Source organism: Cherax quadricarinatus, unplaced genomic scaffold (assembly GCF_038502225.1).
Source record: "Cherax quadricarinatus isolate ZL_2023a unplaced genomic scaffold, ASM3850222v1 Contig195, whole genome shotgun sequence".
NCBI lineage: Eukaryota > Metazoa > Arthropoda > Malacostraca > Decapoda > Parastacidae > Cherax > Cherax quadricarinatus.
Genome location: NW_027195221.1, coordinates 33,147 through 177,325, shown reverse-complemented (window position 1 = coordinate 177,325; position 144,179 = coordinate 33,147). Strand labels below are relative to the sequence as shown.

The 144,179-nt window shown below is 41.3% G+C and overlaps 1 protein-coding gene across 1 annotated transcript; it reads left to right on the top strand.

Annotated features, from left to right (window-relative positions):
* The first annotated feature begins 34,610 nt into the window (after positions 1 to 34,610).
* Positions 34,611 to 143,158, top strand: LOC128703435 (DNA-directed RNA polymerase III subunit RPC1). Its single transcript, XM_070080175.1, has 6 exons — positions 34,611 to 34,628; positions 55,405 to 55,626; positions 76,267 to 76,416; positions 79,227 to 79,473; positions 82,266 to 82,372; positions 143,009 to 143,158. Exons 2-6 carry the CDS (start codon positions 55,444 to 55,446, stop codon positions 143,156 to 143,158), a joined length of 837 nt encoding a protein of 278 aa, XP_069936276.1. The 5' UTR covers positions 34,611 to 34,628; positions 55,405 to 55,443.
* Positions 143,159 to 144,179: the final 1,021 nt, after the last annotated feature.

The window sequence follows — 144,179 nt, the reverse complement described above, 5'->3', positions numbered from 1 at the left end:
TGGATAAGTATGTGAGTAGACCTTCTGCAGTGTTTCTCCATTCCTATGTTCTTATGTGGGATAGCGATGAAGTTTCTTGGCAAGTGGTTCAGCTATGTTATAGAAGCCATTGTTCTGGGTGAAGTTGTTGGATACGGAGATAAGCTTCAACGTTCAAGCTCTCCAAGACAAGCTCAACCAGGTCGAGCCCTCAGTCCAGTTCACACTTGATGTTCTTCTCTGCAAAGCTGACCATGAACTTCGTTTTAGAGTCTATCGAAAACCCACCAACCAAAACGATCTTCTCCACTTCTTCTCTCACCACGACACCAAAACTAAACGTGGTGTTGTGTAAGAAAGGTATAAAATACCGACAGTATGAAAGTTAAGACACATGTGCAACATCTGGATATCTTTATTGTAGACGTTTCGCCATCCAGTGGCTTTATCAATACAGATTCTAGGACATAATAGGAAGACAGTAGAACTATATACAAAAGATGAGGTAATCAGTCCCTCGGCCTTGGAGTTAGTGTTCACAGCATCGTGGTGGAGGAGAATCTGGAGCAAAGGCAAGAAGACTGACGTTTATATAGGCGTCAGTGGAAGGGACGGGCAGCAGACGAGGGCAGTCACTGGTAGGCGGGATTCCCCAGTGGAAGTAGGTCCTTCCCAAAGAGATGGGTTAGTTGCAGCAGCCGTGAAGAAGGTCTTGTAGATGTCCTCTGAACCAAGATTCCATGATGTTGCAGTGTCTGACAAGTTGTGTAAGAAAGGTATAAAATACCGACAATATGAAAGTTAAGACACATGTGCAACATCTGGATATCTTTATTGTAGACGTTTCGCCATCCAGTGGCTTTATCAATACAGATTCTAGGACATAATAGGAAGACAGTAGAACTATATACAAAAGATGAGGTAATCAGTCCCTCGGCCTTGGAGTTAGTGTTCACAGCATCGTGGTGGAGGAGAATCTGGAGCAAAGGCAAGAAGACTGACGTTTATATAGGCGTCAGTGGAAGGGACGGGCAGCAGACGAGGGCAGTCACTGGTAGGCGGGATTCCCCAGTGGAAGTAGGTCCTTCCCAAAGAGATGGGTTAGTTGCAGCAGCCGTGAAGAAGGTCTTGTAGATGTCCTCTGAACCAAGATTCCAAGATGTTGCAGTGTCTGACTAGTTGTGTAAGAAAGGTATAAAATACCGACAATATGAAAGTTAAGACACATGTGCAACATCTGGATATCTATATTGTAGACGTTTCGCCATCCAGTGGCTTTATCAATGGAATCTTGGTTCAGAGGACATCTACAAGACCTTCTTCACGGCTGCTGCGACTAACCCATCTCTTTGGGAAGGACCTACTTCCACTGGGGAATCCCGCCTACCAGTGACTGCCCTCGTCTGCTGCCCGTCCCTTCCACTGACGCCTATATAAACGTCAGTCTTCTTGCCTTTGCTCCAGATTCTCCTCCACCACGATGCTGTGAACACTAACTCCAAGGCCGAGGGACTGATTACCTCATCTTTTGTATATAGTTCTACTGTCTTCCTATTATGTCCTAGAATCTGTATTGATAAAGCCACTGGATGGCGAAACGTCTACAATAAAGATATCCAGATGTTGCACATGTGTCTTAACTTTCATAAACGTGGTGTAATTATAGGCTTTTTTCTCCACGCACTCAGAATCTGCAGCAATGAGGAAGAGAGTTTACCTGGAGAGAGAGTGCACTATAATTGAACAAGTATTTTCCAAACTCCACTATCCTCGTCATTTCATCAGAGACTGCAGACGACGGGCATTAAACATCTTCAACACACCCAGAGAACATCAAAATGGTATACAATACTGACAGGTTGGTAGGTAAAACACATAGGCAACAGTTAGGCAACTTTATTCCGAAACGTTTCGCCAACACAGTAGGCTTCTTCAGTCGAATACAGAAAGTAGGCAGGAAGAGTAGAGATGTGAAGACGATGTAATCAGTCCATCACCCTTGAAGTCGTAGAATATGAGGTTGTCAGTCCCTCAGCCTGGAGAAGTTCAGTTCCATAGTCAGGAACTATCTGAAGATCAAGCGAACGAACGAACGAACGAACGAAAGTTCAGGTAAGATCCCAAATGGGATGAGCGGGGAAGACGGGACAGACGAAGAATAGTGCTGGAGAAGAGTGTTCTTAGTCATAGAAATAGAGCCAGGGCTTAACCCAGCAGCGAAGGCAATCGTGGGACAGATATTGAGAAGAGAAATTCAGGCTCTTCTATTGGGACTCCAGTGGGGTGAGCGGGGAGGAAGGGACAGGCGACGTTTAGCGCTAGAGAGGAGTTTAGAACTGAGCCATGTCTTAACCCAAAAGCTAAGGCGAATGTGGGTCAGAGAATGGTACCTGTCATAGAAGGTCAGCGAATCCAAGGTTATTTGTAAATAGGGTGTTGTGATAGAAACACAGACCTTATCTCTAGGCTTTATTGAACATAGATTCTTCATAGTACTTCTGCAACAACAAAATATAATGACTAGTACATCTAATAATGGCTTCTACAGGGATGGTGATGTCTTGCATATGTCAAGAGAAAAGTTATAACTACAGGCCACATATTTAAACTCACCATGTAATCTGCATTACTAATATAGGGATAGTAGAAGAGAAGAGAATCACACACCACGTGTTGGCGCCCATGACACACACCAAACTGTTGTTGTTGTTAAGGGCCCCGAGAGGTGGTGCAGTATTATCCTGCTGCTGCTCCCCACAGGAGCAGTATCACTACAATCTCCCCCTTCTAAAATATCAGAGACAGTAATCTCCCAAACTGTTAGGTGGGCGACGTACACGTCCCGACCTTCGTAGCCCTTGAGCCTCTTCACCAGGTTCAATATTTTCCAGCGGGGTTTGACTAACTGCTGGAGCAGAATCCTCTATTTCTGTAGGGGTAGTCTCAAGGGGCTTTCCAGGAGAAAACGAAGCATCCTTCACATCTATTGGTGTATCTTGAGATTCCACACTAATGGGGATTTCAACTGGGGCTAAATGTCTTGTAGATACTGTAGTCTCTTCACCATTTTGGTAGCGAATGTGGGCGTAATGTGGATTAGCTTGCAGGAGCTCTACCTCTTCCACTAAAGGATCCGTCTTGTTCATCCTACGGTGACTCTACAGGAGAACGGGTCCAGGATGACATAACCAAGTGGGCACGGAGGCTCCCATAGAGGAACGACGTGAATAGTTGAGGAGTCTTTCATGAGGGGTTGCATTAGTAGCTGTGCACAGCAATGATCTAATAGAGTGAAGAGCATCAGGTAGGACAGTTTGCCAGTGTTGAACAGGTAGATTGCGTGACTTCAGTGTCATTGTAACTGCCTTCCATATAGTACCATTGAACCGCTCCACTTGACCATTGACTTGAGGGTTGTAGCCTGTTGTTCTGCTGCAGGCAATACCTTTGCTAGCCAAAAACTCCTGAAGTTCGTTACTCATGAACGAGGATCCCCTGTCTGAATGGATATAAGCTGGCATACCAAAAATAGAGAACAACTGTGAAAGACAACTAATAACAGTTGAAGCAGTCATATTTGCACAGGGGAATATAAAGGGAAACCTTGAATATTCATCTACTATGTTAAGGAAATACCTATTCTGATTTGTGCTTGGTAGAGGTCCTTTGAAATCTATATTCAGTCTCTCGAAAGGCTGGGTGGATTTTATGAGATGAGTCTTCTCTGGCTGATGAAAGTTGGCTTGCACTCTGCACATACTCTGCATGCTCTGATCACTTGTCGCACATCTTCCACTGAGTAGGGCATGTTCTTTGATTTGACAAAATGGTACAGGTGTGTAACTCCTGGGTGACACAAAGCCTTGTGGAGCGCTGAGAGTGATTGCAAATCATGACATGCTGCTCCACAGTGGGACCTAGAGAATGCATCAGGTGAGATGTTCTCTTGACCCGGTCGGTACAGAATATCAAAGTCATAACACGATAGTTCCATCCTCCAGCGTAATATCTTGTCATTCTTTATCCTACTTTTGTGCTTCTTGTCGAACATGTACATCACGGACCGTTGGTCAGTCCTTATGGTGAAATGTCTACCAGTTAAATAATGCCTCCAGTGGCGAACTGCTTCTATGATGGCCTGGGCTTCCTTTTCTACAGCAGCGTAACATTTCTCTGATCCTTGAAAAGTTCTCGAAAAGAAGGCTACTGATCGTCCTGCCTGAAACAAGACTGCAGCAATGGAAATGTCAGATGCATCCGTTTCCACTTCGAATGGTAGGGACTCATCAATGGCTTGAACTACTGAGTTTTCAATGTCTTGTTTGAGAGTATGGAAAGCGGTTTCTGCTTCCTTTGTCACAGGAAATGTGGTAGCACTCAATGGGCGGACTTTACTTGAATAGTTGTAGATCCATTGTGAGTAATAAGCAAAGAGACCAAGAGTTCTTCGGAGTGACTTTTTGTCTTGAGGCATTGGAAGTTCCCGTAGAGGTCGTAGTCGTTCAGGGTCTGGGAATATTGAACCTCCTTCCACTACATAACCAAGGATGCTAAGCCTTTTAGTTGAAAAAGTGCACTTTTCCTCATTGTAATTGATATTTTTCTTCTTGGCGGCTTCCAAAAACTTATCAAGGTTTGCATCATGTTCCTCCTGGGTCTTGCCACAAATGGTAACATTATCTAAATACGCGTAAGTTCCCATGAATTGCTCTTCCTGAATGAGTGAATCCATAATTCGTTGGAAGCAGGCTACACCATTGGTGACTCCAAAAGGGACTCTGGTAAACTGATACAGGCCATCACTAGCCTGAAATGCTGTGTATGGTTTATCTTCATTCCTTATAGGGACTTGATGATAGGCACTCTGTAGATCAATTGTACTAAACACATAGTACTGAGCAATTTTGTTCACTGTATCATCAATTCGAGGTAGAGGGTACCCATCAAGAAGTGTAAATTTGTTGATTGTCTCAGAGTAATCGATAGCCAGTCTCCGTTTCCTATAATCATCTTTAACAACAACAACCTGTGCGTGCCAAGGGGAATTACTCGGTTCTATAATACCCTCCTTCAGCAGCCTCTGAGTTTCTTTCTCAATGAACATCCGATCCTCATAAGAATAGCGGCGTGACTTAGCTGATATAGGATGGCAATCCGCGGTAAGATTTGCAAACAACTTTGGTGGGTCTACCCTTAAAGTGCTAAGTCCACAGACAACAAGAGGAGGCAGTTCACCTCCATATGTTAAGGTGACACTACCATGCAGCTTCTGAAAGTCCTGACCAAGGATAACATCAGAGCACAGTTGTGGCAGAATAGCTAAATGTACATCTTGATAATCCTTTCCATTTACAAACTGCCAGAAGTACTTGTAACCAAGCCTAAGCCTGGCCACTACAACATCAGTCAGTCTGTTCACATTGCAAGTTTGTAGATGAATGGTTCAGAGAACCGACATGTTGATAAATTAAACACATGTGCAACTCTTGGGTATCTTCATTGAAGAAACGTTTCGCCAAACAGTGGCTTCATCAGTCCATACAAAGGAGAATCTTAAAGAACAGGAGGAGAATGAGGTAATCAGTCCCTCAACCTTGAGTCAATGTGGTCAGTCCATCAATCTTGAATAGAATCTATTCAAGATTGATGGACTGACCACATCGACTCAAGGTTGAGGGACTTCTTACCTCATTCTCCTCCTGTTCTTCAAGATTCTCCTTTGTATGGACTGATGAAGCCACTGTTTGGCGAAACGTTTCTTCAATGAAGATACCCAAGAGTTGCACATGTGTCTAATTTATCAACATTGCAAGTTGCTCCATTAAACATACTTATCTACGTTCATGTTATCATAGTGGGTTATAGATCTACTCAGGCTTCTAACTGCATTCCTTTAACAATCATTTTCATTATTTACTTCTCTCCTAATATTATTCCTAATGCTAGACACAGTTATACCAAAGTTATATTCTACATTCTCCTTCTGGGTACTCTTCTTGGCTAACATATCAACTTTATCATGAAGGAGTAATCCAATGTGTGATGGGATCCATAGCAATTGTACATTAATTCCTTTGTCCCTAATTTTTGAGTATCTATACCTGGCTTCTCCAATGAGCATGTTTTTGGAGTCATTATATGAGTCAAGAGGCCCGGTGGCCTGGTGGCTAAAGCTCCTACTTCACACACGGAGGGCCCGGGTTCGATTCCCGGCGGGTGGAAACATTTCGACACGTTTCCTTACACCTGTTGTCCTGTTCACCTAGCAGCAAATAGATACCTGGGTGTTAGTCGACTGGTGTGGGTCGCATCCTGGGGGACAAGATTAAGGACCCCAATGGAAATAAGTCACTGTCTGACTTTTTTGGGTTAGCCTAGGTTCTCTACACATATGCTGCTATGTATGATAATTCTATGTAACTGTATTTGTGTATACCTGAATAAACTTACTTATTTACTTACTTACTTAAGGACCCCAATGGAAATAAGTTAGACAGTCCTCGATGACGCGCTGACTTTCTTGGGTTATCCTGGGTGGCTAACCCTCCGGGGTTAAAAATCCGAACGAAATCTTTATTTTTTATTTTTTTTTTTTTTATTATCACACCGGCCGATTCCCACCAAGGCAGGGTGGCCCGAAAAAGAAAAACTTTCACCATCATTCACTCCATCACTGTCTTGCCAGAAGGGTGCTTTACACTACAGTTTTTAAACTGCAACATTAACACCCCTCCTTCAGAGTGCAGGCACTGTACTTCCCATCTCCAGGACTCAAGTCCGGCCTGCCGGTTTCCCTGAATCCCTTCATAAATGTTACTTTGCTCACACTCCAACAGCACATCAAGTATTAAAAACCATTTGTCTCCATTCACTCCTATCAAACACGCTCACGCATGCCTGCTGGAAGTCCAAGCCCCTCGCACACAAAACCTCCTTTACCCCCTCCCTCCAACCCTTCCTAGGCCGACCCCTACCCCGCCTTCCTTCCACTACAGACTGATACACTCTTGAAGTCATTCTGTTTCGCTCCATTCTCTCTACATGTCCGAACCACCTCAACAACCCTTCCTCAGCCCTCTGGACAACAGTTTTGGTAATCCCGCACCTCCTCCTAACTTCCAAACTACGAATTCTCTGCATTATATTCACACCACACATTGCCCTCAGACATGACATCTCCACTGCCTCCAGCCTTCTCCTCGCTGCAACATTCATCACCCACGCTTCACACCCATATAAGAGCGTTGGTAAAACTATACTCTCATACATTCCCCTCTTTGCCTCCAAGGACAAAGTTCTTTGTCTCCACAGACTCCTAAGTGCACCACTCACTCTTTTTCCCTCATCAATTCTATGATTCACCTCATCTTTCATAGACCCATCCGCTGACACGTCCACTCCCAAATATCTGAATACGTTCACCTCCTCCATACTCTCTCCCTCCAATCTGATATTCAATCTTTCATCACCTAATCTTTTTGTTATCCTCATAACCTTACTCTTTCCTGTATTCACCTTTAATTTTCTTCTTTTGCACACCCTACCAAATTCATCCACCAATCTCTGCAACTTCTCTTCAGAATCTCCCAAGAGCACAGTGTCATCAGCAAAGAGCAGCTGTGACAACTCCCACTTTGTGTGTGATTCTTTATCTTTTAACTCCACGCCTCTTGCCAAGACCCTCGCATTTACTTCTCTTACAACCCCATCTATAAATATATTAAACAACCACGGTGACATCACACATCCTTGTCTAAGGCCTACTTTTACTGGGAAAAAATTTCCCTCTTTCCTACATACTCTAACTTGAGCCTCACTATCCTCGTAAAAACTCTTCACTGCTTTCAGTAACCTACCTCCTACACCATACACTTGCAACATCTGCCACATTGCCCCCCTATCCACCCTGTCATACGCCTTTTCCAAATCCATAAATGCCACAAAGACCTCTTTAGCCTTATCTAAATACTGTTCACTTATATGTTTCACTGTAAACACCTGGTCCACACACCCCCTACCTTTCCTAAAGCCTCCTTGTTCATCTGCTATCCTATTCTCCGTCTTACTCTTAATTCTTTCAATTATAACTCTACCATACACTTTACCAGGTACACTCAACAGACTTATCCCCCTATAATTTTTGCACTCTCTTTTATCCCCTTTGCCTTTATACAAAGGAACTATGCATGCTCTCTGCCAATCCCTAGGTACCTTACCCTCTTCCATACATTTATTAAATAATTGCACCAACCACTCCAAAACTATATCCCCACCTGCTTTTAACATTTCTATCTTTATCCCATCAATCCCGGCTGCCTTACCCCCTTTCATTTTACCTACTGCCTCACGAACTTCCCCCACACTCACAACTGGCTCTTCCTCACTCCTACAAGATGTTATTCCTCCTTGCCCTATACACGAAATCACAGCTTCCCTATCTTCATCAACATTTAACAATTCCTCAAAATATTCCTTCCATCTTCCCAATACCTCTAACTCTCCATTTAATAACTCTCCTCTCCTATTTTTAACTGACAAATCCATTTGTTCTCTAGGCTTTCTTAACTTGTTAATCTCACTCCAAAACTTTTTCTTATTTTCAACAAAATTTGTTGATAACATCTCACCCACTCTCTCATTTGCTCTCTTTTTACATTGCTTCACCACTCTCTTAACTTCTCTCTTTTTCTCCATATACTCTTCCCTCCTTGCATCACTTCTACTTTGTAAAAACTTCTCATATGCTAACTTTTTCTCCCTTACTACTCTCTTTACATCATCATTCCACCAATCGCTCCTCTTCCCTTCTGCACCCACTTTCCTGTAACCACAAACTTCTGCTGAACACTCTAACACTACATTTTTAAACCTACCCCATACCTCTTCGACCCCATTGCCTATGCTCTCATTAGCCCATCTATCCTCCAATAGCTGTTTATATCTTACCCTAACTGCCTCCTCTTTTAGTTTATAAACCTTCACCTCTCTCTTCCCTGATGCTTCTATTCTCCTTGTATCCCATCTACCTTTTACTCTCAGTGTAGCTACAACTAGAAAGTGATCTGATATATCTGTGGCCCCTCTATAAACATGTACATCCTGAAGTCTACTCAACAGTCTTTTATCTACCAATACATAATCCAACAAACTACTGTCATTTCGCCCTACATCATATCGTGTATACTTATTTATCCTCTTTTTCTTAAAATATGTATTACCTATAACTAAACCCCTTTCTATACAAAGTTCAATCAAAGGGCTCCCATTATCATTTACACCTGGCACCCCAAACTTACCTACCACACCCTCTCTAAAAGTTTCTCCTACTTTAGCATTCAAGTCCCCTACCACAATTACTCTCTCACTTGGTTCAAAGGCTCCTATACATTCACTTAACATCTCCCAAAATCTCTCTCTCTCCTCTGCATTCCTCTCTTCTCCAGGTGCATACACGCTTATTATGACCCACTTCTCGCATCCAACCTTTACTTTAATCCACATAATTCTTGAATTTACACATTCATATTCTCTTTTCTCCTTCCATAACTGATCATTTAACATTACTGCTACCCCTTCCTTTGCTCTAACTCTCTCAGATACTCCAGATTTAATCCCATTTATTTCCCCCCACTGAAACTCTCCTACCCCCTTCAGTGATGACATAGAATCAGTAATTATGATAGAGTCAAGCTCAGTGTCATAGGTTAGCTTTATGATTGCAAACAATTCAGTTTGCAGTGTAGACGCCCAGTTGTTAATTCTGATGCCTAACTCAACAAATTTATTATCGTTCTTAACTAGGAAGGTGACAACAAGAGCAGATGCAGCCCTGCCAGAAGACTCCTGTTTAGATCCATCAGTGTATATAACTTGTGATAACTTATTACCACCAGCTAGGTGAGAAATTTCTTCTTGAGCAGTTGCTCTAACAAGAGATTTAAGGAAGGGATTACTAGCAATGAGCTTCTTGGGAGGGACTTGTAGATATGTGATATTAAATGAACACATCTTCCACGGAGGGGTGAAATGCTCTTGTTGCCTACAGTGATACAGTTCATGCAGGTTATAAAACTTTATGCAATTGCACGTTTTCACAATCCATTTAGATCTGTGTGTATTTACCTCTAGACACTTGGTAAGATTCATTGTGACAGTGTCTGGTTCGTTTCTCAACATTCTAATACCAAGTACAGTGTTAATCTCAACAATCCTATCACTGATACTAGAAATACCAAGCTCCTTCCTCATGTTAAGAACTTTTGTAGATCTGGGACAGCCAAGAATAATCCTGAGAGCTTCATTTTGCATTAACTCCAAGGGTCGGAGAGAACTTTCTCCAGCTAATATCAACATGGGAGCAACATAATCAATTAAGGACCTAACATAGGCTATGTACATCATTCTCACGATTCTCACATTAGCACCATAGTTGGGATTGTAGCCAGCAACAGCTTTGAGAGCAATTAGCCTAGCTTTGCATTTCTTGTTTAGTTGTGGTATAGTGGATTTGTTAAAGGGTACATCTACACCAAGATATCTGTAAGATTTAACGTAGCTAATGATTTCACCCTGCAAATAGATGGGTGGGGGATGTCGTTTGCTTGTTAATATCTTTGTTTTAGAGGAAGATATTATGAGGCCTAGTCGATTACAAATTGCTTGAACTTCATTAAGAATGGTATTCATCTTCTTATGCCCTGTTGTATGGATCATGATATCATCAGCATAGCTTATAGCTATATGTTTAGGTGAGGCAGGTAGAGCATTTAGGAGAGCATTAATCAGAATATTAAATAGCATGGGACTAAGAACTCCTCCCTGTGGTGTACCTAAAGACATTTCTTTAGAATCACTTCTGAAGCCTTGGTAAAGGACAGAAGATACTCTATTTGACAGGTATCCTGTTATCCAGCAGAGTAAGCTACCACCAATATTCATTTTGGCTAGTTCATGTAGTATAACGGTTCTGTTCGCAATATCAAATGCAGATTTTAGATCAAGAAAAGTGGTAAAACTAGTAGAGGTGTGTGCAGTGAGAAAGGTGGAAATACAGTTCTGCACACTTTTACCTTTCATGAACCCACAGAGGTAGGGGGAAAGTTGGTGTCTGATTCTGTAGTAGAGTCTGTTATGTATCATTCTTTCAAATGTTTTACAAAGACAGCTAGTTAAGGAGATCGGCCTAAATGTATCAGGCTGTTGGGGCTTAGGGATAGGCACAATGAGACTATTGGTCCAGGAAGTAGGAAGAACGCCCTCAATGTAACTGAGATTATACAGTGCCAACAAAGGGTTATCAGGCACGTGCCTTAGAGTTCTGAGAATATCATAGGTTATACCATCCTCTCCAGGAGCAGTTGATCGACCTTTGGTTAATGCATTATCTAATTCATACTCGGTAAAGAGGCAATCACTCTCATCAATATTTTGGCTCATAAAATTAATCAGTTTCAACATTTCTTCAGAAGTACTCTCTAATTTTTTTCTAATATGAGATGGAAGGTTTTCATGCCTGGATGCTTTGGACCAGTTATTTATGAGGTCATTTGCTTTTTCAAGAGGAAAGGGATGAGCAACATTGCCAGTCTTTTTCCTGGTTATTTTATTTATACCTTTCCTGGCCTGGCCTGCTAGTGTACTCGCATATAATCTAGTGATACCAGTGAATAGCAGAATACAGTGTTGTAGTAGCAACTAACCAGTATTATAATGGTACTTAGTGGAGTGGAGTGACTTTCATTAGTTTCTTTTCTTGAAATACGAGACGTTACTGTGAATTTCATATAACCTGTAGTTACCAGCGGTCGCAATATACACAACGAGAAGCAATTATTACTACAGAAAAAGCGTCCTTCCTCCAAAATTTGCACCAGTCAACTATAGTGATAATATAGCATTTATTGTGGTGGAGACGGAAAAAAAAAATAGAAAAGCCAGATACAGCGATTGATAAACAAGGAGGTGACCGTTCGTCATTGTAGGAGCTGCCAGATATCACCGGCTCTTCAACACGCAAGTTATACTTTTGTATCAGTCAAATCACATATTACTCGGGTAGATAATTTCCAGTAGATCCTTCATGTGTTAGCTCAAATCACCAACCAGTATGTTTTAAATAAGTGACCCACTGATCAGAGCAGATCGACTGGTCCGGACCCTTGACTGGTCCGAACCCTTGACTGGTCCGAACCCGGGACTGGTTTCAAACAGTTTCGTTGGACAATAAAGCAGACTGTAAACGGATGGGGTTGTAGGCGCCCTTTAAACACAAACATTAAAAATCAGGAACGTGACGGTAAGCTGTCCAATATACAAAAAGAGTTAGAAACAGAAATACAAATAGCTAGAGCTTCATTTAAGGTTATTAATATAATATTCAAGAGGTTGCTAGTAGAATTGCAGTAAATCAACCATTCAAATCATTATGAAGCTGTGTGTAGTCTGTGGTCAGTCAAACAAACGGGCTTCCACATGGATAAATTGTCATTTTTGTGGAAATTGGTGTCACGCCCCTTGTGCAGATATCCTAGAACTAGCTACAAGCAGTATTAAAACAGAGAAGTGTTTCTGGGTATGCCCAAATGAGGAAAATCTGTGGACTAAAATCACAAGGGTATTAAAAGAGGACAACATCAAAGCTGCTTTCATAGAAAACCTGGAAGCTTTCTACAACAGATGGGAACATAAAAAGTCTGGGCTGAATGGTACTGCCCTTGATACTGGCCATGTAGTCACAAACTGTAAGGCTGGAGGTGATGTCCTGGGAGACAGTAATAGTAAAGCTGGAGGTGCTGTCCTGGGAGACAGTAATGGTGAAGCTGGAGGTGCTGTCCTGGGAGACAGAAATGGTGAAGCTGGAGATACTGTCCTGGGAGACAGTAATGGTGAAGCTGGAGATTTTGTCCAGGTAGTCGGGAATTATACGCAGGAAGGAATACATATAAATGACCTCATAGGGGACAGGAGCCATAGTAGGGAAACAAGTGTAGTCAAAGATAAGATAAAACCAATATTGCAAACTAGAAATACCGCAGGAAATAGCAAACAAGAGGACTCCAATAGCAATAGTGAGGATAAATTACCAAAAACAACTGGTGGGAGCTCCATTGTTGGTGCTAGGGAGGATAGAAGTAAGACAGGGAAACATGCACCAACAGGGAATACAGTCACAGAAACCCAAGGCAAGCGGAAACCAAGCCTGTGCACATACTATGCACTTGGTATCTGCTGGCATGGGAAATCTGGAAAAACAGATGGGACGTGCAACTATGACCACCCTAGAAAATGCCATGCCCATATGACAACAGGAAAATGCAAACTCCCTTCCTGTAAGCTTTTTCATCCTGAAATGTGTACCTCCTCAGTACAGGAAAGACTGTGCTATAACTTAAATTGCCAGGCATACCATCTAAAGGGGACAAAAAGATACAAAACATCCAGGCCATGGGAAAACCTGGGTAGCCACAGCCACTCAAGAGGGAGAGGTTTTTTAGTGCCAGGAAGGAAAAAAAACTGGCAGGAAATGGCAGAAATCGTACACCAAATCCAGTCATTCCTGGAGTGGAACCACAGTCGATGGCCTCCACTCCAAACCAACAGATACAGATACTAATGCCGGAAAAAAAATCCCCCCCCAGTACCAACAATACCACCAGTCCGATAACATTCTTCTTTGCAAATATACAGGGTCTAAAGCCAGCAACAAACAACAAAATACCTTTCATCCGTGGACTGCTTGCAGAGGCAAAGGCAATGTTCGCGGCTTTCACCGAGACCCACATAAAGGATCACTTGGACAATGAAATATGGATCCCAGGTTACAACCTATACAGATGTGACAGAGTGAACAGGCAAAAGGGGGGGGGGGGTTGGCCTGTACATTGCAGAGTCACTTGTTTGCACAGAACTGCTTAATGCCTCAAATGACGTAGTGGAAGTTTTAGCAGTAAAGGTCGAGAACCAAAACCTAGTCATTGTGGTAGTCTACAAGCCTCCGGATGCAACATCCCAGCAATTCCAGGAACAGCTGTTAAAAATTGACCACTGTCTGGAAAATCTTCCAGCTCCTGCACCCAACATCTTGCTCCTGGGGGATTTCAACTTAAGGCACCTAAAATGGAGGAATATAGCAAATAATATTGTTGCAGTAATAACACCAGGAGGCAGCTCTGATGAAAACTCACACTCACACGAGCTTTTAAATCTCTGCACAAAATTCAATTTAAACCAGCAAATAATAGAGCCTACTAGACTGGAGAATACACTAGACCTCATATTCACTAACAATGATGATCTGATAAGAAATGTCACCATATCAAAAACAATATACTCAGATCACAACATAATTGAGGTTCAGACATGTATGCGAGGAGCCCCAGACCGACAAAATGAGACTAGTCACGAGGGAGCATTCACCAAATTAACTTCAATAACAAAAACATAAAGTGGGACCAAGTAAACCAAGTCCTAACCGATATAAGCTGGGAAGATATACTAAGCAACACAGACCCAAACTTATGCCTAGAACAGATTAACTCGGTGGCACTCGATGTATGCACAAGGCTTATTCCTCTAAGAAAAAGGAGGAGTAGATGTAAAATAGAAAGAGACAGGCGCTCCCTTTACAGGCGACGGAAAAGAATAACAGAGCGGCTAAAAGAGGTCAATATATCTGAAATGCGCAGGGAGACACTGGTCAGAGAAATAGCAAGCATCGAACTTAAGCTAAAAGAATCCTTTAGGAGTCAGGAATCGCGGGAAGAACTAAAAGCTATAAATGAAATCGAAAGAAACCCAAAGTATTTCTTCTCCTATGCCAAATCAAAATCGAGAACAACGCCCAGTATTGGGCCCCTACTTAAACAAGATGGGTCCTACACAGATGACAGCAAGGAAATGAGTGAGCTACTCAAGTCCCAATATGACTCAGTTTTTAGCAAGCCGCTAACCAGACAGAGTCGAAGATCAAAATGAATTTTTTATGAGAGAGCCACAAAATTTGATTAACACAAGCCTATCCGATGTTATCCTGACGCCAAATGACTTCGAACAGGCGATAAATGACATGCCCATGCACTCTGCCCCAGGGCCAGACTCATGGAACTCTGTGTTCATCAAGAACTGCAAGAAGCCCCTATCACGAGCCTTTTCCATCCTATGGAGAGGGAGCATGGACACGGGGGTCGTCCCTCAGTTACTAAAAACAACAGACATAGCCCCACTCCACAAAAGGGGCAGTAAAGCAACAGCAAAGAACTACAGACCAATAGCACTAACATCCCATATCATAAAAATCTTTGAAAGGGTCCTAAGAAGCAAGATCACCACCCATCTAGAAACCCATCAGTTACACAACCCAGGGCAACATGGGTTTAGAACAGGTCGCTCCTGTCTGTCTCAACTACTGGATCACTACGACAAGGTCCTAAATGCACTAGAAGACAAAAAGAATGCAGATGTAATATATACAGACTTTGCAAAAGCCTTCGACAAGTGTGACCATGGCGTAATAGCGCACAAAATGCGCGCTAAAGGAATAACAGGAAAAGTCGGTCGATGGATCTATAATTTCCTCACTAACAGAACACATTGAGTAGTCGTCAACAGAGTAAAGTCCGAGGCAGCTACGGTGAAAAGCTCTGTTCCACAAGGCACAGTACTAGCTCCCATCTTGTTCCTCATCCTCATATCCGACATAGACAAGGATGTCAGCCACAGCACCGTGTCTTCCTTTGCAGATGACACCCGAATCTGCATGACAGTGTCTTCCATTGCAGACACTGCAAGGCTCCAGGCGGACATCAACCAAATCTTTCAGTGGGCTGCAGAAAACAATATGAAGTTCAACGATGAGAAATTTCAATTACTCAGATATGGTAAACATGAGGAAATTTAATCTTCATCAGAGTACAAAACAAATTCTGGTCACAAAATAGAGCGAAACACCAACGTCAAAGACCTGGGAGTGATTATGTCGGAGGATCTCACCTTCAAGGACCATAACATTGTATCAATCGCATCTGCTAGAAAAATGACAGGATGGATAATGAGAACCTTCAAAACTAGGGAGGCCAAGCCCATGATGACACTCTTCAGGTCACTTGTTCTATCTAGGCTGGAATATTGCTGCACTCTAACAGCACCTTTCAAGGCAGGTGAAATTGTTGACCTAGAAAATGTACAGAGAACTTTCACGGCGCGCATAACGAAGATAAAACACCTCAATTACTGGGAGCGCTTGAGGTTTCTAAACCTGTATTCCCTGGAACGCAGGAGGGAGAGATACATGATTATATACACCTGGAAAATCCTAGAGGGACTAGTACCGAACTTGCACACGAAAATCACTCACTACGAAAGCAAAAGACTTGGCAGACGATGCACCATCCCCCCAATGAAAAGCAGGGGTGTCACTAGCACGTTAAGAGACCATACAATAAGTGTCAGGGGCCCGAGACTGTTCAACTGCCTCCCAGCACACATAAGGGGGATTACCAACAGACCCCTGGCAGTCTTCAAGCTGGCACTGGACAAGCACCTAAAGTCAGTTCCTGATCAGCCGGGCTGTGGCTCGTACGTTGGTTTGCGTGCAGCCAGCAGCAACAGCCTGGTTGATCAGGCGCTGATCCACCAGGAAGCCTGGTCACAGACCGGGCCGCGGGGGCGTTGACCCCCGAAACTCTCTCCAGGTAAACTCCAGGTTTCCAAGCCAAACTCAAAGGGGTGGACCTATTTAATCCACTAACAAACTGTTCTCATTCCTGTTGCCTAAGTTCTTCCTTTCTATTCCTTGCATTTGTTAGTGCAGCTTGGAACGTTCTGAGCAGGTCTGGGGTTCTACATTCACGGTATGCTTTACCAATCCTCCTAGCTGCATGTGTTAGATTGCATAGCTGTGGATCATTATAGTATTTACATTGGTTTTTATTGTTATTTATAGTGGAATGTCTTTGTTTCCTATTCCTGCCCACTTGATCTGTGAGAACAATCTCAATAGTGGTAATTAAATCATCATTAAATTTTTGTGTGCCAATGGGCTCGTAATTCTTATACCATTGATTCAAGTGTTTAATAAAGTTGTCTCTGTGTTCTGGTTTGAGAATAAGTTTCCTCCTTCTGTATTTAGCTCCTTGATTGCTGGAGATGTGATCAAGATTGACAGTTGTTAGTCTTGGGAAGTGATCAGATAGAAGATCATCAACTATGACAGAGTCATGCATCGTATATGATGTATTAAATCCAAGGCACAGATCTGGTATGCCACCATATATGTGAGTAGACTCAGTGCCCACAATTCGAACGTTATCATGCTCATTTAGCAATTTCACCAGTTTAGTTCCATTGGTGTTTGTTATAGACCCATCAATATTCTTATGTCTGGCATTAAAATCTCCAAGAATGAGGGTAGGTTCACTACTGATGCGATCTGGTAAAGCATCAGGTAGAAGCTGGTTCGCTGGGGCATAGAGATTAAAAATGTTTATGGAAAAATCGCCTGCATATACTTTGACACCATGATACTGCATGTTAACTCGACTCTGCAAGGAAAGGAGTGAATGTGGCAAGTTCTTTCTGACATACATCACACAACAGTTGGTTGACCTTAGGTTATAAGCTGCATATCCAGGCAAGTTTGGTGGAGGTGCTCCATCTTTCAATCTACATTCCTGCAAACAGATGACATCAATATTCTTGGTTGCACTAATATGATGTAAGTCAGGCAACCGCTTCCTGATGGAAGCAATGTTCCATGAAAAGATTTGTAATGTATCCATTGTAGTGAGTTATTACAATCTCTTGCTCATAAGATGGTAAAACTATTATGCTTTGACTACAGTGTGCAGACACTTAAGAGCAAATAGCATAGTTTGTACGTCTTTATCTTCAGAACCTTTATTTTTAAGCATTTTTCGGCATCTTGGCAGCCAGTTAAAAGGCAAGTCTTGAAGGCAAGAGTCATGGGCGTCTTTCTTACAAATTGCTGGAAACTGAACGGAGATTGCTGCACTTTTGACATCATCACCATGCTCAAGAGCATCATCCTGATTACATATATTTATTAAACTTGTCAGGATCTGTTCAAGATGCTCAATTTTTTTCTGGAAATTTGTTATAATATGAGGAAGGTCAGGCGAATCCAATGCCTCTCCGGAGGATGGCACTTCTGAGTTAGTGCTTTCTTTAACACCTATCACCTTAACAGGTACCATGGTTACATTAGTGTTCTCTGTTTCATCATTCATTGCAGGTAGGTCCTGTGCATCTGACTCATCTCCAATTTCCAGGGGGGTTACCTGTGTGGTGTCAGTCTGACTGTTATAGTTGTGTGTATTGGGAGAAATGACAAACTCATCCCCATATTCAGGTGTAGCCATAGGTATCAGTAGTGGCAGACCAGTAGTTCCACATGTGCTAGCAGGGATGGCTAGCTCCTCCACAGCTGGTGTGTGTGATGGCATTGGAGTATCACAGGATTCATTATTTTAAGATTGAGATTAATATTTCTGTTTATGGTAAAATGGGTGAGTGAGTGTAAGTGTGAACCACCAGGTGGTATTCGTGTAGTTAGTTGACATGATGTATCAGGGAGATAAGATGTTTTCTAATGGTAGTTTTGAAGGTGATGAATGTGTCTGCAGTTCTAGAGTTCTCAGATTTTAGGGCCTTTGACATACTTTGAATTTTTGTAAAGGTCTAGTCGGACACGGGGAATGTCGTAGAAATGTTTGTGTCTGGTGTTATGCCTGTGGGTTCTGTCACAACTATCAAGAAAGCGTTTTAGGTCAAGGTTGATATTGGAGTTTAAGGTCCTGTAGATGTAGATTGCACAGTAGTAAGTGTGGATGTACTGAACAGGGAGTAAGTTTAGATCTATGAAGAGTGGGGGGGGGTGTTGCCAGGGATGGGATTTAGTGATTATTCTTACTGCAGCTTTTTGTTGGGTTATTATTGGCTTTAGGTGTGTTGCTGCAGTTGATCCCCAAGCACAAATAGCATAGGTGAGGTATGGATATATAAGTGAATGGTATAGTGTGATAAGGGCAGTTTGCGGCACGTAGTATCGTATCTTGGAGAGGATCCCAACCGTTTTGGATACTTTTTTGGTTATGTGTTGGATATGGGTGCTGAAATTCAGGTTGTTGTCAAGGTATAGGCCTAGGAATTTGCCCTCATTATGTCTGGTAATTAGAGTGTTGTCGATCTTAATGTTAATTTGTGCATCTCCTGCTCTGCTACCAAACATAATATAGTAGGTTTTGTCAGTGTTAAGCGTAAGTTTATTGGCTGTCATCCAAGTCGATATTTTGATCAGCTCCTCGTTAACAATGGTGTTGAGGGTGGCATGATTAGGGTGAGAGATGACATAAGTCGTGTCGTCAGCAAAGAGAATGGGTTTCAGGTGTTGGGATACGTTTGGAAGATCATTGATGTATATGAGGAAGTGCAGGGGACCAAGGACACTTCCCTGCGGAACTCCAGTATCAAGTGGCCGTGTTGTTGATGCTGTGTCTTTAATGGTGACATACTGATACCTATTAGTAAGGTAAGATTTGAAATAAGCAAGTGCATGGCCTCTTATACCGTAATGGTCAAGTTTGTGGAGTAGGATGTCGTGGTCTACTGTGTCAAAAGCTTTTCTTAGGTCAATAAAAATTCCTAGTGGATATTCCTTATTTTCCAATGCTGTGTAAAGCAAATCTAGCATTTTTATGATTGCATCATTAGTGCTTTTATTTTTCCTGAATCCAAATTGGCAGGGGTTGAGTATGTTTTGTGTTGTTATAAATGAATATAGTCTCCTGTGCACGAGTTTCTCAAAGATTTTGGATAGCAATGGTAAGTTTGATATTGGCCTATAGTTGTTTAAGTCTGTAGGGTCACCACCTTTATGTATTGGTGTAACCCTTGCCATCTTGAGTAGTTTCGGGAAGGTGCTAGTTTCTAGTGACTTGTTAAAAAGTAATGAAATAGCATGCGAAAGGATATGGGCCGCTCGCTTGTACAGTAATGGTGGGACATTAGACAGATTCCCTGAGTTGTTTTTAAGTGACTTTATAATCTCGGTGACTTCCGAGGGCTCAGTTGGTGCAAGATAGAAGGAATTTGGGAAATTCCCATCTAGGTAGTCCTCGGAATGGGCATTGGTATGTGGGATTTTATTGGCGAGATTAGATCCTATGGTTGAGAAGAAGTCGTTTATCTTGTTAGCTGTGTCAGTGGGATGTAGTGGTGTTTCATTAGGTTTAGTTAGGACAATATTCTTGGGTTTTTTCAGTTTGTGGGTCCCTAGAATCTGAGAGAGTGTTTTCCAGGTCTTTTTTTATATCTCCTCTAGTGTCTGTGAATCTACTGGAGTAGTATAGTTGTTTGGCTTTCTTTATTACTTTGGTGAGAACTGATGAATAGTGTTTACCTGGAGTTTACCTGGAGAGAGTTTCGGGGGTCAACGCCCCAGCGGCCCGGTCTGTGACCAGGCCTCCTGGTGGATCAGCGCCTGATCAACCAGGCTGTTGCTGCTGGCTGCACGCAAACCAACGTACGAGCCACAGCCCGGCTGATCAGGAACTGACTTTAGGTGCTTGTCCAGTGCCAGCTTGAAGACTGCCAGGGGTCTGTTGGTAATCCCCCTTATGTGTGCTGGGAGGCAGTTGAACAGTCTCGGGCCCCTGACACTTATTGTATGGTCTCTTAACGTGCTAGTGACACCCCTGCTTTTCATTGGGGGGATGGTGCATCGTCTGCCAAGTCTTTTGCTTTCGTAGTGAGTGATTTTCGTGTGCAAGTTCGGTACTAGTCCCTCTAGGATTTTCCAGGTGTATATAATCATGTATCTCTCCCTCCTGCGTTCCAGGGAATACAGGTTTAGAAACCTCGAGCGCTCCCAGTAATTGAGGTGTTTTATCTCCGTTATGCGTGCCGTGAAAGTTCTCTGTACATTTTCTGTACATTTTGTGTATTAAGCCCTGTCTATATTGCTTTTCATATTGGTGTTTCTTGTAATCATTATTTCTTGTAATCATTATTTTACTACATGTAAACCACACAATAACCAAATTCTGTAAACTCAGCAGTGTAATCCTTATAAAGAATAAACTTTGAATTTGAATTTGAATTGAATTTGAATCAAGGAAAAACACTGGTATATAATCCCAGATATTCTCTGCTGGTCACTTGATGTAGCTGGATCACCCATAACCTATCCAATTGCAACATACCTAACTGGCCAGTATCAGTCTGCTATAACTAGAAGGGTTACTTAACCGTGGGTGATTGATACTCCTTATTTCCTCCATTCACCATCTCATTTCGATGTCCTGCTACACCGACACAGTTCCTATTCTAGCAGGACTAGGTATTCGTTGGTTTGTCCCAGTTTACAAGTCGTGACTCCATAAAACTTCACTATCCTCGGGACGGGAACCACGAGGACTAACGTGTTCACTCGCAGCAGGGCGACTTATTTCACTTCACACATTCTCTTAACTTAGTGTTATTATCACTGATTACATTACAGTTCACAAGACGATTTAATGTCTCATAATTATTATACACATTAGAGGTCACTCCATTAAGATCTGAGACCGATGAGTGAGGATTAAATCACGGGTATTTTCCCCTGGACACACTCCATGGCGGCGCACCAGTCACCGCGGGTCCCACCATTATTCACTAATTTTACCACTTTGTTACGGTGGTCCCGTAAATCACGTTCCCTCACTCTTCACCAGGAACAGTTATGACACTTCCTATCATGAAGTGAGGCCTATATTAATCCTTAGGCTGCCGTGAACGCCAGTTTCTTGGTCACATGCTTTCCCAGCCTCTTCACTCAATTCAAAACACTCCCGCTCCTCGATGCCCCGTCTCGACCTCTCCCCCCGCACATCTGCGCAGGCACAGAGGGAACACTGTTGGTTCTATTCCATTTTCAAATACATTTTTTTGACCCAAATCAACACATTAAACACTTATTAGGCACTATAGTTTCGGAAATTAAATAATTTCCACAGCTAACATACCATCTTTATCATGAAGGAGTAATCCAATGTGTGATGGGATCCGTAGCAATTGTACATTAATCCCCTTGTCCCTGATTTTTGAGTATCTATGGATTTGTTAAAGAGCACATATACCCCAAGATATCTGTAAGTTTTAACATAGCTAATATTTTCACCCTGCAAGTAGATAGGTGGGGGATGTCGTTTGCTTGTTAATATCCTTTTTTTTTTTCTTAAGAATGAGAGTGAACCCAGAAGTGCCATCCTCCGGAGAGGCATTGGATTCGCCTGACCTTCCTCATATTATAACAAATTTCCAGAAAAAAATTGAGCATCTTGAACAGATCCTGACAAGTTTAATAAATATATGTAATCAGGATGATGCTCTTGAGCATGGTGATGATGTCAAAAGTGCAGCAATCTCCGTTCAGCTTCCAGCAATTTGTGAGAAAGAAGCCCATAACTCTTGCCTTCAAAACTTGCCTCATAACTGGCTGCCAAAATGCCGAAAAATGCTTAAAAATAAAGGTTCTGAAGATAAAGACGTACAAACTATGCTATTTGCTCTTAAGTGTCTGCACACTGCAGTCAAAGCATAATAGTTTTACCATCTTATGAGCAAGAGATTGTAATAACTCACTACAATGGATACATTACAAATCTTTTCATGGAACATTGCTTCCATCAGGAAGCGGTTGCCTGACTTACATCATATTAGTGCAACCAAGAATATTGATGTCATCTGTTTGCAGGAATGTAGATTGTAAGATGGAGCACCTCCACCAAACTTGCCTGGATATGCAGCTTATAACCTAAGGTCAACCAACTGTTGTGTGATGTATGTCAGAAAGAACTTGCCACATTCACTCCTTTCCTTGCAGAGTCGAGTTAACATGCAGTATCATGGTGTCAAAGTATATGCAGGCGATTTTTCCATAAACATTTTTAATCTCTATGCCCCAGCGAACCAGCTTCGACCTGATGCTTTACCAGATCGCATCAATAGTGAACCTACCATCATTCTTGGAGATTTTAATGCCAGACATAAGAATATTGGTGGGTCTATTACAAACGCCAATGGAACTAAACTAGTGAGATTGCTGAATGAGCATGATAATGTTCGAATTGTGGGCACTACTGAGCCTACTCACATATATGGTGGCATACTAGATCTGTGTCTTGGATTTAATACATCATATACGATGCATGACTCTGTCATAGTTGATGATCTTCTATCTGATCACTTCCCAAGACTAACAACTGTCAATCTTGATCACATCTCCAGCAATCAAGGAGCTAAATACAGAAGGAGGAAACTTATTCTCAAACCAGAACACAGAGACAACTTTATTAACCACTTGGATCAATTCAAATTCAAATTCAAATTCAAAAGTTTATTCTCTATAAGGATTACAATGCTGAGTTTACAGAAATTTGGTTATTGTTTGGTTTACATGTAGTAAAATTGTGATTACAGAGTGTACCACTAGAACGCTTAGCATGGCTAGGCATTTCGGGCATACTTAGTTTTATTCTTAATTGTAAAATATTACAAATTATGAGGTAAGTTGGTATTATGGCTAAGTGACTAAATACTAGTTTATGAGTTTAGCAATGTGAATTAACAACTGGGCATCTACACTGCAAACTGAATTGTTTGCAATCCTAATGGCGCTAAAGCTAACCTATGACACTGAGCTTGACTCTATCATCATTACTGATTCTATGTCATCACTGAAGGCTCTTGACTCATATAATGACTCCAACAACATGCTCATTGGGGAAGCCAGGTATAGATACTCAAAAATTAGGGACAAAGGAATTAATGTACAATTGCTATGGATCCCATCACACATTGGATTACTCCTTCATGATAAAGTTGATATGTTAGCCAAGAAGAGTATCGAGAAGGAGAATGTAGAATATAACTTTGGTATAACTGTGTCTAGCATTAGGAATAATATTAGGAGAGAAGTAAATAATGAAAATGATTGTTATAGGAATGCAGTTAGAAGCCTGAGTAGATCTATAACCCACTATGATAACATGAACGTAGATAAGTATGTTTATGGAGCAACTTTGCAATGTGAACAGACTGACTGATGTTGTAGTGGCCAGGCTTAGGCTTGGTTACAAGTACTTCTGGCAGTTTGGGAGACACACAGATGATGATCAAACTAAATGTAAATTATGTGATCAGGCATATGGTCACTCTCTTGAACACTATGTGCTTAATTGTCCACTTATTGAGGAATACAGAGACAGACAGTATAATAACCTATGTGACATGTCAAGATATCTTATTAATGAAAATAAGATACCAGATATACTAAGCAAATTTCCTAAATTTGCTTGTAACAGATAAGTGAACTATAGATATGTAGATATAAATCCATATGTATTCCTGTTAACCCTTTGGGGCCTAGTTCCTAGGCCTTTTGTGTATCCATATGCTCTCGCGCTACCGTCCACAGGATGGATATGGGGTGCACAATAAACTAGCCACTTCGGTGGCAAAATCTAATCTAGCAATGTGAATGCTTTTGTTTTGGCACAGTATATAGTTTCAGTATTGGAGTATCACAGAATTCATTATTTTAAGACTGAGATTAATATTTCTGTTTATGGTCAAATGAGTGAGCGAGTGTAAGTGTGAACCACCAGGTGGTATTCGTGTAGTTAGTTGACGGGGTGTATCAGGGAGATAAGATGTTTTCTAATGGTAGTTTTGAAGGTGATGAATGTGTCTGCAGTTCTAGAGTTCTCAGGTAGGGTATTCCAGATTTTAGGGCCTTTGACATACATTGAATTTTTGTAAAGGTTTAGTCGGACACGGGGAATGTCGTAGAGATGTTTGTGTCTGGTGTTATGTCTGTGGGTTCTGTCACAACTATCAAGAAAGCGTTTTAGGTCAAGGTTGATATTAGAGTTTAAGGCCCTGTAGATATAGGTTGCACAGTAGTAAGTGTGGATGTACTGAACTGGGAGTAAGTTTGGATCTTTGAAGAGTGTGGGGGGGTGTGCTGCCAGGGATGGGATTTAGTGATTATTCTTACTGCAGCTTTTTGTTGGGTTATTATTGACTTTAGGTGTGTTGCTGCAGTTGATCCCCAAGCACAAATAGCATAGGTGAGGTATGGATAAATAAGTGAGTGGTATAGTGTGAGAAGGGCATTTTGCGGCACGTAGTATCGTATCTTGGAGAGGATCCCAACCGTTTTGGATACTTTTTTGGCTATATGCTGGATATGGGTGCTGAAATTCAGGTTGTTGTCAAGGTATAAGCCTAGGAATTTTCCCCCATTATTTCTGGCAATTAGAGTGTTGTCAATCTTAATGTTAATTTGTGCATCTCCTGCTCTGCTACCAAACATAATATAGTAAGTTTTGTCAGTGTTAAGCGTAAGTTTATTGGCTGTCATCCAAGTCGATATTTTAATCAGCTCCTCATTCACAATGGTGTTGAGGGTGGCAAGATTAGGGTGAGAGATGACATAAGTCGTGTCATCAGCAAAGAGAATGGGTTTCAGGTGTTGGGATACGTTTGGAAGGTCATTGATGTATATGAGGAAGAGCAGGGGACCAAGGACACTTCCCTGCGGAACTCCAGTATCAAGTGGCCGTGTTGCTGATGCTGTGTCTGTGTCTTTAATGGTGACGTACTGATACCTATTAGTAATGTAAGATTTGAAATAAGCAAGCGCATGGCCTCTTATACCGTAGTGGTCAAGTTTGTGGAGTAGGATTTGGTGGTTTACTGTGTCAAAAGCTTTTATTAGGTCAATAAAAATTCCTAGTGGATATTCCTTATTTTCCAATGCTGTGTAAAGCAGATCTAGCATTTTTATGATTGCATCATTAGTGCTTTTATTTTTCCTGAATCCAAACACTCAGGGGTTGAGTATGTTTTGAGCCGTTATAAATGAATACAGTCTCTTGTACACGAGTTTCTCAAAGATTTTGGTATAAGAATTGCGAGCCCACTGGCACACAAAAATTTAATGATGATTTAATTACCACTATTGAGAGTGTTCTCACAGATCAAGTGGGCAGGAATAGGAAACAAAGACCCTCCACTATAAATAACAATAAAAACCAATGTAAATACTATAATGATCCACAGCTGCGCAATCTAACACATGCAGCTAGGAGGAATGTTAAAGCATACCGTGAATGTAGAACCCCAGACCTGCTCAGAACGTTCCAAGCTGCACTAACAAATGCAAGGAATAGAAAGGAAGAACTTAGGCAACAGGAATGGGAACAGTTTGTTAGTGGATTAAATAGGTCCACCCCTTTGAGTTTGGCTTGGAAAGGTATAAATAAAATAACCAGGAAAAAGACTGGCAATGTTGCTCATCCCTTTCCTCTTGAAAAAGCAAATGACCTCATAAATGACTGGTCCAAAACATCCAGGCATGAAAGCCTTCCATCTCATATTAGAAAAAAATTAGAGAGTACTTCTGAAGAAATGTTGAAACTGATTAATTTTATGAGCCAAAAAATTGATGAGAGTGATTGCCTCTTTACAGAGTATGAATTAGATAATGCATTAACCAAAGGTCGATCAACTGCTCCTGGAGAGGATGGTATAACCTATGATATTCTCAGAACTCTAAGGCACGTGCCTGATAACCCTTTGTTGGCACTGTATAATCTCAGTTACATTGAGGGCGTTCTTCCTACTTCCTGGACCAATAGTCTCATTGTGCCTATCCCTAAGCCCCAACAGCCTGATAGATTTAGGCCGATCTCCTTAACTAGTTGTCTTTGCAAAACTTTTGAAAGAATGATGCTTAATAGATTGTACTACAGAATCAGACATCAACTTTCCCCCTACCTCTATGGGTTCATGAAAGGTAAAAGTGTGCAGAACTGTATTTCCACCTTTCTCACTGCACACACCTCTACTAGTTTTACCACTTTTCTTGATCTAAAATCTGCATTTGATATTGCAAACAGAACCGTTATACTACATGAACTAGCCAAAAATGAATATTGGTGGTAGCTTACTCTGCTGGATAATAGGATACCTGTCAAATAGAATATCCTCTGTCCTTTACCAAGGCATCAGAAGTGATTCTAAAGAAATGTCGTTAGGTACACCGCAGGGAGGAGTTCTTAGTCCCATGCTATTTAATATTCTGATTAATGCTCTCCTAAATGCTCTACCTGCCTCACCTAAACATATAGCTATAAGCTATGCTGATGATATCATGATCCATACAACAGGGCATAAGAAGATGAATACCATTCTTAATGGAGTTCAAGCAATTTGTAATCGACTAGGCCTCATAATATCTTCCTCTAAAACAAAGATATTAACAAGCAAACGACATCCCCCACCCATCTATTTGCAGGGTGAAATCATTAGCTACGTTAAAACTTACAGATATCTTGGTGTAGATGTACCCTTTAACAAATCCACTATACCACAACTAAACAAGAAATGTAAAGCTAGGATAAATGCTCTCAAAGCTATTGCTGGCTACAATCCCAACTATGATGCTAATGTGAGAATCGTGAGAATGATGTACATAGCCTATGTTAGGTCCTTAATTGATTATGCTGCTTCCATGTTGATATTAGCTAGAGAAAGTTCCCTCCGACCCTTGGAGTTAATGCAAAATGAAGCTCTCAGGACTATTCTTGGCTGTCCCAGATCTACAAAAGTTCTTAACATGAGGAAGGAGCTTGGTATTTCTAGAATCAGTGATAGGATTGTTGAAATTAACACTGTACTCGGTATTAGAATGTTGAGAAACGAACCAGACACTGTCACAGTGAATCTTACCAAGTGTCTAGAGGTAAATACACACAGATCTAAATGGATTGTGAAAACGTGCAATTGCATTAAGTTTTATAACCTGCATGAACTGTATCACTGTAGGCAACAAGAGCATTTCACCCCTCCGTGGAAGATGTGTTCATTTAATATCACATACCTACAAGTCCCTCCCAAGAAGCTCATTGCTAGTAATCCCCTCATTAAATCTCTTGTTAGAGCAACTGCTCAAGAAGAAATTTTTCGCCTAGCTGGTAGTAATAAGTTATCACAAGTTATATACACTGATGGATCTAAACAGGAGTCTTCTGGCAGGGCTGCATCTGTTCTTGTTGCCACCTCCCTAGTTAAGAACGATAATAAATTTGTTGAGTTAGGCATAAGAATTAACAACTGGGCGTCTACACTGCAAACTGAATTGTTTGCAATCCTAATGGCGCTAAAGCTAACCTATGACACTGAGCTTGAGTCTATCATCATTACTGATTCTATGTCATCATTGAAGGCTCTTGGCTCATATAATGACTCCAACAACATGCTCATTGGGGAAGCCAGGTATAGATACTCAAAAATTAGGGACAAAGGAATTAATGTACAATTGCTATGGATCCCATCACACATTGGATTACTCCTTCATGATAAAGTTGATATGTTAGCCAAGAAGAGTATCGAGAAGGAGAACGTAGAATATAACTTTGGTATAACTGTGTCTAGCATTAGGAATAATATTAGGAGAGAAGTAAATAATGAAGATGATTGTTATAGGAATGCAGTTAGAAGCCTGAGTAGATCTATAACCCACTACGATAACATGAGCGTAGATAAATATGTTTATGGAGCAACTTGTAATGTGAATAGACTGACTGATGTTGTAGTGGCCAGGCTTAGGCTTGGTTATAACTACTTCTGGCAGTTTGGGAGACACACAGATGATGATCAAACTAAATGCAAATTATGTGATTAGGCATATGGTCACTGTATTGGACACTATGGGCTTAATTGTCCACTTATTGAGGAATACAGAGACAGACAGTATAATAACCTATGTGACATGTCAAGATATCTTATTAATGAAAATAAGATACCAGATATACTAAGCAAATTTCCTAAATTTGATTGTAACAGATAAGTGAACTAGGCCTTTTGTGTATCCACATGCTCTCGCGCTACCGTCCACAGGATGGATATGGGGTGCACAATAAACTAGCCACTTCGGTGGCAAAATCTAAATCTCTACAACTAGATTATTGAGTAAAATATTATAAGATTTATAGTGAATCTAGTTCGTTTTGAAGGGAAACCAGAGTTACTGTATATAAGAACTAAAAAATTAAAGATAATTGGATGAGGCGTGCTTGAGTTATGAGCGAAATAAAATCGAAAAGCTGAGGAACCAGATATATAAAAAAAATATTTTAGACATCCTCTTAAAGATCTTCCTTCAAGATACATAAAACTTTCATCAGCACAAGTGATTTCATATATATTTTTATATTGTCGCGAGGGAAACATATGTATAATAAATGTTGATAGTTTATTTTTCACTTAAAGTGTTTAGGCTGGTAGTTGTGACAACACATGAGGCGGCCGGGTGTTGTTGTTGTTGTTGTTGTTACACTGTGTGAGTGAAGTGTAGTTGTTATTGTGAGGATGGTGAGGTGCTGACACTAGTGGTAAGTTATGGTGAGGTGCTGACACTAGTGGTAAGTTATGGTGAGGTGCTGACACTAGTGGTAAGTTATGGTGAGGTGCTGACACTAGTGGTAAGTTATGGTGAGGTGCTGACACTAGTGGTAAGTTATGGTGAGGTGCTGACACTAGTGGTAAGTTATGGTGAGGTGCTGACACTAGTGGTAAGTTATGGTGAGGTGCTGACACTAGTGGTAAGTTATGGTGAGGTGCTGACACTAGTGGTAAGTTATGGTGAGGTGCTGACACTAGTGGTAAGTGATGGTGAGGTGCTGACACTAGTGGTAAGTTATGGTGAGGTGCTGACACTAGTGGTAAGTTATGGTGAGGTGCTGACACTAGTGGTAAGTGATGGTGAGGTGCTGACACTAGTGGTAAGTGATGGTGAGGTGCTGACACTAGTGGTAAGTGATGGTGAGGTGCTGTAATTAAAAGTAAGTTTATTCAGGTATACACAAATACAGTTACATAGAATTATCATACATAGCAGCATATGTGTAGAGAACCTAGGATAACCCAAAAAAGTCAGACAGAGTGACTTATTTCCATTGGGGTCCTTTTACCTTATTATTATAATATAAAGGTTATAATATTTTCTTATTATTCTATAATGAAGATAACTTATTATTATACTAAGAAGACTATCTACTACACGAGGGTCATTAAGACTACTACACGAGGGTCATTAAGACTATCTACAATACGAGGGTCATTACTAGGAATAAGGTAGAATTTACACGTATGTTAGCTAAAAAATAGAAAATCATTCCCCTCCCTTTCTGTAGCTACATTCATCAGACACCTTTTGGCACTCTTCTTAAACTGGTTCATGCTATGACTGGCTTTGACATGTGCGGGCAGTCTGTTCCATTCCTTTATTGCTGTACAATAAAAGGTGTTTGAAGCCTGGCCACTGACTGTGGGTACTACAAAGTTGTGCTCTCTCCCCCTAGTACTATGATTGCTTTGGTTCCCAACCTTGACAAAATTGGCAGCAAGATATTCTGGACAGTGATTTAGCTTCAGTTGTTTTACCCTGTCTTCAACATTCAGCATATCCAACTGCTGTAATTCATCCTGGCCTACATGTTCTCTTGGTCCCAGCCCCAGGATGAATCTTACGATTTTGTTCTGGGTGATTTGCAGTCTATCTTTCAGTTTTTTTTTGTCAAGGCAGAGTACCATGAAGAGCAAGCGTAATCCATATGGCATTGTATAAGGGCTAGAGATAGGGTCCTGCGAGCATCAGTAGGTAGACAATGTGCTTGTCTATACAGGAACTTCAGTCTGGCTTTCGCTTTCTTTACTACACTGTTCCCTATCAATTCTCCTGACATGCATGGGTCAAAGGGGATTCCCAGATATTTTACTGAAGAAACCAAAGTGATGGGCTCCCCATTACACTGAACATTAAAATTATTTACCCTTCTTAGTTTGTTTCGTGCCAAAGAGAATGCCTTCAGTTTTCCCGAGGTGTAATGATAGTTTGTTGTTTACTAATCATTTGCTGCAGGACTCCAGTTCCAGTGTTAAAACATTAGCTATATCTTGTGGATCTTTACCTGACACTAACAGGGCACTGTCATCTGCATACAGTAGGAGTTTGCACTTGACACTGATAGGCATGTCATTGACATAACATAAGAATAATAAGGGACCCAGAATACAGTGGACCCCCGCATAGCGAACTTAATCCGTGCAAGAGGGCTGGTCGTTATGCGAAATGTTCGCTATGCGAATTAATTTTCCCCATAAGAAATAATGGAAATAAAATTAATCCGTGCAAGACACCCAAAAGTATGAAAAAAAATTTTTTTTACCACAAAAAAATGTTAATTTTAGTACACACAAACTGAAAAAGGCATGCACAATTACATGACACTTACTTTTATTGAAGATCTGGTGATGATTGATGGGATGGGAGGAGGGGAGAGAGAGTGTTAGTGTTTAGAAGGGGAATCCCCTTCCATTAGGACTTGAGGTAGCAAGTCCTTTTCTGGGGTTACTTCCCTTCTTCTTTTAATGCCACTAGGACCAGCTTCAGAGTCACTGGACTTCTTTCGCACAACATATCTGTCCATAGTGGCCTGTACCTCTCGTTCCTTTATGATTTGTCTAAAGTGGTTCACAACAGTGTCATTGTAACAGTCACCAGCACGGCTTGCAATAGCTGTGTGAGGGTGATTTTCATCAAAAAAGGTTTGCACTTCAAGCCATTTTGTACACATTTCCTTAATCTTTGAAGTAGGCAATTCCTTCAATTTCTCTCTCCCCTCCTTTGAACCAGTTTCCCCAGGTCTAGCCTCTTGCTCTTGAAGTTGATCTATCAGCTCATCAGTGGTTAGTTCTTCATTGTCCTCCTCCACCAACTCTTCCACATCCTCCCCACTAACCTCCAACCCCAAGGACTTCCCCAATTCCACAATTGATTCCTCAACTGGTATACTACTCCTCTCAGGGTTAGCCTCAAACCCTTCAAAATCCCTTTTGTCTACACATTCTGGCCACAGTTTCTTCCAAGCAGAGTTCAAGGTTCTCTTAGTCACTCCCTCCCAAGCCTTACCTATAAGGTTTACACAATTGAGGATATTAAAGTGATCCTTCCAAAACTCTTTTAGAGTCAATCGAGTGTCTGTGGTCACTTCAAAGCACTTTTGAAACAGCTTTTGTGTACAGTTTCTTGAAGTTGGAAATGACCTGCTGGTCCATGGGCTGCAGGAGAGGAGTGGTATTAGGAGGCAAAAACTTCACCTTAATGAAGCTCATGTCCCCATAAAGTCGCTCTGCCACGTCTGTAGGATGACCAGGGGCATTGTCTAACACCAGGAGGCACTTAAGGTCTAATTTCTTTTCAGTTAGGTAATCTTTCACATTGGGGGCAAATGCATGGTGTAACCAGTTATAGAAAAATTCCCTAGTGACCCATGCCTTACTGTTTGCCCTCCACAGCACACACAAATTATCCTTGAGGACATTCTTTTGCCTGAACGCTCTGGGAGTTTCAGAGTGATACACTAATAAAGGCTTAACTTTGCAATCACCACTAGCATTGGCACACATCAACAAAGTAAGCCTGTCTTTCATAGGCTTATGTCCTGGGAGTGCCTTTTCCTCCTGAGTAATGTAGGTCCTGCTTGGCATTTTCTTCCAGAACAGGCCTGTTTCATCACAATTAAACACTTGTTCAGGTTCCAGTCCTTCAGTTTCTATGTACTCCTTGAATTCCTGCACATATTTTTCAGCCGCTTTGTGGTCCGAACTGGCAGCCTCACCATGCCGTATCACACTATGGATGCCACTACGCTTCTTAAATCTCTCAAACCAACCTTTGCTGGCCTTAAATTCACTCACATCATCACTAGTTGCAGGCATTTTTTTAATTAAATCGTCATGCAACTTCCTAGCCTTTTCACATATGATCGCTTGAGAGACGCTATCTCCTGCTAGCTGTTTTTCATTTATCCACACCAATAAGAGTCTCTCAACATCTTCCATCACTTGCGATCTTTGTTTCGAAAACACAGTTAAACCTTTGGCAACAACAGCTTCCTTGATTGCCGTTTTCTTGCCCACAATAGAAGCGATGGTTGATTTTGGTTTCTTGTACAACCTGACCAGGTCGGTGATACGTACTCCACTTTCATACTTATCAATGATCTCTTTCTTCATTTCAATGGGTATTCTTACCCTTTGAGGTGTAGGGTTGGCACTAGAAGCTTTCTTGGGGCCCATGGTCACTTATTTTCCACAAACAGCACCGAAAACACTGTAATAATACGAAATATTCCGAGTGTATGCTTGAATGTTACCGCGGAGGCTGGCTGGTAAACAATGGGACGGGCGGCACATGTGAGGCTGGCTGAGGGCGCAGATTGGACGCGTCTCGGACGAAGTTCGCTGAGCGGGTTTTTGTCCACTATGCGGGGCAAAATTTTAGCGAACAAAGCGTTCGCTATGCGGATTGTTCGCTATGCAAGGCGTTCGCTATGCGGGGGTCCACTGTACTACCTTGGGGAACTCCACATGCTATCGGCAGGGGTTCTGATTCCGTTTTGTTGATTTTGACTATTTGTCTCCTGTTGCTAAGGTAGGACTTAAACCAGTCTACAGAACTTATACCGATAGCTTGAAGTTTTTTACATAATATATTGTGGTTGACAGTATCGAAGGCCTTTTGCAGGTCTAAGGTTACCATACCTATGAGGTTCCCCTTTGACATTTCAGTTCTCAGGTAATCCATCAGATTAATTAGGGAGGTGTCGATTGAGTAGGATCTTCTAAAGCCCGATTGATAGCTATGGAGAATGTTGTTGTCATTAAGGTACTTAACTACTTGAGAATACACCGCCCTCTCTAGAATTTTAGATATTATACTGAGTATACTAACAGGCCTATAGTTGCTGACATCAGACCTAGTATTTTTCTTGAAGATAGGAGTAACTCTGGCCTCCTTGAACCCCTCTGGTATGGTATTAGTGGTGATTGATAGATTTATTATGTGAGCAATAGGGATTGACAGTTCAAAGCACCATCTTTTAGGAACTTAGATGGGATGTTATCAGGGCCTGTGCTCTTAGTTGGGTTTAACCTACTTAGTTCTTTTTGAATAAAGTCATGAGATACACTTACTAGTTGACAACTGTTTGGGGATACCCCTTTATTGGTATAGTATGTTTGAAACTTATCAGAGTCTGTGTTATAGGTATTTGATGTAGCTGGTAGTTTACTTACTAGTGTTGATGCAACAGATGTGTAGTAGGAATTAAAGCAATTTGCCACCTTAGATGTTTCGTGGCATACCTCATTATCGATAGTGAGTACTATGTTAGACCTATCTACTGGCTTATGGCTATACCCCAACTGTTTTAGTTGTTGCCAGAGCTTTCTGGGGTTATACTTATACTCTTCAATTTTTGAGCAATAGTGCTTTGCCTTTGCTCCTTTTATAAGTCTCTGTACTCTGTTCCTCACCCTTTGGAATTCATTTAGTGCTGCAATATCCTGTCTGTTTGCTTTAAGTCTTTTTAGCAGCTGGTCTCTGAATTTCATATTATCTAATATCTCAGTAGTCATCCAGGGTTCTAGTGGTAAGTGATGGTGAGGTGCTGACACTAGTGGTAAGTGATGGTGAGGTGCTGACACTAGTGGTAAGTGATGGTGAGGTGCTGACACTAGTGGTAAGTGATGAAGTAGTGATGGCTGACTCCTGCTGAGATAAATTGTATAGCTTCACGGGGGAGTGCTAAGATCGTAGGGGTCATGCACCGCCTGCTGCATGAGAGAAAATGATGGTCGACCCGTGAAAGAGGAGGTTCACTCCTCTTCCTTGGATCAAAGGCCCATCACTGGCGACAAGGACTCTGGGTTAAGTGTAGGATAACCCAAGATAACCCAGGATAACCCAGTCAAGTCAAACACTCATTTATTGCCTCTGCAATACTTCAGGAATGACTTATATGTGCTCATCTCTTCCTTGGATCAAAACTGGTTACTTGTTATTCACTAGGCACTCTTGACCCCTACAGGTTTAATGCTTTACTATAAATTTAATGATACTAGTGCTTATTGAAGGTTAATATTCCCTTCAAGGATGAAGACGAGCAAGATCCTGTGTAATTATTAACCCAGGGTGTTGGTAACCCAGGGTGTTGGTAACCCAGGGTGTTGGTAACCCAGGGTGTTGGTAACCCAGGGTGTTGGTAACCCAGGGTGTTGGTAACTCAGGGTGTTGGTAACCCAGGGTGTTGGTAACCCAGGGTGTTGGTAACCCAGGGTGTTGGTAACCCAGGGTGTTGGTAACCCAGGGTGTTGGTAACCCAGGGTGTTGGTAACCCAGGGTGTTGGTAACCCAGGGTGTTGGTAACCCAGGGTGTTGGTAACCCAGGGTGTTGGTAACCCAGGGTGTTGGTAACCCAGGGTGTTGGTAACCCAGGGGGTTGGTAACCCAGGGGGTTGGTAACCCAGGGGGTTGGTAACCCAGGGGGTTGGTAACCCAGGGGGTTGGTAACCCAGGGGGTTGGTAACCCAGGGGGTTGGTAACCCAGGGGGTTGGTAACCCAGGGGGTTGGTAACCCAGGGGGTTGGTAACCCAGGGGGTTGGTAACCCAGGGGGTTGGTAACCCAGGGGGTTGGTAACCCAGGGGGTTGGTAACCCAGGGGGTTGGTAACCCAGGGGGTTGGTAACCCAGGGGGTTGGTAACCCAGGGGGTTAGTAATTCAGAGGATTGGTAACCCAGGATAACCCAATAAAACACTACACTACACACACTGTGACTGTTAGCCTAATTCCTACTGGGGTCCTTGAGTCCTTTCCCAGGATGTAACCTGTGCCAGTCGACCAGTACCAACTTATGGGTTGCATCCTGGGGTGAGTTAGGTTATCTATAGTCTGTATGGAGAGTGTTCTGAGGGTCAACTCCTGATTGCTTCCCTCCCCCCCCATCAGCACAATCCCTGTCCAGGTCTACCATCAGAAGACCTGATCAATCAAGTGGCTCAGTGGACATGCTGGTGATTCAGATGCTAGTGTTCCTACACTGACGTACCAGGAATCAAACGAAGCATGGTTACTTCCCCTGTTCACCTAGCATTAAGTAGGTTGACTGCTGTGTTGCATCCTGTGGGCAAAGATTAAAGAACCCCAATGTCAATAAGATTAAGTCCCTGATGATTATGCTATCCTAGGTGCCTAGCCCTCCAAGTTAAGAATATGAACAAAATATTATAATAATAATAATAATAATAATAATAATAATAATAATAATAATAATTATAAAATATTTCTAAAAGTACATAATACAACTATTACAAACTTAGCTAACATCATTGACATACTATAGAAAGCCCCTGGTTATGCAGAGCATTTCAGGAAACTTAAGCTAATCTTGTCCCCCATAATGGGACCTACAACAGACAGCTAATGTCTTGGTGAACAGGGGCAGTAGGTGTAAAACATGCCCAGTGCTTCACATGTGTCGTGATCAATGCCCAGACTCTCAGTGAGCGAGCTGAGGATGCTAGCAACCAAGCCACGAGCACCCACATCACAGCCCAGCTGATCAGGAACTAACTTCAGAAACTTGTCAAGCTCTCTGTTGAAGACAGCCAAAGGGTGAAGACCTCTTGATCCTAGGAATTGAAGCTACGTTTATTTTCATTCAATGAAACCTGATTATCTCTCATTATAAAAGAATTGTATGACCACTATGTGTTTAGTGCCTGTTGAAGAATATATATACAGTAAACCCTCGCCTTACGATATTAATCCGTTCCTGAGAGATCGTAAGCCAAAATTATCGTTAGCTGCATTAATTTTCCCCATAAGAAATAATGGAAATCAAATTAATCCGTTCCTGACACCCCAAAGTATGAAAAAAAAAAATTTTTACCACATGAAATATTAATTTTAATACACACAAACTGAAGAAGACATGCACAGTTACTATTCTACTAAGAATAGAATACATGACACTTACCTTTATTGAAGATCTGGTGATGATTGATGGGATGGGAGGAGGGGAGGGTGTGGAAGTTATTGTTTAGAAGGGGAATCCCCTTCCATTAGGACTTGAGGTAGCAAGTCCTTTTCCGGGGTTACTTCCCTTCTTCTTTTAATGCCACTAGGACCAGCTTGAGAGTCACTGGACCTCTGTCGCACAACAAATCTGTCCATAGAGCTCTGTACCTCCCGTTCCTTTAAGACGTTCCTAAAATGGGCCATAACATTGTCATTGTACAGTTTGCCAACATGGATTGCAGTAGTGTATCAGGGTGATTTTCATCCATTAACCCTTTGACTGTTTCAGGGCCCTCTCTGAAACTGTCATTCTATGTCGCCAAATATACGAAAAAAAAAAATTATTTTTTCTTATGAAAATGTTAGGAATATTTTTACTAGTGTTTTAAGCCTAAAAAAAAATTTTTGCCATCAGTACTTACCGAGATATAGAGCCGCAAAATTTGCAGAAATTGACGTGCGTACGGCAACAGCGGCGACTGCCGCCCACCCGGTATTCTTTTATTTACTCTAATTCAAAGGTTTCTTGCATTTTTCAATATTTTTCTTTTCCAGGTAACTTATGTGGCCTGTGAGACCAATGTAAGGTGCATTGTTCAAATATACACTCATTATTTACAACACAATAACAGAACAAACTTTATCACTATTAGTTTGTGTATACACTTTGTTTACACAAACAAACAATACAAAACAATGTTTATTACTATTGTTCCATAATATATATACATATGTACAGTCACTAACCACGTTCCTAGAACTGCTGCAGCTTGTGGAACTCTTTGAAACATGGGTATATGCAGAGGGGCACTTCACACTCCTCACACATAAAACGAGTGTGTCTGCGTGTTTGTGGGCGTTTTGTGGTATGCATACATACATAACACCTCTTCTGAGCATTTTTCTTGGCAGTAGTAGGAGGCAGTTGTATGGGGTAGTGATCACCAGGCCTCATACGAGATGACGTCTGTGGGCGCTGGTCTATTGCAGGAGTTGCTCCTTGGTACTTTGCAATTATTTGTCTGATTACTGACAGGCAAAATTCACCATATTTTGGTGTTTTGTTGGTCTTCAACTTGTATATGTTATAAGCATTTAGCATAGAGATATCAACAAGATGGAAAAAATGTTTGATATACCACTTATAACTCTTGCGTACACAGTCTGCAAACCCAATCTGCATGTCACATTTGTCCACTAAGCGCATATTGAGGTTGTAGTCCATGACAGCTGCAGGCTTTAGAATGGGTTCATTGGTCTCTCTGTTGTCCCTGCCACTGGGTACCATTTCGTTTGTGTGAACTGATGTCAACAATGTGACATCACGTTTGTCATGCCACCAAAATGCCATGATGTCATTGGCAGCAAAGGCTTGCACCTCACCTCTGCGAGTGCCAGCGTCGAACCTTGGCATATGTTTGCGATTACCACGCACTGTGCCACACACGTCTGTCAAGTTCACTCGCAAGAAATCACTGAGTATGGGGCTTGTGTACCAGTTATCAATAAATAACATATGCCCCTTACCAAGATATGGTTCCATCATTGTTCGAACCACATCACCAGAGATACCCAATAACTTCATGGTATCTCTCAAAGTATTACTGCCAGTGTACACAATAATATCTAAAACAAGACCACTTCTGCAATCACACAGTACAAATAGCTTTATACCAAAGCGTCTCCTCTTGCTTGGTATATATTGCTTGAATGAGAGTCTTCCTTTGAATAAAATCAAGGACTCATCAATAACAAGCTTCCTGAAGGGATAAAAATACATGCAGCACTTTTGTTTCAGGTACATAAACACATTTCTTATCTTATATAACCTGTCGCTTCTGTCAGGCCTGGTTTTGTCTGAAAAGTGTAACATACGTAACAGTATCAGGAAACGATTGACACCTATAATGTCACTAAAACCTGGAGTTGAAATCAGGCGATCTGTTGTCCAGTATGTGGTGACAGTGTGCTTATACACATGTGGCATAAGCATTATTGTGGCAAAAAACAGGTACATCTCTGCCACAGTTGTCTCCTTCCACTTGTGTAGCCGTGATTTTGGTGAGAGAATTGTATTTGCCATGGTGTAATCACAGTATGTATTTGTTTCCCTGACAATGATGTCCATCAGGGGTTCATCGAAAAATAACTCAAAGCAGTCCAGTTCACTGGCATTGTTCCCAAGTGGACAAGATGGCTTTATTCCACTTTGTGTTTCATCAAAGTCATGGGGACTGGGAACAAACTCGTCACCGTCCTGCCAATCCCAGATGCGGTCTGCTGGTGGGGTCTGGATATTGTACCGTGGTTGTGGCTGTGCAGGTTGTGGTGGTGCAGGTTGTGGCAGTGTGGGGTAGGGTGAGGCTGGTTGTTCTGCTGAGTCAGCCGCGTGGCTAGTAGCATGGCCCGGTGATGGTGCCACATGGGCCGTGCCACCCTCACTATCACCACCACTGCCTCCTCCCTCACTGTCACCATTCATACCCATCGTTACAATATCGTCATCTTCACTATCAGGTCGTGGTGTTGGGCCACGGGATGTGCTCCCAGAGTTTCTCCTTCCCCTTGGAACAACATATGAAACACTACCAGACCGCATACTACGTCGTACATACTGGCGCTTCACTGGGGAATATTCACTCTCACTGTCACTAGAACTGCTTTCAATGACCTTGAAATCACTATCACTATCACTGCTATCATCAGGGTGTTGTACACGACCAAATAGTTTCCTCTTTCGTCCTGGTACAGGCGAACGTGAATGTGAACAAGCCGGCACAGCACCAGAGGTCGAAGGTTGTGGGTCATCTGGGTTTTCGTCACTATTTACGTTATCCTGGGCACTTTTTTCGGTAACACTCACTTGAAAACCCTTGAATTCACTGTCACTGACATTTTCATCGCTGTTAGAGCTATCACTTGGGAACAAAAGACCTCCAATCCGCCGAGGAGTGAGGAACTTCTTACCGAGAGGCATGGTGAAAATGGACTGACAACATGGCGTTCCCACAATGCACCGCTGGGTCCCAGATTTTTTTCACAGGGTGCACACCGACCACTGAGACCCATTCTCTCCCAAGTAGGCCTACCAGGCCTTTGGCGCTCGATTTGAAGCCGCTAGAATTTGTGCGTATAAATACGTCAGAAACATTGGCTCGTAAGACGTATTTATACGTCGGAAACAGTCAAAGGGTTAAGGTTTGCAGTTCAACCCACTTTGCACACATTTGCTTAATCTCTTTTTTTCAATTCCATACTAATTCTTGCCCTTTTTACCACAGGGATGGCACTAGAAGCTTTCTTGGGGTCCATGGTGACTTATTTTACAGTTACAAGCACTAAAAACACTGGGATAATGTGAAATGTACCGAATGTATGCGTAGATGCGACCGCACTGGCTGGCTTGTAAACACTGGCACTGAGGCCACACATGGGACGCGTCCCAGAAGAATCACGTAAGGCGAGGTTTTTATCGTGAGGTGAGGCAAAATTTTTGCGTTCAAATGCTTCGTATGGCAGATTTAACGTAACGCGATGCGTTCATAAGGCGGGGGTCCACTGTACAGTGAAACCTCTGGTCATGAATGCTTCCAAACACTAACAAATCGCTTCGTGACCAAAAAATTCGCCAAATTTTTGCATCTGGTTATGAACACAATCGCCGAACAAACACAGCCACTCCAATTTTCACATTCTATACCATTTTCTTTGCACGCACCAATTTTCCCCACTTCCTTTTGTTTGTATACACCTAACAAAGACCCTCGCCTTGTAGTCGGTCTCGGTCAGACGTGCGTTCATTCGCTGTGAACTCGAGGATGAGGGATAAAGTCCCCTTATCCCCTTGTGCTAAATGACAGTCTACTGTATATTCATTATCAACACTGTGACTAGCTGGGGGCTTGAATCCACGTTGTTTTAGCCTGCCTCATGATGAGTGAAAATTCTATGACACTAACCCATGGGACCATACAATCCTATAAGAATCATGCACCCAGCAGAGCTAGGTGTTGTACCATGATCCGAGGACATACGATGGTGTGGGTGCCTCAGAGCTAATTTCATTCTACTTCTCGTTTGGTGTACTAGCCTCCACAAGCAGTGTATATATATTGTAACCATGAACGAGTAGTATTTAATCAATAATAACACTGCGACTAGCCAGTGGCTCGAACCTGTGTTGCTTTAGCCCACCTCATGGTGAGCGAAAATTCCATGATGCTCTAACCCACGGGACCATACACTCATACAAGAATCATGCACCCAGCAGACCTAGGTGTTGTACCGTGATCCGAGGACATACGTTGGTGTAGGTGCCTCAGAGCTAATTTCATTCTACTCCCAGTTTGGTGTACTAGCCTCCCCTGGGGTAAAGCTTCGTGGAATTTTAGGCTTGTTTGGATCACTACTATTTTTTTTTTTTTTTTTTTTGAGCCTTGATTACTTATTTTCAACGAATATATTTAACCCTTTCACAGTTTCGGCTGTACTAGTATGGCTTACGTACCAGGGTCCTTGATGTACTAGTACTCATAAATTCTAGCGCCTTCAAATCTAGTGAGAGAAAGCTGGTAGGCCTACATATGAAAGAATGGGTCTAAGTGGTCAGTGTGCGCGGTATAAAAAAAATCCTGCAACACACAGTGCGTAATGAGAAAAAAAAACTTTGACCGCATTTTTGGATTAAAACAATGACTTTGCACTGTATTTTCCTATGGTATTTATTGTTGTATTCTAGTTTTTCTGGTCTCATTTGATAGATTGGAAGACATATTACAGAAATTGAGATGATTTTGACTGGTTTTACAATGAAAAGTACCTTGAAATTGAGCTCAAAGTAGCAGAAATGTTCGATTTTTACCAAAGTTCAAAAGTAAACAAATCATGCTAAGCGTCCAATACACGTCAACTGGTGAGTTTAATATTCTTCCACAAGTGCGCCAATATTATTTATACCATTTATGCACTAATGCAGCAGTCTGCATAACAGTAAATCTTCTATTTTTTGTGAGAATAAAAATTCAAAATGGAAAGCAAAAGACTGTAAGAGGGGTGTGGGGACATGACTAATGAACATAGGAAATGCTATTTTAGTGCCAGGAAAAGATTCTCTATCTTTTCATAAGAATTTTTTTTTTTTTTTGAAATTTGGGGGACCCTGAGAACAAGTCTGTGTGGACCCTGAAAGGGTTAAAAAACACTACAGAATAACAAAGAAATACCAAATAGTTTCACGGAGCTTGAATAAACGATGCTTAACCTTTTCCCGTAATGCTACGCCAAAATTCTAGCTGCTTCAGATCTGGCTGGGGAAAGCTGGTAGGCCTACATATGAGATAATGGGTCTGTGTGCTCATGTTTGCAGTATAAAAAATATGGGGGAGGCTGCAGCGCATTGTGGGAGTGCCAATTCAGTACGCCTTGTTCACCATGCCTAGCGGTACGGAATACCTCACTTCCCGGTGAATTGGGACTCTTCTTTTCCTAAGTGATAATTCTAACAGAGATGGAAGTGTCATGAAGATGAATTTCATTGTTTTGAGGAGTTTCTGGCCGAAAGCAGTGCCCAGGATACCAGAAATAGTGCTGAAAACCCAGACTACTATTAGCCTTCCACCTCTGGTGCTGGGCCGTCTCGTTCATATTCATTTGCACCTCGGTGAAAGAGGAAACTCGTATTTTCCCATGTTCAGGACTCAGATGTGAACAGTGGTCATGATGGTGATACTGACAGTGATATCCAAGCTCTTGATTACAATTCCAGTAACGACAATGAAGAGGAATATTCTCCAGCGAGGTGTCAATTTATACGAGACTACATGCATTATGGTAGTATGCCATATGCTATTCCAAGGGGAAGGAGCACATCTTGGAGTACATCTTGTGGCCTTACATCAGGGACAGATAGTGAAAAGAGAAGACAGCATGGGTGGTGAGGAAGACAGTTTGGGTGGTGGGGAAAACGGCGTTGGCGGTGGGGAAGACAGCTTTTAAGTAAGTTTATTATATTATCCTTACTCAAGACAGCAAAGGTCAGCCCGATCATCAAAGGAGGCCATCCAACTGAATTGAACAACTAATGATGCAGTTATACATATGCTTGAGCTAATGTATTCAGCACTCAGAAAAAATTAATTTCTTCTGGGACTTTTCATAGACTTTTGTAAAGCTTTTGATACAGTTGACCCTGACCTATTGCACCAAAAACTTGAGCATTATGGGTCAGAGGACACTCTCTCGTTTACCTAAAATCTTACCTTAGCAACAGAACCCAGTATGTATACACAAATGGAGCTAGCTCCACTACACAACCTGTTCTTGTTGGAGTCCCACAAAAAAGTGTCCTTGGCGCATTTCTCTTTCCCATTTACATCAGTGACCTCCCAAATACAACTAAACTCCTTAAACCCATTTTATTTGCAGATGACACTACTTATGTCTTCTCTCGCCCAAACCTAACCATACTAACAGACACAATACCGAACTGCTAAAAATATCTTCTTGGATGACCAACAAACTTACTCTCAATATAGACAAAACCTACTTCATGCTATTTGGGAACAGTGCTTCAGATTTACAGCTAAACATATTGACAAATGGTTCACCCATTTCTAGACACACAGAGGGCAAATTTCTAGGTCTCCACTTAGGAGTGTGAGGGGAAGTCACGCGCGGTTGAGCGTGACTTCCCCTCACTTTTCTTGGTCTCATTTTATAGAATGGAAGACATATTACAAAAATTGAGATGATTTTGACTGGTTTTACAAAGAAAAGTACCTTGAAATTGAGCGCAAAGTAGCAGAAATGTTAGATTTTTATCAAAGTTCAAAAGTAAACAAATCATGCCAAGCGTCCAATACACGTTAACTGGTGAGTCTAATATTCTTTCACAAGTATGCTGATATTATTTATACCATTTCTACACTAATGCAGCAGTCTGCATAACAGTAAATCTTCTATTTTTTGTAATAATAAAATTTCAATATGGAAAGCCAAACAAATATAAGAGGGGCCTGGGGATGTGACTAACGAACAGAGAACTTGTTATTTTAGTGCCAGGAATGTCTTTATTGTTTATTCTGGACCCTATTCAGAAATTGGCATCTTTTGAAATTTGTGTGAAATTGGCAAAATTGCTAAATTCTGACCACTTTATTGGATAGTTGAAATTGGTAAATGGGTGGTTTCTTGTACTTGTTCGATAGAAAAAATGGAGTTCTAGTGAAATAGTTACGATTTTTGTCAACTAGTACATTGGAATTGGCCGAAAAGAGGGCTCAAAGTGGGCAAAATCGCTGATGCGTAAACATCGTCGAGACCGCTCACTTTGCGAGAGCATAATTCCATAAGTTTTCCATCCAATTTCATACTTTTGGTGTCATTATGATTGGGAAAAGATTCTCTATCTTTTCATAAGAAAAAATAATTTTTTTTTTAACCCTTTGACTGTTGCAACCCCCAATCCTGAGGTGTCTCCTGGTGTCACAAAATTTCAAAAAAAAAAAAATGATTTTTTCTTATTAATAAATGATAGAGAATCTTTTCCCGATTGTAATGACACCAAAAAAAACGAAATTTGATGGAAAACTGACAGAATTATGCTCTCGCGAAGTTAGCGACCTCGGCGATATTTACAAATCGGCGATTTCGCCCATTTTGAGCCCTATTTTCGGCTAATTCCATTGTTCCAGTCGACGAAATTCATAGCTATTTCTTTAGAACTCCATTTTTTCTATCAATTGAGTATAAAAAACTGCCCATTTACCGATTTCAACTACCCAATAATGTGGTCAGAAATTTGCAATTTGGCCAATTTCACGAAAATTAAAAAATATGACAATTTCAAAATAAGGTCCAGAATGAACAACGCAGACATTCCTGGCTCTAAAATAACAATTTCTTTGTTCATCAGTCATGTCTCCAGGCCCCTCTGATATTACTCTTGCTTTCTATTTTGAATTTTTATTCAAACAAAAAATAGAAGACTTACTATTATGCAGACTACAGCAATACTGTAATAATTGTATAAATAACATCAACCCATTCATGACTGCATATTAGAATGGCTAGTTGGACATTTATTGGACAATGGCATCATTTGTTTACTTTTGAACATTAGCAAAAATCAAATATTTCCCCTATTTTGAGCTCCATTTCCAGGTTCTTCTTATAGTAAAATTAATCAAAATCACCTCTATTTCTATAATATGTTTTCCATTCTATCAAATGAGACCAAGAAAAGGAGAATACAACCATAAATACTATACGAAAACAGACCACAAAGTCGGCATTTTAATTAAAAAAAATGGTCAGAGTTTTTTTTTTCTCATTATGCACTGCGTGCTCCAGGATTTTTTTTATATGGTGCACACTGACCACACAGACCCATTCTCTCACATGTGGGCCTACCAGCTTTCTCCTGCTTGATTTGAAGCCGCTAGAATTTATGAGTATATATATGTCAAACACGGTACCTCGTAAGACGTATATATACGGCCGCGACAGTCAAAGGGTTAAATTTGGCCGACCCTGAGAACAAGTTTCGGAGAGGGCCTGTCGACCCTCAAAGGGTTAAACCAACAGGTAATTGATCCCACTAGAAATGAAAATACCCTGGATTTGATATTCACAAACAATGAGGAACTGATCAGAGACATAACAGTTTCCAAAACTATTTACTCTGATCATAACATCATAGAGGTTCAAACTAGTATTAACTCAGGGGTAGGAAACTGCATCACTAAAGTTAGAGACGGGATAAATAACAAAAAGGCACAATACCGTGACTGGAACGATACACAAATAACCCGCACATAAAAGACAGAAGCTTACGACGACGTTTCGGTCCGACTTGGACCATTGACAAAGTCACACTAACAGAGGAGGAGCAGGACGGCTATATATAGGCAGGAAGAGGTGGAGGTAGTAGTAGTGGTAGTAGTAGTAGTAGTAGTAGTAGTAGTACAAGAATTGTATATAATACCGACAGGATGAAATGACACACGCACAACACCCGGGCATCCCCACCGTAGACGTTTCGCCATCCAGCCAGCCACTGGATGGCGAAACGTCCACAACAAAGACAACCAGACTCCGCACATGTGTCTAATTTCATCAGTAGAAGTAGTAGAAGAAGAAGAGGTAGTAGTAGTGGTAGTGGTAGAAATGGGAAATAAGGAAGACGAGCCAGTCAAATACAAAGGAAGGGGAGCACTGCAAGAGAGCTAGAAACCCACAGAGGGAGAGCAAGCGCACCGAGGTGCGTGAAAGGGGAAGTGGTGAAATAAAATAAAGAAGGAACAGAAACACGAGACAGGAGAGAGAAAGACAACCCAGAGGAGAAAAGGAGAGAGGAAAGGGGAAGAGGAAGAAGAAAAAGAAGAAGAAGAAGAAGAAGAAAAAATGAGGATTCAGGTTAAGTCACGGGTGTTCTGAAGTTTGGAGCATTTTACAATGTAGTGGGAGAGGAAGGCATCTACAGAGACGAAGCCAGGGCTAAGGTTCATACAAGGAAAGTTGTGTATAAGAGAGGATTCAACTAAACGGCGACTGTTCGAGTTGGAAGTAGGGAAGACAGTTTTAGCAGAAGACCAGTCAATAGGATGGCTATGATCTCTGACGTGACAGAAAAGAGCATTGTTATTGTCGGCAAGCCTAACACTATTTTTGTGCTCCCTAAGTCTGTCAGAAAGAGATCGACCAGTTTCTCCAAAGTATTGAAGAGGACAGGAGGAGCAAGAAATAGAGTAGACACCAGGAACATCTGTAGAGGGAGGAGAGGTATGAACGAGATTAGTGCGAAGAGTGTTAGTCTGGCGGAAGGTAAGCTTGATGTCTAAGGGACGGAGAGAATTGTTGAGATTAGAAAGACCGGAAATGTAGGGAAGGCAGAGGATAGAAGAGTTCCCATGAGTAGAGAGTTTGGGAGAGAAGAAATTGCGTTTAGCACGTGAGAGGGCAGAGTCTATGAAATGGGAAGGGTAGCCAAGACGGGAGAACGAATTATAAAGAGTGGAAATTTCTGCTGGAAGGAACTGAGGATCACAGATGCGGAGGGCACGGAGAAAGAGGGAGATAAGAACACTTTTCTTGACAGGGGAAGCATGATAGGAAAAGTAGTGAATGTACATGCCACTGTGCATAGGTTTACGGTAAACGGAAAAGGAAAAACCTGTATCTGAGCGGTGGACATGGACATCAAGGAAAGGAAGTAAGGAATTAGATTCCCATTCAGCTTTAAACTTAATGGAAGGGGCAAGATTGTTAAGAGCTTCAAGAAAAGGTTGGAAGAGACTGGAGTCATGAGGCCACAGAGCAAAGATGTCATCCACATAGCGGAGCCAGAGTGAAGGTTGCACATCGAGGGTAGGAAGAAGAACAGTCTCGAAGTATTCCATGTAAAGATTAGCAAGGACAGGAGAGAGAGGAGAGCCCATAGCGACACCGAAGGTTTGGGAATAATATTTCCCTTGGAAGGAAAAGGAGTTAGAGTCCACACAGAGGCGGATCAGATCAAGAAAGACATCAGTGGGGATAGGGAGATGAAGAAACCCTTCATGGGCCTTCTCTCTAAGGAAATCAAGGACATCATCAAGAGGGACATTGGTGAAGAGGGACTCAACGTCAAGACTAAGCATCTTACAGGTTGGGAGAGAGCGAACCCGTTCAATGAAGTCTTGAGAGTGACGGAGGTGGGCAGGAGAAAAAGTACCAAGAAAGGGAGTGAGGGTTTTGGCCAGCCAAGAAGCAAGAGAATAAGAGACAGAACCTCTAGAGGATATGATAGGACGAAGAGGAATATCAGGTTTATGAGTTTTGGGAAGGCCATAGAAATAGGGAAGAGAGGGACAGATGACACGAAACCGTTGAACAAGGTCAAAGTCAGGAGGACAGAGGTCGGAGAGAGTCCTTAGTTTTTTGTTGAAAGTTCTCTTGATGCAATCAAGAGGGTTGGAAACGAGAGGAGTGTAGGTGCGTGAGTCAGAGAGCAAGACATCAGCTTTACGGAGGTAATCCTCGCGAGACGGGATGTTCAGTAAGTTTAATTTTAACAACCTTAGAATTAACTGGGAAAAAATAAACCAAGAGCTATCAAACATACCTTGGGAATCAGACATGAGCACCCTAAATCCCCACCATTGCCTAGAGAAGCTGAATACAGAGGCATACAAAGTATGTATGAAACATGTACCATTGAGGAAACCCAGAGGAAGATCAGATATAGAGAGAGAGCGTAGGAGATAGTACAAAAGAAGAAAACGGGTTACTGAACTGACACCCCAAAGTCTGAAAAAATTTTTTGCTTTTACATGAAATATATATTTCCTTACACCAAAAGGAATGGGACATGCAAAATAAACAATAATTAAATGCCACTGGATTGTCTGTTGCTTGGAAGGACAATCTCCTTCCATAAAGGCTTCAGGTACCAAGTCCTTTGGTGGGGTTACCTCCCTTCTTTGTTTTTAATGCCACTAGGACCAGCTTGAGTCACTGGACCCCTGTTGCACAAAATACAGTGGACCCCCGGTTAACGATATTTTTTCACTCCAGAAGTATGTTCAGGTGCCAGTACTGACCGAATTTGTTCCCATAAGGAATATTGTGAAGTAGATTAGTCCATTTCAGACCCCCAAACATACACGTACAAACGCACTTACATAAATACACTTACATAATTGGTCGCATTCGGAGGTGATTGTTATGCGGGGGTCCACTGTATCTGTCCAGAGAGCTCTGTTTCTCACGTGCCCTTAGGATTTCCCTAAAATGGGACACAAGAGTGTCATTGTACATGTTGCCAATGCGGCTTGCAACTTCTGTGACAGGATAAACTTCATCGATAAATGCTTGCATCTTTGTAAACATTGAACACATTTCCCTAATCCTTGACAAAGTCATCTTTCTCCGTCTCTCTTCATCCTGCTGTGAAGAACATTCCTGAGATGTGATCTGTTGCTGTTGCACCTGAAGCTCTTGCAGGTCTGCAGTGGTTAGTTCTTCCTCGTCATTTTGCACCAACTCTTTCACATCCTTGTCACAAACCTCCAACCCCAAGGCCTTCCCCAATGACACAATAGCTTCCACTACTGGCATAGCCTCCTGAGGGTTAGCCCCAAACCCTTCGACATCCCTCGGTTCTACACATTCTGGCCACGGTTTCCTCCAAGCAGAGTTCAAGGTCCTCTTAGTCACTCCCTCCCAAGCCTTACCTACAAGGTTTACACAGCTGAGGATATTGAAGTGATCTTTCCAAAACTCTCTTAGAATCAGTTGAGTGTCTGAGGTCACTTCAAAGCGCTTCTGAAACACTGCTTTTGTGTAGAGTTTTTTGAAGTTTGAAATGACCAGCTGGTCCATGGGCTGAAGGAGAGGAGTTGTATAAGGAGGCAGAAACTTCACCTTAACAAAACCAAACTCCCCTGCAATTTCCTCTTGCAAGTCGTGAGGATGAGCAGGATCATTGTCCATTACCAGGAGGCAATTGAGTGATAGTTTCTTTTCCTGGAGGTATTTTGTCACAGTGGGGCCAAACACACCATAAAACCAGTCCAAGAAAAATACCCTAGTGACCCATGCTTTACTGTTTGATCTCCACAGCACTCACAAATTACCCTTGATGATATTGTTTTTCTTGAACACTCTGGGAGTTTCAGAGTGATACACCAATAAAGGCTTCACTTTGCAATCACCACTAGCATTACTACACAACATTAATGTCATCCTGTCTTTCATAGGCTTATGTCCTGGGAGTTCCTTGTCCTCCTGAGTAATGTAGGTCCTGTTTGGCATTTTCTTCCAAAACAGGCCTGTTTCGTCACAAACACTTGTTCAGGTTTTAAGTTTTCAGTCTCTATGTATTCCTTAAAGTCCTTCACATATTTTTCAGCCGCTTTTTTGTCTGAACTGGCTGCCTCACCATGCCTTACCACACTGTGTATGCCACTACAAATCTTAAATCTCTCAAACCAGTCTTTGGTGGCTTTAAATTCATCAGCTGCAGCACTATTTTGAGGCATTTTTTTTAATGAGATCATCATGCAACTTCCTTGCCTTTTCACAAATTATAGACTGAGAAACACTATCACCTGATAATTGTTTTTCATTTATCCATAAAAATAACAGTCTCTTTACCTCTTCAATTATTTGCGGTCTCCGTTTTGAAAACATACTTTAACCTTTTGCAACAACAGCTTCCTTGATTGCCTGTCTGTTTGCCAAGATAGTACTGGTGGTTGAATGTGATTTGTTGTATTGCCTTTCCAACTCAGCCATATGGACTCCACTCTCGTATTTTTCAATGATCTCCTTCATTTCCATCGTAATTCTCACCCTTTTTAACATAGGCTTGGCACTAGAAGCTTTCTTGGGGCCCATGGTGGCTTTTTTAGTGGTTATAAGCACTAAAAACAGCTTATAAACAATGGCACACTGAGTCTTGGAGTGGCTGGGCCCACTCAGGCCTCACTCCCGGCACATGGACATGTTCCAAATGAGCATCGTTGGTAGAGTTTTTCACCGTTGTTAGAGACTTTTTTATGGCAAAAAGCACCATTAGACGAAACTGCCGTTACTTAATACCGCTGTTAGTTGAGGGTCCACTGTATTTTGCAACACTGAGAGCAAGTTTTTGAGCAGGGGTCTCGACAGTGAAAGGGTTAATGAGTGAAAGCTGTTGAGAGACCAAGCTCATGATGCTTTGTTATCATCACACTTCGTCCAGATGGAGTGCTATGTTTAGGTTGATCAGGGCAATGTCTGAATACTGAGTCAGATTTTTCACGAAAAAGTTGGGTGAATATCGAGTTGTGCAAATATAGAGACTTATGAATATTGAGATTCCACTGTATTCGCAAGTGATAGCTGATAGCAGGTGACAGTTTGTCATGTGTTTGCACAGGTATTGTACAGTATCACATAAACCCTCCCCACACATTTCCAGATCAACAACTACCATGAATATGTTCTGGGTACTAGAGCAGCTCATGATGCTTAACCATCAGCTGTATAAAGTATTGCAGGGTAAAAAAGAGACCAAAGAAACATTAATTGATTGAAGACTGTATTTATTTACTTAATTTTTGTTTTATATTTGATGTGCGTGGATGTAGTGCGGATGACAAGAAACAGATGATTGCTGATGTTATGAATGAAAAGAAGTTGGATGTCCTGGCCCTAAGCGAAGCAAAGCTGAAGGGGGTAGGGGAGTTTCGGTGGGGGGAAATAAATGGGATTAAATCTGGAGTATCTGAGAGAGTTAGAGCAAAGGAAGGGGTAGCAGTAATGTTGAAGGATCAGTTATGGAAGGAGAAAAGAGAATATGAATGTGTAAATTCAAGTATTATGTGGATTAAAGTAAAGGTTGGATGCGAAAAGTGGGTCATAATAAGCGTGTATGCACCTGGAGAAGAGAGGAATGCAGAGGAGAGAGAGAGATTTTGGGAGATGTTAAGTGAATGTATAGGAGCTTTTGAACCAAGTGAGAGAGTAATTGTGGTAGGGGACCTGAATGCTAAAGTAGGAGAAACTTTTAGAGAGGGTGTGGTAGGTAAGTTTGGGGTGCCAGGTGTAAATGATAATGGGAGCCCTTTGATTGAACTTTGTATAGAAAGCGGTTTAGTTATAGGTAATACATATTTTAAGATAAAGAGGATAAATAAGTATACAAGATATGATGTAGGGCGAAATGACAGTAGTTTGTTGGATTATGTATTGGTAGATAAAAGACTGTTGAGTATACTTCAGGATGTACATGTTTATAGAGGGGCCACAGATATATCAGATCACTTTCTAGTTGTAGCTACACTGAGAGTAAAAGGTAGATGGGATACAAGGAGAATAGATGCATCAGGGAAGAGAGAGGTGAGGGTTTATAAACTAAAAGAGGAGGCAGTTAGGGTAAGATATAAACAGCTATTGGAGGATAGATGGGCTAATGAGAGCATAGGAAATGGGGTCAAAGAGGTATGGGGTAGGTTTAAAAATGTAGTGTTAGAGTGTTCAGCAGAAGTTTGTGGTTACAGGAAAGTGGGTGCGGGAGGGAAGAGGAGCGATTGGTGGAATGATGATGTAAAGAGAGTAGTAAGGGAGAAAAAGTTAGCATATGAGAAGTTTTTACAAAGTAGAAGTAATGCAAGGAGGGAAGAGTATATGGAGAAAAAGAGAGAGGTTAAGAGAGTGGTGAAGCAGTGCAAAAAGAGAGCAAATGAGAGAGTGGGTGAGATGTTATCAACAAATTTTGTTGAAAATAAGAAAAAGTTTTGGAGTGAGATTAACAAGTTAAGGAAGCCTAGAGAACAAATGGATTTGTCAGTTAAAAATAGGAGAGGAGAATTATTAAATGGAGAGTTAGAGGTATTGGGAAGATGGAGGGAATATTTTGAGGAATTGTTAAATGTTGATGAAGATAGGGAAGCTGTGATTTCGTGTATAGGGCAAGGAGGAATAACATCTTGTAGGAGTGAGGAAGAGCCAGCTGTGAGTGGGGGAAAAGTTCGTGAGGCAGTAGGTAAAATGAAAGGGGGTAAGGCAGCTGGGATTGATGGGATAAAGATAGAAATGTTAAAAGCAGGTGGGGATATAGTTTTGGAGTGGTTGGTGCAATTATTTAATAAATGTATGGAAGAGGGTAAGGTACCTAGGGATTGGCAGAGAGCATGCATAGTTCCTTTGTATAAAGGCAAAGGGGACAAAAGAGAGTGCAAAATTTATAAGGGGATAAGTCTGTTGAGTATACCTGGTAAAGTGTATGGTAGAGTTATTATTGAAAGAATTAAGAGTAAGACGGAGAATAGGATAGCAGATGAACAAGGAGGCTTTAGGAAAGGCAGGGGGTGTGTGGACCAGGTGTTTACAGTGAAACATATAAGTGAACAGTATTTAGATAAGGCTAAAGAGGTCTTTGTGGCATTTATGGATTTGGAAAAGGCGTATGACAGGGTGGATAGGGGGGCAATGTGGCAGATGTTGCAGGTGTATGGTGTAGTAGGTAGGTTACTGAAAGCAGTGAAGAGTTTTTACGAGGATAGTGAGGCTCAAGTTAGAGTATGTAGGAAAGAGGGAAATTATTTCCCAGTAAAAGTAGGCCTTAGACAAGGATGTGTGATGTCACCGTGGTTGTTTAATACATTTATAGATGGGGTTGTAAGAGAAGTAAATGCGAGGGTCTTGGCAAGAGGCGTGGAGTTAAAAGATAAAGAATCACACATAAAGTGGGAGTTGTCACAGTTGCTCTTTGCTGATGACACTGTGCTCTTGGGAGATTCTGAAGAGAAGTTGCAGAGATTGGTGGATGAATTTGGTAGGGTGTGCAAAAGAAGAAAATTAAAAGTGAATACAGGAAAGAGTAAGGTTATGAGGATAACAAAAAGATTAGGTGATGAAAGATTGGATATCAGATTGGAGGGAGAGAGTATGGAGGAGGTGAATGTATTCAGATATTTGGGAGTGGACGTGTCAGCGGATGGGTCTATGAAAGATGAGGTGAATCATAGAATTGATGAGGGGAAAAGGGTGAGTGGTGCACTTAGGAGTCTGTGGAGACAAAGAACTTTGTCCTTGGAGGCAAAGAGGGGAATGTATGAGAGTATAGTTTTACCAACACTCTTATATGGGTGTGAAGCATGGGTGATGAATGTTGCAGCGAGGAGAAGGCTGGAGGCAGTGGAGATGTCATGTCTGAGGGCAATGTGTGGTGTGAATATAATGCAGAGAATTCATAGTTTGGAAGTTAGGAGGAGGTGCGGGATTACCAAAACTGTTGTCCAGAGGGCTGAGGAAGGGTTGTTGAGGTGGTTCGGACATGTAGAGAGAATGGAGCGAAACAGAGTGACTTCAAGAGTGTATCAGTCTGTAATGGAAGGAAGGTGGGGTAGGGGTCTGCCTAGGAAAGGTTGGAGGGAGGGGGTAAAGGAGGTTTTGTGTTCGAGGGGCTTGGACTTCCAGCAGGCATGCATGAGCGTGTTTGATAGGAGTGAATGGAGACAAATGGTTTTTAACCCATTGACTATTTTCGACGTATAAATACGTCTTACGAGCCAATGTTTCTGACGTATATAGACTCAATAATTCTAGTGGCTTCAAATCAAGCGGGAGAAAGCTGGTAGGCCCACATGTGAGAGAATGGGTCTGTGTGGTCAGTGTGCACCACATAAAAAAATCCTGCAGCACACATTGCGTAATGAGAAAAAAAAAAACTGATCGGATTTTTTGGAATAAAACGCCGACTTTGAGGTGTATTTTCGTATAGTATTTATCGTTGTATTTGCGTTTTCGTGGTCTTAGGTAATAAAATGGAAAACATATTACAGAAATGGAGATGATTTTCATTACTTTGACGATGAAAACGACCTTGAAACCGAGCTCAAAGTAGCGGAAATGTTCGATTTTTACCAATGTTCAGGAGTAAATAAATCACACCACACGTCCAATACACGTCAACTGGGGAGTCTAATATTCTTTCACTAGTGCACTGATATTATTTATACCATTTTTACAATAATGCAGTAGTCTGCATAACAGTAAATTTTGTATTTTTTTTGTATGAATAAAAAATCAAAATAGAAAGAAATAATAATATAAAAGGGGCCTAGAGATGTGACTAATGAATAGAGCATATATTATTTTAGTGCCACGAATGTCTTACCTTGTTTATTCTGGACCCTATTTTGAAATTGGCATCTTTTTTAGTTTGCGTGAAATTGGCCAAATTGCCAATTTCTGACCACCATTTTGGGTAGTCCAAATTAGTAAATAGGACGTTTCTTGTACTCAACTGATAGATAAAATGGAGTTCTAAAGAAATAGCTATGAGTTTGGTCAACTGGAACAATGGAATTGGCTGAAAATAGGTCTCGAAAGTCGGCAAAATCGCCGATACGCATGTCGCCAAGACCGCTAACTTCGCGGGAGTATAATTCCATGAGTTTTCGACCAAATTTCGAACTTTTGGTGTCATTACCATCGGGAAAAGATTCTCTATCATTTCATAAGAAAAAATAATTTTTTTTTTTCAAAAATTGAGCGACATAGAATGACAGTTTCAGAAAGGGGCCTGAAACAGTCAAAGGGTTAATACTTGACGTGCTGTTGGAGTGTGAACAAAGGGGTTCAGGGAAACCGGCAGGCCAGACTTGAGTCCTGGAGATGGGAAGTACAGTGCCTGCACTCTGAAGGAGGGGTGTTAATATTGCAGTTTAAAAACTGTAGTGTAAAGCACCCTTCTGGCAAGACAGTGATGGAGTGAATGATGGTGAAAGTTTTTCTTTTTCGGGCCACCCTGCCTTGGTGGGAATCGGCCAGTGTGATAATAATAAATAATAATTTGAGTTACAATATTTTTGACTTACGAGTTCACTCTGTTGTAACCCCATTGTAAGTCTAGGAACACCTGTGTATGTTTTCTTACCATTGCAATAATTTTTGTAATGGATTTTCAGATATTTCATCATTGTATAAGTTACCTCTTGACAACAAAGATGAAGGATCAGTACCGTGAGACTGATGTTGTTCGTAACATCTTGGACATTCAGTTTGGCGTCCTGTCAGCACAAGACATGCAACAGTTGAGTCATGCACATATTGTGTCTTCTGAGCTATACAACTCGGCAGCAGGAGGATCACGGCAGCCAGCCAGTCATGGAGTCCTTGACCGTCGCATGGTGAGTTACACGAGTTTTATAGTGCATAAATGTAGGGTGGATGGTAGGAAGGGTAGGGAGGTTATCTCAGTATGTTATGGCAGTGTGCAGATTTGGGACCAGGCTCTTGAGTACTTTCCAGGTATATGTATTATCATGCATATCTCTCTCTCCTCCACTCCAGTGACTACATGTTCAAGACTTTAAGGCATTCTCAGTAATTTAATGCTTTACTGGCTTAGTGTGTGCCATAAACATTCTCTGTATTTGTTCCAGCTCTGATATTTCTCCTGCTTTGACATCTTAAATCACGAGCCTCTCACTGGCATCATGACACCCCTTTCTTGATGACAGTTTTTAAGTTCATATTTTATTGATAATTTTGTTAAGGAAAGTATCTGGAGTGAACACTAATAATTTGCTCTTAATGCTCCCCAAAAACATGAATCATTACTGTGTTAAATTGCTTCAACTGAAATGTACCATATCAGTTGTTTGCCATCAGAGTAGGTAGATGGCCAGTGTGGTATGTTTTAGGTTACTCAGTCTAATGCATTGTATCTTGATTCATGGCTTTTGACCATTTCCCATTGAGGCAGGGTGACCCAAAAAGAAAGAAAAACCCTAAGAGAAAAAAACTTTCATTATTCAACACTTCACCATCATTCATAATCACTGTCTTGCAGAGGTGCTCAGTTTAGACGTCATTCCAAACAGCCAGTATCCCAAACCCCCTCCTTTAAAGTGCAGGCATTGTACTTCCCACCTCCAGGACTCAAGTACAGGTCAGCCATCACTAATCCGGCAATCAGTTATCCGGTTCCATCAGTAATCCGGCACTTACTTCTGCTAACATAATTTCAAATTTCATCATTATACTGACTCAAATTTCATCAGACTCAGAAATTGTGCAGGTGGTTGTAAATCCACAGCAGCAAGCCAGTGGAGGAGAAAGCAGTGATGAAAATGAGGAAGAAGTAGTAGAGTCTCTACTGATAGGGTAATTCAGTTAACAGGTGAACTGCTAAAAGATCTAGAGCAGTGCAGTTTTATAAGTGAACAAGAAATAATGAAAGTTTACATGCTGCAGGATAAACTAATCAAAGAAAGGCCAAAATATATGAAATAGCTCAGGTTGGTTAACTTTATTTAAAGTGTATTCTAACCTAACCACTCTATAATCCGGCAAACTCATTAATCTGGTACACTACAGGTCCCAGTGATGCCGGATTAGTGATGGCCAACCTGTACTGCCAACCAGTTTCCCTGAATTCATTCAAAAATATTACTCTGCTCACATTCCAACAGCTCGTCAGGTCTCAAAAACTATTCATTTCCATTCACTCCTATCTAAAATGCTCACGCACACTTGCTGGAAGCCTAAGCCCTTCACTAACAAAACTTCCTTTACTCTTTCTCTCCAACCTTTCCTAGGATAACTCCTACCCCGCCTTCCTTCCACTACAGATTTATACGCTCTCCAGGACATTCTACTTCGTTCCAACCTCCCTAAATGACCAAACCACCTCAGCAACCCCTCTTCAGCCTACTGACTAATACTTTTAGTAACTCCACACCTCCTAATTTCCACACTACGAATTCTCTACATAATAATTACACCACACATTGCCCTTGGACGTGACATCTCCACTGCCTCCAGCCTCCTCCTTGCTACAGCATTTACAGCTCATGCTTCACACCCTTATAAGAGTGTTGGTACCACTATACTCTCATACATTCCCTTCTTTGCCTCCATGGATAATATTTTTTTGTCTCCACAGATACCTCAAAGCACCACTCACCTTTTTTCCTTCATTATTTCTGTGGTACCTTGTCTTCATAAACCCATCTGCTGACAAGTCAACTCCCAAATATCTGAACACATTCACTTACTCCATACTCCCTCCCTCCAATGTGATATCCAGTTTTTCTTTATTTAAATTGTTTGATACCCTCATCACCTTAGCCTTATCTATGCTCACTTTCAACTTTCTTCCTTTACACACCCTCCCAAACTCGTCCACTAACCTTTGCAACTTTTCTTTAGAACCTCCCAAAAGCACAGTATCATCAGCTAAAAATAACTGTGTCAGCTCCCATTTTGTATTTGGTTCCTCATAATTTAATCCCTTTCCTCTCGCCAACACCCTAGCATTTACTTCTTTTGCAACCATATATATAAATATGTTGAACAACCATGGTGACATTACACATCCTTGTGTAAGTCCTTCTTTTACTGGGAAGTTATCTCCCTCTCTCCTATAGACCCTAGTCTGAGCCTCACTATCCTCATAAAAGCTCTTTACAGCATTTACTAACTTTCTATCTATTCTATACACTTACAATGTCTGCCACATTGCTCCCCTATCCACCCTATTACATTCCTTTTTTAACCCTCAAACGGTCCAAACGTATATGTACGTTCACCTGCACAGCGCCCCGAATATTTTTAATTTTTTTTTTTATAGGAAAATAAGAGCACATTTTTTAAGTGTTTTAGAATAAAAAAATTAGGGTCAGTACTTACAGAGATATGAGGCCAAAAAGTTGGCACTGGATGCTCACATGATGGCAACATGGAGTCCTGCCACTTGCAGAAGTGTTGCCGATATACCTTTTTTTCTATTTTTCATATTACAGTGGAACCTCTGCTTGCGAGTTTAATCCGTTCCATGACCTTGCTCACAACTGGATTTGCTCGTTTGCAGAGTCAATTTTCCTCATTTAAATTAATTGAAATGCAATTAATCCGTTCCAGTGGAATTCTGTACTTCAATAATTTAGCTAATATCAACTCTACGGCTTATTTATCCATCTCACTTCATCTAATATGACATAACAAACAATATAAATAACATAGAAATATGATATATACTCTAGAATGAAGAAAATATGTCATTCATGTAGTGGTATGGGCGGTGTCGGCGGTGGATGAGAGTTTATCTGGAGACCGGGCAAAATACTTCATGAATAATTTCGCTAATATCATCTATATGGCTTATTTATATATCACAGTTCGTCTAATATGACATGATAAAAGAATGAATAAAATATGTCATTCATGTAGTGGTATGGGCGGTGTCGGCGGTGGAAGAGTTTGTCTGGATACTTCATGAATAATTTCGCTAATATCATCTATATGGCTTATTTACGTATATATCACAGTTCATCTAATATGACATAAAAAACAATAAAAATATCATAGAAACATGATATATATTTTAGAATGAATAAAATATGTCATTATGTAACAGGTGGAGGCGGCCACAACCGCTCCCTCTTTGTTGTGGTAAACACTGCCATCTAGTGACGGCCTTTTGAAGCCGTCTATTATAATTGTTATATGTAGTACATTATTATTATATATGTATTATTATTATTATACATATTATTATATATTATTATACATATTATTATACATATATTATTATTATTATTATTATCATTATTGTATTATATTATTGTAATACATAGGTAGTAGGTTGGTAGACAGCAACCACCCAGGGAAGTACTACCGTCCTGCCAGATGACTGTGAAACAAAAACCTGTAACTGTTTTGCATGATGGTAGGATTGCTGGTTTCTTTTTCTGTCTCATAAACACGCTAAGATAACAGGGATATCTTGCTACTCCTACTTACACTTTGGTCACACTTCACAGACACGCACATGCATATATATATATATACATACATCTAGGTTTTTCTCCTTTTTCTAAATAGCTCTTGTTCTTTTTTATTTCTTCTATTGTCCATGGGGAAGTGGAAAAGAATCTTTCCTCCGTAAGCCATGCGTGTCGTATGAGGCGACTAAAATGCCGGGAGCAATGGGCTAGTAACCCCTTCTCCTGTATACAATTACTAAAAAAGAGAAGAAGAAAAACTTTATAAAACTGGGTTGCTTAAATGTGCGTGGATGTAGTGCGGATGACAAGAAACAGATGATTGCTGATGTTATGAATGAAAAGAAGTTGGATGTCCTGGCCCTAAGCGAAACAAAGCTGAAGGGGGTAGGAGAGTTTCAGTGGGGGGAAATAAATGGGATTAAATCTGGAGTATCTGAGAGAGTTAGAGCAAAGGAAGGGGTAGCAGTAATGTTAAATGATCAGTTATGGAAGGAGAAAAGAGAATATGAATGTGTAAATTCAAGAATTATGTGGATTAAAGTAAAGGTTGGATGCGAGAAGTGGGTCATAATAAGCGTGTATGCACCTGGAGAAGAGAGGAATGCAGAGGAGAGAGAGAGATTTTGGGAGATGTTAAATGAATGTATAGGAGCCTTTGAACCAAGTGAGAGAGTAATTGTGGTAGGGGACTTGAATGCTAAAGTAGGAGAAACTTTTAGAGAGGGTGTGGTAGGTAAGTTTGGGGTGCCAGGTGTAAATGATAATGGGAGCCCTTTGATTGAACTTTGTATAGAAAGGGGTTTAGTTATAGGTAATACATATTTTAAGAAAAAGAGGATAAATAAGTATACACGATATGATGTAGGGCGAAATGACAGTAGTTTGTTGGATTATGTATTGGTAGATAAAAGACTGTTGAGTAGACTTCAGGATGTACATGTTTATAGAGGGGCCACAGATATATCAGATCACTTTCTAGTTGTAGCTACACTGAGAGTAAAAGGTAGATGGGATACAAGGAGAATAGAAGCATCAGGGAAGAGAGAGGTGAAGGTTTATAAACTAAAAGAGGAGGCAGTTAGGGTAAGATATAAACAGCTATTGGAGGATAGATGGGCTAATGAGAGCATAGGCAATGGGGTCGAAGAGGTATGGGGTAGGTTTAAAAATGTAGTGTTAGAGTGTTCAGCAGAAGTTTGTGGTTACAGGAAAGTGGGTGCAGGAGGGAAGAGGAGCGATTGGTGGAATGATGATGTAAAGAGAGTAGTAAGGGAGAAAAAGTTAGCATATGAGAAGTTTTTACAAAGTAGAAGTGATGCAAGGAGGGAAGAGTATATGGAGAAAAAGAGAGAAGTTAAGAGAGTGGTGAAGCAATGTAAAAAGAGAGCAAATGAGAGAGTGGGTGAGATGTTATCAACAAATTTTGTTGAAAATAAGAAAAAGTTTTGGAGTGAGATTAACAAGTTAAGAAAGCCTAGAGAACAAATGGATTTGTCAGTTAAAAATAGGAGAGGAGAGTTATTAAATGGAGAGTTAGAGGTATTGGGAAGATGGAAGGAATATTTTGAGGAATTGTTAAATGTTGATGAAGATAGGGAAGCTGTGATTTCGTGTATAGGGCAAGGAGGAATAACATCTTGTAGGAGTGAGGAAGAGCCAGTTGTGAGTGTGGGGGAAGTTTGTGAGGCAGTAGGTAAAATGAAAGGGGGTAAGGCAGCCGGGATTGATGGGATAAAGATAGAAATGTTAAAAGCAGGTGGGGATATAGTTTTGGAGTGGTTGGTGCAATTATTTAATAAATGTATGGAAGAGGGTAAGGTACCTAGGGATTGGCAGAGAGCATGCATAGTTCCTTTGTATAAAGGCAAAGGGGATAAAAGAGAGTGCAAAAATTATAGGGGGATAAGTCTGTTGAGTGTACCTGGTAAAGTGTATGGTAGAGTTATAATTGAAAGAATTAAGAGTAAGACGGAGAATAGGATAGCAGATGAACAAGGAGGCTTTAGGAAAGGTAGGGGGTGTGTGGACCAGGTGTTTACAGTGAAACATATAAGTGAACAGTATTTAGATAAGGCTAAAGAGGTCTTTGTGGCATTTATGGATTTGGAAAAGGCGTATGACAGGGTGGATAGGGGGGCAATGTGGCAGATGTTGCAAGTGTATGGTGTAGGAGGTAGGTTACTGAAAGCAGTGAAGAGTTTTTACGAGGATAGTGAGGCTCAAGTTAGAGTATGTAGGAAAGAGGGAAATTTTTTCCCAGTAAAAGTAGGCCTTAGACAAGGATGTGTGATGTCACCGTGGTTGTTTAATATATTTATAGATGGGGTTGTAAGAGAAGTAAATGCGAGGGTCTTGGCAAGAGGCGTGGAGTTAAAAGATAAAGAATCACACACAAAGTGGGAGTTGTCACAGCTGCTCTTTGCTGATGACACTGTGCTCTTGGGAGATTCTGAAGAGAAGTTGCAGAGATTGGTGGATGAATTTGGTAGGGTGTGCAAAAGAAGAAAATTAAAGATGAATACAGGAAAGAGTAAGGTTATGAGGATAACAAAAAGATTAGGTGATGAAAGATTGAATATCAGATTGGAGGGAGAGAGTATGGAGGAGGTGAACGTATTCAGATATTTGGGAGTGGACGTGTCAGCGGATGGGTCTATGAAAGATGAGGTGAATCATAGAATTGATGAGGGAAAAAGAGTGAGTGGTGCACTTAGGAGTCTGTGGAGACAAAGAACTTTGTCCTTGGAGGCAAAGAGGGGAATGTATGAGAGTATAGTTTTACCAACGCTCTTATATGGGTGTGAAGCGTGGGTGATGAATGTTGCAGCGAGGAGAAGGCTGGAGGCAGTGGAGATGTCATGTCTGAGGGCAATGTGTGGTGTGAATATAATGCAGAGAATTCGTAGTTTGGAAGTTAGGAGGAGGTGCGGGATTACCAAAACTGTTGTCCAGAGGGCTGAGGAAGGGTTGTTGAGGTGGTTTGGACATGTAGAGAGAATGGAGCGAAACAGAATGACTTCAAGAGTGTATCAGTCTGTAGTGGAAGGAAGGCGGGGTAGGGGTCGGCCTAGGAAGGGTTGGAGGGAGGGGGTAAAGGAGGTTTTGTGTGCGAGGGGCTTGGACTTCCAGCAGGCATGCGTGAGCGTGTTTGATAGGAGTGAATGGAGACAAATGGTTTTTAATACTTGACGTGCTGTTGGAGTGTGAGCAAAGTAACATTTATGAAGGGATTCAGGGAAACCGGCAGGCCGGACTTGAGTCCTGGAGATGGGAAGTACAGTGTCTGCACTCTGAAGGAGGGGTGTTAATGTTGCAGTTTAACCCTTTGAGGGTTTTCGTCGTACTAGTACGTCTTACGCGTAGGGGTTTTTGACGTACTAGTACGCATAAATTCTAGCGGCCTCAAATCTCGCGCGAAAAGGCTCGTAGGCCTAGGTGTGAGAGAATGGGTCTGCGTGGTCAGTGTGCGCGGTAGAAAAAAAATCTGGGACCCAGTGGTGCATTGTGGGAATGCCCTCTTAGTAAACAATGTCCACCATGCCTCGCGGTAAGAAGCTCCTCACTCCTCGGCGAATTGGGACAATGTTGTTCCCCAGTGACAGTTCTAATAGTGATGGAAGTGCCAGTGAAGATGAGTTTCGTGGTTTTAGTGAGGTTTTGACCGAAACTAATGACCATAATATCGGTAATAGTGAAGAAAACCCAGACGACCCTCAGCCTTCCACCTCTGGTGCTGGGCCCTCGTGTTCACGTTCAGTTGTTCCAGAACCCAAGAGGAAACTTCTATTTTCCCAAATCCCAGACTCAGATGAGAGCATGGGTGATGATAGTGATAGTGAATATGAACTACAAGCTCTTCAAACTAGTTCCAGTAGTGATAGTGAAGTGCAATATTCCCCAGTGAAGCGTCAGTATATACGACGATATATGCGCTCTGGAAGTGTGCCATATGTTATACCAAGGGGAAGGAGTGTATCTCGGAGTACATCCCGTGGCTGTACAACAGGAACAGACAGTGAAAATGACGAAGATACTGTTGCAATTGGGATGGAAAATGTGCGTGGTGGTAGTGGTGCCGGCGGTGAGGCACCAGCAGTGGGCCATGCTGCCACCCACGCTGCCACCCACGCCGCTGCCTCAGCTGATCTAGAACAAAGGCCACCATCCCCCACTCCCCCACCACACCAGCCTCCACAACCACAACCTCCACAACCACAACCTCCACAACCACAACCACCTGTCATTGTCCAGTACCCACCAGCAGACCGCACCTGGGATTGGCAGGAAGCTGTCAATTTTGTTCCAAATCCCCACCAGTTTGATGGCAGCCAAAGTGGAATACGGCCATCTTGTGCACTTGGGAACAATGCCACTGAACTGGAATGTTTCGAGTTATTCTTTGACGAACCACTGATGAAAAGTATTGTCATGGAAAGCAACACATACTACGAGTACACCATGGCAAACACAATACTTTCACCAAAATCACGTCTACACCAATGGAAGGAGGCAACTGTGGCTGAGATGTATCTTTTCTTTGCCACAATAATGCTTATGCCACATGTGTATAAGCACAAAGTGAAATCATACTGGTCAACAGACCCCCTGATTGCAACACCAGGTTTCAGTGATATAATGCCAGTGAATCGATTTGTGCTAATGTTACGTATGCTTCACTTCTCAGATAAAACCAGGCCTGACAGAACTGACAGGTTATATAAGATTAGGAATGTGTTTGTGTATCTGAAACAGAAATTCAGTACTCATTTTTATCCCTTCAGGAAGCTTGTAATTGACGAGTCTTTGATTCTGTTCAAAGGAAGACTCTCTTTCAAGCAGTACATACCAAGCAAGAGGAAACGCTTTGGTATAAAGTTGTTTGTGCTTTGTGATTGTTACAGTGGTCTGGTATTGGATATTATTGTGTACACTGGAAGTTATACATTGCAAAATACCAGGAAGTTATTGGGCATCTCAGGTGATGTGGTTCGAACAATGATAGAACCATACCTTGGTAAGGGGCATATATTATATACAGATAACTGGTACACAAGCCCCTCACTCAGTGATTTTTTGCGAGTGAACATGACAGATGTGTGTGGCACAGTGCGTGCAAATCGAAAACATATGCCCAGGTTTGATGCTGGCACTCGCAGAGGTGAGGTGCAGGCGTTTGCTGCCAATGACATCATGGCATTTCGGTGGCATGACAAACGAGATGTCACACTGTTGTCATCAATTCACCCTAATGAAATGGCAGACAGTGGCAGGCAGCATAGAGAGAGAAATGAACCCATTCTAAATCCTGCAGCTGTGATTGATTACACCTTCAACATGCGTTCAGTGGACAAATGTGACATGCAGATTGGGTTTGCTGATTGTGTTTGCAAGAGTTATAAGTGGTACATCAAACTGTTTTTCCATCTTCTGGACATTTCCATGCTCAATGCTTATAATATGTATAAGATGAGCACCAGAAACAAACCACAGTACGGCGAATTCTGTTTGTCTGTCATCAGGCAAATAGTATTCAAGTACCAAGGAAATGCACCTGCAATTGACCGCCCACCAAATTATCAACAACTACCTGCTCGTCTGAAGCATGGTGATCACTTCCTGGTAAAACTGCCTGCTACTGCTTTGAAGAAAAAGGCTCAGAAGAGGTGTTACGTCTGTTCACATACAAAAAAACGCCCACAACAACGCAGAGACACTCGTTTTATGTGTGAGGAGTGCAAAACTCCACTGTGCATGACACCATGTTTCAAAGAGTTCCACAGGCTGCAGAACTTCTAGAAACATGTCCTGTGACTGTATATGTGTATATAAAATATAGAAAAGTAGTAATAAACAACATTTCATATTGTTTGTTTGTGTAAATATTTTCTGTAAACAAAATAATGACAACAGTGTTTACGCCCTTATTGTGTAGTATTGAAAAAGAAAAAACTTACAAAATACTGATCATGTTGGCCTCAGAGGCCATAAAAGTTACTCAGAAAAAGAAAAATTGAAAAAAAATTGAAAATAGTACATAAAAAAGTAAATAGAAAAATACCGGGTGACGGCAGTCGGCGATGTTACCATATGTTGTTCAATTTTGGCAAATTTCACACCTCCATATCTCGGTAAGTATTGACGTTAAAATTTTTTTGTTTAGCCTATAATGTTTAGAAAAATATACTCTATTTTTTCATAAGAAAAAATAATTTTTTTTTTTTTGAAATTTGGCCGACCCTGAGAACGAGTTTCGGAGAGGGCCTGTCGACCCTCAAAGGGTTAAAAACTGTAGTGTAAAGCACCCTTCTGGCAAGACAGTGATGGAGTGAATGATGGTGAAAGTTTTTCTTTTTCGGGCCACCCTGCCTTGGTGGGAATCGGCCGGTGTGATAATAAAAAAAAAAAAAAAATATTATTATTATTATTATTATTATTATTATTATATAAATAATTTGTAATTTTTATTCACACAAAAAATGTAAGATTTACTGTTATTCCTTATTGCAATAATTGTATAAATAATGTCAACCCATTCACGACTGCATATTGGAATGGACACTGACGTCATTTGTTTACTCTGAAACAGCCAAGCAGTGGACCATTTCTCTTAGCTCAATTTCAAGGCACTTTTCGTCGTGAAAGCAATCTAAATCATATCTATTTCTCTAATATATCTTCCATTCTATCAAATGAGACCAAAAAAATGAAAATACAACCAAGAAAACCATTCGAAATTACCACTAAGGGGTGGCTAATTGCTGAGAAGTGAACTCCATTATTTATACTTAGATTTCTTTCATTATTATTATTATTATTATTATTATTATTATTATTAGTATTATTATTATTATTATTATTATATAAATAATTTGTAATTTTTATTTACACAAATATAAGCTTTACTGTTATTCCTTATTGCATTGATTGTATAAATAATGTCAACCCATTCACGACTGCATATTGGAATTGACAGTGATGTCATTTGTTTACTCTGAAACAGCCACACAATTGACCATTTCTCCTAGGTTGAGCTCTATTTCAAGGTACTTTTTGTTGTGAAAGCAATTAAAATAATATCTCTTTCTGTAATATATCTTCCCTTCTATCAAATGAGACCAAAACAACGAGAATACAACCATAAAAGCCATTCGAAATTACTGCTAAGGGGTGGCTAATTGCTGAAAAGTGAACGCCATTATTTATGCTTAGAGTTCTTTCATTTTTGGTGTACGTTAAGAAGCATCTTTCCATCATACATTCCCCAAGTTTCAATAAGATAATCCAATAAACAAATGAGATACAATTCCCGAGATCAAGAGCAAGAGCCCCTCACCAGTGTCAAGGAACCTGCCTTGAGGTCTGCTCGCTTGTGGAAATTTTGCTCGTGTATGGAAGCAAAAAATCGGCCCATCGACTGCTCATATTTGGAAAAACTCGCACGTGGACACGCTCGCAAGTAGAGGTTCCACTGTATTTTATTTTATATAATTTTTATGTTCTGATAATTACAATTTATAGTAGTTCTTGTCATTTCATAACCATTGTTTGTTCTGACACTAGTATTTGGTACTGAAATTGTACTCAAATTGTCACAAACACATTGACAGGTGGACATTTACACCTGCCTTGGTCATTTACTATTGTCTTGGAATATATACAAAGCATTTATATGTCCCAGCAATGTTTTGGATATGTGGAAATACATAATAATAATGAGGAGGAGGAGGAGACGGAGACGAGGAGGAGAAGACGGAGGCGAGGAGGAGGAGATGAGGAGGAGACGGAGACGGAGACGAGGAGGAGACGGACACGGAGACGAGGAGGAGACGGAGACGAGGAGGAGGAGGAGACGAGGAAGAGGAGACGGAGACAAATAGGAGGAGGAGACGAGGAGGAGGAGACGGAGACGTGGAGGAGGGGACGGAGGAGGAGGAAGGGGAGGAGACGAGGAGGAGGAGGAGGAGCAGGAGGAGGATGAGACGGAGACGAGGAGACGCGGAGGAGGAGACGAGGAGGAGGAGGAGACGGAGACGAGGAGGAGGAGACGGAGGAGGAGATGAGGAGGAGACAGAGACGAGGAGGAGGAGGAGACGGAGACGAGGAGGAGGAGGAGACGGAGACGAGGAGGAGGAGACGGAGACGAGGAGGAGGAGGAGACAGAGACGAGGAGGAGGAGGAGACAGAGACGAGGAGGAGGAGGAGATGGGGATGAGGAGGAGGAGGAGACGAGGAGGAGATGGAGAGGGAGGAGACGAGGAGGAGACGAAGAGGAGGAGGAGGAGACGAGGAGGAGACGGAGATGAGGAGGAGGAGGAGGAGGAGACGAGGAGGAGGAGACGAGGAGGAGGAGGAGACGAGGAGGAGGAGGAGGAGACGACGAGGAGGAGGAGGAGACGGAGACGAGGAGGAGGAGGAGGAGACGGAGACGACGAGGAGGAGGAGGAGACGGAGACGAGGAGGAGGAGGAGGAGACGGAGACGAGGAGGAGGAGACGAGGAGGAGGAGGAGACGGAGATGAGGAGGAGGAGGAGACAGATGAGGAGGAGACGGACACGGAGATGAGGAGGAGACGGACACGGAGACGAGGAGGAGACGGAGAGGAGGAGGAGACGGAGACGAGGAGGAGGAGGAGACGGAGACGAGGAGGAGCAGGAGACGAGGAGGAGACGATGAGGAGGAGGAGAAGGAGGAGACGAGGAGGAGGAGACGAGGAGGAGGAGGAGACGGAGGAGATGGAGACGAGGAGGAGGAGGAGACGGAGACGACGAGGAGGAGGAGGAGGAGGAGACGGAGACGAGGAGGAGGAGGAGGAGACGGAGATGGAGACGAGGAGGAGGAGGAGACGGAGACGACGAGGAGTAGGAGGAGGAGGAGACGAGGAGGAGGAGACAGACACGAGACGGAGACGAGGAGACGGAGACGAGGAGGAGGAGACGAGGAGGAGGAGGAGGAGACGAGGAGGAGGAGACGAGGAGGAGGAGGAGGAGATGAGGAGGAGGAGGAGGAGACGAGGAGGAGGAGGAGACGAGGAAGAGGAGGAGGAGGAGACGAGGAGGAGGAGGAGGAGGAGACGAGGAGGAGGAGGAGGAGACGAGGAGGAGGAGGAGAAGAGACGAGGAGGAGGAGACGAGGAGGAGGAGGAGACGAGGAGGAGGAGATGACGAGGAGGAGGAGGAAACGAGGAGGAGGAGGAAACGAGGAGGAGGAGACGGAGACGAGGAGGAGGAGACAGAGACGAGGAGGAGGAGGAGGAGACAAGGAGGAGGAGACGAGGAGGAGGAGGAGGAGACGAGGAGGAGCAGGAGGAGATGAGGAGGAGGAGACGACGATTAGGAGGAGGGGAAGGAGACGAGGAGGAGGAGGAGGAGACGGAGACGAGGAGGAGCAGGAGGAGATGAGGAGGAGGAGACGACGATTAGGAGGAGGGGAAGGAGACGAGGAGGAGGAGACGGAGACGAGGAGGAGGAGGAGACGGAGACGAGGAGGAGGAGGAGATGGAGACGAGGAGGAGGAGGAGATGGAGACGAGGAGGAGGAGGAGATGGAGACGAGGAGGAGGAGACGGAGATGAGAAGGAGGAGGAGACGGTGACGAGGAGGAGGAGACAGAGATGAGGAGGAGGAGACGGAGACGAGGAGGAGGAGACGGAGACGAGGAGGAGGAGACGGAGATAAGGAGGAGGAGACGACGACGAGGAGGAGGAGGAGGAGATGAGGAGGAGGAGGAGGAGGAGGAGGAGATGGAGACGAGGAGGAGGAGGAGATGGAGAAGAGGAGGAGGAGACGGAGACGAGGAGGAGGAGACGGAGACGAGGAGGAGACGGAGACGAGGAGGAGGAGGAGACGGAGACGAGGAGGTGGAGGAGGAGATGAGGAGGAGACGAGGAGGAGGAGGCGGAGGAGGAGACGAGGAGGAGACGGAGACGGAGACGAGGAGGAGACGGAGACGAGGAGGAGGAGATGGAGACGGAGACAGAGACGAGGAGACGGAGAGGAGGAGGAGACGGAGACGAGGAGGAGGAGGAGACGGAGACAAGGAGGAGGAGGAGATGAGGAGGAGGAGGAGGAGCAGGAGACGAGGAGGAGGAGAAGGAGGAGACGAGGAGGAGGAGGAGACGGAGGAGGAGATGGAGACGAGGAGGAGGAGGAGACGGAGACGACGAGGAGGAGGAGGAGACGGAGACGAGGAGGAGGAGGAGGAGACGGAGATGGAGACGAGGAGGAGGAGGAGACGGAGACGACGAGGAGTAGGAGGAGGGGACGGAGACGAGGAGGAGACGGAGACGAGGAGATGGAGACGAGGAGGAGGAGACGGAGACGAGGAGGAGGAGGAGGAGGAGACGAGGAGGAGGAGGAGGAGACAACGACGAGGAGGAGGAGATGAGGAGGAGACGACGAGGAGGAGACGAGGAGGAGGAGGAGACGTGGAGGAGGAGGAGGAGACGATGAGGGGGAGGAGGAGGAGATGAGGAGGAGGAGGAGGAGACGATGAGGAGGAGATGAGGAGGAGACGAGGAAGAGGAGGAGGAGGAGATGAGGAGGAGGAGACGAGGAGGAGGAGGAGGAAACGAGGAGGAGGAGGAGGAGACGAGGAGGAGGAGACGGAGACGAGGAGGAGGAGACGGAGACGAGGAGGAGGAGGAGGAGGAGGAGACGAGGAGGAAGAGGAGGAGGAGACGAGGAGGAGGAGGAGGAGACGAGGAGGAGACGAGGAGGAGGAGGAGGAGACAAGGAGGAGATGAGGAGGAGGAGGAGACGAGGAGGAGGAGGAGGAGACGAGAAGGAGGAGGAGGAGACGACGATTAGGAGGAGGAGGGGAAGGAGACGAGGAGGAGGAGGAGACGGAGACGAGGAGGAGGAGGAGGAGGAGACAGACGAGGAGGAGGAGGAGATGGAGACGAGGAGGAGGAGACGGAGATGAGGAGGAGGAGACGGAGATGAGGAGGAGGAGACGGAGATAAGGAGGAGGAGGAGGAGAAGGAGACGACGACGACGAGGAGATGAGGAGGAGGAGGAGATGGAGACGAGGAGGAGGAGACGGAGACGAGGAGGAGGAGACGGAGACGAGGAGGAGGAGACGGAGACGAGGAGGAGGAGACGGAGACGAGGAGGAGGAGGAGACGGAGACGAGGAGGAGGAGGAGACGAGGAGGAGGAGGAGGTGGAGGAGGAGACGAGGAGGAGGCGGCGGAGGAGACGAGGAGGAGGACGAGGAGACGAGGAGGAGGAGACGGAGGAGGAGACGAGGAGGAGACGGAGACGAGGAGGAGACGGAGACGAGGAGGAGACGGAGACGAGGAGGAGGAGACGGAGATGAGGAGGAGGAGACGGAGATAAGGAGGAGGAGGAGGAGAAGGAGACGACGACGACGAGGAGATGAGGAGGAGGAGGAGATGGAGACGAGGAGGAGGAGACGGAGACGAGGAGGAGGAGACGGAGACGAGGAGGAGGAGACGGAGACGAGGAGGAGGAGACGGAGACGAGGAGGAGGAGACGGAGACGAGGAGGAGGAGGAGACGGAGACGAGGAGGAGGAGGAGACGAGGAGGAGGTGGAGGAGGAGACGAGGAGGAGGCGGCGGAGGAGACGAGGAGGAGGTGGAGGAGACGAGGAGGAGGTGGAGGAGGAGACGAGGAGGAGGAGACGGAGACGAGGAGGAGACGGAGACGAGGAGGAGACGGAGACGAGGAGGAGACGGAGACAAGGAGACGGAAACAGAGACGAGGAGGAGATGGAGAGGAGGAGGAGACGGAGACGAGGAGACGGAGACGAGGAGGAGACGGAGACGAGGAGGAGACGGAGACGAGGAGGAGCAGGAGACGAGGAGGAGGAGAAGGAGAAGGAGGAGACGAGGAGGAGGAGGAGGAGAAGGAGACGGAGGAGGAGATGGAGATGAGGAGGAGGAGGAGACGGAGACGACGAGGAGTAGGAGGAGACGGAGACGAGGAGGAGGAGATGGAGATGACGAGGAGGAGGAAGAGACGGAGATGGAGACGAGGAGGAGGAGGAGACGGAGACGACGAGGAGTAGGAGGAGGGGACGGAGACGAGGAGGAGACGGAGACGAGGAGGAGACGGAGACGAGGAGGAGGAGACGGAGATGAGGAGGAGGAGGAGGAGACGAGGAGGAGGAGGAGGAGGAGACGAGGAGGAGGAGCAGACAACGAGGAGGAGGAGGAGACAACGAGGAGGAGGAGGAGACAACGAGGAGGAGGAGGAGACAACGAGGAGGAGGAGACGAGGAGGAGGAGACGAGGAGGAGGAGGAGACGAGGAGGAGGAGGAGACGATGAGGAGGAGGATGAGACGAGGAGGAGGAGGATGAGACGAGGAGGAGGAGGAGATGAGGAGGAGGAGGAGGAGACGAGGAGGAGGAGGAGACGAGGAAGAGGAGGAGGAGACAAGGAAGAGGAGGAGGAGGAGACGAGGAGGAGGAGGAGGAGGAGACGAGGAGGAGGAGGAGGAGACGAGGAGGAGGAGGAAGAGACGAGGAGGAGGAGGAGACGACGAGGAGGAGGAGGAGGAGGAGGAGACGACGAGGAGGAGGAGGAGACGACGAGGAGGAGGAGGAAACGAGGAGGAGGAGGAGGAGACGAGGAGGAGGAGACGGAGACGAGGAGGAGGAGACGGAGATGAGGAGGAGGAGACGAGGAGGAGGAGGAGGAGACAAGGAGGAGGAGACGAGGAGGAGGAGGAGACGAGGAGGAGGAGGAGGAGATGAGGAGGAGACGAGGAGGAGGAGGAGGAGACGAGGAGGAGGAGGAGACGACGATTAGGAGGAGGAGGGGAAGGAGACGAGGAGGAGGAGGAGGAGACAGAGACGAGGAGGAGGAGACGGAGACGAGGAGGAGTAGGAGATGGAGACGAGGAGGAGGAGACGGAGATGAGGAGGAGGAGACGGAGACGAGGAGGAGACTGAGACGGAGACGAGGAGGAGGAGGAGACGGAGACGAGGAGGAGACGGAGACGAGGAGACGGAGACGAGGAGGAGGAGGAGACGACAACGAGGAGGAGGCGGAGGAGATGAGGAGGAGGAGGAGATGGAGACGAGGAGGAGGAGACGGAGACGAGGAGGAGACGGAGACGAGGAGGAGGAGACGGAGGAGGAGATGAGGAGGAGGAGGAGGAGACGGAGACGAGGAGGAGGAGGAGGAGGAGACGAGGAGGAGGAGGAGGAGGAGGCGGAGGAGGAGACGAGGAGGAGGCGGAGGAGGAGACGAGGAGGAGGAGGAGACGAAGAGGAGATGAGGAGGAGGAGACGACGAGGAGACGATTAGGAGGAGGAGGAGGAGGAGGAGGAGGACAAGGACGAAGAGGAGGAGGAGATGACGAGGAGGAGGAGGAGACGAGGAGGAGGAGGAGACGAGGAGGAGGAGGAGGAGGAGCACGAGGAGGAGGAGGAGGAGGAGGAGGCGAGGAGGAGGAGGAGACGAGGAGGAGGAGGAGGAGGAGACGAGGAGGAGGAGGAGGAGTAGGAGGATACGACGAGGAGGAGATGAGGAGGAGACGAGGAGGAGGAGGAGGAGGAGACGAGGAGGAGGAGGAGGAGGAGACGAGGAGGAGGAGGATGAGGAGACGAGGAGGAGGAGGAGGAGGAGACGACGACGAGGAGGGGGAGGAGACGAGGAGGAGGAGGAGACGAGGAGGAGGAGGAGGAGGAGGAGGAGGCGAGGAGGAGGAGGAGACGAGGAGGAGGAGGAGGAGGCGAGGAGGAGGAGGAGGAGACGATGACAAGGAGGAGGAGGAGGAGACGAGGAGGAGGAGGAGGAGGAGACGACTACGACGAGGGGGAGGAGGAGGAGACAACAAGGAGGAGGAGGAGTAGGAGGAGACGACGACCTTGCCAATAAAATCCCAAGCTCAGATACCCCACCCAATGACTACCTCACTGGCAACTACCCGAACACACTGTTCCTAGCTCCGACTAACCCTACTGAAGTCTCTCTTATTATCAACACACTAAAAAACAAGACGGGAGATTTAAATACCTTCCCACCCTTTATATACAAAAAAGTGTCACGAGTGCTATCACCAATCATTGCAACAGTCTTAACAAATCCATAGAATCCTCTACCTTCCCTACAGTTCTCAAAATAGCAGGGGTCACCCTGATCTATAAAGGAGGAGACCAAACAGACTTGAATAACTATAGGCCAATATCCAACTTACACCCTCTCTCTAAAAATCTTCGAAAAATTAATTCATAAGTGAATCTATTCCTACCTCATCTCCAACAACATACTCAACCCCTATCAATTTGGGTTCAGGCCTAATAAAAATATTAACGATGCTATTATACACATGCTAGAACACATATACACTGCAATAGAGAAAAAAGAAATCCCACTGGGGATCTTCATTGACTTATGTAAAGCTTTTGATACAGTTGACCATGACTTGCTCCATATAAAATTGTCGCACTGTGGTATAAGAGGGCACTCCCGCAACTACCTAAGTCTTACCTCGGCAACAGAAGCCAATATGTGTACACAAACGGAGCAAACTCTTCCGCACAGCCAATTACAGTTGGTGTCCTACAGGGAAGTGTCCTAGGCCCTCATCTCTTTCTCATATACATAAATGACCTACCAAATGCATCGCAACTACTCAAACCCACACTATTTGCAGATGACACTACATACGTCTTCTCTCACCCGAGCCCAGTCATGCTAGCCAATGCTGTAAATACCGAATTGCAGAAAATATCTACCTGGATGAGGACTAACAAACTTACTCTAAACATTGACAAAACCTACTTCATTCAGTTTGGTAACAGAGCTACAGACGTCCCTCTTAACATAATGATAAACGGATCACCTATCACAAAACTTACAGAGGGAAAATTCTTAGGAATCCACCTTGATAATAGCCTCAAATTTCAAACACACATACAACAAATTTCCCAAAAAATTTCCAAGACCATAGGCATACTATCGAAGATACGGTACTATGTTCCACAGTCAGCCCTCCTGACCCTATATCACTCACTTATTTACCCCTATCTCACCTGTATTCCCCTATCTCACCTGTATTCCCTGGAACGCAGGAGGGAGAGATACATGATTATATACACCTGGAAAATCCTAGAGGGACTAGTACCGAACTTGCACACGAAAATCACTCACTACGAAAGCAAAAGACTTGGCAGACGATGCACCATCCCCCCAATGAAAAGCAGGGGTGTCACTAGCACGTTAAGAGACCATACAATAAGTGTCAGGGGCCCGAGACTGTTCAACTGCCTCCCAGCACACATAAGGGGGATTACCAACAGACCCCTGGCAGTCTTCAAGCTGGCACTGGACAAGCACCTAAAGTCAGTTCCTGATCAGCCGGGCTGTGGCTCGTACGTTGGTTTGTGTGCAGCCAGCAGCAACAGCCTGGTTGATCAGGCGCTGATCCACCAGGAGGCCTGGTCACAGACCGGGCCGCGGGGGCGTTGACCCCCGAAACTCTCTCCAGGTAAACTCCAGGTATGGAGTTTGTGCATGGGGCTCAACAACAATAAACCATCTCAGACCATTAGTTATCCAACAAAAGGCTGCAGTCAGAATGATAACAAATTCCCACTACAGGCAGCACACTCCACCAATATTCAAAACTCTAAACCTACTCACCATACAAAACATCCTTACTTATTACTGCACCTACTACATACATAGAACACTTAACTCTGATATAAACCCTCCCATCAAACGTCTCCTTACCAACCTCAACAGAACACATGACCATAACACAAGGCACAGATCACTCTTTGATGTTCCTCGTGTCCACCTCACGCTATGCAAAAACTCAATGCACATAAAAGGCCCTAAAATCTGGAATTCATTACCTGTGAATATAAAAGAAACGCTGTCTGTTTATAAATTCAAGTCTTTTCTCAAAAGTCATGAATACATATACTCATTTCTTTACTAATCAAATAACACAAACATATGATGAGGGATCAATATGATAATAGTACAACGATCCAGTAGCTTCATTTTAGCTAATAACGAAGTTACTAGCATGATAGTATTATCAAAGTGATGAATTACATACAAGATATCGTAACAGAGGCAGAATTTTTTTTTTATGTGGCGTTCACTTACTACATAGACCTATTCTCTCATATCTAGACAAAATCATGAAGCATTCCACTTTTTTTTTTTTTTTTTTTTGAGGCCTGGTCACAGAAAAGGCCATGGGGGTTGAACCCCGAAACCCTCTCCAGGTATTATCTGTGTGAGCTGAGCTTTTCATGTACATTTGTGGCACTGACCCAGAGTTCAAAGCCATAAAAGTATGGCACTGGCCTGGAGACTGTTAATGTGATATACCTGTACTCTTTGTGTTCTGTTTTTCGGAAAGTTGAATATCCTTTTGCCTACATTCCCTGTTATATCTGTTGCCTCCTATTTGTGGGACCCCATTTACCTTTGTAGGTTATTTCCATTATTGCAACATCATGAGGTAATCTTTATTCATGCTCATCACTCATGTCACATACATTTTCTATAAATCAAGCAAATGTGAGCTGAAAAAATATAGTTTCAGCAACATGCTGCAGCTCAGTCATTGGTAAATTTTCAGTGTTTGAACTCTGCGTTAGTGTCTGTTGAAGGATCCTTGTCCATGACAAGAAAATCTTGTCCTTTGAAACCAGTGGAGCATTAGCTACATTGAATATACTGTACTTGGAGTGATTGAGTCATGTGGTGGTCGTATGTTACAGTTCACCTTGGTTGCAACATTAAATGTTATACTGCACCCTTATTTCAAAGAATGGGAATAAAAAATTGTACAGCTGAAACTTTGCATTCTGAATCCATGAACATAAATGGTCTGGTTTTTTAAATTTACTTTCAAAATGCAAAAATTCTGTGCTTGATACACAGAAGCTGATTCCTATTTCATAATGTATACTCCTTCAAAATCATACAAATCATAATTGTTACTTTGTACATTATTTCTGTGCTGTGTACTGTAATTTGTAGGTTGAATTACTCCATACGTGGTGTATTATGATTTCTGTTCTGCAATGTAATTTATTTTATTTGACAGGGTACCAGTCAAAAAGACTTGACATGTGAAACCTGCGCCAAGAATCTGACTGATTGTATTGGTCATTATGGCTACTTGGATCTTGCCAGACCAGTCTATCATGTGGGCTACTTCAAAAACACTATACATATTCTCCAAAACATTTGCAAAGTAAGTTCATATTTATTTTATCCATTACAAATGCCTCTTTATGTTGAAGAAGTGATATAAATAACAAAAAAAGGCACAATACCGTGACTGGAACGTCGTCGTAAGCTCCTCTCTTCTATGTAAGAAGTGATATCACATTAAAGGAAAATTGCCTCTCCCCAGGCAGTGTCGTACTGTGCCTGGGGAGAGGAAGGTAACCAAGTTTGATCCAAGGAAAGAGAGAGTGGCTCCAACATTTTGGATCAGCTGTTCTTCAGCATGAAGGCATCCCCCATGAAGAGTGACCTTAATTATGAATGACTTTGAAGAACAAGTACTGTTGATTATTTTAACAGCTCTTAAATATGGATATTCTGAGTGAACAATTCATTGTATGTACAGTAAAGTCTTAATATAACACACCTTGCTATAGTAGACTCAGAAGTGATCGACTTCTTAACCCCTTGACTGTCGCAACCCCAAATACTGAGGTGTCTACTGATGTCGCAAAATTTAAAAAAAAAAGAAATGATAATCTTTTCCCAATTGTAGTGACACCAAAAGAACAAAATTTGATGGAAAACTGACGGAATTACACTCTTGCAAAGTTAGCGACCTCGGCGATATTTACGAATTGGCGATTTCGCCCACTTTGAGCCCTATTTTCGGCTAATTCCATTCTTCCAGTCGACCAAACTCATAGCTATTTCTTTAGAACTCCATTTTTTCTATCAATTAAGTACAAGAAACTGCCCATTTACTGATTTTAACTATCCAATAACTTGGTCAGAAATTTGCAATTTGGCCAATTTCACAAAAATTAAAAAATATGACAATTTCAAAATAGGGTTCAGAATGAACAGTGCAGACATTCCTGGCTCTAAAATAACATTTTCTTTGTTAATCAGTCATGTCTCCAGGCTCCTCTGATATTACTCTTGCTTTCTATCTTGAATTTTTATTCATACAAAAAATAGAAGATTTACTGTTATGCAGACTACTGCAATATTGTAATAATTGTATAAATAATGTCAACCCATTCATGACTGCATATTAGAATGGCTACTTGGACATTTATTGAAAAATGGCATCATTTGTTTACTTTTGAACATCGGCAAAAATCAAACATTTCCCCTGCTTTGAGCTCTATTTCAAGGTTCTTTTCATAGAAAAACCAGTCAAAATCACCACTGCTCCTATAATATGTTTTTCATTCTATCCAATGAGACCAAGAAAACGAGAATACAACCATAAATACTATACGAAAATAGACCACAAAGTCGGCATTTTAATTTAAAAAATGGCCGGATTTTTTTTTTCTCATTATGCACTGTGTGCTGCAGGATTTTTTTATATGGTGCACACTGACCACACAGACCCATTCTCTAACATGTGGGCCTACCAGCTTTCTTCTGCTTGATTTGAAGCCGCTAGAATTTATGAGTATATATACGTTAAAAACAGTGGCTCGTAAGACGTATATATATGAGCAAAACAGTCAAAGGGTTAACCCTTTCAGGGTTTTCGATGTACTAGTACGGCTTACGCACCAGGGTTATTGACGTACTAGAACGCCTAAATTCTAGCGCCTTCAAATCTGGCGAGAGAAAGCTGGTAGGCCTACATATGAAAGAATGGGTTTCTATGGTCAGTGTGCGCAGTATAAAAAATCCTGCAGCACACAGTGCGTAATGAGAAAAAAAAAACTTTGACCGTGTTTTTGGATTAAAACAGCGACTTTGCACTGTATTTTTGTATGGTATTTATGGCTGCATTCTAGTTTTCCTTGTCTTATTTTATAGAATGGAAGACACATTACTGAAATTAAGATGATTTTGTTTGGTTTCACAATGAAAAGTACCTTGAAATTGAGCTCAAAGTAGCAGAAATGTTCGATTTTTACCAAAGTTCAAAAGTAAACAAAGCATGCCAAGTGTCCAATACACGTCAACTGTTGAGTCTAATATTCTTTCACAAGTGTGCTGATATTATTTATACCATTTCTACACTAATGCAGTAGTCTGCATAACAGTAAATCTTTTATTTTTTGTAAGACTAAAAATTCAAAGTGGAAAGCAAAAGAAATATAAGAGGGGCCTGGGGACATGACTAACTAACAGAGAACTTGTTATTTTAGTGCCAGGAATGTCTGTCTTGTTTATTCTGGACCCTATTTGGAAAATGGCATCTTCTGAAATTTGTGTGAAATTGGCAAAATTGCCAATTTCTAACCACTTTATTGGATAGTTGAAATTGGTAAATGGGTGGTTTCTTGTACTCATTCGATAGAAAAAATGGAGTTCTAGCGAAATAAATATGATTTTTGTCAGCTAGTACACAGGAATTGGCCGAAAATAGGGCTCAAAGTGGGCAAAGTCGACGATGTTTACGCATCGGCGAGGCCGCTAACTTAGTGAGAGCATAATTCCATAAGTTTTCCATCAAATTTCATACTTTTGGTGTCATTATGATCGGGAGAAGATTCTCTATCATTTCATAAGAATTTTTTTTTCCCGAAAAATTTTTGACCCTGAGAACAAGTTTAGGAGAGGGCCTCTTGACTGTGAATGGGTTAAAGAAGAGACAAAATTCACTGGGTAAATTGGACCTTTTTCTCATGAATTGTTGATATTTATTGCAGTATATCTGTAAGTTGTGTGTAGTGTGATATACTAGGTACACAGTAGAGTACTTCACATCTTCTTTCTTAACATTACTCTAATTTAAGAGACATTTGCAAGATCTCTTATTATTCTGTTATATATATCAAAGGTTTGCTGCACTTGATTTTTTGTATTAATGTTTATGGACTAACGTCTCAAATTTTCCAGACCTGTGCACATGTTTTACTGAAGCCTAAAGACAAAGGTAGCTTGTGTGAACAGGCAAAAAGAATTAACTCTTATCTGCAGAAGAAGGCACTCTACAAGCGTATTAATGAACTTTGCAAGAAGATATCTCTGTGTGCTTACTGTGGTGCTCAGAATGGAACAGTGAAGAAGCTTCCTCCACTGAAGATTGTTCATGAAAGATTCAAGACTGTCAAGAAAGGGGATCCCATTCTCACCAATTATTTCTGTGAGTTTGTGCTTTTTAAAATGTTCATATTTCTTGTGGTTCCCTTCAAGAGTGTTATGATGTTACTGAGGGGCTCTTCATTCAGAGAATTAGAGCTGTAGTGATTGCTTTCCCATTTTTTATACAGGTGAAAATTTGGGTTACTCATCACACAAGCTCTTCTCATCTTCTTATTGTCTCGAATTGAATGATTTGTTGATTCTTTCACACCAAAGTCTTATACTTTTTGGCATCTTCACCAACAATAGATTTCCATGCTTGATGCCATGATTAATACCCAGATACAACATGGGGTGATGGGAAGATAAGAAATGGAATGATAATACAAGAGAGAGCAGTCGTGTGGTCAGCATTTGTGAGGCAACTGATGTTGGTGTGGGTGGAGGGGAGGGGGGGGTTGTATAAACTCCACTGTAAAACAGTGGAGGACTGAGGTCAGTGAGAGAGAAAGTATATCACCTCTTTCAGCATTATAGCTGGCCACTTTGATTGATGGTAGCAGTGAAATGAATCGTGAAGTGGCAAATGTGCAATAGCTGGAGGCGCAGTAGTACCATACAGTGGAACCCTGGATTTTGTATGCATTGGATATCGGACGTTTTTAGATTTAGAACACTTTTTTGGTGAAATTTTTCTCCTCATTTTGTACCTTGTCCCGAGAATCGTACGTATCAGATGCGTCTGTCCGCTGGGACGCCGCCTCAGTCTGGCTTTCACTGGTTGAGTGAGCATTCATCCGAAACATTTTGCAATTTTTGTTCTTGTTTATTGATTGTGACTGTGAAATAAGCCACCATGGGCCCGAAGAAAGTTCCTAGTGCCAACCCTTTGGTAAAGAAAGTGAGAAACATGATAGAATTCAAGAAAGAGATTGTAGAAAAATATGAAAGTGGCGTATGTTTAGCCGAGCTTGCCAGGATGTATGGGAAGTCGAAATCAACAATCTGAAGGATTTTGAAGGATTTGAGGCTGACCCTGTCGACCCTACGCCTGTTGTGGAATCTATTGTGTCTTTGGGGAAGTCCATGGAGATGGATGTGAGTGGCCAGGATGTGGAAAAGTTTGTGGAGGACCACAGGGAAGAGCTAACCACTGAAGAGCTGCAAGACCTTCAACTGGAACAGCAACAGACTGCAGCTGAGGAAATTGCTTCAGAGGAGGAGGAAGAGAGAGGGGAGAAGGTGCCTTCTTCAATGATTAAGGACATTTGTGCAAAGTGGAATGAGGTGCAAACTTTGGTTGAAAAATATCACCCTGACCAAGCTGATACAAGCCGTATTTGCAACATGTTCATTGACAATACCTTGTCCCATTTTAGGCAAATGTTAAAGAGATGCCAGAAACAGAGTTCTCTGCACAGATTTTAGTGCAACAGGGGTCCAGTGCCAGTAAAAGACAAAAAAGGGAAGTAACCGCAGAGACGGCTTTGATACCTGAAGTCCTTATGGAAGGAGAGTCCCCTTCCAAACAGTAACCTCAACTCCCTCTCCCCTCCTCACCTTCTTCAATACGCCAACAAGAGTCTTCAATGAAGGTATGTAATGTTCATTTATCATTAAAATTAGTGCTTTATATTTATTTCTCATTGTTTTCTGTATGTAAAACTATAGTTATTCTCTAAAAAATGATTTTTTTTGTGAATATTTTTGGGTGTCTGGAACGGATTAATTGGATTTACATTATTTCTTATGGGAAATATTACTTCAGTTTTCATACATTTCGGATTTAGAATGACCTTCTGGAACGGATTAAGTATGAAATCCGGGGTTCCACTGTATATGCAGTATTCACTTCTATCATACACATTGCAGCTATGTCCACCTATTTGTTGTTGTTGTTTCAGACTTCCAAAGCACATTACAAGCTATTCAGAAATTTGTCCCCCACATCCCATTATACTTCTCATATACCAGTGGTGGTGTTGCACTTGCTTCGACTGTGGACACACTGATGTTCTAGACATTAACATGCAGACTCAACTACTCATCACCCAGTTCATGACTACCATTCTCCCACAGAAAAGCCCCTTTCTTGGACTCTTATTCAACTCTGGACAATTCAGAAATCACTGGGAACAATGTTGGTTTGAGGTAGAGCACAACAAATTGTTTTCCACTGAACTACTGTTGGATTCCTGGCCATCTTCTTTTTATAGCTATTGTGTGTGGGCCACTATGCTCACACACTTGTGAATCAAGATCCATGAATACCACATGTACCTTACTGCCAAGACTGCCAGGCTGAACTATCAGTTCACTATTGCTTGATCAAGTGTCTGTCTAGTATAGAGCACACAGAATTTGCTTTTGACATGTGTAGCGCTTGGATGCACTCACTCTAACTGACCTTAACAAAAGCCCCACATTTAACAGTGACTCATTCTAACTTTTTTTTTTAACAGAAATTAGTCTGCCAAATCATATGATTGGGACTCAAACCCATGGCAAGTGAGTCCTAAAACTCACAGGCCAGCATGCTAACCACTGTTGTGTTATGATTTACAAGTCAGAAACTAACCTATTATGTCAGCTTTGATATGAATTTTGCAGCCTGACTATCCCTCCTACACTTCACCACACCACAGTGTTCTCTGACCCTGATACAGCCCATGGCAAGTTAGTCCTAAGACTTTCTGGCCATATCACTCATATTTTCATACTTACACTTGTTTTGTGCTTTCCATGAATATATAATAAATCTAACTATTACCATTAGTGTTTAAAATGTTTAACAAGGATATCTGGAAGCTTATTTGATCTTGTTACTTACATTTCATTGTTTGATGTGTGCAGCTCAGTTTGACACAGCGCTGGAGTACAATAAAGAACTGGAGGCTCAACTTTCATCCAATGTTGTTGAATTTCTCAACCCTAGTCAAGTTCTGGACCTCTTCGAAAGGGTAAGAATGAGTCTCTGTTTCATAAGATTCATGCTCATTTTTTTTATTAACTCTCTCAGGGTCAACAGGCCCTCTCTCAAACTTGTTCTCAGGGTTGAAAAATATTTGAAAAAAAAAAAATAAAAAATTTTTTTCTTATGAAATGATAGTTTTTTTTTTTGTGAGTATTATAGGCCAATTTTTTTTTTTTTTTTGCGATCAATACTTATGGAGATATGGAGGCGTGAAGTTGACAGAAATTGAACCGCATATGGCAACATCGCCAACTGCCGGTCACCCGGTAATAGTTTATTTTGTTTTATCTACTTTTTTCTTTTTTTCGAGTAACTTTTATGGCCTCTGAGACCAATATAAAGATTTCTTTCTTTCAACACACCGGCCGTATCCCACCGAGGCGGGGTGGCCCAAAAGGAAAAAACGAAAGCTTCTCCTTTTACATTTAGTGATATATACAGGAGAAGAGGTTACTAGCCCCTTGCTCCCAGCATTTTAGTCGCCTCTTACAACACGCATGGCTTACGGAGGAAGAATTCTGTTCCACTTCCCCATGGAGATAAGAGGAAATAAACAAGAATAAGAACTAGAAAGAAAATAGAAGAAAACCCAGAGGGGTGTGTATATATGTGCTTGTACATGTATGTGTAGTGTAACCCAAGTGTAAGTAGAAGTAGCAAGACATACCTGAAATCTTGCATGTTTATGAGACAGAAAAAAGGACACCAGCAATCCTACCATCATGTAAAACAATTACAGGTTTTCGTTTTACACTCACTTGGCAGGACGGTAGTACCTCCCTGGGCGGTTGCTGTCTACCAACCTACTACCTATACTATAAAGACTATTTGGTATATATTCACTCATTGTATACTACACAATAACAGCACAAACTTTGCTGTCATTATATTGTCTACAAAACATGTTTACACAAACCAACAATAAAAAATGTTGTTTATTTCTATTTTTCTATCATATATATATACACATATAGTCACTGGACAGGTTCCTATAACTACAAGAGGTTCTGAAAGCTTGTAGTAGTGTGGGGGTGGACTTGTAAATATGCTGAGTCACCAGTGTGTCTTGTGTCACAATGATGCATCATACCACCACTCACTAACCTCACTGCCTTCCACAACGCATCCCTTCCTTCCCACACACCTACCTTCCTTCCTTTCCTTCCTTCATTCCTTCCTTCCTTCCTCTCATCTCTTCCTATCTACCTTCCCTCCTTCCTTACTTCTTCCTTCCTTACTTCTTCCTTCCTTTCTTCTTTCAAGTAATTTAATGGCCTGTGAGACCAATATAAGGTATATTGAATGTATATTTGCTAGTTGTATGCTACATAATAACTGTACAAACAGCCATTATATTGTTTACAAAACATGTTTACACAAACCAACAATAAAAAATGTTTATTACTATTTTTCTGTCACATTTATACACATATAAACACACATAAAGTCACTGGACACTTCCCAGAGCTGCTACAGCTTCTGTAAAGCTCGAAGTTGTTGTGTGGAGGTGGACTTGTAAATATGCTGAATCACCGGCATAATTAGTGTCACAGTGACAGTTAACACCACCACTCACCACCCTCACTGCCTGTCAACTTCCTCTTCACCCCACCAACCCACATGGAAATAAGTCACTGTCTGAATTTTTTTGGTTATCCTAGGATGATGGTCTCCTTCCTTCCCTCCTTCCTTCCTTCCCATCTCATCCTTTCTTCCTACCTTCCTCCCTCTCCTCTCTTCCTTCCTCCCTTTCTTCCTACCTTCCTTCTTCCTTCCTACCTTCCTTCTTCCTTCCTTCTTCCTTCCTTCCTTCCTTCTTCCTTCCTTCCTTCTTCCTTCCTTCCTTCTTCCTTCCTTCCTTCTTCCTTCCTTCTTCCTTCCTTCAGGTTTCCTGGGCACTGCTTTTGGTCACAAACTCCTCAAAACCATGAAATTCATCTTCACTGACACTTGCATCTGTGTTTGAACTGTCACTTGGGAATAAGAGAGCCCCAATTAGCTGAGGAGTGATGAGTTTCTTAGTGCTAGACATGGTGAACAAGGTATAATAAAATGGCTTTCCCACAATGCACCACTGGGTCCCTTTTTTTTTTTACCATGCGCACTAACCATGGAGACCCAATCTCTCACATCTAAGACTTCCAGCCTTTTCCTGCTTGATTTGAGGACACTAGAATTTATGCGTACTAGTACATCAATAACCCTGACTCATAAGACGTACTAGTATGTCGGAAACCCTGAAAGGGTTAAACACATCAGCTGTTTCTCACCAAGGCAGGGTGGCCCGGAAAAGAAAAACTCTCATCGTTCACTTCATCGGTGTCTTCCCAGAGGCATGCTTAGACTAGTTATAAAACAGCAACATTAACACCCCTCCTTCAGAGTGCCGGCACTGTACTTCCCATCTCCAGGAATCCAGTGTGTCTTGCTGCTTTCCCTGAATCCCTTCATAAATGTTACCTTCCTTATACTCCAACAGCATGTCAAGTCCTAAAAACCGTTTGTCTCCATTTCCTCCTGTCTAACAAGCTCATGCATGCTTGCTGGAAGTCCAAGCCCCTTGCACACAAAACCTTTACCCCTTACCTCAAACCTTTCCTAGGCCGACCCCTACCCTGCCATCCACTCTATCTAAATACTGTTCACTTATATGTTTCACTGCAAACACTTGGTCTACACACCCTGTACCCTTCCTGAAGCCTCCTTGTTCATCTGCTATCCTGCTCTCCATTTTTTTTTTCAACAAACCGGTTGTATCCCACCAGGGCAGGGTGGCCCAAAAAAAAAGACAAAAGTTTCTCTTTTTAAATTTAGTAATTTATACAGGAGAAGGGGTTACTAGCCCCTTGCATCTGGCATTTTAGTCGCCTCTTACAACACGCATGGCTTACGGAGGAAGAATTCTGTTCCACTTCCCCATGGAGTTATATAAGAGGAAATAAACAAGAACATGAACTAGAAAGAAAATAGAAGAAAACCCAGAGGGGTGTGTATATATATGCTTGTACATGTATGTGTAGTGTGACCTAAGTGCAAGTAGAAGTAGCAAGACGCACCTGAAATCTTGGATATTTATGAGACAGACAAAACACACCAGCAATCCTGCCATCATGTAAAACAATTACAAGCTTTCATTTTATACTCGCTTGGCAGTATGGTAGTACCTCCCTGGGTGGTTACTGTCTACCAACCTACTATCTACACTCAACAGACTTCTTTCTTTCTTTCAATGCACCAGCAGTATCCCACTGAGGTGGGGTGGCCCAAAAGGAAAAATGAAAGTTTCTCCTTTTAAATTTAGTAATATATACAGGAGAAGGGGTTACTAGCCCATTGCTCCCGACATTTTAGTCGCCTCTTACGACACGCATGGCTTACGGAGGAAGAATTCTGTTCCACTTCCCCATGGAGGACTCAACAGACTTATTTCCCTATAATTTTTACACTCTTTTGTCCCCTTTGCCTTCATACAAAGGACCTATGCATGCTCTCTGTCAATCCCTAGATATGTTACCCTCTTCCATACATTTGTTAAATAAAAGCACTAACCACTCCAAAGCTATATCCCCACCTGCTTTTAACATTTCTATCTTTATCCCATCAATCCCAGCTGCCGTACCCCTTTTCATTCTACCTACTGCCCCACACACTTCCCCCACTCACAACTGGTTCTTCCTCACTCCTATAAGATGTTATTCCTCCTTGCCCTATACACAAAATCACAGCTTCCCTATCTTCATCAACATTTAACAATTCCTGAAAATATTTCCTCCATCTCTCCAATACCTCTAACTCTTCATTTAATAACTCATCTCTCCTATTTTTAACTAACAAATCCATTTGTTCCCTAGGCTTTCTTAACTTATTAATCTCACTCCAAAACTTTTTCTTATTTTCAACAAAATTTGTTGATAGCATCTCACCTACTCTCTCATTTGCTCTTTTTTTTTTACATTGCTTCACCCCTCTCTTAACCCTTAAATGGTCCAAACATATATATACTTTTTTTCAACATCTGAAAGGATGTAAAAAAATGTAGATCTTCTTTTTTGTTTTACATTTGAAAATGTGTAAAAAAACTTTTATCTACATTTTTTTTGTTATATTTGAAAATATGTAAAAAAAAGTAGATCTACTTTTGTAGCACTATGAATTTGAACGTTGATCTGTTTGGACCGTTTAAGGGTTAACCTCTCTTTTTCTCCCCATATACTCCTCCCTCCTTGCATCACTTCTACTTTGTAGAAACCTCTCATATGCTTACTTTTTCTCCCTTACTACTCTTTACTTTATCATTCCACCAATCACTCTTCTTCCCTCCTGCACCCACTTTCCTGTAACCACAAATTTCTGCTGAACACTAACACTATATTCTTAAACTTACCCCATACATCTTCTACCCCATTGCCTATACTCACACTAGCCCATCTGCCCTCCAGCAGTTATTTATATCTTACCCTAACTGCCTCCTCTTTTAGTTTATAAACCTTCACTTCTCTCTTACCTGCTGCTTCCATTTTCTTTGTATCTCATCTGCCTTTTACTATCACTGTAGCTACAACTTTATTTATTTATTTATTTAATAATTTGAACATACATTCAGAGGTACAAAAAATACAGGTAAGAGTAGCATGCCAAAGCCACTTGTATGTATAGCATTACGGGCTGGCTTAAAATTAACTTAAGAGTAACTAAGCAATGATGTAATCAGTGATAAAACATTATTGTAAACAGATAACAATAAAGCACAAATGAGTATTACAAAGACAGGTCATATGGTTGCATGCATTGCTGTACATTCAGTAGAATGGAGTATTCTGTTAGGTAGTGTATTTAAAAAATAACAAAGTTAGATTGGATGTTAGGTTTAACATTTATGTGATATAATTGTGAGAAACATTTAAGATATACAATTTATAAGGTTCAGTTATTCAGTATTTATTTGGTTTTTGGTGAGTAAGTGATCTTTGAGAAGAGACTTGAATTTATAAACAGGTAGTGTTTCTTTTATATTTACAGGTATTGAATTCCAGATTTTAGGGCCTTTTATGTGCATTGAGTTTTTGCATAGCGTGAGATGGACACGAGGAACATCAAAGAGTGATCTGTGCCTTGTGTTATGGTCATGTGTTCTGTTGAGGTTGGCAAGGAGTTGTTTGAGGGGAGAGTTAATATCAGAGTTAAGTGTTCTATGTATGTAATAGGTGCAGTAATAAGTATGGATGTTTTGCATGGTGAGTAGGTTTAGTGTTTTGAATATTGGTGGAGTGTGCTGCCTGTAGTGGGAATTTGTTATCATTCTGACTGCAGCCTTTTGTTGGGTAATTAGTGGCCTGAGATGGTTTATTGTTGTTGAGCCCCATGCACAAATTTCATAGGTGAGATAGGGGTAAATAAGAGAGTGATATAGGGCCAGGAGGGCTGACTGTGGAACGTAGTACCGTATCTTCGATAGTATGCCTACGGTCTTGGAAATTTTCTTGAAAATTTGTTGTATATGTGTATGAAATTTGAGTCTATTATCAAGGTGGATTCCTAAGAATTTTCCCTCTATTAGCTTTGTGATAGGTGATCCGTTTATCATTATGTTAAGAGGGACATCTGTAGCTCTGTTACCAAACTGAATGAAGTAGGTTTTGTCAATGTTTAGTGTAAGTTTGTTAGTCCTCATCCAGGTAGATATTTTCTGTAATTCGGTATTTACAGTATTGGCTAGCATGACTGGGCTCCGGTGAGAGAAGACGTATGTAGTGTCATCTGCAAATAGTGTGGGTTTGAGTAATTGCGAAGCATTTGGTAGGTTATTTATGTATAGGAGAAAGAGAAGGGGGCCAAGGACACTTCCCTGTGTGACACCAACTGTAATTGGTTGTGCGGAAGAGTTTGCCCCATTTGTGTACACATATTGGCTTCTGTTGCTGAGGTATGACTTGAGGTAGTTGAGGGAGTGCCCTCTTATACCATAGTGTGACAATTTTATGTGGAGCAAGTCATCGTCAACTGTATCAAAAGCTTTATGTAAGTCAATGAAGATCCCCAGTGGGACTTCTTTTTTCTCTATTGCAGTGTATATAAGTTCTAGCATGTATATAATAGCATCATTAGTATTTTTATTAGGCCTGAATCCAAATTGGCAGGGGTTGAGTATGTTTTGGGAGATGAGGTAGGAGTAGATTCTTTTATGAATTAATTTTTCGAAGATTTTTGAGAGAGGGTGTAAGTTGGATATTGGCCTATAGTTATTCAACTCTGTTTGGTCTCCTCCTTTATGGATCGGGGTGACCCTTGCTATTTTGAGAACTGTAGGGAAGGTAGAGGATTCAATGGATTTGTTAAAGAGCGTTGCAATGATTGGTGATAGCACTTGTGACACTTTTTTGTATATAAAGGGTGGTAAGGTATTTAAATCTCCTGTCTTGTTTTTTAGTGTGTTGATAATAAGGGAGACTTCGTATGGGTTAGTCGGAGCTAGGAACAGTAGTTGCCAGTGAGGTAGTCATTTGGTGGGGTATCTGAGCTTGGGATTTTATTGGCAAGGTTTTGTCCTATAGTGGAGAAGAAATCATTGAGTCTGTTTGCTGTTTCTGTTGGTGGGAGTTGGGGTTCATCTGATTTTTCTAATTTAATTTCGCTATTTCATGATATCTTTTTTGTTCCTAGAATTTCTGATAGGGTTTTCCAGGTCTTTTTTATATCACCTTGTAAGTTGGATAATCTGTTCTCATAATACAATTTTTTTGCCCTTCTTATCAGGCTGGTTAGGATTGACGAGTAACGTTTTGTTTGGTCTCTGGTTATGTGACCCATTCTGTACTGTTTTTCATATAGGTGTTTTGTATTTATGGATTTGAGAATGCTGGGTGTTATCCAGGGACTGTTCAGTCTCTTAGCTGTCATCTGTTTAGTTGGACAGTGCTTGTTATAGAGGTATTGGGTCTTTTTTAGAAAATTATTAATACATTCGTCAATATCTGTATAGATTTCTAGCTCAGTGTACCAGTCAATGTTTGTTATTGCTGTTGTGAAGTTATTAATGGCTGCCTCATTGTGAAGTCTGATGGTGACTTTAGTAGTGTCTTGGGGTAATTTACCAAGAGTTGTTATGAGGAAAGTAGGGTAGTGGTCTGTGGTATTATCTGTGATTATGCCTGATTTTAAAGGGGATATGGTATTGGTCCAGATATGGTATAGTAGGGAAACACTAGTCTCTGTAACTTTTGTAGGTTTTGTTACTGTTGGTAGCATCATGCAGTTACTCATAGTGTTTGTGAATTCAGTAACGTGTGGGTCCTGGTCTTGTAGGAGATTTATATTGAAGTCACCTGAGAGTAGTAAGTGATCTTTGTTCATGCATGCGTCAGTTATCATACTTCCTGGGTTTTCACTAAAACGGGTAATGTTTGACTGTGGTACTCTGTAGATGTTTATCACTGTGAGAGGTTTTTGTAGGTATTTGAATTTGAATTTAGCTATTATATATTCCCCATGTTCATCCCTTGTGCAAGTATTAGTGATACATTCTAGTTGGTCTGAGTAGTATATAGCTGTGCCACCCCCTTGTTGATCTGGCCTACTAAAAAGTGATCTGTGGCCCTCTGTAAATACATATATCCTGAAGTCTACCCAACAGTCTTTTATCTACCAATACTTAGTCCAACAAACTACTGTCATTAAGCCCGACATCATATCTTGTATACTTATATATCCTAAAACCAAACTCCTTACTATACAAAGTTCGATCAGATACTCTCCATTATCAATTACACATGGCACCCCAAACTTACCTACCACACATTCTTGCACATATTATAAGGATGTGTGATGTCACCATGGTTGTTTAATATATTTATAGATGGGGTTGTAAGAGAAGTAAATGCGAGGGTCTTGGCAAAAGGCGTGGAGTTAAAAGATAAAGAATCACACATAAAGTGGGAGTTGTCACAGTTGCTCTTTGCTGATGACACTGTGCTCTTGGGAGATTCTAAAGAGAAGTTGCAGAGATTGGTGGATGAATTTGGTAGGGTGTGCAAAAGAAGAAAATTAGAAGTGAATACAGGAAAGAGTAAGGTTATGAGAATAACAAAAAGATTAGGTGATGAAAGATTGGATATCAGATTGGAGGGAGAGAGTATGGAGGAGGTGAATGTATTCAGATATTTGGGAGTGGACGTGTCAGCGGATGGGTCTATGAAAGATGAGGTGAATCATAGAATTGATGAGGGGAAAAGGGTGAGTGGTGCACTTAAGAACATAAGAATGTAGGAACACTGCAGAAGGCCTACTGGCCCATACGAGGCAGGTCCTTATCAAAACTACATCTACCTAAAGCTACTCAAGAAATAACTCCCGTACCCCTTGACACCAATCAAACCCAGCCCCTCCCACTCATATATTTGTCCAGTCTCTTCTTAAAGCTAGCCAAGGTCCTAACCTCCAAGCTAGCCAAGGTCCTAACCTCAGCTAGCCAAGGTCCTAACCTCCTAACACTTAGGAGTCTGTGGAGACAAAGAACTTTGTCCTTGGAGACAAAGAGGGGAATGTATGAGAGTATAGTTTTACCAACGCTCTTATATGGGTGTGAAGCATGGGTGATGAATTATGCAGCGAGGAGAAGGCTGGAGGCAGTGGAGGTGTCGTGTCTGAGGGCAATGTGTGGTGTGAATATAATGCAGAGAATTCGTAGTTTGGAAGTTAGGAGGAGGTGCGGGATTACCAAAGCTGTTGTCCAGAGGGCTGAGGAAGGGTTGTTGAGGTGGTTCGGACATGTAGAGAGAATGGAGCGAAACAGAATGACTTCAAGAGTGTATCAGTCTGTAGTGGAAGGAAGGCGGGGTAGGGGTCGGCCTAGGAAAGGTTGGAGGGAGGGGGTAAAGGAGGTTTTGTGTGCGAGAGGCTTGGACTTCCAGCAGGCATGCGTGAGCGTGTTTGATAGGAGTGAATGGAGACAAATGGTTTTTAATACTTGACGTGCTGTTGGAGCGTGAGCAAAGTAACATTTATGAAGGGGTTCAGGGAAACCGGCAGGCCGGACTTGAGTCCTGTAGATGGGAAGTACAGTGCCTGCACTCTGAAGGAGGGGTGTTAACCCTTTGAGGGTCCGTCCCGTAGATTTACGGCTTTACGTTCAGGGTCCAAACCGTAGATCTACGTCATGAGCTCAGCTCACTCTGATAAACTGTGAGTGGTACATTTGGGCCTAGATATGAGAGAATACATCTATGTGGTATGTGTGCACCACATAAAACAGATCCTGCAGCACACTGTGTATAATACGAGAAAAAAACTGAAATCATGATTTTTCGATTAAAACAGCGACTTTGCAGTGTTTTTTCGTATGTTTTTTATAGTTGTATTTGTGATTTCTTGGTCTCATTTGATAGAACGGAAGACATATTACAGAAATAAATATGATTTGGATTGGTTTTAGCACTGGAAATGGCTTGAAACTGAGCTCAAAGTAGCATAAATGTTAAATTTTTGCCGATATTCAAGAGTAAACAAACGACCTCACACGTCTAATACACGCCAGCTGGTGGGTCTAATATGCATTCACAAATATGGTGATGATATTTTTACAATTATTACAGTATAGCATAACAGTAAATCTTCTATTTTTTGGTGTGAATAAAAATTCATTATGTGAATAAAAAATCAAAATGGAATTTATTTGTAAAGCCTCAAAACATAACTAATGAACAGAGGAAATGTTAGTTTAGTTCCAGGAATACCTACATTGTTTATTCTGGACCCTATTTTGAAATTGGAATATTTTGAACTTTGTGTAAAATTGGCCAAATTAACAATTTCTGATCACTTTAATTTGTAGTTGAAACAGTTGACTTGGCGACTTCTTGTACTCAATCGATAGAATAGAAGTAATACTAGTGAAATAGCTAAGAATTTGTTTGACTGGAATAATGTAATTGGCCTAAAATGGGAGTCAAAGTCGGCAAAATCGCCGATTCGTAAATATCGCTGACACATCAAAATTCGCGAGAGCATAATTTCGTAAATTTTCCATCAAATTTCGTACTTTTTGTTTTATTACCTTCACAAAAAGATGCTCTACCATTTCACAAGAAAAAATAACAAATTTTTTTTTTTGAAAATTCTTGGACACTGGGGCACCACTTCAGATTTGGGCCTTGGACCCTGAAGGGGTTAATGTTGCAGTTCAAAAACTGTAGTGTAAAGCACCCTTCTGGCAAGACAGTGATGGAGTGAATGATGGTGAAAGTTTTTCTTTTTCGGGCCACCCTGCCTTGGTGGGAATCGGCCAGTGTGATAATAAAAAAAAAAATTATAAGAAAATATTAAATTTTAAAATATTAAATGAAGTAAAACTTTATTGAACTTAGTATTCAAGTTCTGTTGAAATGAAGTAAAACCTAATAAAGTTTTACTTCATTTCAACAGAACTTGAAGTTGTGTTGAAGTCTCCTTGGTTTGAGAGTGAGGTAATTAACCCTTTGACTGTTTCAGGCCCCTCTCTGAAACTGTCATTCTATGTAGCCAAATATTCGAAAAAAAAAAAAATATTTTTTCTTATGAAAATGTTAGGAATATTTTTACTAGTGTTTTAAGCCTAAAAAAAATTTTTGCCATCAGTACTTACCGAGATATAGAGCCGCAAAGTTTGCAGAAATTGACGTGCGTACGGCAACATCGGCGACTGCCGCCCACCCGGTATTCTTTTATTTACTCTAATTCAAAGGTTTCTTGCATTTTTCAATATTTTTCTTTTCCAGGTAACTTATGTGGCCTGTGAGACCAATGTAAGGTGCATTGTTCAAATATACACTCATTATTTACAACACAATAACAGAACAAACTTTATCACTATTAGTTTGTGTATACACTTTGTTTACACAAACAAACAATACAAAACAATGTTTATTACTATTGTTCCATAATATATGTACATATGTACAGTCACTAACCACGTTCCTAGAACTGCTGCAGCTTGTGGAACTCTTTGAAACATGGGTATATGCAGAGGGGCACTTCACACTCCTCACACATAAAACGAGTGTCTCTGCGTGTTTGTGGGCGTTTTGTGGTATGCATACATACATAACACCTCTTCTGAGCATTTTTCTTGGCAGTAGTAGGAGGCAGTTGTATGGGGTAGTGATCACCAGGTCTCATACGAGATGACGTCTGTGGGCGCTGGTCTATTGCAGGAGTTGCTCCTTGGTACTTTGCAATTATTTGTCTGATTACTGACAGGCAAAATTCACCATATTTTGGTGTTTTGTTGGTCTTCAACTTGTATATGTTATAAGCATTTAGCATAGAGATATCAACAAGATGGAAAAAAAGTTTGATATACCACTTATAACTCTTGCATACACAGTCTGCAAACCCAATCTGCATGTCACATTTGTCCACTAAGCGCATATTGAGGTTGTAGTCCATGACAGCTGCAGGCTTTAGAATGGGTTCATTGGTCTCTCTGTTGTCCCTGCCACTGGGTACCATTTCGTTTGTGTGAACTGATGTCAACAATGTGACATCACGTTTGTCATGCCACCGAAATGCCATGATGTCATTGGCAGCAAAGGCTTGCACCTCACCTCTGCGAGTGCCAGCGTCGAACCTTGGCATATGTTTGCGATTACCACGCACTGTGCCACACACGTCTGTCAAGTTCACTCGCAAGAAATCACTGAGTAAGGGGCTTGTGTACCAGTTATCAGTAAATAACATATGCCCCTTACCAAGATATGGTTCCATCATTGTTCGAACCACATCACCAGAGATACCCAATAACTTCATGGTATCTCTCAAAGTATTACTGCCAGTGTACACAATAATATCTAAAACAAGACCACTTCTGCAATCACACAGTACAAATAGCTTTATACCAAAGCGTTTCCTCTTGCTTGGTATATATTGCTTGAATGAGAGTCTTCCTTTGAATAAAATCAAGGACTCATCAATAACAAGCTTCCTGAAGGGATAAAAATACATGCAGCACTTTTGTTTCAGGTACATAAACACATTTCTTATCTTATATAACCTGTCGCTTCTGTCAGGCCTGGTTTTGTCTGAAAAGTGTAACATACGCAACAGTATCAGGAAACGATTGACACCTATAATGTCACTAAAACCTGGAGTTGAAATCAGGCGATCTGTTGTCCAGTATGTGGTGACAGTGTGCTTATACACATGTGGCATAAGCATTATTGTGGCAAAAAACAGGTACATCTCTGCCACAGTTGTCTCCTTCCACTTGTGTAGCCGTGATTTTGGTGAGAGAATTGTATTTGCCATGGTGTAATCACAGTATGTATTTGTTTCCCTGACAATGATGTCCATCAGGGGTTCATCGAAAAATAACTCAAAGCAGTCCAGTTCACTGGCATTGTTCCCAAGTGGACAAGATGGCTTTATTCCACTTTGTGTTTCATCAAAGTCATGGGGACTGGGAACAAACTCGTCGCCGTCCTGCCAATCCCAGATGCGGTCTGCTGGTGGGGTCTGGATATTGTACCATGGTTGTGGCTGTGCAGGTTGTGGTGGTGCAGGTTGTGGCAGTGTGGGGTAGGGTGAGGCTGGTTGTTCTGCTGAGTCAGCCGCGTGGCTAGTAGCGTGGCCCGGTGATGGTGCCACATGGGCCGTGCCACCCTCACTATCACCACCACTGCCTCCTCCCTCACTGTCACCATTCATACCCATCGTTACAATATCGTCATCTTCACTATCAGGTCGTGGTGTTGGGCCACGGGATGTGCTCCCAGAGTTTCTCCTTCCTCTTCGAACAACATATGAAACACTACCAGACCGCATGCTACGTCGTACATACTGGCGCTTCACTGGGGAATATTCACTGTCACTAGAACTGCTTTCAATGACCTTGAAATCACTATCACTATCACTGCTATCATCAGGGTGTTGTACACGACCAAATAGTTTCCTCTTTCGTCCTGGTACAGGCGAACGTGAACGTGAACAAGCCGGCACAGCACCAGAGGTCGAAGGTTGTGGGTCATCTGGGTTTTCGTCACTATTTACGTTATCCTGGGCACTTTTTTCGGTAACACTCACTTGAAAACCCTTGAATTCACTGTCACTGACATTTTCATCGCTGTTAGAGCTATCACTTGGGAACAAAAGACCTCCAATCCGCCGAGGAGTGAGGAACTTCTTACCGAGAGGCATGGTGAAAATGGACTGACAACATGGCGTTCCCACAATGCACCGCTAGGTCCCAGATTTTTTTCACAGGGTGCACAATGACCACTGAGACCCATTCTCTCCCGTGTAGGCCTACCAGGCCTTTGGCGCTCGATTTGAAGCCGCTAGAATTTGTGCGTATAAATACGTCAGAAACATTGGCTCGTAAGACGTATTTATACGTCGGAAACAGTCAAAGGGTTAATGACTTTGAAAACCATTTTTACTGTGAGACTCTACTATGATGTTCTTTGCTTCATACTGCTGATGATCTACAAGACAATGAAGCTATTTCTCCATTCCTTGGATCATTCTTCATTCTTTCCCACTTTTCCGGCACTGCGTGACTCTCTTAGTGTCTAACCATTTATTAATAATAATAATTATGTGTAGTAGGTTGGTAGACAGCAACCACCCAGGGAGGTACTACCGTCCTGCCAAGTGAATGTAAAACAAAAGCCTGTAATTGTTTTATGTGATGGTAGGATTGCTGTTTTTTTTTTTTTTTGTCTCATAAATATGCAGTGCCTGCACTCTGAAGGAGGGGTGTTAATGTTGCAGTTTAAAAACTGTAGTGTAAAGCACCCTTCTGGCAAGACAGTGATGGAGTGAATGATGGTGAAAGTTTTTCTTTTTCGGGCCACCCTGCCTTGGTGGGAATCGGCCAGTGTGATAATAAAATAAAAAAAAAAATATGCAAGATTACAGGTATGTCTTGCTACTTCTACTTACACTTAGGTCACTCTACACATACATGTATATGTTTATTTATACACACTCATCTGAGTTTTCTTTGATTTTATCTTAATAGTTCTTGGTCTTATTACTTTTCCTTTTATATCCATGGGGAAGTGGAATAAGAATCTTTCCTCCGTATGCCATGCGTGTTGTAAAATTCAACTAAAATGCCGGGAACAATGGGCTAGTAACCCCTTTTCCTGTAAAGATTACTAAAAAGAATAAGAAGAAAATTGTCAAAGTGGGAAGTCTGAATGTGCGTGGATGTTGTGCAAATCATAAGAAAGAGATGATTGTGGATGTTATGAATAAGAAGAAGCTGGATGTCCTGGCTTTAAGTGAAACAAATTCAAATTCAAAGTTTATTCTCTATAAGGATTACAATGCTGAGTTTACAGAATTTGGTTATTGTGTGGTTTACATGTAGTAAAATAATAATTACAGAGTGTACCACTAGAACACCTAGCATGGCGAGGCATTTTGGGCAGACTTAGATTAAATCTTAAGTTTAAAATATTACAAAATTATGAGGTAAGTTGGTATTATGGCTAAGTGACTAAATACTAGTTTGTGAGTTTAGCAATGTGAATGCTTTTGTTTTGGCACTATACATAGTTTCAGTATTGGAGTATCACAGGCCAACTTATGACTAGTTAAGATTCATTATTTTGAGATTGAGATTGATATTTCTGTTTATGGTCAAATGGGTGAGTGTAAGTGTGAGCCACCAGGTGGTATTCGTGTAATTAGTTGACAGGGTGTATCAGGGAGATAAGATGTTTTCTGATGGTAGTTTTGAAGGTGATGAATGTGTCTGCAGTTTTAGAATTTTCAGGTAGGGTGTTCCAGATTTTAGGGCCTTTGACATACATTGAATTTTTGTAAAGGTTTAGTCGGACAAGGGGAATGTCATAGAGATGTTTGTGTCTGGTGTTGTGCCTGTGGGTTCTGTCACAACTATCAAGAAAGCATTTTAGGTCAAGGTTAATATTGGAATTTAAGGTCCTGTAGATGTAGATTGCACAGTAGTAAGTGTGGATGTACTGAACAGGGAGTAAGTTTAGATCTATGAAGAGTGGGGGGGTGTGTTGCCAGGGATGGGATTTAGTGATTATTCTTACCGCGGCTTTTTGTTGGGTTATTATTGGCTTTAGGTGTGTTGCTGCAGTTGAACCCCAAGCACAGATAGCATAGGTGAGGTATGGATATATAAGTGAATGGTATAGTGTGAGAAGGGCAGTTTGCGGCACATAGTATCGTATCTTGGAGAGGATCCCAACCGTTTTGTATACTTTTTTGGTTATGTGTTGGATATGGGTGCTGAAATTCAGGTTGTTGTCGAGGTATAGGCCTAGGAATTTGCCCTCATTATGCCTGGCAATTAGAGTGTTGTCTATCTTAATGTTAATTTGCACATCTGCTCTGCTACCAAACATAATGTAGTAGGTTTTGTCAGTGTTAAGCATAAGTTTATTGGCTGTCATCCAAGTTGATATTTTGATCAGCTCCTCATTAACAATGGTGTTGAGGGTGGAAAGATTGGGGTGAGAGATTACATAAGTCATGTCATCAGCAAAGAGAATGGGGTTCAGGTGTTGAGATACGTTTGGAAGATCATTGATGTATATGAGGAAGAGCAGGGGACCAAGGACACTTCCCTGCAGAACTCCAGTATAAAGTGGCCGTGTTGTTGATGCTGTGTCTTTAATGGCGACATACTGATACCTATTAGTAAGGTAAGATTTGAAATATGCAAGCGCATGGCCTCTTATGCCATAATGGTCAAGTTTGTGGAGTAGGATGCCGTGGTCTACTGTGTCAAAAGCTTTTCTTAGGTCAATAAAAATTCCTAGTGGATATTCCTTATTTTCCAATGCTGTGTAAAGCAGATCTAGCATTTTTATGATTGCATCGTTAGTGCTTTTATTTTTCCTGAATCCAAATTGGCAGGGGTTGAGTATGTTTTGTGCCGTTATAAATGAATATAGTGTCCTGTGCACGAGTTTCTCAAAGATTTTGGATAGCAATGGTAAGTTTGATATTGGCCTATAGTTGTTTAAATCTGTAGGGTCACCACCTTTATGTATTGGTGTAACCCTTGCCGTCTTGAGTAGTTTCGGGAAAGTGCTAGTTTCTAGTGACTTGTTAAAAAGTAATGAGATAGCATGCGAGAGGACATGGGCCGCTCGCTTGTACAATAATGGTGGGACATGAGGTAGATTCCCCAAGTTATTTTTAAGTGACTTTATAATCTCGGTGACTTCCGTGGGCTCAGTTAGAGCAAGATAGAAGGAATTTGGGAAATTCCCATCTAGGTAGTCCCCAGCATGGGCATTGGTACGTGGGATTTTATTGGCGAGATTAGAACCTATGGTTGAGAAGAAGTCGTTTATCTTGTTAGCTGTGTCAGAGGGATGAAGTGGTGTTTCATTAGGTTTAGTTAGGACAATATTCTTGTTTTTTACAGTTTGTGGGTCCCTAGAATCTGAGAGAGTGTTTTCCAGGTCTTTTTTATATCTCCTCTTGTGTCAGTGAATCTACTGGAGTAGTATAGTTGTTTGGCTTTCTTTATTACTTTGGTGAGGACTGATGAATAGTGTTTAACCCTTTGACTGTCGTGGCCGTATATATACGTTTACGAGGTACCGTGTTTGACATATATGTACTCATAAATTCTAGCGGCTTCAAATCAGGCAGGAGAAAGCTGGTAGGCCCACATGTGAGAGAATGGGTCTGTGTGGTCAGTGTGCACCATATAAAAGAAATCCTGGAGCACGCAGTGCATAATGAGAAAAAAAAACTCTGACCGTTTTTTTTAACTAAAATGCCGACTTTGTGGTCTATTTTCGTATAGTAATTGTGGTTGTATTCTCGTTTTCTTGATCTCATTTGATAGAATGGAAAAGTATATTATAGAAATAGAGGTGATTTTGATTAATTTTACTATAAAAAGAACCTGGAAATGGAGCATAAATTACGGGAAATGTTTGATTTTTGCCGATGTTCAAAAGTAAACAAATGATGTCATTGTCCAATAAATGTCCAAATAGCCATTCTAATATGCAGTCATGAATGGGTTGATGTAATTTTTGCAATTATTACAGTATTGCAGTAGTCTGCATAACAGTAAATCTTCTATATTTTGTTTGAATAAAATTTCAAAATAAAAAGCAAGAGTAATATCAGAGGGGCCTGGAGACGTGACTGATGAACAAATAAAATGTTATTTTAGAGCCAGGAATGTCTGCATTGTTCATTCTGGTCTTTATTTTGAAATTGTCATATTTTTTAATTTTTGTGAAATTGGCCAAATTGCAAATTTCTGACCATGTTATTGGGTAGTTGAAATCGGTAAATGGGCAGTTTCTTGTACTCAATCGATGGAAAAAATGGAGTTCTGAAGAAATAGCTATGAGTTTGGTTGACTGGAATAATGGAATTAGCCAAAACTAGGGCTCAAAGTGGGCGAAATTGCCGATTTGTAAATATCGCCGAGGTCGCTAACTTCGCGAGAGCATAATTTTGTCAGTTTTCCATCAAATTTTGCGTTTTTGGTGTCTTTACAATCGGGAAAAGATTCTCTATCATTTCATAAGAAAAAATAATTTTTTTTTTTTTAAATTTTGCGACACCAGGAGACACCTCAGGATTGGGGGTTGCGACAGTCAAAGGGTTAAGAATATCTTTGTGTATTAAGCCCTGTCTATATTGCTTTTCATATTGGTGTTTCTTATCAATGGATTTCAGATTGGTGCTGGTTAGCCATGGGAAACCAAGTCGTTTGTTTGTGATCTGTTTCGTTTTTATAGGACAATTTTTGTTGTATAGTCTAAGTAATTTGTTAAGAAAAATGTCTGTCCAGTCATCAATACCATTGGCCTTGGAGAATTCTGTAGGCCAGTCAACAGTCTCTAGGTCAGCTGTGAACTTCCTTATTGAGGCCTCATCATGGAGTCTAAATGAAACTTTGTTGTATTCAACTGGTGGTTTACTAATGTTTGTCAAGAGGAAGGTAGTGTAGTGGTCTGTAGTGCTATCTGTGATTATCCCTGATTTAAGGGGGGCTAGTATATTGGTCCATATGTGGTCTATTATGGTTGCACTTGTTTCAGTGAGCCTTGTTGGTTTAGTTATTGTTGGTATGAGAAGTGTGTTGTTCATATTGTTGATAAAATCAGTTACAGGCTGATCATCTAGTAAGCCAAGGTTGATGTTGAAGTCTCCAGCTAAGAGGAGGTGGTGCTTATTCATTTGTCTGTTTGTTATTAGTGCCTCTAATATCTCACTGAAATTTGGGATGTTTGTGTGGGGTATCCGGTAAATGGCACCGATTGTTGTAGGCGTCTTAAGGTTTTTTACAGTAAAATTAGCAAAAATGTATTCTCCATATTCATCACTAAAGCATGTGGTGCTATTGCAAGATAATTGGTTAGAGTAATAGATTGCAATACCACCCCCAACGTGGTTTGGTCTGCAGTTGTGGGTTGCTGTGTATCCTGGTAGAGGGTAGATATCTATTGTGTCCTGCTTAAGCCAAGTCTCAGTAAGAATAATGCAGGAGAAGGGTGTCTTTAGTGATTCAAGGAGTGCCAGGAGGTCATCATAGTGTTTGCTTAAGGATCTGATGTTGTATTTAAGTACTGATAGACTTTTATCATTGTTTAGGATAGTGCTGGCTTGTGATGCTGTGTAATAAAGGCAGTTACTTTCCAATAGGTTTTGATTGTGTGTCAGATTATGGAGGTTTAGATCAAGGTCAACGTGATCAATCATCTTCTAGGTTTAAATTATGGTTATTTATATCCTGAGTTGCGTGTTGAGTTCTAGTACTGATATCTGTAGTGGTGGGAAGTTTGGACAAGTATATAGCTATAGCATTTTGGTCATGTAGAGTATAGTCACTAATACACATAATGGAGTTGGTGTTGTCTATGTGTTGTGCTGGAATGAGTTAAAGTACAGCTTGGTATAAACTAATAATATAAAAATACAAATTAAAAATAGCACAAGACTCTCACTTGTAATTGCACTAAGGTCTAATGTAATGACTTTGGTATAGTCTATGTATTGAGCTAGAATGAGCTATAGTACAACTAGGTGTAATCTAATAATATAAAAATACAAATTAAAAATAGCACCAGACTCTCACTAGTAATTACACTATGGTCTAATATAATGAATTTGGTATTGACTATGTATTGAGCTAGAATGAGCTATAGTACAACTGAGGTTAATCTAATGATATAAAAAAGGCACAAGACTCTCATTTGTAATTGCACTAAGGTCTTATATAAGTTGTGTACAAGAATTAGAGTATAACTAGATTTAAATTGACAAGATAAAATACAGAAGTTAAGGTAGCAAAAGAATAAAAAAAGTAGAAAAAAAAATATATGAGGTAGTTGGTACTAGTTAGCAAAAGATAGTTAAGGGCCTTGAACAATAATATAATTGAAATATACACTAATTAAGTTAATTTTAAGCCAGCCCGTAATGCTATGCATAGTATAAGTGGCTTTGGCATGCTGCTCTTATCTGTATTTTTTTGTACCTCTGTATGTGTGCTCAAAAATTGCACACACAATATAGTCACTAAGATATGAAAACAATCTTAGAGTAGGACTTATAATATAAACTTATAATATGAAAATACAAATTGAAATGGTACTTGCAATTGCACTAGAGTCTGGTATAGGTTGTTGACAAGATCAAGAGTATAACTAGATTTAAATTGACAAAATAAAATTCACAATTAAAGTACCAAAAGAATAATAGTAAAAAATAACAACGGTAATGTCTTGGTTATAATATGATAGTAAGATAGTAGACAGGTACACAGGTACAAAGGATAATATAAAGGTTGGAGTTGAATATACAAACTTGGAAATTTGACAACAAAATGTTATGGGAAGTATAAAATAATGTTTAATGTACAAAAGTAAAATTGACTGGTAGTAAATATGGTGTTTAATAAAATTTTAGTAAGTAATAATGATTACAAAAAAAGTGAAAAAGTAATGTTTATTTCATTCAATATTGCACTGGTAGTTATACTTGAGGTTATTTGGCAGTACAAGGTAATTAAGAGTACTCTAAGATAGTAAATGTGGTATTAAAACAGGTTAAGGTAATTAGACAAGTAATGGTTATTAAATGATGTCAAAAATGTTAAGAGTAAATTGTATTGATAGTATAAATGGTAATTATTAATTTTAGTAAGTAATATCAATTGATAGTATTTAAAAAAATATGAGGTAGTAATATGGACAGAGAAAGTATCAATTCAGCTAATATTTAAGCAAACAATAGTAAATAAGAAAATTAGTTAAGGTGACTTCTGCTTACTAGTAAAATCACATAATGAGGTAGTTGATTATTTAATTACTAAGAGATTGTACTATGAAATTTGAACAATAATGGAGCAAAACATACACTACATTACGTAGGCTTTTAGGTTGGACATTTAGTTATTCTCTCTAAGATTAGTATCCCTGAGAAATCGTGATAGATCATTCTCGTTCGTGATTGTGTACAGTTGACCTACATTTGTTTTACTAACTAGAATTTTCGCATCCCGTGTGAAACATTGGTGTATTGTGTCATTATTCTCCCGCTTAAGTTTTCTGACTCTATACAGGAGGTTCTGACGTTTTTTGGTAAGACACTCGTTTATGTATTCCTCTTTCTTTACTTTAATAGATGCAATTATTAAGTCTTTTTCCCTGTCATGTGAGTGGAATCTAAGCATAACACTTTTTCTACCATGGGATCCTAGTAACCTGGCTTCCTTTATTTCTGACTCTGGTACTGTAACTTTTGTTTGGTTCTTTATGATCTGGAGAGTAATTTCTTTACTGTTTGTTTGGTTCATATCACTGGGAAAATGTGGACTGTTAACTATTACTGCGTCCGATAGTTTATCTTGTTGAGTTTTATCTTCTTGGAGAGCAAAGTAGTCACTGAACTGGTTATCTAAGTTGTTCTTCCATTCTTTTACTGCTTCTTCAACCTTTGTATTAAGAGATATTATTTGTTGAGTATGGCTATCTATGACTGTTTGGATGGTCTTGTCACAGTTAGTCAATCCTGGTGTTGATAACTTTTGTTCAAGACTGAGGATTTTGTTCTCAAGTTGTGTCATCCTGGTGTCTTGTTTTGTTAGTGTCTCTCGAAGATTCATATTTTCAATAACTAAGGTGGAGATGCATGTCTTTAGGGTATCTTGGTCTAGCTGAAGGGGGTGGGAGAGTTTCAGTGGAGAGGAATAAATGGAATTAGATCAAGGGTTTCAAATAGAGTTAGAGCTAAAGAAAGAGTAGCAATAATGTTGAAGGATAAGATATGGCAGGAAAAGAGGGTCTATAAATGTATTAATTCATGGATTATGTGGAGTAATATAAAGGTTGGATGTGAAAAGTGGGTTATAGTAAGCATATATGAACCTGGAGAAGAGAGAAGTGTAGAGGAGAGAGAGAGATTTTGGGAAATGTTGAGTGAATGCATGGGGAGTTTTGAACCAAGTGTGAGAGTACTTGTGGTTGGGGATTTCAATGCTAAAATGTGTAAAAATGTTTTGGAGGGAGTAGTAGGTAAATTTGGGGTGCCAGGGGTAAATGTAAATGGTGAGCGTTTAATTGAGCTATGTGTAGAAAGAGATTTGGTAATAAGTAATACATATTTTATGAAAAAGAGGATAAATAAATATACAAGGTATGACGTAGCACGTAATGAAAGTAGTTTGTTAGATTATGTAATGGTGGATAAAAGGTTGATGGGTAGGCTCCAGGATGTACATGTTTATAGAGGGGCAACTGATATATCGGATCATTATTTAGTTGTGGCTACAGTTAGAGTAAGAGGTAGATGGGACAAGAGGAAGGTGGCAACAACAAGTAGGAGGGAAGTGAAAGTGTATAAACTATGGGAGGAGGAAGTTCGGGTGAGATGTAAGCGACTATTGGCAGAAAGGTGGGCTAGTGCAAAGATGAGTAGTGGGGGAGGGGGTTGAAGAGGGTTGGATGAGTTTTAAAAATGCAGTATTAGAATGTGGGGCAGAAGTTTGTGGTTATAGGAGGGTGGGGGCAGGAGGAAAGAGGAGTGATTGGTGGAATGACGAAGTAAAGGGTGTGATAAAAGAGAAAAAGGTAGCTTATGAGAGGTTTTTACAAAGCAGAAGTGTTATAAGAAGAGCAGAGTATATGGAGAGTAAAAGAAAGATGAAGAGAGTGGTGAGAGAGTGCAAAAGGAGAGCAGATGATAGAATGGGAGAGGCACTGTCAAGAAATTTTAATGAAAATAAGAAAAAATTTTGGAGTGAGTTAAACAAGTTAAGAAAGCCTAGGGAACGTATGGATTTATCAGTTAAAAACAGAGTAGGGGAGTTAGTAGATGGGGAGAGGGAGGTATTAGGTAGATGGCGAGAATATTTTGAGGAACTTTTAAATGTTGAGGAAGAAAGGGAGGCGGTAATTTCATGCACTGGCCAGGGAGGTATACCATCTTTTAGGAGTGAAGAAGAGCAGAATGTAAGTGTGGGGGAGGTACGTGAGGCATTACATAGAATGAAAGGGGGTAAAGCAGCTGGAACTGATGGGATCATGACAGAAATGTTAAGAGCAGGGGGAGATATAGTGATGGAGTGGTTGGTAATTTTATTTAATAAATGTATGAAAGAGGGGAAGGTACCTAGGGATTGGCAGAGAGCATGTATAGTCCCTTTATATAAAGGGAAGGGGGACAAAAGAGATTGTAAAAATTATAGAGGAATAAGTTTACTGAGTATACCAGGAAAAGTGTACGGTAGGGTTATAATTGAAAAAATTAGAGGTAAGACGGAATGTTGGATTGCAGATGAGCAAGGAGGTTTCAGAGTGGGTACGGGATGTGTAGATCAAGTGTTCATATTGAAACATATATGTGAACAGTATTTAGATAAAGGTAGGGAAGTTTTTATTGCATTTATGGATTTAGAAAAGGCATATGATAGAGTGGATAGGGGAGTAATGTGGCAGATGTTGCAAGTATATGGAATAGGTGGTAAGTTACTAAATGCTGTAAAGAGTTTTTATGAAGATAGCCTCAGGTTAGGGTGTGTAGAAGAGAGGGAGACTACTTCCCGGTAAAAGTAGGTCTTAGTCAGGGATGTGTAATGTCACCATGGTTAATATATTTATAGATGGGGTTGAAAAAGAAGTAAGTGCTAGGGTGTTCGAGAGAAGGGTGGGATTAAATTATGGGGAATCAAATACAAAATGGGAATTGACACAGTTACTTTTTGCTGATGGTACTGTGCTTATGGGAGATTCTAAAGAAAAATTGCAAAGGTTAGTGGATGAGTTTGGGAGTGTGTGTAAAGGTAGAAAGTTGAAAGTGAACATAGAAAAGAGTAAGGTGATGAGGGTATCAAATGATTTAGATAAAGAAAAATTGGATATCAAATTGGGGAGGAGGAGTATGGAAGAAGTGAATGTTTTCAGATACTTGGGAGTTGACGTGTCGGCGGATGGATTTATGAAGGATGAGGTTAATCATAGAATTGATGAAGGAAAAAAGGTGAGTGGTACGTTGAGGTATATGTTGAGACAAAAAATGTTACCTATGGAGGCAAAGAAGGGAATGTATGAAAGTATAGTAGTACCAACACTCTTATATGGGTGTGAAGCTTGGGTTGTGAATGCAGCAGCGAGGAGACGGTTGGAGGCAGTGGAGATGTCCTGTCTAAGGGCAGTGTGTGGTGTAAATATTATGCAGAAAATTAGGAGTGTGGAAATTAGGAGAAGGTGTGGAGTTAATAAAAGTATTAGAGGGCTGAAGAGGGGTTGTTGAGGTGGTTTGGTCATTTAGAGTGAATGGATCAAAGTAGAATGACATGGAGAGCATTTAAATCTGTAGGAGAAGGAAGGTGGGGTAGGGGTCGTCTTCGAAAAGGTTGGAAGGAAGGGGTAAGGGAGGATTTGTGGGCGAGGGGCTTGGACTTCCTGCAGGCGTGCATGAGCGTGTTCAATAGGAGTGAATGGAGATGAATGGTATTTTGGACCTGACGATCTGTTGGAGTGTGAGCAGGGTAATATTTAGTGAAGGGATTCAGGGAAACCAGTTATTTTTATATAGCCGGACTTGAGTCCTGGAAATGGGAAGTACAATGCCTGCACTCTAAAGGAGGGGTTTCAGGATATTAGCAGTTTGGAGGGATATGTTGTGTATCTTTATACATATATGCTTCTAAACTGTTGTGTTCTGAGCACCTCTGCAAAAACAGTGATTATGTGTGAGTGAGGTGAAAATGTTGAATGATGATGAAAGTATTTTCTTTTTGGGGATTTTCTTTCTTTTTGGGTCACCCTGCCTCGGTGGGAGACGGCTGACTTGTTGAAAAAAAAAAAAAAGTTGGTTGGTAGACAGCAACCGCCCAGGGGGGTACTACTGTTCTGCCAAATGAGTGTAAAATGAAAGCCTGTAATTGTTTTACATGATGGTAGGATTGCTGGTGTCTTTTGTCTGTCTCATAAATATGCAAGAATATATGTATGTCTTGCTACTTCTACTTACACTTAGGTCACACTACACATACTTGTACACGTTTATTTATACACACTCATCTGAGTTTTCTTTGATTTTATCTTAATAGTTCTTGTTCTAATTACTTTTCCTTTTACATATATATCCATGGGGAAGTGGAATAAGAATCTTTCCTCTGTAAGCCATGTGTGTTGTTAAGTCAACTAAAATGCCAGAAACAATGGGCTAGTAACCCCCTTTTCCTGTAATAATTACTAAAAAGACTAAGAAGAAGAAAATTGTGAAAGTGGGAAGTCTGAATGTGTGTGGATGTTGTGCAAATGATAAGAAAGAAATGATTGAGGTTGTTATGAAAGAGAAGAAGCTGGATGTCCTGGCTTTAAGTGAAACAAAGCTGAAGGGGGTGGGAGAGTTTCAGTGGAGAGGAATAAATGGGATTAGGTCAGGGGTTTCAAATAGAGTTAGAGCTAAAGATGGAGTAGCAATAATGTTGAAGGATAATTTATGGCAGGAAAAGAGGGACTATAAATGTATTAATTCAAGGATTATGTGGAGTAAAATAAAGGTTGGTTGTGAAAGGTGGGTTATAGTAAGCATATATGCACCTGGAGAAGAGAGAAGTGTAGAGGAGAGAGAGAGATTTTGGGAAATGTTGAGTGAATGCATGGGGAGTTTTGAACCAAGTGTGAGAGTACTTGTGGTTGGGGATTTCAATGCTAAAGTGTGTAAAAATGTTTTGGAGGGAGTAGTAGGTAAATTTGGGGTGCCAGGGGTAAATGTAAATGGTGAGCGTTTAATTGAGCTATGTGTAGAAAGAGATTTGGTAATTATTATTATTTTAGGATAAATAAATATACAATGTATGATATAGCATGTAATGAAAGTAGTTCGATTATGTATTGGTGGATATAAGGTTGATGGGTAGGCTCCAGGATGTACACATTTATAGAGGGGCAACTGATATATCGGATCATTATTTAGTTGTAGCTACAGTTAGAGTAAGAGGTAGATGGGAAAAGAGGAAAATGGCAACAACAAACAAGAGGGAGGTGAAAGTGTATAAACTAAGGGAGGAGGAAGTTCGGGTGAGATAAAAGCAACTATTGGCAGAAAGGTGGGCTGGTGCAAGTATGAGTAGTGGGGGGGGGGGGTTGAGGAGGGTTGGAATAGTTTTAAAAATGAAGTATTAGAATGTGGGGCAGAAGTTTGTGGTTATAGGAGGGTGGGTGCAGTAGGAAACTGGAGTGATTGGTGGAATGATGAAGTAAAAGGTGTGATAAAAGAGAAAAAGTTAGCTTATGAGAGGTTTTTACAAAGCATAAGTGTTATAAGAAGAGTAGAGTATATGGAGAGTAAAAGAAAGGTAAAGAGAGTGGTGAGAGAGTGCAAAAAGAGAGCCGATGATAGAGTGGGAGAGGCACTGTCAAGAAATTTCAATGAAATAAGAAAAATTTTTGGAGTTAAACAAGTTAAGAAAGCTTAGAGAACGAATGGATTTGTCAGTTAAAAACAGAGTAAGGGAGTTAGTAGATGGGGAGATGGAGGTTTTGGGTAGATGGCGAAAATATTTTGAGGAACTTTTAAATGTCGACGAAGAAAGGAAAGTGGTAATTTCATGCACTGGCCAGGGAGGTATACCATCTTTTAGGAGTGAAGAAGAACAGGATGTGAGTGTATGGGAGGTACGTGAGGCATTACATAGAATGAAAGGGGGTAAAGCAGCTGGAACTGATGGGATTATGACAGAAATGTTAAAAGCAGGAGGGGACATAGTGTTGGAGTGGTTGGTACTTTTGTTTAATAAATGTATGAAAGAGGGGAAAGTACCTAGGGATTGGCGGAGAGCATGTATAGTCCCTTTATATGAAGGGAAGGGGGACAAAAGAGATTGTAAAAATTATAGAGGAATAAGTTTACTGAGTATACCAGGAAAAGTGTACAGTACGGTTATAATTGAAAGAATTATATGCAAGACAGAATGTAGGATTGCGGATGAGCAAGGAGGTTTTAGAGTGGGTAGGGGATGTGTAAATCAAGTGTTTACATTGAATCATGTATGTGAACAGTATTTAGATAAAGGTAGGGAAGTTTTTATTGCGTTTATGGATTTAGAAAAGGCATATGATAGAGTGGATAGAGGAGCAATATGGCAGATGTTGCAAGTATATGGAATAGGTGGTAAGTTACTAAATGCTGTAAAGAGTTTTTATGAGGATAGTGAGGCTCAGGTTAAGGTGTGTAGAAGAGAGGGAGACTACTTCCCAGTAAAAGTAGGTCTTAGACAGGGATGTGTAATGTCACCATGGTTGTTTAATATATTTATAGATGGGGTTGTAAAAGAAGTAAATGCTAAGGTGTTTGGGAGAGGGGTGGTATTGAATTACAGTGGACCCCCGCATACCGTTGGCGTCACATAACGATTAATCTGCATACCGCTTGCTTTAATCGCAAAAATTTTGCCTCGCATATCGCTTAAAAACCCGCTCACCGCTGTTCGTCCGAAACGCGTCCAATGTGCGCCCTCAGCCAGCCTCACATGTGCCGCCCGTGCCATTGTTTACCAGCCAGCCTCCGCGGTAACATCCAAGCATACAATCGGAATATTTCGTATTATTACAGTGTTTTCGGTGCTTTATCTGGAAAATAAGTGACCATGGGCCCCAAGAAAGCTTCTAGTGCCAACCCTACAGCAATAAGGGTGAGAATTCCAATATAAATGAAGAAAGAGATCATTGATAAGTATGAAAGTGGAGTGCGTATCGCTGACCTGGCCAGGTTGTACAAGAAACCCCAATCAACCATCGCTACTATTGTGGGCACCAGAAAGGCAATCAAGGAAGCTGTTCTTGCCAAAGGTTTAACTGTGTTTTCGAAACAAAGATCGCAAGTGATGGAAGATGTTGAGAGACTCTTATTGGTGTGGATAAATGAAAAACAGCTAGCAGGAGATAGCGTCTCTCAAGCGATCATAAGCGAAAAGGCTAGGAAGTTGCATGAAGATTTAATTAAAAAAATGCCTGCAACTAGTGCTGATGTGAGTGAATTTAAGGCCAGCAAAGGTTGGTTTGAGAGATTTAAGAAGCATAGTGGCATACATAGTGTGATAAGGCATGGTGAAGCTGCCAGTTCGGACCACAAAGCAGCTGAAAAATATGTGCAGGAATTCAAGAAGTACATAGACAGTGAAGGACTGAAACCTGAACAAGTGTTTAATTGTGATGAACCAGGCCTGTTTTGGAAGAAAATGCCAAGCAGGACCTACATTACTCAGGAGGAAAAGGCACTCCCAGGACATAAGCCTATGAAAGACAGGCTTACTTTGTTGATGTGTTCCAATGCTACTGGTGATTGCAAAGTGAAGCCTTTATTAGTGTATCACTCTGAAACTCCCAGACCGTTCAGGCAAAAGAATGTCCTCAAGGAGAATTTGTGTGTACTGTGGAGGGCAAACAGTAAGGCATGGGTCACTAGGGACTTTTTCTATGACTGGTTACACCATGCATTTGCCCCCAATGTGAAAGATTACCTAACTGAAAAGAAATTAGAACTTAAGTGCCTCCTGGTGTTAGACAATGCCCCTGGTCATCGTACAGACGTGGCAGAGCGACTTTATGGGGACATGAAATTCATTAAGGTGAAGTTTTTGCCTCCTAATACCACTCCTCTCCTGCAGCCCATGGACCAGCAGGTTATTGCAAACTTCAAAAAACTGTACACAAAAGCTCTGTTTGAAAGGTGCTTTGTAGTGACCTCAGAAACTCAACTGACTCTAAGAGACTTTTGGAGAGAGCACTTTAATATCCTCAATTGTGTAAACCTTATAGGTAAGGCTTGGGAGGGAGTGACTAAGAAGACCTTGAACTCTGCTTGGAAGAAACTGTGGCCAGAATGTGTAGACAAAAGGGATTTTGAAGGGTTTGAGGCTAACCCTGAGAGGATTATGCCAGTTGAGGAATCCATTGTGGCATTGGGAAAGTCCTTGGGGTTGGAGGTTAGTGGGGAGGATGTGGAAGAGTTGGTGGAGGAGGACAATGAAGAACTAACCACTGATGAGCTGATAGATCAACTTCAACAGCAAGAGGCCAGACCTGAGGAAACTGGTTCAGAGGAGGGGAGAGAGAAATTGAAGAAGTTGCCTACTACAAAGATTAAGGAAATCTGTGCAAAGTGGCTTGAAGTGCAAACCTTCATGGATGAAAATCACCCTGACACAGCTATTGCAAGCCGTGTTGGCAACCTGTACACTGACAATGTTGTGAAACGCTTTAGGGAAGTCATAAAGGAACGAGAGGTACAGGCCACTATGGACAGATATGTTGTGCGAAAGAAGTCCAGTGACTCTGAAGCTGGTCCTAGTGGCATTAAAAGAAGAAGGGAAGTAACCCCAGAAAAGGACTCGACACCTCAAGTCTTAATGGAAGGGGATTCCCCTTCTAAACACTAACACTCTCTCTCCCCTCCTCCCATCCCATCAATCATCACCAGATCTTCAATAAAAGTAAGTGTCATGTAATTGTGCATGCCTTTTTCAGTTTGTGTGTATTAAAATTAACATTTCATGTGGTAAAAATTTTTTTTTTCATACTTTTGGGTGTCTTGCACGGATTAATTTGATTTCCATTACGTATTTCTTAAGGAGAGCAGATGATAGAGTGGGAGAGGCACTGTCAAGAAATTTTAATGAAAATAAGAAAAAATTTTGGAGTGAGTTAAACAAGTTAAGAAAGCCTAGGGAAAATATGGATTTGTCAGTTAAAAACAGAGTAGGGGAGTTAGTAGATGGGGAGATGGAGGTATTGGGTAGATGGCGAGAATATTTTGAGGAACTTTTAAATGTTAAGGAAGAAACAGAGGCAGTAATTTCATGCACTGGTCAGGGAGGTATACCATCTTTTAGGAGTGAAGAAGAGCAGAATGTAAGTGTGGGGGAGGTACGTGAGGCATTACGCAAAATGAAAGGGGGTAAAGCAGCTGGAACTGATGGGATCATGACAGAAATGTTAAAAGCAGGGGGGGATATAGTGTTGGAGTGGTTGGTACTTTTGTTTAATAAATGTATGAAAGAGGGGAAGGTACCTAGGGATTGGCGGAGAGCATGTATAGTCCCTTTATATAAAGGGAAAGGGGACAAAAGAGACTGTAAAAATTATAGAGGAATAAGCTTATTGAGTATACCAGGAAAAGTGTATGGTAGGGTTATAATTGAAAGAATTAGAGGTAAGACAGAATGTAGGATTGCGGATGAGCAAGGAGGTTTCAGAGTGGGTAGGGGATGTGTAGATCAAGTGTTTACATTGAAGCATATATGTGAACAGTATTTAGATAAAGGTAGGGAAGTTTTTATTGCATTTATGGATTTAGAAAAGGCATATGATAGAGTGGATAGAGGAGCAATGTGGCAGATGTTGCAAGTATATGGAATAGGTGGTAAGTTATTAAATGCTGTAAAGAGTTTTTATGAGGATAGTGAGGCTCAGGTTAGGGTGTGTAGAAGAGAGGGAGACTACTTCCCGGTAAAAGTAGGTCTTAGACAGGGATGTGTAATGTCACCATGGTTGTTTAATATATTTATAGATGGGGTTGTAAAGGAAGTAAATGCTAGGGTGTTCGGGAGAGGGGTGGGATTAAATTTTGGGGAATCAAATTCAAAATGGGAATTGACACAGTTAATTTTTGCTGATGATACTGTGCTTATGGGAGATTCTAAAGAAAAATTGCAAAGGTTAGTGGATGAGTTTGGGAATGTGTGTAAAGGTAGAAAGTTGAAAGTGAACATAGAAAAGAGTAAGGTGATGAGGGTGTCAAATGATTTAGATAAAGAAAAATTGGATATCAAATTGGGGAGGAGGAGTATGGAAGAAGTGAATGTTTTCAGATACTTGGGAGTTGACGTGTCGGCGGATGGATTTATGAAGGATGAGGTTAATCATAGAATTGATGAGGGAAAAAAGGTGAGTGGTGCTTTGAGGTATATGTGGAGTCAAAAAACGTTATCTATGGAGGCAAAGAAGGGAATGTATGAAAGTATAGTAGTACCAACACTCTTATATGGGTGTGAAGCTTGGGTGGTAAATGCAGTAGCGAGGAGACGGTTGGAGGCAGTGGAGATGTCCTGTTTAAGGGCAATGTGTGGTGTAAATATTTTACAGAAAATTCGGAGTGTGGAAATTAGGAGAAGGTGTGGAGTTAATAAAAGTATTAGTCAGAGGGCAGAAGAGGGGTTGTTGAGGTGGTTTGGTCATTTAGAGAGAATGGATCAAAGTAGAATGACATGGAAAGCATATAAATCTATAGGGGAAGGAAGGCGGGGTAGGGGTCGTCCTCGAAAGGGTTGGAGAGAGGGGGTAAAGGAGGTTTTGTGGGCAAGGGGCTTGGACTTCCAGCAAGCGTGCGTGAGCGTGTTAGATAGGAGTGAATGGAGACGAATGGTACTTGGGACCTGACGATCTGTTGGAGTGTGAGCAGGGTAATATTTAGTGAAGGGATTCAGGGAAACCGGTTATTTTCATATAGTCGGACTTGAGTCCTGGAAATGGGAAGTACAATGCCTGCACTTTAAAGGAGGGGTTTTGGGATATTGGCAGTTTGGAGGGATATGTTGTGTATCTTCATATGTGTATGCTTCTAGACTGTTGTATTCTGAGCACCTCTGCAAAAACAGTGATAATGTGCGAGTGTGGTGAAAGTGTTGAATGATGATGAAAGTATTTTCTTTTTGGGGATTTTCTTTCTTTTTTTGGGTCACCCTGCCTCGGTGGGAGACGGCCGACTTGTTGAAAAAAAAAAAAAAAAAAAAAAAAAAATTTATTATGGGGAAAATTCATTCGCATACCGATTATTTCGCATACCAATGAGCCCTCTTGCATGGATTAAAATCGGTATGCGGGGGTCCACTGTATCGGGAATCAAATACAAAATGGGAATTGACACAGTTGCTTTCTGCTGGTGATACTGTGCTTATGGGAGATTCTAAAGAAAAACTGCAAAGTTAGTGGATGAGTTTGGGAATGTGTGTAAAGGTAGAAAGTTGAAAGTGAACATAGAAAAGAGTAAGGTGATGAGGGTATCAAATGATTTAGATAAAGAAAAATTGGATATCAAATTGGGGAGGAGGAGTATGGAAGAAGTGAATGTTTTCAGATACTTGGGAGTTCATGTGTCGGTGGATGGATTTATGAAGGATGAGGTTAATCATAGAATTGATGAGGGAAAAAAGGTGAGTGGTGTGTTGAGGTATATGTTGAGACAAAAAATGTTACCTATGGAGGCAAAGAAGGGAATGCATGAAAGTATAGCAGTACCAACGCTCTTATATGGGTGTGAAGCTTGGGTTGTGAATGCAGCAGCGAGGAGATGGTTGGAGGCAGTGGAGATGTCCTGTCTATGGGCAATGTGTGGTGTAAATATTATGCAGAAAATTCTGAGTGTGGAAATTAGGAGAAGGTGTGGAGTTAATAAAAGTATTAGTCAGAGGGCTGAAGAGGGGTTGTTGAGGTGGTTTGGTCATTTAGAGAGAATGGATCAAAGTAGAATGACATGGAGAGCATTTAAATCTGTAGGGAAAGGAAGGCGGGGTAGGGGTCGTCCTTGAAAAGGTTGGAAGGAAGGAGTAAGGGAGGTTCTGTGGGCAAGGGGCTTGGACTTGCAGCAGGCGTGCATGAACGTGTTCGATAGGAGTGAATGGAGACGAATGGTATTTGGGACCTGACGATCTGTTGGAGTGTGAGCAGGGTAATGTTTAGTGAAAGGTTATTTTTATATAGCCGGACTTGAGTCCTGGAAATGGGAAGTACAATGCCTGCACTCTGAAGGAGGGGTTTCGGGATATCAGCAGTTTGGAGGGATATGTTGTGTATCTTTATACGTATATGCTTCTAAACTGTTGTATTCTGAGCACCTCTGCAAAAGCAGTGATTATGTGTTGAATGATGATGAAGGTATTTTCTTTTTGGGGAATTTCTTTTTTATTTGGGTCACCCTGCCTCGGGAGACGGTCGATTTGTTAAAAAAAATAATAATAATAGTAGTAATATTAATAATAATGATAATGCCCCAAAATTGATAAAGTAATTGTTAAAGTAATTGATAAAGTACTCTACTTAAGAAAGAACAATACAGTGGAACGTCTACTTGCGAGTTTAATCCATTCCATGACCTGACTCGCAACTGGATTTGCTCGTTTTCAGAATCAATTTTCCTGTTTAATTGAAATGCAATTAATCCGTTCCATTGGAATTCTGTACTTCAATAATTTAGCTAATATCAACTCTACGGCTTATTTATCTATCTCACTTCATCTAATATGACATAATAAACAATTTAAATAACATAGAAACCTGATATATACTCCAGAATGAATAAAATATTTAATTCATTTAGTGGTATGGGCGGTGTCGGCGGTGGATGAGAGTCTGTCTGCAGACCGGACAAAATACTTCATGAATAATTTCGCTAATATCTATACGGCTTATTTATCTATCACAGTTCATCTAATATGACATAACAAATAATATAAATATCATAGAAACCTGATATATACTCCAGAATGAATAAAATACGTCATTATATATGTGGCGGCGGCAGCAGCAGCCGACTAGAGTTTGTCTGGAGACAGGACAAGATACTCCTTGAATATTTTGCTATCATCAACTCTACGGCTTATTTATCTATCACAGTTCATCTAATATGACATAAAAAACAATATAAATAACATAGAAACCTGATATATAGTCCAGAATGAATAAAATGTCATTATATATGTGGCGGCGGCGGCCGACGCGAGTTTGTTCGGAGACAGGACAAAATACTCCTTGAATATTTCGCTATCATCGAGTCTACGGCTTATTTATCTATCACAGTTCATCTAATATGAAATAATAAAAAATATAAATAACATAGAAACCTGATATATTCTGTAGAATGAATAAAATATGTCATTATGTAACAGGTGGAGGCAGCCACAACCGCTCCATCTTTGTTGTGGTAAACACTGCCATTTAGTGATGGCCTTTTCAAGCCTTCTATTATTATAATTATTATTATTATGTAGTACATATATTATTATTATATATGTATTATTATGCATGCAGTTGACCCTCAACCAGCGATATTAATCCGTTCCTGAGAGCTCATAGTTAGTCAAAATTATCGTTAGTCAAGTTAATTTTCCTCATAAGAAATAATGGAAATCAAATTAATCCGTACAAGACACCCAAAAGTATTGAAAAAAAAAATTTTTAGCACAGGAAATATTAATTTTAATACACACAAACTGAAGATTACATGCACAGTTACATGACACTTACCTTTATTGAAGATCTGGTGATGATTGATGGGATGGGAGGAGGGGATAGGTGTTAGTATTTAGAAGGGGAATCCCCTTCCATTAGCACTTGAGGCAGCAAGTCTTTTTCTGGGGTTACTTCCCTTGTTCTTTTAATGCCACTAGGACCAGCTTCAGAGTCACTGGACTTCTGTCGCACAACATATCTGTCCATAGATACCTGTACCTCTTGTTCCTTTATGACTTTCCTAAAGTGGATCACAACATTGTCAGTGTACAGGTTGCCAACACAGCTTGCAGTAGCTGTGTCAGGGTGATTTTCATCAAAAAAGGTTTGCACTTCAAGCCACTTTGCACACATTTCCTTTATCTTAGAAGTAGGCAACTTCTTGAATTTCTCTCTCCCCTCCTCTGAAGCAGTTTCCTCAGGTCTGCCCTCTTGCTGTTCAAGATGATCTAGCAGCTCATCAGTGGTTAGTTCTTCACTGTCCTCCACCACTAACTCTTCTGCATCCTCCCCACTAACCTCCAACCCCAAGGACTTCCCCAATGCCACAGTGGATTCCTCAACTGGCATAGGATTCTCAGGGTTAGCCTCAAACCCTTCAAAATTCCTTTTGTCTACACATTCTGGCCACAGTTTTTTCCAAGCAGAGTTCAATGTCCTCTTAGTCACTTCCTCCCAAGCCTTACCTATAATGTTTACACAATTGAGGATGGTAAAATGATCTTTCCAAAACTCTCTTAGAGTCAGTTGAGTTTCTGAGGTCACTACAAAGCACCTTTCAAACATAGCTTTTGTGTACAGTTTCTTGAAGTTGGAAATAACCTGCTGGTCCATGGGCTGCAGGAGAGGAGTGGTATTAGGAGGCAAACACTTCACCTTAATGAAGCTCATGTCCCTAGAAAGTCGCTCTGCCAAGTCGGAAGGATGACCAGGAGCATTGTCTAATACCAGGAGGCACTTAAGGTCTAATTTCTTTTCAATTAGGTAATTTTTCTCATTGGGGGCAAATGCATGGTGTAACCAGTCATAGGAAAAGTCCCTAGTGACCCATGCCTTACTGTTTGCCCTCCACAGCACACACAAATTAACCTTGAGGACATTGTTTTTCCTGAACACTCTGGGAGTTTCAGAGTGGTACACCATTAAAGGCTTCACGTTGCAATCACCACTAGCATTGGCACACATCAACAGAGTAAGCCTGTCTTTCATAGGCTTATGTCCTGGGAGTGCCTTTTCCTCCTGAGTAATGTACGTCCTGCTTGGCATTTTCTTCTAAAACAGGCCTGTTTCGTCACAATTAAACACTTGTTCAGGTTTCAGTCCTTCACTGTCTATGTACTCCTTGAATTCCTGCACATATTTTTCAGCTGCTTTGTGGTCCGAACTGGCAGCCTCACCATGCCTTATCACACTATGAATGCCACTACGCTTCTTAAATCTCTCAAACCAACCTTTGCTGGCCTTAAATTCACTCACATCACTAGTTGCTGGCATTTTTTTAATTAAATCGTCATGCAACTTCCTAGCCTTTTCACATATGATCACTTGAGAGATGCTGTCTCCTGCTATCTGTTTCTCATTTATCCACACCAATAACAGTCTTTCAACATCTTCTATCACTTGCGATCTCAGTTTCGAAAACATAGTTGCACCTTTGGCAAGAACAGCTTCCTTGATTGTGCAAGAAAGGTATAAAATACCGACAATATGAAAGTTAAGACACGTGCAACATCTGGATATCTTTATTGTAGACGTTTCGCCATCCAGTGGCTTTATCAATACAGATTCTAGGACATAATAGGTAGACAGTAGAACTATATACAAAAGATGAGGTAATCAGTCCCTCAGCCTTGGAGTTAGTGTTCACAGCATCGTGGTGGAGGAGAATCTGGAGCAAAGGCAAGAAGACTGGCGGTTATATAGGTGTCAGTGGATAGGGACGGGCAGCAGACGAGGGCATAGTCACTGGTAGGTGGGATTCCCCAGTGTAAGTAGGTCCTTCCCAAAGAGATGGGTTAGTTGCAGCAGCCGTGAAGAAGGTCTTGTAGATGTCCTCTGAACCAAGATTCCATGATGTTGCAGTGTCTGACAAGTTGTGCAAGAAAGGTATAAAATACCGACAATATGAAAGTTAAGACACATGTGCAACATCTGGATATCTTTATTGTAGACGTTTCGCCATCCAGTGGCTTTATCAATACAGATTCTAGGACATAATAGGAAGACAGTAGAACTATATATAGTTCTACTGTCTTCCTATTATGTCCTAGAATCTGTATTGATAAAGCCACTGGATGGCGAAACGTCTACAATAAAGATATCCAGATGTTGCACATGTGTCTTAACTTTCAGCTTCCTTGATTGCCGTTTTCTTGCCCACAATAGTAGCGATGGTTGATTGGGGTTTATTATACAACCTGACCAGCTCAGACACACGCACTCCACTTTCATACTTAGCAATGATCTCTTTCTTCATCTCCATAGTAATTTTCACCCTTTTTGCTGTAGGGTTGGCACTAGAAGCTCTCTTGGGGCCCATGGTGACTTATTTTGCAGGTGCAATCACTACAAAGACTGTGATAATATGAAATGTTTGGAAGCGACTCCGGTGGCTGGCTGGCTTGTAAACACTGGCACCCAAGGGACAAGTGAGGCACGCTCAGGCCAAAGTGGACGCGTATGGTCCGGAACGAATAGCGCTGGTCGGGTTTTTAAGCGCTAGTTGAGGCAAAATTTTTGCGTCAAAATGTATCGCTAGTCTGATTTATCGTTAATTGATGCCATCGCTGGTCGCGGGTCCACTTTATTATTATTATTGTATTATATTATTATACTATTAATATTATACATATTATTATTGTTATACATATTATTATTGTTATATTATTTTTGTTATATATATTATTATTATTATTATTATTATTATTATTATTATTATATTACAGCGGGTCCTCGACATTCGATACTAATCCGTTCCTGAGAGCTATCGAATGTTGTAAATATCGAAAGTCGAATGAATTTTCCCCATAAGAAATAATGGAAATCAAATTAATCCGTGCAAGACACCCAAAAGTATGAAAAAAAAATTGTACCACATGAAATATTAAGTTTAATGCAATAGAATAATTACAATAACCATAGATTAATAACAATAGAATAATTGACACTTACCTTTAATGACGATCTGGTGATGATTGATGGGATGGGAGGAGGGGAGAGTGTGGATGGTGTTAGTGTTTAGAAGGGGAATCCCCTTCCATTAGGATTTGAACTGGCAGCCTCACCATGCCTCACCACACTGTGTATGCCACTACGATTCTTAAATCTTTCAAACCAACCTTTGCTGGCCTTAACGTCACTCACATCACCACTAGTTGCAGGCAATTTCTTTACCAAATCATCATGCACTCGGACACACGCACTCCACTTTTGTACTTTGCAATTATCTCTTTCTTCATTTCAATAGTCATTAGCACCTTTTTTCTCGAAGGTTTGGCACTAGAAGGTTTCTTAGGGCCCAAGGTTACTTATTTTGCAGAAACAAGCACCAAAAACAGTGATAATATGGAATGTACCGAATGTATCCTTAGATGTGCGCACACTGGCTGGCTTCTAAACACTGGCACACACGGAGCAGTTCAGGCCACACGTGGACATGTCTTGTACGAATCGTATCGAATGTCGGGTTTTCCATCAAATGCCGATGCGAAATTTTTGCGTTAAAATGCATCAAAAGTCGGATTTATCGAATGTCGGGGGTCCACTGTACAATGTAAATAATTTGTAATTTTTATTCCCACAAAAAATATAGGATTTACTGTTATTCATTATTGCAATAATTGTATAAATAGTGTCAACCCATTCACTACTGCATATTGGAATGGCCAGTGACGTCATTTGTTTACTCTTGAACATAGCCAAGCAATAGAACATTTCTCCTACGGTGAGCTCAATTTCAAAGTACTTTTCGTCGTGAAAGCAGTCAAAATCATATCTATTTCTGTAATAGATCTTCCATTCTATCAAAGGAGACCAAAATAACGAGAATGCAACCATAAAAGCCATACGAAAATACTGCAAAGGGGTGGCTAATTGCTGAGAAGTGAACTCCATTATTTATGCTCCGATTTCTATCATTTTTGGTGCAAGTTAACCCTTTCAGGGTTCCTGCCATACTAGTATGGCTTATGCGCCAGGGTTGGTGCCGTACTAGTATGCATAAATTCTAGCATCCTCAAATCAAGCAGGAAAAGGCTGGTAGTCCTGGATGTGAGAGAATGGGTCTCCATGGTCAGTGTGCATGGTATAAAAAAAAATCGGGGACCCATTGGTGCATTGTGGTAAAGCCATTTTATTACACCTTGTTCACCATGTCTAGCGGTATGAAACTCCTCACTCCTCGGCTAATTGGGGCTCTTTTGTTCCCAAGTGACAGTTCAAACACAGATGGAAGTGTCAGTGAAGATGAATTTCATGGTTTTGAGGAGTTTGTGACTGAAAGCAATGCCCAGGAAACCATCCTGAAGGAAGGAAGGAAGGTAGCAGAAAGGGAGGAAAGAAGGAAGAGATGAGAGGAAGGAAGGAAGAAAGGAAGAGATGAGAGGAATGAGGGAAGGAAGGAAGGAAGGAGGAAAGAAAGGAAGGAGATCATCAACCTACGATAATTCAAAAAATTCAGACAGTGATTTATTTCCATGTGGATTGGTGGGGTGGGGAGGAAGGGATGGGTGTTGACAGGCAGTGAGGGTGGTGAGTGGTGGTATTATTTGTCACTGTGACACTAATTAGGCTGGTGACTCAGCATATTTACAATTCCACCTCCACACAACAACTTCGAGCTTTACAGAAGCTGTAGCAGTTCTGGGAAGTGTCCAGTGACTTTGTGTGTTTATATGTGTATAAATGCGACAGAAAAATAGTAATAAACATTTTTTATTGTTGGTTTGTGTAAACATGTTTTGTAAACAATATAATGGCTGTTTGTACAGTTATTATGTAGCATACAACTAGCGAATATACATTCAATATACCTTATATTGGTCTCACAGGTCATTAAATTACTTGAAAGAAGAAAGGAAGGAAGAAGTAAGGAAGGAAGGAGGGAAGGTAGATAGGAAGAGATGAGAGGAAGGAAGGAAGGAAGGAAGGAAGGAAAGGAAGGAAGGTAGGTGTGTGGGGAGGAAGGGATGCGTTGTGGAAGGCAGTGAGGTTAGTGAGTGGTGGTATGATGCATCATTGTGACACAAGACACACTGGTGACTCAGCATATTTACAAGTCCACCCCCACACTACTACAAGCTTTCAGAACCTCTTGTAGTTATAGGAACCTGTCCAGTGACTATATGTGTATATATATATGATAGAAAATTAGAAATAAACAACATTTTTTATTGTTGGTTTGTGTAAACATGTTTTGTAAACAATATAATGACAGCAAAGTTTGTGCTGTTATTGTGTAGTATACAATGGGTGAAAATATACCAAATAGTCTTCATATTGGTCTCAGAGGCCATAAAAGTTACTTGAAAAAAAATATTAAAAAATAAAAGAAAAAAGAAAAAAAAAACTATTACCGGGTGACCGGCAGTCGGCGATGTTGCCGTATGCGGTTCAATTTCTGTCAACTTCATGCCTCCATATCTCGGTAAGTAAAGTAGGGCCCCACTTATATGGCAGGTTAGGTTCCAGGCTACCGCCGTAAAGAAGAAATCGCCATAAAGTGGAACACCCTTTTTTTCCTTATAAATGCATACAAATACTAGATAACAAGTTTACACTAACATATACATGTATTAAGTTAGCAATAGAACTAGGCATCAGAAAACAATAAAAAAGTACAATACAAACATAGTGCACTCATTACTTACCTCAAAATATTTATAGTCTTAATCTAGGGTGAGATGAGTAGTATTTATTGTAAGAAATCAAGTGTGGTATGTATGGTAGCCAGCTGAGCTACCATACCAGGCCATTCCACCCACACATATATTCTATGATATTTAAGCATCCCAGAGCAATAAAATGCATATACAGTTCACTCATTACTTACCTTAAAATATTTGTAGTCTTAATGTAAGGTCAGGGGTGAGTAAATGAGATAAAACGAATAAATGAGAGAGAGGGAATGAGTACATGAGAGAGGACAGGTGGAGAGTTATGTAAACAAACCAGGCGAACGTAAGTTTTGTAAACAAAAAGTGTACACATCTGGTTTGTGTACAAGTTACATTGTATACAAGTTGTCTCTACATTGATACGGTAGAATAAATAAAGGAGAACACTCCCGTTCTCATGTAACACCATTTTTAGAAGAAATGACGCTCTGAGTGAAGGCAGTGGAAATAAGTCACTCTGTCTGGCTTTTTTGGGTTATCCTAGGTTCTCTACACATATGCTGTTATACAGTGGACCCCCGCATAGCGAACTTAATCCGTGCAAGAGGGCTGGTCGTTATGCGAAATGTTCGCTATGCGAATTAATTTTCCCCATAAGAAATAATGGAAATAAAATTAATCCGTGCAAGACACCCAAAAGTATGAAAAAAAATTTTTTTACCACAAAAAAATGTTAATTTTAGTACACACAAACTGAAAAAGGCATGCACAATTACATGACACTTACTTTTATTGAAGATCTGGTGATGATTGATGGGATGGGAGGAGGGGAGAGAGAGTGTTAGTGTTTAGAAGGGGAATCCCCTTCCATTAGGACTTGAGGTAGCAAGTCCTTTTCTGGGGTTACTTCCCTTCTTCTTTTAATGCCACTAGGACCAGCTTCAGAGTCACTGGACTTCTTTCGCACAACATATCTGTCCATAGTGGCCTGTACCTCTCGTTCCTTTATGACTTTCCTAAAGTGTTTCACAACAGTGTCATTGTAATAGTCACCAGCACGGCTTGCAATAGCTGTGTGAGGGTGATTTTCATCAAAAAAGGTTTGCACTTCAAGCCATTTTGCACACATTTCCTTAATCTTTGAAGTAGGCAATTCCTTCAATTTCTCTCTCCCCTCCTCTGAACCAGTTTCCCCAGGTCTGGCCTCTTGCTCTTGAAGTTGATCTATCAGCTCATCAGTGGTTAGTTCTTCATTGTCCTCCTCCACCAACTCTTCCACATCCTCCCCACTAACCTCCAACCCCAAGGACTTCCCCAATTCCACAATTGATTCCTCAACTGGTATACTACTCCTCTCAGGGTTAGCCTCAATCCCTTCAAAATCCCTTTTGTCTACACATTCTGGCCACAGTTTCTTCCAAGCAGAGTTCAAGGTTCTCTTAGTCACTCCCTCCCAAGCCTTACCTATAAGGTTTACACAACTGAGGATATTAAAGTGATCCTTCCAAAACTCTTTTAGAGTCAATCCAGTGTCTGTGGTCACTTCAAAGCACTTTTGAAACAGAGCTTTTGTGTACAGTTTCTTGAAGTTGGAAATGACCTGCTGGTCCATGGGCTGCAGGAGAGGAGTGGTATTAGGAGGCAAAAACTTCACCTTAATGAAGCTCATGTCCCCATAAAGTCGCTCTGCCACGTCTGTAGGATGACCAGGGGCATTGTCTAACACCAGGAGGCACTTAAGGTCTAATTTCTTTTCAGTTAGGTAATCTTTCACATTGGGGGCAAATGCATGGTGTAACCAGTTATAGAAAAATTCCCTAGTGACCCATGCCTTACTGTTTGCCCTCCACAGCACACACAAATTATCCTTGAGGACATTCTTTTGCCTGAACGCTCTGGGAGTTTCAGAGTGATACACTAATAAAGGCTTAACTTTGCAATCACCAGTAGCATTGGCACACATGAGAAGAGTAAGCCTGTCTTTCATAGGCTTATGTCCTGGGAGTGCCTTTTCCTCCTGAGTAATGTAGGTCCTGCTTGGCATTTTCTTCCAGAACAGGCCTGTTTCATCACAATTAAACACTTGTTCAGGTTCCAGTCCTTCAGTTTCTATGTACTCCTTGAATTCATGCACATATTTTTCAGCCGCTTTGTGGTCCGAACTGGCAGCCTCACCATGCCGTATCACACTATGGATGCCACTACGCTTCTTAAATCTCTCAAACCAACCTTTGCTGGCCTTAAATTCACTCACATCATCACTAGTTGCAGGCATTTTTTTAATTAAATCGTCATGCAACTTCCTAGCCTTTTCACATATGATCGCTTGAGAGACGCTATCTCCTGCTAGCTGTTTTTCATTTATCCACACCAATAAGAGTCTCTCAACATCTTCCATCACTTGCGATCTTTGTTTCGAAAACACAGTTAAACCTTTGGCAACAACAGCTTCCTTGATTGCCGTTTTCTTGCCCACAATAGAAGCGATGGTTGATTTTGGTTTCTTGTACAACCTGACCAGGTCGGTGATACGTACTCCACTTTCATACTTATCAATGATTTCTTTCTTAATTTCAATGGGTATTCTTACCCTTTGAGGTGTAGGGTTGGCACTAGAAGCTTTCTTGGGGCCCATGGTCACTTATTTTCCACAAACAGCACCGAAAACACTGTAATAATACGAAATATTCCGAGTGTATGCTTGAATGTTACCGCGGAGGCTAGCTGGTAAACAATGGGACGGGCGGCACATGTGAGGCTAGCTGAGGGCCCACATTGGACGCGTCTCGAACGAAGTTCGCTGAGCGGGTTTTTGTCTACTATGCGGGGCAAAATTTTAGCGGACAAAGCGTTCGCTATGCGGAATGTTCGCTATACAAGGCGTTCGCTATGCGGGGGTCCACTGTATATGATAATCTATGTAACTGTATTTGGGTACACCTGAATAAACTTACATACATACGAAAGGAATAATTTTCTACAGTTACCCCCAGTAACACATTTTCTCTTATGTTAGAGTAGAGAAAATGTTATTCTGGCCGTCACTTGTACAAGTTATCTGTCTACAACATCTCATATTTATGTTTATTTATTCTACTGTGGGGTGTATTTATCATATTTATATGTTATGCATCATGTTTATTATGTAATTTTGAAAAAATATCATAGATGGATTAATGAAAATGTGTATATTAACGTAATATACAACATTTAAACGAGACTCGGTGATTATTATTATCATTACTAATATGACATCTTGAGACATATGACACTGATTTTAATGTGTACCTGCACGCCAGCACAGTATGTAAGTTTATTTAGGTAGGGTATACTTAAGTATAATTATCAGAGTATATATAAAATATGAAATAACTTTCAAAAACACTTGAAATTTTGGAGTTTCCAGACATAATGGAGAGACTTAGTGCTTACAGATCTCACGGAGAATGTAAACAAACCGGGTGGGGTGTGGTGACCGTATTAGAAAGTTAGGTGGGGGGAGCCATATAGCGAGTTTTGGTCATAATTTGAAAGGACCGTATTAGCGGAATGCTGTAAAGCAAAATGCCGTAAAATGGGGCCCTACTGTATTGATGGCAAAAAAAATTTTTTTAGCCTATAAAATTTAGAAAAAAAAAAAACTATCTTTTCATAAAAAAATAATTTTTTTTCTTTCGAATATTTACCGACCCTGAGAACAGTATCTTATTGAAACTTGGGCAATGTATGATGGAAAGATGCTTCTTAACCCTTTCAGGGTCAGGAGGCCCTCTCCTGATAGTCCAACAAACAAATGAGATACAATTTCCTAGATCAAGAGCAAGAGCCCCTCACCAGAATCAAGGAGCCTGCCTTGAGGTCTGCTCGCTTATGGAAATTTTGCTTGCGTATGGAAGCAAAAAATTGACCCATCGACTGCCCGTATTTGGAAAAACTTGCACGTGGATGCGCTCCCTAGTAGAGGTTCCACTGTACTTGATAAAGTACTGTACTGTAATTAACAAAGGACTGTGCAGTAGTCCCCCCAAATTTGCAGGGGTTACATTCCAAAAACACCTGCGAATTTGGAAAAACCGCAAATTTTGGACGCAGTTATAAAAGTGCCAATAAATACCTATTTTTATAGTTTAAACCCTAAATATGCCCCCAAAACACTTTAGCCCTTTCACTGTTGGTCCCGTATTATTATGGCTTACAAGCCAGCGTCGGTCCTGTAATACTATGCCAAAATTCTAGCGGCTTTCAGTCTTGTAGGAGAAAGCTGGTAGGCCTACATATGTGAGAATGGGCCTGAGTGGTCAGTGTGTGCAGTATAAAAAAAAACCCTTCAGCACTCTGACAATGCTTTTGGTTTAAAACACCAGCTTTGCGGTGTATTATTGAAGATACAGTGGACCCTCAACCAGCGATATTAATCCGTTCCTGAGAGCTCATCGTTAGTCAAAATTATCGTTAGTCAAGTTAATTTTCCCCATAAGAAATAATGGAAATCAAATTAATCCGTACAAGACACCCAAAAGTATTGAAAAAAAATTTTTTTTACCACATGAAATATTAATTTTAATACACACAAACTGAAGATTACATGCACAGTTACATGACACTTACCTTTATTGAAGATCTGGTGATGATTGATGGGATGGGAGGAGGGGAGAGGTGTTAGTGTTTAGAAGGGGAATCCTCTTCCATTAGCACTTGAGGCAGCAAGTCTTTTTCTGGGGTTACTTCCCTTGTTCTTTTAATGCCACTAGGACCAGCTTCAGAGTCACTGGACTTCTGTCGCACAACATATCTGTCCATAGATACCTGTACCTCTCGTTCCTTTATGACTTTCCTAAAGTGGTTCACAACATTGTCAGTGTACAGGTTGCCAACACGGCTTGCAGTAGCTGTGTCAGGGTGATTTTCATCAAAAAAGGTTTGCACTTCAAGCCACTTTGCACACATTTCCTTTATCTTAGAAGTAGGCAACTTCTTCAATTTCTCTCTCCCCTCCTCCGAAGCAGTTTCCTCAGGTGTGCCCTCTTGCTGTTGAAGATGATCTAGCAGCTCATCAGTGGTTAGTTCTTCACTGTCCTCCACCACCAACTCTTCCACATCCTCCCCACTAACCTCCAACCCCAAGGACTTCCCCAATGCCACAATGGATTCCTCAACTAGCATAGGATTCTCAGGGTTAGCCTCAAACCCTTCAAAATCCCTTTTGTCTACACATTCTGGCCACAGTTTTTTCCAAGCAGAGTTCAATGTCCTCTTAGTCACTTCCTCCCAAGCCTTACCTATAATGTTTACACAATTGAGGATGGTAAAATGATCTTTCCAAAACTCTCTTAGAGTCAGTTGAGTTTCTGAGGTCACTACAAAGCACCTTTCAAACATAGCTTTTGTGTACAGTTTCTTGAAGTTGGAAATAACCTGCTGGTCCATGGGCTGCAGGAGAGGAGTGGTATTAGGAGGCAAAAACTTCACCTTAATGAAGCTCATGTCCCTAGAAAGTCGCTCTGCCACATCTGTAGGATGACCAGGGGCATTGTCTAATACCAGGAGGCACTTAAGGTCTAATTTCTTTTCAATTAGGTAATTTTTCACATTGGGGGCAAATGCATGGTGTAACCAGTCATAGAAAAAGTCCCTAGTGACCCATGCCTTACTGTTTGCCCTCCACAGCACACACAAATTAGCCTTGAGGACATTGTTTTTCCTGAACACTCTGGGGGTTTCAGAGTGATACACCAATAAAGGCTTCACTTTGCAATCACCACTAGCATTGGCACACATCAACAGAGTAAGCCTGTCTTTCATAGGCTTATGTCCTGGGAGTGCCTTTTCCTCCTGAGTAATGTACGTCCTGCTTGGCATTTTCTTCCAAAACAGGCCTGTTTCGTCACAATTAAACACTTGTTCAGGTTTCAGTCCTTCACTGTCTATATACTCCTTGAAGTCCTGCACATATTTTTCAGCCGATTTGTGGTCCGAACTGGCAGCCTCACCATGCCTTATCACACTATGAATGCCACTACGCTTCTTAAATCTCTCAAACCAACCTTTGCTGGCCTTAAATTCACTCACATCACTAGTTGCTGGCATTTTTGTAATTAAATCGTCATGCAACTTCCTAGCCTTTTCACATATGATCGCTTGAGAGATGCTGTCTCCTGCTATCTGTTTCTCGTTTATCCACACCAATAACAGTCTCTCAACATCTTCTATCACTTGCGATCTCAGTTTCGAAAACATAGTTGCACCTTTGGCAAGAACAGCTTCCTTGATTGCCGTTTTCTTGCCCACAATAGTAGCGATGGTTGATTGGGGTTTATTATACAACCTGACCAGCTCAGACACACGCACTCCACTTTCATACTTAGCAATGATCTCTTTCTTCATCTCCATAGTAATTCTCACCCTTTTTGCTGTAGGGTTGGCACTAGAAGCTTTCTTGGGGCCCATGGTGACTTATTTTGCAGGTGCAATCACTACAAAGGCTGTGATAATATGAAATGTTCCAGTTGTATGTTCGGAAGCGACTGCGGTGGCTGGCTGGCTTGTAAACACTGGCACCAAGGGACAAGTGAGGCGCTCTCTGGCCAAAGTGGACGCGTATGGTACGGAACGAATAGCGCTGGTCGGATTTTTAAGCGCTAGTTGAGGCAAAATTTTTGCGTTAAAATGTATCGCTAGTCAGATTTATCATTAATCGATGCCATCGCTGGTTGAGGGTCCACTGTATAGTACAGAAATAGAGATGATTTTGAATGGTTTATGAACTAAAAGTACGTACCTTGAAATTGAGCTCAAAGTAGCAGAAATGTTTGATTTTTGCCGATGTTTGACCCTTTGGGGGTTTCGGACATACTAGTACGTCTTACAATTCAGGGTTTTTGACGTACTAGTACGCCTAAATTCTAGTGTCCTCAAATCTAGTGAGAGAAAGCTGGTAGGCCTGCATATGTAAGAATGGGTCTATGTGGTCAGTGTGCGCGGTATAAAAAAAGTCCTGCAGCACACAGTGCGTAATGAGAAAAAAATTTGACCGTGTTTTTGGATTAAAACAGTGAATTTGCACTGTATTTTTGTATGGTATTTATTGTTGTATTCTAGTTTTCTTGGTCTCATTTTATAGAAAGGAAGACATATTACAGAAATTGAGATGATTTTCACTGGTTTTACAATGAAAAGTACCTTGGAATTGAGCTCAAAGTAGCAGAAATGTTCGATTTTTACCGAAGTTCAAAAGTAAACAAATCATGCCAAGCGTCCAATACACATCTACTGGTGAGTCTAATATTCTTTCACAAGTGTGCTGATATTATTTATACCATTTCTACACTAATGCAGTAGTCTGCATAACAGTAAATCATATTTTTTTTGTAAGAATAAAAATTCAAAGTGGAAAGCCAAAGAAATATAAGAGGGGCCTGTGGATGTGACTAACAGAGAACTTGTTATTTTAGTGCTAGGAATGTCTTTCTTGTTTATTCTGGACCCTATTCGGAAATTGGCATCTTTTGAAATTTGTGTGAAATTGGCAAAATTGATGAATTCTGACCACTTTATTGGATAGTTGAAATCGGTAAATGGGTGCTTTCTTGTACTCATTCGATAGAAAAAATGTTGTTTTAGCGAAATAGTTATGATTTTTGTCGACTAGTACAAAGGATTTGGCCGAAAATAGGGCTCAAAGTGGGCAAAAATCACCAATGCGTAAACATTGTTAAGACTACTAACTTCACGAGAGCATAATTCCATAAGTTTTACATCACATTTCATACTTTTGGTGTCATTATGATTGGGAAAAGATTCTCTCTCTTTTCATAAGAATTTTTTTTTTTTTTTTTTTTTTTTTTGAAATTTGGCTGACCCTGAGAACAAGTCTCTGAGAGGACCTGTCGACCCCCATTGGGTTAAGAGTAAATAGATCACGTCACACGCCCAATACATGTCAACTGGTGGGCCTAATATGCTTTCACAAATGCACCGGTATTATTTATACCATTTTTACAATAATGCAGTAGTCTGCATAAAAGTAAATCTTCTATTTTTTTTGTGTGAATAAAAATTCAAAATGGAAAGCAAGCGTAATATAAGAGGGGCCTGGAGACATGACTGACGAACAGAGAAAATGTTATTTTAATGCTAGAAATGTTTGTATTGTTATTTCTGGACCCTATTTTGAAATTGGCCTTACTTGAATTGTGTGTGAAATTGGCCAAATTACCAATTTCTGATAACTTTATTGTGTAGTTGAAATTAGTAAATGAGTGGTTTCTTGTACTCAATCGATAGAACAAATGGAGTTCTAGTGAGATAATTATGAGCATGGTCGACTGGAACAGTGGAATTGGCTGAAACTATGGTTCAAAGTGGGTGAAATCGCTGATGCGTAAACATCGCTGAGACGGCTAATTTCATGGGAGTGTTCTAACGTAAGTTTTCCAACAAATTTCGTACTTTTGGTGCTATTACCATCAGAAAAAGATTATCATTTCATAAGGAAAAATAATTTTTTTTCTTTTAATTCTTCGACACTAAGAGCAAGATTTTGAGCAGGGGTCTTGACAGTGAAAGGATTAATTTAATTTCAAACTCCGCTTCATACATCACCCTTTAAAAAAAAAAATTTAAAAATAAACCTGTGTACAGTACTGTACTGCTATGTCTCCCGCAGTGCTAGAGTGTAAAATGTCAGTGTTACCCCCATATGTACTGTAATTCATGCAAGCCTGTTTTCTTTGGTATACTAAATTCGTGCAGCCCCATTTTCTTTGGCCTACGTTTGGGCAGCATCTTAGGGCTTAAACGAACACAAAACGAAAAATTCGAAAACAGTCAGACAAACTCTCGAGATAGCTACACGTGGTAAACAGTTATGATCTGCAAATGCTTTGCCTCATGTGCTGGATATACGTCCCAGACCAGCAGCCAATCAGCAACAAGGTGAAATGAATAACACTCGGAGTGGCTACTTTCAAACCTTACGCCTCTGAGTACTGGGGTGTTTCACCATCCCAAGTATTGTTTTCCTTTACGATTGCTTTGTGTTCTCTCTACAGCACTAAAAAATTTATACAGTTTTATATTTTATGTAGAACTTTTGCTGAATTTACATTAATATTTTTGTTATGAAAATATTAAATTATATTTTTCTTAATGTTTAGCATTAAAACACACAACAAATTACATATTGCCATGAAAAAAGACAGAAAAAATTCTGCGAATTTGTGGGGATTTCCTCAAACACTTATTAGTTAGGTTCTAAGAAAAAATCCACGAATTACTGAAGCTGTGAATTCGGAAGCGCGAATTCACTGGGGTCCACTGTATTTGATAAAGCACTCTTCTGTACTTAACAAACTACTGTACTTGATAAAGCACTTTATGAAGCATCTTTCGGTGAAATGTCACTTTTTTTTTTTTTTTTTTTTTTTAAATTTTCATTGGCAGTCATATATTATCTTCCTATTTGATCCAAGGCATTGGAGATATCCTCCCTTTTCTGAGTTTCAGCCTGATTACTTTTTTTTACCTATTCCCAAGATCCTTTAGAAATCATGCAAGTTTAACCATTTCAGGGTCGCAAAATATTAAAAAAAAAAAAATTCTTATGAAATGATAGTTTTTTTTTTTTTTAAATATTATAGGCTAAAAAAAATTTTTTGCAATCAGTACTTACTGAGATATGGAGTCGTGAAGTTGACAGAAAATGAACCGCTTATGGCAACATCGCTGACTGCTGGTCACCCAGTAATAGTTTATTTTGTTTTGTTTTTTGTATATTTTTCTTATCTTTTTTAATTTTTTTAAATAACTTTTATGACCTGTGAGACCAATATAAGGCCTGCTTTTTATATATTCACTGTTTCTATACTACACAATAACTGCACAAACATTGTTGAAGTCCAAGCCCCTCGCACACAAAACCTCCTTTACCCCCTCCTTCCAAACTTTCCTAGGCCGACCCCTACCCCGCCTTCCTTCCACTACAGACTGATACACTCTTGAAGTCACTCTGTTTCGCTCCATTCTCTCTACTTGTCTGAACCACCTCAACAACCCTTCCTCAGCCCTCTGGACAACAGTTTTGGTAATCCCGCACCTCCTCCTAACTTCCAAACTACGAATTCTCTGCATTACCTTCACACCACACATTGCCCTCAGACATGACATCTCCACTGCCTCCAGCCTTCTTCTCGCTGCAACATTCATCGCTCATGCTTCACACCCATATAAGAGCGTTGGTAAAACTACACTCTGGAAATATAAACACATATGCAGTATAATGTGATCCTTTATTGACAACGTTTCACCCACACAGTGGGCTTTTTCAAGTCACACACAGATCTACCTGGGGTGGAAGGTATGGGAGTATTTATAGTCATGTTCAGAATGTTGAGGTCAGGTGGAGAATGCTGCATCTGACCTCAACATTCTGAACATGACTATATACTCCCGTACCTTCCACCCCAGGTAGATCTGTGTGTGACTTGAAAAAGCCCACTGTGTGGGTGAAACGTTGTCAATAAAGGATCACATTATACTGCATATGTGTTTATATTTCCACTGTGTCGGTATTTGATACCATTTATTTCCAAAACTACACTCTCATACATTCCCCTCTTTGCCTCCAAGGACAAAGTTCTTTGTCTCCACAGACTCCTAAGTGCACCACTCACCCTTTTCCCCTCATCAATTCTATGATTCACCTCATCTTTCATAGACCCATCCGCTGACATGTCCACTCCCAAATATCTGAATACATTCACCTCCTCCCTACTCTCTCCCTCCAATCTGATATCCAATCTTTCATCACCTAATCTTTTTGTTATCCTCATAACCTTACTCTTTCCTGTATTCACTTTTAATTTTCTTCTTTTGCATACCCTACCAAATTCATCCACCAATCTCTGCAACTTCTCTTCAGAATCTCCCAAGAGCACAGTGTCATCAGCAAAATGCAACTGTGACAACTCCTACTTTGTGTGATTCTTTATCTTTTAACTCCACGCCTCTTGCCAAGACCCTCGCATTTACTTCTCTTACAACCCTATCTATAAATATATTAAACAACCACGGTGACATCACACATCCTTGTCTAAGGCCTACTTTTACTGGGAAATAATTTCCCTCTTTCCTACATACTCTAACTTGAGCCTCACTATCCTCGTGAAAACTCTTCACTGCTTTCAGTAACCTACCTCCTATACCATACACCTGCAACATCTGCCACATTGCCCCCCTATCCACCCTGTCATACGCCTTTTCCAAATTCATAAATGCCACAAAGACCTCTTTAGCCTTATCTAAATACTGTTCACTTATATGTTTCACTGTAAACACCTGGTCCACACACCCCCTACCTTTCCTAAAGCCTCCTTGTTCATCTGCTATCCTACGTGTGTGTGTGTGTATATATATATATATATATATATATATATATATATATATATATATATATATATATATATATATATATATATATATATATATATATATATACGTATATATATATATATATATATATATATATATGTATATATATATATATATATAACATCTTGTAGGAGTGAGGAAGAGCCAGTTGTGAGTGTGGGGGAAGTTCGTGAGGCAGTAGGTAAAATGAAAGGGGGTAAGGCAGCCGGGATTGATGGGATAAAGATAGAAATGTTAAAAGCAGGTGGGGATATAGTTTTGGAGTGGTTGGTGCAATTATTTAATAAATGTATGGAAGAGGGTAAGGTACCTAGGGATTGGCAGAGAGCATGCATAGTTCCTTTGTATAAAGGCAAAGGGGATAAAAGAGAGTGCAAAAATTATAGGGGGATAAGTCTGTTGAGTGTACCTGGTAAAGTGTATGGTAGAGTTATAATTGAAAGAATTAAGAGTAAGACGGAGAATAGGATAGCAGATGAACAAGGAGGCTTTAGGAAAGGTAGGGGGTGTGTGGACCAGGTGTTTACAGTGAAACATATAAGTGAACAGTATTTAGATAAGGCTAAAGAGGTCTTTGTGGCATTTATGGATTTGGAAAAGGCGTATGACAGGGTGGATAGGGGGGCAATGTGGCAGATGTTGCAAGTGTATGGTGTAGGAGGTAGGTTACTGAAAGCAGTGAAGAGTTTTTACGAGGATAGTGAGGCTCAAGTTAGAGTATGTAGGAAAGAGGGAAATTTTTTCCCAGTAAAAGTAGGCCTTAGACAAGGATGTGTGATGTCACCGTGGTTGTTTAATATATTTATAGATGGGGTTGTAAGAGAAGTAAATGCGAGGGTCTTGGCAAGAGGCGTGGAGTTAAAAGATAAAGAATCACACACAAAGTGGGAGTTGTCACAGCTGCTCTTTGCTGATGACACTGTGCTCTTGGGAGATTCTGAAGAGAAGTTGCAGAGATTGGTGGATGAATTTGGTAGGGTGTGCAAAAGAAGAAAATTAAAGGTGAATACAGGAAAGAGTAAGGTTATGAGGATAACAAAAAGATTAGGTGATGAAAGATTGAATATCAGATTGGAGGGAGAGAGTATGGAGGAGGTGAACGTATTCAGATATTTGGGAGTGGACGTGTCAGCGGATGGGTCTATGAAAGATGAGGTGAATCATAGAATTGATGAGGGAAAAAGAGTGAGTGGTGCACTTAGGAGTCTGTGGAGACAAAGAACTTTGTCCTTGGAGGCAAAGAGGGGAATGTATGAGAGTATAGTTTTACCAACGCTCTTATATGGGTGTGAAGCGTGGGTGATGAATGTTGCAGCGAGGAGAAGGCTGGAGGCAGTGGAGATGTCATGTCTGAGGGCAATGTGTGGTGTGAATATAATGCAGAGAATTCGTAGTTTGGAAGTTAGGAGGAGGTGCGGGATTACCAAAACTGTTGTCCAGAGGGCTGAGGAAGGGTTGTTGAGGTGGTTCGGACATGTAGAGAGAATGGAGCGAAACAGAATGACTTCAAGAGTGTATCAGTCTGTAGTGGAAGGAAGGCGGGGTAGGGGTCGGCCTAGGAAGGGTTGGAGGGAGGGGGTAAAGGAGGTTTTGTGTGCGAGGGGCTTGGACTTCCAGCAGGCATGCGTGAGCGTGTTTGATAGGAGTGAATGGAGACAAATGGTTTTTAATACTTGACGTGCTGTTGGAGTGTGAGCAAAGTAACATTTATGAAGGGATTCAGGGAAACCGGCAGGCCGGACTTGAGTCCTGGAGATGGGAAGTACAGTGCCTGCACTCTGAAGGAGGGGTGTTAATGTTGCAGTTTAAAAACTGTAGTGTAAAGCACCCTTCTGGCAAGACAGTGATGGAGTGAATGATGGTGAAAGTTTTTCTTTTTCGGGCCACCCTGCCTTGGTGGGAATCGGCCGGTGTGATAATAAAAAAAATATATATATATATATATATATATATATATATATATATATATATATATATATATATATATATATATATATATATATATATATATATATACACACACACACACACAGAATCACTGGACATGTTCCTAGAAGTGCTGCAGCCTGTGGAACTCTTTGAAACACTGTGTCATGCGCAGTGTTGTTTTACACTCCTCACACACAAAACGAGAGTCTCTGCGTTGTTGGGGGCGTTTTTTTGTACGTGCACAGACAAAACACCTCTTCTGAGCCTTTTTCTTGGAAGCAGTAACAGGCAGTTTTGTTAGGAAGTGATCACTAGGCTTCAGACGAGAAGGTAGTTGTGATAATTTGGTGGGCGGTTTTCTATTGCATGTGTTGTTACTTGGTATTTGAATGTTATTTGTCTGATGACAGACAAACAAAATTTGCCATATGGTGGTTTGTTTCTGGTCCTCATCTTATACATATTATAAGCATTGAGCATGGAAATGTCCAGTAAATGGAAAAAGAGTTTTATATACCACTTATAACTTTTGTACTCACCTAATTGTACTCACCTAATTGTGGTTGCAGGGGTCGAGACTCAGCTCCTGGCCCCGCCTCTTCACTGATCGCTACTAGGTCCTCTCCCTCTCTGCTTCCTGAGTTTTGTCATACCTCTTCTTAAAACTATGTATGGTTCCTGCCTCCACTACTTCACTTGCTAGGCTATTCCACTTCCTGACGACTCTATGACTGAAGAAATACTTCCTAACACCCCTGTGACTCGTCTGAGTCTTCAGCTTCCAGTTGTGACCCCTTGTTTCTGTGTCCCCTCTCTGGAACATCCTATCTCTGTCCACCTTGTCTATTCCCCGCAGTATCTTGTATGTCGTTATCATGTCTACCCTGACCTTTCTGTCCTCCAGTGTCGTCAGTCCAATTTCCCTCATCCTTTCCTCGTACGACATTCCCCTGAGCTCTGGGACTAGCCTTGTTGCAAACCTTTGTACTTTCTCTAACTTCTTGACATGCTTGACCAGGTGTGGGTTCCAGACTGGTGCTACATACTCCAGTATGGGCCTAACATACACAGTGTACAGTGCCTTGAACAATTGCTTATTAAGGTATCGGTACGCTATTCTCAGGTTTGCCAGGCGCCCTTATGCTGCAGTAGTTATTTGGTTAATGTGTGCCTCCGGTGATGTGCTCGGTGTTATGGTCACCCCAAGGTCTTTCTCCCTGAGTGAGGTCTGTAGTCTTTGTCCACCTAGCCTATACTCTGTCTGCGGTCTTCTTTGCCTCTCCCCAATCTTCATGACTTTGCATTTGGCAGGGTTGAATTCGAGAAGCCAGTTTCTGGACCGCATGTCCAACCTGTCCAGGTCTCTTTGCAGTCCTGCCTCATCCTCATCCGATTTAATTCTTCTCATCAGCTTCACATCATCTGCGAATAGGGACACTTCAGAGTCTATTCCTTCCATTGTGTCATTCGCATATATCAAAAATAGCACTGGTCCTAGAACTGACCCCTGTGGGACCCCGCTCATCACAGGCGCCCACTGTGATACCTCTTCATGTACCATGACTCGTTGTTGCCTCCCTGTCAGGTATTCCCTGATCCATTGCAGTGCCCTCCCTGTTATATGCGCCTGATCCTCCAGCTTCTGCACTAATCTCTTGTGGGGAACTGTGTCAAAGGCCTTCGTGCAGTCTAGGAAAATGCAATCAACCCACCCCTCTCTCTCGTGTCTTACTTATGTTACTTTGTCATCTTATGAGCACAATCAGCTGCAGGTTTTAGAATGGTTTCAGTGGGCTCTCTGTTCTGCCTGCCAGTGTCTGTCGTTTCGTTAGGGTGAACTGATGACAACAGTGCGACATCTCATTTGTCATATCACCAAAATGCCATGATGTCATTGGCAGCAAATGCTTGCACCTGATCTCTACGAGTGCCAGCATCAAGCCTAGGCATATGCTTACGATTTGCACGCACTGTACTGCACACATTTATTTATTTATTTATTATTAATTTGGACATGATACATAGATGTACACTCGTCATGTTCACTCGTAAAAAATCACTGAGTAAGGGGCTTGTACCAGTTATCAGTATACAGTGGACCCCCGCATAACGATATTAATCCGTTCTTGAGAGCTCATTGTTATGCGAAATTATCGTTATGCGAATGAATATTCCCCATAAGAAATAATGGAAATCAAATTAATCCGTGCAAGACACCCCAAAGTATGAAAATTTTTTTTTACCACATGAAATATTAAGTTTAATACACACAAACTGAAAAAGGCATGCACAGTTACATGACACTTACCTTTATTGAAGATCTGGTGATGATTGATGGGATGGGAGGAGGAGACAGTCTTAGTGTTTAGAAGGGGAATCCCCTTCCATTAAGACTTGAGGTGTCAAGTCCTTTTCTAGGGTTACTTCCCTTCTTCTTTTAATGCCACTAGGACCAGCTTCAGAGTCACTGGACTTCTGTCGCACAACATATCTGTCCATAGTGGCCTGTACCTCTCGTTCCTTTATGACTTTCCTAAAGTGTTTCACAACAGTGTCAGTGTAATAGTCACCAGCACGGCTTGCAATAGCTGTGTGAGGGTGATTGTCATCAAAAAAGGTTTGCACTTTAAGCCACATTCCACACATTTCCTTAATCTTTGAAGTAGGCAACTTCTTCAATTTCTCTCTCCCCTCCTCCGAACCAGTTTCCTCAGGTCTGGCCTCTTGCTGTTGAAGTTGATCTAGCAGCTCATCAGTGGTTGGTTCTTCATTGTCCTCCTCCACCAACTCTTCCACATCATCCCCACTAACCTCCAACCCCAAGGACTTCCCCAATGCCACAATGGATTCCTCAACTGGCATAGGATTCCCAGGGTTAGCCTCAAACCCTTCAAAATCCCTTTGGTCTACACATTCTGGCCACAGTTTCTTCCAAGCAGAGTTCAAGGTCCTCTTAGTCACTCCCTCCCAAGCCTTACCTATAAGGTTTACACAATTTGAGGATATTAAAGTGATCTCTCCAAAACTCTCTTAGAGTCAGTTGAGTTTCTGAGGTCACTACAAAGCACCTTTCAAACAGAGCTTTTGTGTACAGTTTTTTGAAGTTTGCAATAACCTGCTGGTCCATGGGCTGCAGGAGAGGAGTGGTATTAGGAGGCAAAAACTTCACCTTAATGAAGCTCATGTCCCCATAAAGTCGCTCTGCCACGTCTGTAGGATGACCAGGGGCATTGTCTAACACCAGGAGGCACTTAAGGTCTAATTTCTTTTCAGTTAGGTAATCTTTCACATTGGGGGCAAATGCTTGGTGTAACCAGTCATAGAAAAAGTCCCTAGTGACCCATGCCTTACTGTTTGCCCTCCACAGCACACACAAATTAGCCTTGAGGATATTCTTTTGTCTGAACGCTCTGGGAGTTTGAGTGATACACTAATAAAGGCTTCACTTTGCAATCACCACTAGCATTGGAACACATCAACAGAGTAAGCCTGTCTTTCATAGGCTTATGTCCTGGGAGTGCCTTTTCCTCCTGAGTAATGTACGTCCTGCTTGGCATTTTCTTCCAAAACAGGCCTGTTTCGTCACAATTAAACACTTGTTCAGGTTTCAGTCCTTCACTGTTTATGTACTCCTTGAATTCCTGCTCATATTTTTCAGCCGATTTGTGGTTCGAACTGGCAGCCTCACCATGCCTTATCACACTATGAGTGCCACTACGCTTCTTAAATCTCTCAAACCAACCTTTGCTGGCCTTAAATTCACTCACATCACTAGTTGCTGGCATTTTTTTAATTGAATCGTCATGCAACTTCCTAGCCTTTTCACATATGATCGCTTGAGAGATGCTGTCTCCTGCTATCTGTTTCTCGTTTATCTACACCAATAAAAGTCTCTCAACATCTTCTATCACTTGCGATCTCAGTTTCGAAAACATAGTTGCACCTTTGGCAAGAACAGCTTCCTTGATTGCCATTTTCTTGCCCACAATAGTAGCGATGGTTGATTGGGGTTTATTATACAACCTGACCAGCTCAGAGATACGCACTCCACTTTCATATTTATCAATGATCTCTTTCTTCATCTCCATAGTAATTCTCACCCTTTTTGTTGTAGGGTTGGCACTAGAAGCTTTCTTGGGGCCCATGGTGACTTATTTTGCAGATGCAATCACTACAAAGGCTGTGATAATATAAAATGTTCCAGTTGTATGTTTGGAAGTGACCACGGTGGCTGGCTGGCTTGTAAACACTGGCACCAAAGGGACAAGTGAGGCACGCTCAGGCCAAAGTGGACGCGTATGGTACGGAACGAATAGCGCTGGTCGGGTTTTTAAGCGCTAGTCGAGGCAAAATTTTTGCGTTAAAATGTATCGCTAGTCAGATTTATCGTTAATCGATGCCATCGTTGGTCGAGGGTCCACTGTATATACCTGGAAAGCACTTGAGGACCTGGTTCCAAATCTTCAGACTGCCATAACAACATATTGGAGTGAGAGATATGGGAGAAAAGGCAAAATATACCCAGTGGGGAGCAGGGGTGCAATGGGCACAATAAGGGAATGCTGTATCAACATTCATGGCCCCAGACTATTCAGCATCTCACCAGAAGATATCAGAAACATGGCTGGAACAAGTGTAGAAGCCTTCAAGAGGAATCTGCACAAGTATCCTCACCAAGTGCTGGATCAACCAGGCTGTGATGGATATGTGGGGCAGCAGCAGCCTAGTTGACCAGGCAAGCACTAGACGAGCCTGGCCCATGGCCAAGCTCTGAGAGTAGTGAGACTCGAAACTCATTAAAGGTACAGTAAGACCCCACTTATACGGCAGGTTAGGTTCCAGGCTACTTCCATAAAGGGGAAATCCCCGTAAATTGGAATACCCTTTTTTCCACTTATAAATGCATATAAAGTTTACACTAACATATATTAAGTTAGCAATAGAACTAGGTATTAAAAACAATAAAAAAATAAAATACGTACACATAGTTGACCTCGTGTAAAAATGGCACCACTACTATCTTATATGCACACTTCTTTCCTTGTTTCTGGCTCGGTGTGTACTATGTTTTCCCTAAATTAGTTTGAAGCATTTAAGAGATATACTTTACAAGTTCACTGACACAATTTTATGCTTCTGGCAAGGGAAAAAAACTATGATAATCCGGGAAAAATGGAAGAGCACGCGGGGGAGTGACGGAGGAGCACGATGGGTTCTTGCTCATGTGCCCATGTAGTGTGGAAGCCTTATCATGTAGTGTGGAAACTTCATCATGCAGTGTGGAAGCCTCATCGTATAGTGTGGAAGTCTCATTATGTAGTGTGGAAGCCTTACCAGGTTTCACAACACTTTTAATATCATCCCTGTTTTTTTAACAGCCTTGAACTACCATTTGCTAGCTGTAGAAGTATTTTATAGAATATCATCTAATCTTGAGGGTGAAAAATGTGTTGAATCATCATAACTTTATCTTGCACACTCACAGATACAAGTTCCAGGCACTGTATCTCCCTTCATCTGCTTCTGTCTTGCAATGTTTTTTTCTATCTCTATGATAATTTCTCTGCCTTTTTTCACCGGCCTAGATCCATCGGCCACTTCAATATTCTTTAGAATTTCTTCTTGCTTGATAATAGTAGAGATGGTTGTTTGTGGAAAGCCATGCTCTTGCACCAATACGTTAATTCTAACTCCATCGTGTTTTACAAAATTTCTTGCTTGATCTTTAGACAAATTGCTTTAGGGGGCCATGATGACTTGCAAACACAAAAGACAACATAATTAAATCACAGATGCAGTTTTTTTTTTTTTAAACAAACCGGCCATATCCCACCAAGGCAGGGTGGCTTAAAAAGAAAAACGAAAGTTTTCCTTTTTAAATTTAGCAATTTGTACAGGAGAAGGGGTTACTAGTCCCTTGCTCCCGGCATTTTAGTTGCCTCTTACAACACGCATTGCTTACGGAGGAAGAATTCTGTTCCACTTCCCCATGGAAATAAGAGGAAATAAACAAGAACAAGCACTAGAAAGAAAATAGAAGAAAACCCAGAGGGGTGTGTATATATATGCTTGTATACATGTATGTGTAGTGTGACCTAAGTGTAAGTAGAAGTAGCAAGATGTACCTGAAATCTTGCATGTTTATGAGACAGAAAAAAGACACCAGCAATCCTACCATCATGTAAAACAATTGCAGGTTTCCATTTTACACTCACTTGGCAGGACATGTCTACCAACCTACTACCTACAACAGATACAGTTCTTTGTTTCAACATACTGGCCGTATCCCACCAAGGCGGGGTGGCCCAAAAGGAAAAACTAAAGTTTCTCCTTTTACATTTAGTAATATATGCAGGAGAAGGGGTTACTAGCCCCTTGCTCCCGGCATTTTAGTTGCCTCGTACAACACGCATGGCCTATGGAGGAAGAATTCTGTTTCACTTCCCCATGGAGGTAAGAGGAAATAAACAAGAACATGAACTAGAAAGAAAATAGAAGAAAACCCAGAGGGGTATGTACATATATGCTTGTACATATTTGTCCTAGGTAGTAGGTTGGTAGACAGCAACCGCCCAGGGAGGTACTACCGTTCTGCCAAGTGAGTGTGAAACGAAAGCCTGTAATTGTTTTACATGATGGTAGGATTGCTGGTGTCTTTTGTCTGTCTCATAAACATGCAAGATTTCAGGTATGTCTTGCTACTTCTACTTACGCTTAGGTCACACTACACATACATGTACAAGCATATATATACACACCCCTCTGGGTTTTCTGCTATTTTCTTTCTAGTTCTTGTTCTTGTTTATTTCCTCTTATCTCCATGGGGAAGTGGAACAGAATTCTTCCTCCGTAAACCATGCGTGTCGTAAGAGGTGACTGAAATGCCGGGAGCAAGGGGCTAGTAACCCCTTCTCCTGTATAAATTACTAAATTTAAAAAGAGAAACTTTTGTTTTTCTTTTTGGGCCACCCTGCCTTGGTGGGATACAGCCGGTTTGTTGAATGTTGAAAGATGTGTGTAGTGTGACCTAAGTGTAAGTAGAAGTAGCAAGATGTATCTGAAATTTTGCATGTTTATGAGACAAAAAAAAGACACCAGGAATCCTACCATCATGTAAAATAATTACAGGCTTTCGTTTTACACTCACTTGGCATGACGGTAGTACTTCTCTGGGCGGTTGAGATACAGTTATGAAAGATAAATAATTCTGAGTTGGTGCAGAGAACATATGCAGTAGCTTCAGTCTGAAGAGAAAACAATGAACTATAGTATAAATGCTGCTATTGGCTGAGATGCTTCCGTAAAAGACATTCATTCCCATTGCTGATTGATTGCTAAACCACACTTCTTCCACTGATTCTCCTATAGGCTCAGTCACTGCCCAGGATTCAAGGTCCTGCATTGCTAGTTGACTGAGGCCTTCTCTACTTGTGCCGACCATTGTTCCTGTATTATATCTCAATTTTTTCATCACAACTCAAAACTAAATTTCTTTATGAGGGTAAATCATAATTATAAATTATCATAACTCAAGGGACCACTATTTTTCTGCCATTTTTGTACTTACACATTTGCTAGTGATTTCAAAATAACAAAATATGAATTTTGACAGAATATTTTTTTTTATATTGGAAAACAATTCCTACTTTAGTTTTTGGTAACATATGTTGCTGTTTTTGTTTAATTCTCTCATTATGGACATTTCAGATTCCACTTGCTGACCTACCTTTGCTGTGCATGGATCAGCAGTTTTCACATCCCAAGGATCTCATTCTTACACGTCTTCTGGTTCCACCAAACTGCATTCGTCCTTCTGTTATATCAGAACTCAAGTCTGGCACGTTAGTAGATACTTGAAAGTGTGAAATGATTTAACCCTTTGACTGTCTTACAAGCCACTGTGTTTGACGTATATATACTCATGACACATAGGCAGCAGTCAGGCAACTTTATTCTGAAATAAAGTTGCCTGACTGTTGCCTATGTGTCTTACCTACTAACCTGTCGGTATTGTATACCATTTTGATATTCATTTTTTTTTTTTTATTATTATCACACTGGCCGATTCCCACCAAGGCAGGGTGGCCCGAAAAAGAAAAACTTTCACCATCATTCACTCCATCACTGTCTTGCCAGAAGGGTGCTTTACACTACAGTTTTTAAACTGCAACATTAACACCCCTCCTTCAGAGTGCAGGCACTGTACTTCCCATCTCCAGGACTCAAGTCCGGCCTGCCGGTTTCCCTGAATCCCTTCATAAATGTTACTTTGCTCACACTCCAACAGCACGTCAAGTATTAAAAACCATTTGTCTCCATTGACTCCTATCAAACACGCTCACTCATGCCTGCTGGAAGTCCAAGCCCCTCGCACACAAAACCTCCTTTACCCCCTCCCTCCAACCTTTCCTAGGCCGACCCCTACCCTGCCTTCCTTCCACTACAGACTGATACACTCTTGAAGTCATTCTGTTTCGCTCCATTCTCTCTACATGTCCGAACCACCTCAACAACCCTTCCTCAGCCCTCTGGACAACAGTTTTGGTAATCCCGCACCTCCTCCTAACTTCCAAACTACGAATTCTCTGCATTATATTCACACCACACATTGCCCTCAGACATGACATCTCCACTGCCTCCAGCCTTCTCCTCGCTGCAACATTCATCACCCACGCTTCACACCCATATAAGAGCGTTGGTAAAACTATACTCTCATACATTCCCCTCTTTGCCTCCAAGGACAAAGTTCTTTGTCTCCACAGACTCCTAAGTGCACCACTCACTCTTTTTCCCTCATCAATTCTATGATTCACCTCATCTTTCATAGACCCATCCGCTGACACGTCCACTCCCAAATATCTGAATACGTTCACCTCCT

Excerpts from the sequence above, each read along its gene's own strand:
- LOC128703435 (XM_070080175.1), top strand. The coding sequence starts at position 55,444 with ATGAAGGATCAGTACCGTGAGACTGATGTTGTTCGTAACATCTTGGAC. Across the intron at positions 55,627-76,266 it reads GAGTCCTTGACCGTCGCATG|GGTACCAGTCAAAAAGACTT; the intron begins GTGAGTTACACG and ends TTTATTTGACAG. Across the intron at positions 76,417-79,226 it reads TTCTCCAAAACATTTGCAAA|ACCTGTGCACATGTTTTACT; the intron begins GTAAGTTCATAT and ends CAAATTTTCCAG.